Below are 144,179 nucleotides of genomic sequence, written 5' to 3' on the forward strand. Positions count from 1 at the left end.
TTCCTCAACCAAGAATCTGCAAAAACCCTAGTCCATGCCCTCATCATCTCTCGCCTTGACTACTGCAACCTCCTGCTCTGTGGCCTCCTCTCTAACACTCTCGCACCCCTCCAATCTATTCTAAACTTTGCTGCCCGACTAATCCACCTGTCCCCCCGCTATTCCCCGGCCTCTCCCCTCTGTCAATCCCTTTACTGGCTCCCCATTGCCCAGAGACTCCAGTACAAAACCCTAACCATGACATACAAAGCCATCCACAACCTGTCTCCTCCATACATCTGTGACCTCGTCTCCCGGTACTTACCTACACGCAACCTCCGATCCTCACAAGATCTCCTTCTCTAATCCCCTCTTATCTCCTCTTCCCACAATCGTATACAAGATTTCTCTTGCGTATCACCCCTACTCTGGAACCCTCTACCACAACACATCAGACTCTCGCCTACCATCGAAACCTTCAAAAAGAGCCTGAAGACCCACCTCTTCCGACAAGCCTACAACCTGCAGTAACCACCGATCAACCAAACCGCTGCATGACCAGCTCTATCCTCACCTACTGTATTCTCACCCATCCCTTGTAGATTGTGAGCCTTCGCGGGCAGGGTCCTCTCTCCTCCTGTTACAGTTATGACTTGTATTGTTTAAGATTATTGTACTTGTTTTTATTATGTATACCCCTCCTCACATGTAAAGCGCCATGGAATAAATGGCGCTATAACAATAAATAATAATAATAATAATAATATACGGCCAATAGATCTAAACAACTCCCGAGTGGCTAATGGCCATATATGTCCAACTTGGGTCACTCCAGGGATCAATTCATCGCGGGTCGGATACTATATATTCCAAATATTTTTAGATATATAACCAAAATGCCTTGTTTTTACATTTTAAGAATACTATTCTTTAGGGTTTAGGGGTGCAGGCAAGTTTGGCTTCCATTGATCAGACAGAATCCTGTTGCTCACCTTGCACATGTCCTCGACCTCTGCACTTACCATCAGCATTACGTCCACTTCCCTATCCCTTACACGTACCTTGCCCATTTTAAATTACGTATGATATATCCCTGTTGAGAAAACTTTGCAGGATTAGTATAGCAGGAAAATTTGCCCACCTTTGATGAACTTGTAATAGAGTGGTGCTATTGCAACCGACCAAGTCTGGCTGTATGCTTTTGACGCACAACTGCCACAGTATAAACAGCGTATAATATTTCAATGCTGAAAATTTTTTTTGCAACATTAGTATCACAGGAAAATTTGCCCACCTCAAATGGACCTGTCACACTGCAGTAGCAATCTAGTGATGCTATTGCAACCAACTAAGTCTGACTGTATGCTTTTGATGCACAATTGGCACAATATAAATGGCGTACAATATTTCCCTTCTGAAAAAACTTTGCAGGATAAGTATTGCAGGAAAATTTTCCTACCTCAGATTGACTTGTTACACTGAAGGAAGCAGCAATATAGCGATGCTATTGCAACCAACCAAGTCTAGCTGTATGCTTTTGATGCACAACTGTCACAGTATAAATGCCGTATATTTCCCTGCTGAAAAACTTTGCAGCATTAGTATCGCAGGAAAACTTGCCCACAAAAAAGTGTTCTAAAATTTATCTGGATTAAATTATTCATCCATATAGTAATACATGCTTTCTCGTACATTTTGGAGGTATACAAGACTACAAAAAAGCATTGTAAAATTTAATGGGATTCAATTACTTATCCAAACAGCATTACGTGCTTTGTGGTACATTTCTGTGTTATATAACAGTCCAAGAGCTTTGAAACATTTTTCTGTATTCAGTTACTTATCCATACAGTATTACATGCTCTGTGGCACATTTCGGTAGTATATATCACTATAAAATAGAGTTGTACATTTTTTCTGGATTAAATTACTCATCCATAGAGTATTGTTTTTTTTGTGGGAAATTTTGATGGTATGCAACACTCAAAAAAAGGTTGAAAATGTTTTCTTGTTTAAATTATTCATTCATAGAGTATTACATGCTTTGTGGTACATTTCTGTGGTATATAACACTCCAAAAAAGCTTGTAAAGTTTTCTGGATTCAATTACTCATCCATACAGTATTACGTGCTTTATGAATACATAGCTAAAAATATGGATTGAAGAAAAAAACCATACTATTGGCTAAGAGAAACTCTCCATAAGACTTAGAAAGCATAAGAGGACAATTGGGATCTTTAGGCTATGTGCAAACGTTGCCGATTTTGTTGTGGATCCATAACGTTTTTGGACGCGCGGAATTGCACCAAATTCGCAATGTAGTGCACAATCAATGTTAATCAATGGGAATTACAGAAATGGTGTGCACATGCTGTGGAAAAATCCGCCCGGATTTGCAGCATTTTATTTTCCGCCTCATGTCAATTCTTTTTGCGGATCTACAGCATTTCTGCACCCATTGACTATCATTTAGACAGTCAAATCTGCAGCAAAACCGCAGGTGTAAAAAGGTTTGCGGTTTTGCTGCAGAGTTGCATGCCAAAAATGTTGCAGAGGCAGGAGGAAGAGTGTGTGGGTGGAGAATGTGTGTGTGGGTGGAGACAATGTACTGTATGTGGGCGGAGAAGATGCCCGTGTCTGTGTATCTGTGGCTGTGTGTGTCTCTCTCTGTGTGTGCGGGTCTGTGTAGGCAGGCATCGTCTGATGGGACTACAGCTCCCATCCGACTAGGTTTGCTGTCACATATAACAGTGACAGCATTAGCCGATGATGGGACAGTAGTCCCATCAGACGATGCCTGTGTTCAATTGTAATAAGAAAAAAAAAACAACTTACAGTACATACTCACCAAACACCTAGTCCCCGACGCCCTCGATTGCCTGCAAAAAAAACCAAAAAAAAAACCCAACAGTATACTCCCTGTTTCGATGTTATCCATTTAATAACAAGTGTACCAAGATGATCTCCCGTGTAGAACAGTGACATCGGGAGATATGACTGCTCTACAGGGACTCCGGCGATACAGTGACAGGAGGTAATCCTCCGCAGTGTATCTCTCCACCGCCAGGAGAGAGGTCACCCGAGTTCATGCTGTCACTGGCAACACTGTGTGAGAAAATTCTCAAGCAGCGGAGCAGTAAAGTGAGAGCATGAACTCCGGTGACTTCTTCAGTGATGCACTGCAGGAGCGATCATCTCCGGTCAGTGCATCACGGGAGGCCCTGTAGAACAGTGACATCTAACGATGTTACTGTTCTACAGGGGAAATCGTCATGGGACACTCGTAATTAAATGGGCTACATCGGAACAGAGAGTATTTGTGTTGGATTACTATTTTATTTTGTTTGCAGAACGAGGGTGTCGCAGGAATTAGGCATATAATAAATATGGGAAACTGAGTGGTGTTTTATTTCATTAAAAGACTTTATTCTGGCTGTGTCTTTATTTAACTTTTAACAACTATAGAATTAGTAATGGATAGGTGTCTTATTGACACCTCTCCATTACTAAGCTGTGCTTGGTGTCACTTTATAATACAAAGGTGACATCAACCCGACAACTATTACCTCACTTGCCACCACTACAGGGCAAGTGGGAAGAGAGGGCCTAAGTGCCAGAATTGGTGTATCTTAGAGATGCACCATTTCTGGGGCGGCTGAGAGATGGTGTTTGTAGCCGGGGCAGGGGCCCAAATATCCATGGCCCCTTCATAGGCCAATAATATCAGCCCGCAGCTGTCTGCATAGCCTTTTCTGGTTATTATAGGGGACCCCCATGTCATTTATTTGGGGGGCTCCCCTATTTTAATAGTCAGTAAAGGCTAAATATACAGCTGTGAGCTGATATTAATAGCCTGGGAAGCTCCATGGGTATTTCCCCCTTCATGAAAAACACCAAAAAACTAAAAATTCAAGAAAACACACCAAAAACAGGCAGAGATGCTTACCTGTCTAAATGGGCTTCAATACAAATGCACAAGCAGGGTGCAGCGGACCCAAATAAAATAGTAAATGCACAGGTGCAATACCTAATGAAACAGCCAGCCTTCAATCAGGGATTGGCCGTGTGGCACACCAATGCACGAAGATACATACTCTGTATGTGGCATGCTCACACAGGATGCATTGTAGCACTGGGCAGCCCGCCATGGGGCGTTATTAATAGGCTGGAGCCAGATGCTCTGCATTCCTTGTTGAGCTGAGGTGGCCATATTTAAATTCGGGCAACTAAAAGGGCAAGTAAATATCAGCTTATTGTCAAAACTGCACATATACACAGGATATATTTACAAATATTTTTAAAAAGTTATCGACTCTCAAGGATCTTGTGCTCCTTGTTACTTTTCAGTGGTATAGAACACTACAAAAAAGCCTTGTAAAATTTTCCTGGATTGAATTACTCATCCATACAGTATTAAGCACTTTGAGGTACATTTTGATGGAAAATAACATTCCAAAAATGTTCACAAATTTTGTATGGATTCAATTAGTCATCCGGACAGTTTAAACACAGTTCTTGTTACATTACTGTGGTATATGAAAATACAAAAACCCTTCCAAAAATTTTTATGGATTCATTTATTCATTCATACAGTTTAACGTGTTTTTTGTTACATTACGGTGGTATATAAAACTAAAAAAAGTTCCAAAATTTGTTGTGGACTGAATTAGTCATCCATACAGTTTAACATGCTTTGTGTAAAAATATGGTGGGTTTAAATTTTTAAAAACTGCTTGACCTGGTACAGTTTCCAAAATATTTTGTTCAAAATATTGACTATTGTCATATATACTTTAGAACCTGCTTTGCGTGCAATTTTGTTGCTTTGAAATAAATTCCAAAATTGGCACTCCACAGTTGTTCAAAAATGTGGTTGAACAAAAATTGAATATTGGCATTTATGCTCTAGAACTTGGTTTGCGTACAATTTCGTTTGTTTAACCCCTTAAGCCCCAAGTGTGGTTTGCACGTTAATGACCGGGCCAATTTTTACAATTCTGACCACTGTCCCTTTATGAGGATATAACTCTGGAACGCTTCAACGGATCACGGTGATTCTGACATTGTTTTCTCGAGACATATTGTATTTCATGATATTGGTAAAATTTCTTTGATAAGACTTTTCGCAATTTTCCAACTTTGAATTTGTATGCCCTTAAATCACAGAGATATGTCACACAAAATACTTAATAAGTAACTTTTCCCACATGTCTACTTTACATCAGCACAATTGTGGAACCAAAATTTTTTTTTATTAGGGAGTTATAAGGGTTAAAAAAGTTGACCAGCAATTTCAAATTTTTACACCATTTTTTTTTTTAGGGACCACATCTCATTTGAAGTCATTTTGAGGGGTCTATATGATAGAAAATAACCAAGTGTGACACCATTCTAAAAACTGCACCCCTCAAGGTGCTCAAAACCACATTGAAGAAGTTTATTAAGCCTTCAGGTGTTTCACAGGAATTTTTGGAATGTTTAAATAAAAATGAACATTTAACTTTTTTTCACACAAAATTTACTTCAGCTCCAATTTGATTTATTTTACCAAGGGTAACAGGAGAAAATGGACCCCAAAAGTTGTTGTACAATTTGTCCTGAGTACGCCGATACCCCATATGTGGGGGTAAACTACTGGGTGCATGGCAGAGCTCGGAAGGGAAGGAGCGCTATTTGACTTTTCAATGCAAAATTTACTGGAATTGAGATGCGACGCCATGTTGCGTTTGGAGAGCCCCTGATGTGCCTAAACATTGAAACCCCCCACAAGTGACACCATTTTGGAAAGTAGACCCCCTAAGGAACTTATCTAGATGTGTGGTGAGCACTTTGACCCACCAAGTGCTTCACAGAAGTTTATAATGCAGAGCCGTAAAAATAAAAAATCATATTTTTTCACAAAAATGATCTTTTCGCCCCCAATTTTTTATTTTCCCAAGGGTAAGAGAAGAAATTGGACCCCAAAAGTTGTTGTGCAATTTGTCCTGAGTACGCTGATACCCCATATGTGGGGGGGGGCACCGTTTGGGTGCATGACAGAGCACGGAAGGGAAGGAGCGCCATTTGGAATGCAGACTTAGATGGATTGGTCTGCAGGCGTCACATTGCGTTTGCAGAGCCCCTAATGTACCTAAACAGCAGAAACCCCACACAAGTGACCCCATATTAGAAACTAGACCCCCCAAGGAACTTATCTAGATGTGTTGTGAGAACTTTGAACCCCCAACTGTTTCACTAGCGTTTATAATGCAGTTCCGTGAAAATAAAAAATCATTTGTTTCACACAAAAATGTTTTTTGGCCCCCCAAATTTTTATTTTCCCAAGGGTAACAAGAAAAATTGGACCCCAAAGGTTGTTGTCTAATTTGTCCTGAGTACGCTGATACCCCATATTTTGGGGCAAACCCCTGTTTGGGCGCACGGGAGAGCTCGGAAGGGAAGGACCACTGTTTTACTTTTTCAATGCAGAATTGGCTGGAATTGAGATCGGACGCCATGTCGCGTTTGGAGAGCCCCTGATGTGCCTAAACAGTGGAAACCCCCAATTCTAACTGAAACCCCAACCCTAGCCCTAACCCTAATGGGAAAATGGAAATAAATTTTTTTTAATTTTATTATTTTTCCCTAACTAAGGGGGTGATGAAGGGGGGTTTGATTTACTTTTTTAGCGTTTTTTTAGCGGATTTTTATGATTGACAGCTGTCACAGACTAAAATATGCTTTTTATTGCAAAAAATAGTTTTTGCGTCTCCACATTTTGAGAGCTATAATTTTTCCATATTTTGGTCCAGTCATGTGAGGTATTGTTTTTTTGCGGGACGAGTTCACGTTTTTATTGGACCCATTTTCAGGCACGTGACCTTTTTTGATAGCTTTTTATTCCGATTTTTGTGAGGCAGAATTACCAAAAACCAGCTATTCATGAATTTCTTTTGGGGGGGCGTTTATACCATTCCACGTTTGGTAAAATTGATAAAGCAGTTTATTGTTCGGGTCAGTATGATTACAGCAATATCTCATTTATATTTTTTTTATGTTTTGACCCTTTTATATGATAAAAACTATTTTATAGAAAAAATAATTATTTTTGCATCGCTTTATTCTGAGGACTATAACTTTTTTATTTTTTCACTGATGATGCTGTATGGAGGCTCGTTTTTTGCGGGACAAGATGATGTTTTCAGCAGTACCATGGTTATTTATCTCCATCTTTTTGATCGCGTGTTATTCCACTTTTTGTTCGGCGGTATGATAATAAAGTGTTGTTATTTGCCGTTTTTTTTTACCGCGTTCACTGAAGGGGTTAACTAGCAGGACAGTTTTATAGGTGGGGTCGTTACGGACACGGCGATACTAAATATGTGTACTTTTATTTTTTTATTATTATTTAAAGAAACGTATTTATGGGAACAATATATATATTTTTTTTTTTTTTTACACATGTGAATATTTTTTTTTTACTTTACAACTTTGCCCCAGGGGGGACATCATGTTATAGGGTCAGATCGCTGAACTCCCCCTTGAGGAAGGTTTATCTGAAACGTGCATCGGGGAGGGTGGGAGACGGCGTGGCTCATCGCTCATCATCCTCTAGGTATGCTACCTGTTACAATATGTGAATGCCCTGTTGATATGTATTTGTCCACACTGGTGCACTGTTTTCCATGTGTGTAATAACATTTCTGTACATCTGATACATGGCGCTCTGGATTAGGCATGATATGCCGGATTACGATTGAGTGTTTGTGCCGCTCTGCTCCCCTACTATGCAGTCTGCAGGTGTTTGCCAATTTTAGCCTCTGCTGTTTGAGACCTGCTATTTCTATATTTATCTAATAAAGTTTATACTTATTACTTTGTACACTGTTTTCTTCTGTGGTTTTGTAGTCTAACTAGTGTGTCCTGCACATCCAATAATTTGGGCTTCAACATTTATAGTATCTCTATTATGATGACCCATCTCTTTAGAAGCTTTTTATGTTTTCTGTGTTTTTGCTTGATCTGACACTTTGCACAGCACTGTGTCAGATCAGCGAGAGGACATGCAGGGCTGCAGGCTTACCAACGCTTGCTCTGAGCAGGCGCTGGTAAGCCACTTCCCTGCAGGACCCGGATGCAGCCCCGCAGCCATTTTGGATCCGTGGCCTGCAGGGAGAAGGCAGGAGACCCTCGGAGCAGCGCGATCACATCGCGTTGCTCTGAGGGCCTCAGGGTAGCACGCAGGGAGCCCCCTCCCTGCGCAATGCTTCCCTATGCCGCCGGAACACTGCGATCATGTTTGATCGCAGTGTGCCGGGGGTTAATGTGCCAGGGGCGGTTCGTGACCGCTCCTGGCACATAGTGCCGGATGTCAGCCGCGATAGTCAGCTGACACCCGGCTGCGATTTCCCCCCCCCCCCCCGTGAGCGCGGCCAATTGCATATGACGTACTAGCCCGTCACTGGGAATTAAGTCCCAGGTCACCTTGATGGGATAATACGTCATACAGGATTAAGGGGTTAAAATAAAAAACAAAATTGGTTGCTGAACTACTTCAGCAAAGTGACAACAGGCTCTGCAGAAGCTAATTTGTCTAGGAGACAAACCATGACAGTTACTGAAAGGAATAACAGACCAGACAGATCTGTAGCTGTCCTCGCTGAACCTACAACCAGGCATGGTCATGTGCAATAATGGCAGCAACCTGGTGGCAGCTGTGAAGCTTTACAAGCTCTCGCACATGTGCTCAAATTGGTAGTTCAGCGGTTTCTGAAAACCTATCCAGATTTGCCAGAGCTTCTGGTCAAGGTATACCGCGTCAGGAGCCGGTGCTGCAGCAGCGCATGCAAGTGCCAGCTCATTGACTGGTGTGCGTTGTGACCACGCGTTTTTGGCAGTTCTCGCTTCATAAATTACACTGAAATTTCAAATTTTTTAATATTAATTTAAATTTTTTTAAATCCTTTTTAAATTTTGCCTTATCTACAAGTCATTATACAGCAATGTTTAGTAACATTTGTTTTCCTGTAAACACCAATTTCTCATCGATTTTGAATGTTTTATTGTCAGTTTTTAAAGTAGAGAAAAAGTGTGACACCATTGTTCTCAGCAGCAATCTGGGAGTCAGAGATGCTTTCAGGGGTCTTCTTCATGCAGTTTTCCTTCCATTCAGCACTTTTTCTATCAATTTAAACATTTTCACTGCCCCACAGACCTGCCGGAAAAATGTTCAGATGTCTCATTGATTTACATTATACACGTTACTCAAAACGAGCATCTGAGAATTAGGAATTTCTCACTTCGGGTAACGAGTATTTTAGTGCTCTCTCATCTCTAATTATTACTCCGTAATAAATCACTTGTAACGCCACATCTAGCATATGGAATAGCAGTTTTATGGTCTATGTTTTAATACCCCTGGAGCTTTTTTCGGTTTTGCGTTTTAGCTTTTTGCTCCCCTTCTCAGAGCCATAACTTTTTTATTTTTCTGTCAATATGGCTGTGTCTTTTGCGGGATGAGTTGTACTTTTGAATGACACCATTGGGTTTACCATGTCGTGTACTAGAAAACGGGAAAAAAAAAATTCCAAGTGCGATGAAATTGCAAAAAAGTGCAATTTTTTTGTTTGGCCTTTTTTAAGTGTTTATTTCTCTTAAGGTTGATGATTATGGCTTACAGCCAATGAAAACCCAAAAGTCATTATCTCAGTAAATTAGAATACTTTATAACACCAGCTTGAAAATGATTTTAACATCCGACATGTTGGCCTACTGAAATGTATGTTCAGGAAGTGCACTCAATACTTGGTCGGGGCTCCTTTGGCATCAATTACTGCATCAATGTGGTGTGGTATGGAGGTGATCAGCCTGTGGCACTGCTGAGGTGTTATGGAAGCCCAGGTTGCTTTGATAGCAGCCTTTAACTCGTCTGCATTGTTGGGTTTAGTGTCTCTCATCTTAACAATACCCAATAGATTCTCTATGGGGTTAAGGTCAGGCGAGTTTGCTGGCCAATCAAGCACACTGATACTGTTGTTTTTAAACCAAGTATTGGTACTTTTGGCAGTGCGGACAGGTGCCACGTAGTGATGAGCGAATATACTCGTTGCTCGAGTTTTCCCGAGCACTCGGGTGGTCTCCGATTATTTATGACTGCTCGGAGTTTTACTTTTCCTTGCTGCAGCTAGATGATTTGCGGCTACTAGACAGCTTGATTACATGTGGGGATTCCCTAGCAACCAGGCAACCCCCACATGTACTCAGGCTGGCTAACAGACATAGATCATCCAGCTGAGGCAAGGAAAACTAAATCTCCGAACAGTCATAAATACTCGGAGACCACCCGAGCAACGAGTATATTCGCTCATCACTAGTGCCAAGTCGTGCTGGAGAATTACATTTCCATCTCCAAGAAGCTTGCTGGGTAGAGGGAAGCATAAGTGCTCTAAAATTTCCTGGTAGATGGCTGCGCTGACTTTGGGCTTGATAAAACACAGTGGACCTATACCAGCAGATAACATGGCTCCCCAAACCATCATTGATTGGTGAAACTTTACATTAGACCTCAAGCAGCTTGGATTGTTTGCCTCTCCACTCTTCCTTCAGACTCTGGGTCCTTGATTTCCAAATGAAATGCAAAATTTACTTTCATCTGAAAACACCTTGCCTACTGAGCAACAGTCCAGTTCTTTTTCTCCATGGCCCAGGTAAGATGCTTCTGGCATTGTCTATTGGTCATGAGTGGCTTGACACAAGGAATGCGACAATTGTGGCCCATGTCCTGGGTACATCTCTGTGTGGTGGCTCTTGAAGCAATGACTCCAGCACCAGTTCACTTATGAATCTCCCGCAAAGTTTTGAATTGCCTTTTCTTAACAATCCTTTCAAGACTGTGATTAACCCGATTGCTTGTGCTCCTTTTTTTACCATATTTTTTTCTTCCACTCAACTTACCATTAAAGGAAACCTGTCACCCCCAAAATGGAAGGTGAGCTAAGCCCACCAGCATCAGGGGCTTATCTACAGCATTCTGGAATGCTGTAGATAAGCCCCCAATGTATCCTAAGAGATGAGAAAAAGAGGTTAGATTATACTCACCCAAGGGCGGTCCCGGTCCGGTTCTGGTCCGATGGGCATCGCCGTCCGATCCAGCGCCTCCTATCTTCATGAGATGACGTCCTCTTCTGGTCTTCACGCTGTGGCTCAAGGCGCAGGCGTACTTTGTCTGCACTGTTGAGGGCAGAGCAAAGTACTGCAGTGCGCAGGTGCCGGGCTTTTCTGACCTTTTCCGGCGCCTGCGCATTGCAGTACTTTACTCTGCCCTCAACAGGGCAGATAAAGTACGCCTGCGCCGGTGCCGCAGCGAGAAGACAAGAAGAGGACATCATCGTAAGAAGATGGGAGGCTGGACCGGACAGCGACGCCCATCCAGAATTCTGTAGATAAGCCCCTGATGCCGGTGGGCTTAGCTCACCTTCCATTTTGGGGGTGACAGGTTCCCTTTAATATGCTTGTATACAGCACTCTGAACAGCCAGCTTCTTTAGCAATTACCTTTTGTAGCTTACCCTCCTTGTGGAGTGTCAAAGACTGCCTTCTGGACATCTGTCAAGTCAGCAGTCTTGCCCATGATTGTAGAGCCTACTGAAACAGACAAATGGACCTTTTTAACCCCTTAATCCCATATGACATACTGTATGACGTATTATCCCATCGATGTGACCTGGGACTTAATTCCCAGTGACGGGATAGTACGTCATATGCAATCGGCCACGCTCACGGGGGGAGCGCGGCCGATCGCGGCCGGGTGTCAGCTGACTATCGCAGCTGACATCCGGCACTATGTGCTAGGAGCGGTCACGGACCGCTCCTCGCACATTAACACCTGGAACACTGCGATCAAGGCGATGTGCTCCCCTTGTACCGAGCGTCTCCTCCCTGCAGGCCCCGGATCCAAAATGGCCGCGGGTCTACTTCCGGGTTCTGCAGGGAGGTGGCTTAGGCTAGGTTCACATTGCGTTAGCGCAATCCGCTAGCGCTAAACGGATTGCCCTAACGCAATATTTTTGTAGGGGCCGCGTTTAGGGGTCGCGCTAATGTCCCCGCTCTCGCAGATCCCCGATCTGCGAGAGCGGGGAACGGACCTCGGGCGCGCCGCGGACGCTGCAAGCAGCGTCCGAGGCGCGCTACAAAAGAACGGCACATCGCTAGCGCGAGCCGAAAAAGGCACACGCTAGCGATGCGCTGCAGGCGAAATTTACATTGCTGTCAATGGGTGCGCTAACGGACCCGTTGCATGGCGTTAATTGCGACATTTTCACCGTGCAACGCTGTCCGTTAGCGACCACCCACTAACGCAATGTGAACCTAGCCTTAGAAGCGCCTGCTCAGAGCAGGCGCTGGTAAGCCTGCAGCCCTGCTTGTCGGACAGCTGATCTAACACAGTGCTGTGCAAAGTGTCAGATCAGCGATCTGACCCTATAGTAGGATGTCCCCTCGGGACAACGTTATAAAGAAAAAAAAAATATTTAGATGTGTAAAAAAAATAAAAATAAATTCCTAAATAAAAAAACCATATTGTTCCCATAAATACATTTCTTTAAATAATAATAAAAAAAATATAACAGTACAAATATTTAGTATCGCCGAGTCCGTAACGACCCCACCTATAAGACTGTCCCACTAGTTAAGCCCTTCAGTGAACGCCGTAAAAAAAAAACGAGGCAAAAAACATTTTATTATCATACCGCCGAACAAAAAGTGGAATAACACGCGATCTAAAAGACGGATATAAATAACCATGGTACCGCTGAAAACATCATCTTGTCCCGCAAAAAACGAGCCGCCATACATCATCATCAGCGAAAAAATAAAAAAATAAAAAAGTTACAGTGCTCAAAATAAAGCGATGCAAAAATAATTATTTTTTCTATAAAACAGTTTTTATCGTATAAAAGCGCCAAAACATAAAAAAATGATATAAATGAGGTATTGCTGTAATCGTTCTGACCCAAAGAATAAAACTGCTTTATCAATTTTACCAAACGTGGAACGGTATATTCATGAATAGCTGGTTTTTGGTCATTCTGACTCACAAAAATCGAAATAAAAAGCGATCAAAAAATGTCACATGCCCAAAAATGATACCAATAAAAACGTCAACTTGTCCTGCAAAAAACAAGACCTCACATGACTCTGTGGACCAAAATATGGAAAAACTATAGCTCTCAAAATGTGGAGACGCAAAAACTATTTTTTGCAATAAAAAGCGTCTTTTAGTGTGCGACAGCTGGCAATCATAAAAATCTGCTAAAATACCCACTATAAAAGTAAATCAAACCCCCCCCCCTTCATCACCCCCTTAGTTAGGGAAAAATAATAAAATTAAAAATATATATATATTTATTTCCATTACGGTTAGGGCTAGGGTTAGGGTTGGGGCTAGGGTTACAGTTAGGGTTTGGATTACATTTACATTTGGGATTAGGGGTGTGTCATGGTTAAGGGTGTGGTTAGGGTTATGGTTGGGATTAGGGTTAGGGGTGCGCTGGAGTTAGGGGTGTGGTTAGGGTTGAGATTAGGGCTAGGGGTGTGTTGGGGTTAGGGTTTCAGTTAGAAATTTTTGAAATCTGACCAGTGCCCCTTTATGTAGTAATTAGAGATGGGCAGACACCTGGATGTTCAGGTCTGGCAGGTTCGGCCGAACAGTTACAAACAGTTTGGGTTCGGGTACCAGAACAGTAACCGGACCCCATTCACTTGAATGGGTGGCCCAAACATCCAATGTTTGCTGCGCTGTCATGTGCATGACAGCGCAGCAAACGCCGCTTCTGATTGGCGGTGAAACAATCCCGCTGGTCAGAGAGCCGCGGTTCCCCCACAGTCAAAAGTCTGCGTGAGCACTCAGCTGCGATCGGAGGTATAGTTTACCTCCGGTCACTGGTGTCAGCTGATGGGACAACTGCTCCCATCATCTGACACCTACTGCCGCTAATAACAGCGAGGTGTTCGTGCAGCCAAATCCAAACAAACACGGACTTCCTGTCCGGTATCCGTGCCTGAGCAAAAGGTGTTCGGTATGGATGCCGAACTTTACTGCTCGGTATGGATGCCGAACTTTACTGCTCGGGTTCACCCATCTCTAGTTGTAATAACACTGCAATGATTCAAAAAAAATCCCAATGATTTGGAGATTGTCTTCAGAAAATGTTCAAACTTGTACAGCAGACTAGAGCAATGATCGAGAACTCTTAGGGCAGCATTGAGCCAAACACTTTATTTAGTGATATGGGTCCCAACATTTATCTTTTAAAAAAAAGCAAAGACATATGCAAGTAATTCTCAATTTTCAACAGAAGTGTCAAGTTTCTTAATATAGGTTAGTAGACAATACATAACATTTCTTTGATGAAAATTCTACAGATTATCTTTGTTAGGCAAAGTCTGTTAAAACATACGGAGAAGATAAGGGGTGGGTGATTTAAATTTTGCTAGTATAAGCTAAAATCCACATCAAGAACTCCTATCATCTTTGTAAGACTAATTGAAATCAATACAGGACATAGATTTCAAAGGGTCGTATATAATGCGCTATTTAAGAAAGAATGGCGGAGCAGATACAGACAGAAAAGGCTCCATGTGCTAGAAATATGGGCTCTTTGAAGTCCAAAAACTCATTAGAATGCACCACCTTGTGTGTCTGTCATAGACGCTGCCTGTAGCTTTGGAGGTGGAAGATGGCCCCCCTACCGCTTTGGCTCCCCTGTGCGGCTGCACAGGTTGCACCATTGGTATGTCCGCACTGGACTCAGGTATTTAATTACAGTTTCTTATGAAAGATCAGCTGATCAAGGAAGAACCAAGAAATGGGACCCCATGCATTCACCTTAACTATAAGGGGGATGTAATTTGTAAAAGAGTTGATTAAATATTACTTTTTGAAAGATTGTTCTTTTACTGTTATAGGCAGATTTATTCAACACTACAAAAATAGATTTAGAAATTATGTGCACTCAAAGCTATAAACTGTACCCTGATACATACCTGTGCTACATTTCTATATAAACTTTATAATTTCACATCTTATCATTTTACAACGTTAATGCCAGAAAAATCCTATTTCATAGGCACTAGCAAACAAATTGCAAAGTATAATGGATTTTTAATGTATAGTATGGACAATGCATTTTGAGAATATTGGATCTGACATATACATCTTGGACATAATTCAGAATATATATTAGAGACAATACTTAGGCATGTGTTTTTCATTAACGACTCAAATGTTTTCAACAGGCACAGACTTTTCATTAGAACTTGTATATATTCTATAGCCATAGATAAATACATGTTTTATGGTGTGATTTTCATACTATTCTGTAAAAAGAACACTAAAAGTATACTAAAGAATATTGTAAAAATAAAAATATTACAAAAACATTCTTGATTTAGGATTACGGATAACAAGTCTCATAACTAACAGCAAATGAATTGGACATTTGTAAATCAACAGCTAATATAAACAGATTACGTCACACATATCTACTCATGATAAAACTTGCACCTAGACGTGTGTGGAACAATTTCCATATTTCATATTATGTAAAATATGCTTTAACAATATAAATTATTACATACAAAACAAATCCTCTATATGGACAAAAGTATTATGGCACACCTATCATTCAATTTAGTTTTTTTCCTTCGGTTTCGGGTATATAACATTAAGCAGCCAGCCATGCAACCTTTATAAAACATTTGTGAAAGAATGGATCATTCTAAAGAGATTACTAAAATGGAGTGTGATACTGTGTTAAAATGCCATCCTTATAAGTCAGTTTGTGGAATGTCTTATTTCCTAAATATTCCATGATCCACTGTGAGAGGTATTATTCAGAAGGGGAAGCATTTAGGAGCTGCAGCAACTTAGCCTACAAGTGGACATCACAAAATGGATGTTACTGAACGAGGTAGCTGAATGTTGAGGCCGAGAGGACTTGATTCATCATGACAGACATAGTTCACACCAGTCTTGATAAGGTGGCGTGCTGGAGTGAAATGATTCTGGTTCATGAAGGGTGCACGCTCCTTCATGAATTTGGATTGTCTGATGAGTGGCGGTGTGCCTCCGTGCACGATGCCAGAAATTTCAAACTAGTCAGGTACTGAAGTGCAATTTCTGGAGAAGAAAATGCCACCGATCATCATTAAATTAGAAGAGCTGTGGTGTCCCGCCCTAGCTCTCCCCTTTTCGGTACAACTTTGAGTTGCGACTAAATTTTGAGACTTTCTCAAAGCTTTTACATTAGAATTCTAACGTAAAAGCTTTGATAGATGGGGCCATATTTTAGAAAAGTCACCAATGCTCTCCAAACTCCATAACTAGTACCAAACCTCCTCTAGCATTAACAACAAAAACTGTGTTGGATCTTATAGCATGGGTTTCCTTGGTTGAGGAGGACCTTGCAAGCGTTCCATCACCAAACAATGACAAGGATTAGATGGAGTGGTTATAAAGTATACCCATGCTGCACTTTGGAGTAGGGAAAATGTGTACTTTGGAGTGAACAATCATGCTTCTCAGGCAGTCTAATGGGCGAGACTGGGTTTGGAGAATGACAGGATAACATAACCTACTTAACTGCGCTGAATAAACTCTGTAAAGTATGGTGGAGGAGGAATAACGCTATGGGATTAATTTTTTTGAAAAACTGTACATTTCCAAGATTGTGGAAAGATCCTTTCCTGTTCGACCATGACTGTGCTCCAGTGCACAAAATAAGGTCCTTAAAAATATGGTTGGGCGAGTGTGGTGTTGAACATCTTGACTGGCCCTCATTGTGCCATGTATTCAACCCCATTAAACAACTTTGGGATGAATTGGAATGAAGATTGTGAGCCAGACTCTCGTTCAACATCAGTGTCTGACTTCATAAATGTTCTTCTGCATGAATACAAAAAATATTCCCAGAAACACACTGTTTAGAAAGCTTTCCAAGAAGAGTGGAAGCTTTCAAAGCTGGAAAGGGGGAACAAACTCCATGTTAATAGCTGTGGATTTAGAACGTGATGTCATCTCGGTTTCTCAATACTTTTGTCCATATGGTGTATTATACAGAATTAGAAGAAATTTGTATCCTTACTTTTTAACAAATAAAATCAACTTTACACATTTCAACAGGATTACACATTTTCATTTGTACTAGTATTAGTCTAGTTTGTGTGCTATAATGTTACATTCTTTTGCATAGGGAAACCATGATAAGTTATTTAACAGTTATTAGTAGGAAGAAAATATCATTTTACTATCTCACTTACTACGCAAGTGTCAAAGTGTGCATATAAAATGTAGGATAACAGAAATATACATTTGAGATAAGGAATATAAATGTACAGGGTGACACAGTACTATATTTGAATACAATATATTTGGAGGGTAATTTCACATTTTGGGGAGAAAACATCAGTGTTTAATAAGCTAAATTCACACTATGCTCATTTTCAGAGAGCGGTTCAAATGATCCTGCTAAATATATGGCCAGACACATGTTTATATAATTACATAGGTTTACCATTATAAAAAACCTGTATACATTACATTGTACTTTTTTTTTTATTTTTTATGTACTTTTTTTTATGCAGTTCTACTCAAAGATAACACACACAATACAATACTCCAGGATCTTGACATATTCGGGCCAAACATACGTCAAAAGGATAGCAGTGTTTTTGGGCAACGTCTGCACATTTTGCCAGCGTACAGATATGCTGACCACGCACCACCGTTGCAGTGTGAAACAAAACCTTGACTCCCTGTATTACTGCCTATGACAAAAAGTGATTACACGATAACAGATTTAGAGTGTAAAAATGCATTTGGTGTATTTTTGTCAGAAACGGTACTTTTTAGCAAGAAAATCCACGAGACCAGTATGAAGGCAGACAATCCTGTACACTAAACCATCAATTTAGACATTTTTATTGTCTTTTCTAAGTCTGAAAAAAAAATATTGCATTGTTCTTTATATTTAGGAGCTGCAGTAGTCCCACAGAAGAAGCACAATGTTCTAAACAAACCATTCACAGATCATCACTACCTAAATGCACTTGCAATAACTTGTCATCATGTGGACGTGGCACTTGATGACAATGAAAGATAATTAGCAAGTACCAGGATTTCAAGCTGCTAATTATTTTTGTATCACTGGGTCAGAAGACAATGTGAAAATGATAGTGTCTGTTAGTTTTACATATAAACTATCACAAAATGTACTAATGACAGAATGTCAAACTGCTTGATCATTAACAATTTTACTACATCAAACAGTTCAGTATGGCTTTACTTTTGTTAACGGTGATCACACATTAGAGTGTATGATAAATCACCACTAAACAAATTAGATAACCGCAGTAAAAATAAGTAAAAAAAATCTAGACCTATCTTTAAACATTATTCATACCTGTTAAAGTGCACCAGTCGCCTAAGGAGGGAGTCCTCTTATTCTGTGTACTAAGTCACATTTCTTTTAGTGAGCCAAGACCTTAAATTGCTTTATACCTTAGATTACACAGGAACCTGTGCTACATTTATGAAAATTCATATTGATTTACTCAAAAATTCCCATTCAAGGTGTACTTACATTTTTGTACCTGAGGGTTCAGTTACATGAACATTTGTACTAGGTGACAGATTACACAAACAATCTGTATGGCCCTCATCAGTTGTATCAACTATTATTATACTGCCTATATTATTTTCTTTACAGAGTTCACCATCTTCTTCCCGAGTGGCCGATTTAATGGTAGAGTCAACAATTGGATGCAACACTGCTTGTGGAGAATGTTCGGAGCTGGAATCATCCTTTTCAGATTCAGTTTTAAACCTCTGCTCATTCCCATCATCTGCATCTTCTATCTTGCTGTTCACATCATCAACCTGTTCTAGTTCCACCCTTTTGTTTTCCACTGAAACACTTTGTGGACTTTCTAGGCTATTTCCCATCTTGGTATCCTTAGATTTTTGTGGATTTTTCTTCAAAGATCGATTTAAAGAGGTCTTTCTTATAGTTTTGTTTTGGCCAGACTTTGGCTTCTTCTGTGGCCCCCAAATAAAGTGCCCATGGGGTTGGTAATGAAGAGAAGCAAAGCGTAAGAGTTCCCTCCTTTGCCTTTTCTCTTTGACGGTATACACAAAATACTCTAATGCACTTTGTTTCATGTTCGGGATTGTGTTCTCAACAATAGACTCTTCAAGAAAAGCCTTCACCAAAGGAGACTTAAAATTCTCATATCCAAGTTCCCCAAGACTTTTTAAAATGCGGGTAATTCTCAAGTAATTGTGCTGAGATCTAGAATGATACAAACATGACAGTTGAACAATATGCTCAATAATATTTAATGTGCTTCAAATTTATTAAAATCTAATATTTTCAGAAATCAGTCAAGCATAGTAAAGCGTACATTTGGAAAAATCTACAATGCAAGCAGGGTCATGTCACTGAAACTTGCTTTCACAATGAATAAATATGGCCTATGTTATATCACTTTCTAACTTTATGACAATGTTAATATCATTGTGCAATTTCTGATGTATGCAACATAGAATTTACCTTTATAAATGGGAGATTCTCAACCACTCTTCTGAATGTTTTCATTTACATTACACACATTAAAGAGAATTTATCAGCAGGTTTTCACTACCTAATCTGAGAGAAGCATAATGTAGAGAAAGAAACCCTGATTCAAGCGATGCGCCACTTATTGGGTTGCTTAGTGTAGTTTTTTTTTTTTTTTTTTAAATCACTATTTTAACCCCTTCATCACCCAGCCTATTTTGGCCTTAATGACCTTGCCATTTTTTGCAATTCTGACCAGTGTCCCTTTATGAGGTAATAACTCAGGAACGCTTCAACGGATCCTTGCGGTTCTGAGACTGTTTTTTCGTGACATATTGGGCTTCATGTTAGTGGTAAATTTAAGTTGATAATTTCTGAGTTTATTTGTGAAAAAAACGGAAATTTGGCGAAAAATTTGAAAATTTTGCAATTTTCACATTTTGAATTTTTATTCTGTTAAACCAGAGAGTTATGTGACACAAAATAGTTAATAAATAACATTTCCCACATGTCTACTTTACATCAGCACAATTTTGGAAACAAATTTTTATTTTGCTAGGAAGTTATAAGGGTTAAAATTTGACCAGTGATTTCTCATTTTTACAACAAAATTTACAAAACCATTTTTTTTAGGGACCACCTCACATTTGAAGTCAGTTTGAGGGTTCTATATGGCTGAAAATACCCAAAAGTGACACCATTCTAAAAACTGCACCCCTCAAGGTGCTCAAAACCACATTCAAGAAGTTTATTAACCCTTCAGGTGTTTCACAGCAGCAGAAGCAACATGGAGGGGAAAAATTAACATTTAACTTTTTAGTCACAAAAATGATCTTTTCGCAACAATTTTTTTATTTTCCCAAGGGTAAAAGGAGAAACTGGACCACGAATGTTGTTGTCCAATTTGTCCTGAGTACGCTGATACCTCATATGTGGGGGTAAACCACTGTTTGGGCGCACGGCAGGGCTCGGAAGGGAAGGAGCGCCATTTGACTTTTTGAATGAAAAATTGGCTCCAATCTTTAGCGGACACCATGTCGCGTTTTGAGAGCCCCCGTGTGCCTAAACATTGGAGCTCCCCCACAAGTGACCGCATTTTGGAAACTAGACCCCCCAAGGAACTTATCTAGAAGCATAGTGAGCACTTTAAACCCCCAGGTGCTTCACAAATTAATCCGTAAAAATGAAAAAGTACTTTTTTTTTCACACAAAATTTCTTTTAGCCTCAATTTTTTCATTTTCACATGGGCAACAGGATAAAATGGATCCTAAAATTTGTTGGGCAATTTCTCCTGAGTACGCCAATACCTCATATGTGGGGGTAAACTACTGTTTGGGCACATGGTAAGGCTCGGAAGGGAAGGAGCGCCATTTGACTTTTTGAATGAAAAATTATCTCCATAGTTAGCGGACACCATGTCAGGTTTGGAGAGGCCCTGTGTGCCTAAACATTGGAGATCCCCCACAAGTGACCCCATTTTGGAAACTAGACCCCCCAAGGAACTTATCTAGATGCATAGTGAGCACTTTAAACCCTCAGGTGCTTCACAAATTGATCCGTAAAAATGAAAAAGTACTTTTTTTTCACACAAAATTTGTTTTAGCCTCAATTTTTTCATTTTCACATGGGCAACAGGATAAAATGGATCCTAAAATTTGTTGGGCAATTTCTCCTGAGTACGCTGATACCTCATATGTGGGGGTAAACCACTGTTTGGGTGCACGGCAAGGCTCGGAAGGGAAGGCGCGCCATTTGACTTTTTGAATGGAAAATTAGCTCCAATCAATAGTGGACACCATGTCGCGTTTGGAGAGCCCCTTGTGTGCCTAAACATCGGAGCTCCCCTACAAGTGACCCCATTTTGGAAACTAGACCCCCCCAAGAAACTAATCTAGATGCATAGTGAGCACTTAAAACCCCCAGGTGCTTCACAGAAGTTTATAACGCAGAGCCATGAAAATAAAAAAATTATTTTTCTTTCCTCAAAAATGATTTTTAGCCCGGAGTTTTTTATTTTCCCAAGGATAATAGGAGAAATTGGACCCCAAATGTTGTTGTCCAGTTTGTCCTGAGTACGATGATACCCCCATATGTTGGGGTAAACCACTGTTTGGGCGCACGGCAGGGCTCGGAAGGGAAGGCACGCCATTTGGCTTTTTGAATGGAAAATTAGCTTCAATCATTAGCGGACACCATGTCGCGTTTGGAGAGCCCCTGTGTGCCTAAACATTGGAGCTCCCCCACAAGTGACCCCATTTTGGAAACTAGACCTCCCAAGGAACTAATCTAGATGTGTGGTGAGCACTTTGAACCCCCAAGTGCTTCACAGAAGTTTATAACGCAGAGCCATGAAAATAAAAAATTATTTTTCTTTCCTCAAAAATGATTTTTTAACCCACAATTTTTTATTTTCCCAAGGGTAACAGGAGAAATTGGACCCCAAAAGTTGTTGTCCAGTTTCTCCTGAGTACGCCGATACCCCATATGTGGGGGTAAACCACTGTTTGGGCACATGCCGGGGCTCGGAAGGGAAGTAGTGACGATTTGGAATGCAGACTTTGATGGAATGGTCTGCGGGAATCATGTTACGTTTGCAGAGCCCCTGATGTGCCTAAACAGTAGAAACCCCCCACAAGTGACCCCATTTTGGAAACTAGACCCCCCAAGGAACTTATCTAGATGTGTGGTGAGCACGTTCAACCCCCAAGTGCTTCACAGAAGTTTACAACGCAGAGCCGTGAAAATAAAAAATCATTTTTCTTTCTTCAAAAAAGATGTTTTAGCAAGCAATTGTTTATTTTCACAAGGGTAACAGGAGAAATTGGACCCCAATATTTGTTGCCCAGTTTGTTGTGAGTACGCTGATGCCTCATATGTGGGGGTAAACCACTGTTTGGGCGCATGTCAGGGCTCGGAAGGGAAGTAGTGACATTTGAAATGCAGACTTTGATGGAATGGTCTGCGGGCGTCACGTTGCATTTGCAGAGCCCCTGATGTGCCTAAACAGTAGAAACACCCCACAAGTGACCCCATTTTGGAAACTAGACCCCAAAAGGATCTTATCTAAATGTGTGGTGAGCACTTTCAACCCCCAAGTGCTTCACATAAGTTTATAACGTAGAGCCATGAAAATAAAAAATAATTGTTCTTTCCTCAAAAATTATGTTTTAGCAAGTAATTTTTTATTTTTGCAAGGGTAACAGGAGAAATTGGACCCCAATAGTTGTTGCCCAGTTTGTCCTGAGTGCGCTGGTATCCCATATGTGGGGGTAAACCACTGTTTGGGCGCACGTCGGGGCTTGGAAGGGAGTGCGCACCATTTGACTTTTTGAACGCAAGATTGGCTGGAATCAATGGTGGCGCCATGTTGCGTTTGGAGACCCCTGATGTGCCTAAACAGTGGAAACCCCTCAATTCTAACTTCAACACTAACCCCAACACACCCCTAACCCTAATCCCAACTGTAGCCATAACCCTAATCACAACCCTAACCCCAACACACCCCTAACCACAACCCTAACCCCAACACACCCGTAACCCTAAATCCAACCCTAACCCTACTCCTAACCCTAATCCCAACCCTACCCACAACTGTAACCCCAACACAACCCTAACCCTATCCTTAACCCTAACCACAAGCCTAATCTTAACCCTATTTCCAACCCTAGCCCTAATTCCAACCCTAAGGGTACCGTCTCACATAACGATTTACCAACGTTCACGACCAGCGATACGACCTGGCCGTGATCGTTGGAAAGTCGTTGTGTGGTCGCTGGGGAGCTGTCACACAGACCGCTCTCCAGCGACCAACGATGCCAAGGTCCCGGGTAACCAGGGTAAACATCGGGTTACTAAGCGCAGGGCCGCGCTTAGTAACCCGATGTTTACCGTGGTTACCAGCGTAAAAGTAAAAAAAAAAAACCGTACATACTCACATTTCGGTGTCCTTCAGGTCCCTTGCCGTCTGCTTCCCGCTCTGACTGAGTGCCGCCGTACAGTGAGAGCAGAGCGCAGCGGTGACGTCACTGCTGTGCTGTGCTCTCACTTTCTGGCCGGCAGACAGTCAGAGCGGGAAGCAGACGGCAAGGGACCTGAAGGACACCGAAATGTGAGTATGTACGGTTTTATTTTTTTTACTTTTACGCTGGTAACCACGGTAAACATCGGGGTACTAAGCGCGGCCCTGCGCTTAGTAACCCGATGTTTACCCTGGTTACAAGCGAACGCATCGCTGGATCGCTGTCACAAGGATCCAGTGATGACAGCGGGAGATCCAGCGACGAAAGAAAGTTCCAAACGATCTGCTACGACGTACGATTCTCAGCAGGGTCCCTGATCGCTGCTGCGTGTCAGACACAGCGATATCGTATGGATATCGCTGGAACGTCACGGATCGTACCGTCGTAGCGATCAAAGTGCCACTGTGAGACGGTACCCTAACTCTAATTCCAACCCTAACCCTAAGGCTATGTGCCCACGTTGCGGATTCGTGTGAGATTTTTCCGCACGATTTTTGAAAAATCCGCAGGTAAAAGGCACTGCGTTTTACCTGCAGATTTACAGCAGATTTCCAGTGTTTTTTTGTGCGGATTTCACCTGCGGATTCCTATTGAGGAACAGGTGTAAAACGCTGCGGAATCCGCACAAAGAATTGACATGCTGCAGAAAATACAACGCAGCGTTTCTGTACGGAATTTTCCGCACCATGGGCACAGTGGATTTGGTTTTCCATAGGTGTACATGGTACTGTAAACCTGATGGAAAACTGCAACGAATTCGCAGCGGCCAATCCGCTGCGGATCCGCGGCCAATCCGCTGCGGATCCGCAGCCAAATCCGCTGCGGATCCGCGGCCAAATCCGCTGCGGATCCGCGGCCAAATCCGTTGCGGATCCGCGGCCAAATCCGCTGCGGATCCGCGGCCAAATCCGCTGCGGATCCGCGGCCAAATCCGCTGCGGATCCGCGGCCAATCCGCTGCGGATCCGCAGCCAAATCCGCACATGCCATAACCCTAACCCTACCCCTAACCCTAACCCTACCCGTAACCCTAACCCTACCCCTAACCCTACCCCTAGTTCTAACCCTAACCCTAGTTCTAACCCTAACCCTAGTGGAAAACGAAAAAAAAAAATATATATATTTTCTTTATTTTATTATTCTCCCTACCTATGGGGGTGATAAAGGGGGGGGGGTATTTATTATTTTTTTTATTTTGATCGCTGTGATAGAACCTACCACAGCGATCAAAATGTACTTGTAAGGAATCTGCCGGCTGGCAGATTTCGGCGGGCGCACTGAGCATATTGGAAGATGGCGGCGCCCAGCGAGGAGACGTACGGACACCGGGAGGATCGGTAAGTATGAAGGGGTGGTGGGGGGGTGGATTGGAGCACAGGGGGGGTGATCGGACCACAGGGGGGGTGAATTCAAACAAGGAGGGAGCGGACAGGAGGACGGGGGAGCCGGCAGGCGGACGGAGGGGACCGGACCCCATAACGGAGGACTGGGGGGGGGCGATCGGTGGGTGTGGGGGGGGGTCACTTAAGTATTTCCAGCCATGGCCGATGATATTGCAGCATCGGCCATGGCTGGATTGTAATATTTCACCATTTTTTTAGGTGAAATATTACAAATCGCTCTGATTGGCAGTTTCACTTTCAACAGCCAATCAGAGCGATCGTAGCCACGGGGGGGTGAAGCCACCCCCCCTGGGCTGAAGCACCACTCCCCCTGTCCCTGCAGATCGGGTACAATGGGAGTTAACCCCTTCACCCGATCTGCAGGGACGCGATCATTCCATGACGCATACGCTGCGTCATAGGTCGGATTGGCACAGACTTTCATGACGCAGCGCATGCGTCAAAGGTCGGGAAGGGGTTAATCAGCAGGATATTATCAATTGAGGACTAGTAAACCTGGTGCTGTGTAGTCCAACCATGCCCTCAACAATGATAGGCAGTTTTCTACTTTGGCACAGTGTTCACAGAAAGCTGTCAATCAGTGGTGTGGGTGGGCCCAGAGCCCAGCATTCAGAGAACTTGTAGATCTGAAGCAGATAAATCAGTTTTTAATCAAAACTGCAGCACTCAGCAAAGTAAGTGATACAATGCTGGAATCAGGGTCTACCAGATGGGGTAGAAAACTCCTGGGTGACAGATTCCCTTTAAGAACCTATGGATAAAGAACAAAAACATGGAGCACACACATGGAGCACACATGGAGCATGGTACAGAAAACTAAATAGAGAATAAATGAATGCACGATGAAAATAACTACATCAAAAGTAGAGATGAGAGAAGTTTTCAAGGTTCGATTTGCTCAACAGCTCAATGAACGTTCCCGAACCCCATTAAATTCAATGGGAGGCCAAACCAAACATATACACAATACCTTAAGAGGTGACAAATAGCTTCCCATAGAGTTAAAATTAGGGGCAGACACCATAAAAAATGGCCAACAGAAGAAATTCGCTAATGGCACAGCAGCAGTCAGCCATGGGCCATGCATGATGTATCAGGGTCTGGCCCAGCATTTACAGCTTTGAACTGAAGTTTCAATTAAGACCTTGTGGTTAAGGGAGTGGTGTAAGACTTCTTTGCGGAGAGCTCTGACACTTCATGAACAGTTCCAATTTTTTTTTTAATTTCCCAACCAGATTCAGATGGTACAAACATCAGTTTCATAGAGTACAATTGGTAGAAAAATGTAAGAAAAGTAACAGGTAGTTGAGTGAAAGTAAGTGCAGACCTGCCTGTCTCGGAGCCCTACTTCTATGGGAAACACACATGAAGGAGACCCAACTTGGAGTCTCCACATTTCAAAAAATTATTGTCATACAGCACTAAAGTGGCATCAATTTTCACAGAGTATAAACAGTGTAATAGGCCTCTGACACCCCTTCCACTACAGGCAACTAACTAGATGGAGACCCAACTTCGAGTCTTCACATTTCAAAAAGTCGTTTGTAACATCAGCAGCAGGCACAGAATCCATGGCAAAGGTGGCACAGACTGAAATAACGTGAGGTCACTGCATGACACTAAAAATGACACCATCGCCTAGTCTGTCCAGTCTGCGATTGGGGTGCAAAAGTTATTGGAGATCCATGACTTGTTCAATTTAATGAAAGTTAGGTGACATACACTTTCTGGGGAGAGTCGGACGCGCTTATGCGTCAGGACACCATCAGCAGCACTGTAGACACGTTCTGAGAGAAACGCTGGCTGCCGGGCATGGCAAAACCTCCAAGGCGTGACAGGTGAGCATTTTGAAGACCAAAATGCAAAATAGTCCAAAATCCCCCTAATGGCATTGATGCTGAACTCAAGATACTCCTGGACTATCCTCTCCAGTCGTTCACAAGGTGTCAGACATGTACTCTGTTATGCTGGTGCATGGACTTGTCTAAAAAAACATGTGAAATTGCTTATGCCACTTACACTGCTAATGTTTTTGCGAAGACGCCCTGATGCACCTGGGGTTGGCAGACTAGAACTGCGATGCACACTGTGTGCCTCACTGCTGTCTTGGGGAAAACCTCTCGATTGTCTACAAGCGCGTTTTGATACTCCAGCATGAGTGCGTCCCTTTCCAATGGGAGGAAGCATCTGGCAAAAATTACTCTTTTACCGTGGATCTTTAAGAGTGGTGACCCAGTAGTCAGCACGATTTCTAACCCCAAGGGTTGCTTCCTCAGTCATCTCCTGCCAACCATGGACAACAGAGAGGGGATCATTATCCTTTTCATCTCCTGACTGTTGCACAACCATCATCTCTTCCTCCTCAATTTGTTCCTCGGCTCCTGCACCTTCACTAACAGTTTGTCTGGTACCATGAGCCCCCTTGATCGCTGTAATCCACGGTCACATGACACCCACCTGTGCAAAGACAGTCCTGAACTTAGAGATATTGTAATCCCTTCCGCATCCTTCCCTGCTTCCACCTCTTCCTCTGGGACCACAACCTCCTCATGCAGACTATTCAAAGTGCTCCAGCATGTAGAAAAGACAGCATCATCAGAGCTACCCATCTTAGTAGCCATTTCGAAACTGTGCAGAAGGGTGCAGAGGTACTTCATCTGTGCCCACTCCTTCACCAGTGATATTTACATTTTCCCTTGTTAGGCTTGGAGCTTTAGCAGTCGACTATCTTCTTCTTTGGTGCTTCTGAAGAACATCTGTGTTCCCTCTTGGAGTCTACTCCAGATAAGTGTTCCCTTTGTTTGTCTATCTCAGCTGTCTTAAGTTGTAGTGGAATTGATTAGTGTCCACCCAGTCCTTCCCGAAGCAGGGTTTATTGCCAGGGTCAGACATGGATTAGGTTCCTGCTTGGCAATAGGTGCAGAACCTATATGGGGACATTTAGGGCAGACAGGGTGACTTTAGACCTGCCTAAGGGTCTTCACTCCCCCCTTCCCTAGTGTTGGGCCCCCTTCATGTTCCACTTAGTCTGTCCTTCACTGTGCGTGACATTATCACCGACTGTTCATATTTAAGGGAAAAAACCTGACATGTGATTGTGGGGTTTTTTGAGGTATGTTTTTTTCCCCCATTTTCTCCCTTGGTATGGATACGGTTGCAGGGCTGACAGAGCAGCTACGATGTCTGTGGAGGTGACTGACCTCAGATATGAGGTTCAACAGCAGCGACAACAGGTTGCGGATGTTGGAGTCTCTGCAGGTAGGCCGGTCCAACCTGAACCCAAGATTGCCCTCCCAGGCATGTTTTCTGGAGGAAGAGACAAGCTTTTGGTGTTTAAGGAAGCTTGGAAACTTTATTTTAAACTTCAGCATCACTCCACTGGAATTAAGAGCAACTTGTCGGTATTGTGATCTCTTTACTACAGGGAGATATGCAGTCCTGGTCTTTCTCTTTGCCACAGGATTCAGTTTATCTCCTGTCTGTGGAGGAATTTTTTCGGGCTTTAGCCCTTATTTATGATGACCCTGACTGAGTCTCCTTGGGCGAGTCCAGGTTGCGTCAACTTCAGCAGGGGAATCGGTCAGTAGAGACGTGTAGCTCCGAATTCCACTGGTGGGCAACTGCTACTAAGTGGAATGACCCAGCTCTCAGTAGCCAATTTCTTCAGGGTCTCACTGAAAGGTTGAAAGATGCTTTGGTGGTATATGAAAACTGTTATGAACTGGTGGTTTAGGAGCAACATGGGACGAGCTCTGGAGGAGGTGGTACCTGTACAAACCGCAGTTCCTGAGCTTATCACAACACTAGAAGTAGCCGTGGGATGTTCCTGTCACTCCCTAGACACCTTGTCACAGCCGGAGGACTAACTACCCCTAAAGATGGAAACAGGAAAGCTATCTTGCCTCAGAGAAAATCCCCAAAGGAAAGGCAGCCCCCCACAAATATTGACTGTGAGTGGAGAGGGAAATGACATACGCAGAATGAAATCAGAATGTAGCAAAGGAGGCCAGTCTAGCTGGATAGATAGAACAGGACAGAATACTGTGCGGTCAGTATAAAAAAAAATTGAAAAATCCACCACAGAGTTTACAAAAATCTCCACACCTAACTAAAGCTGTGGAGGGTAAATCTGCTTCCCAGAGCTTCCAGCTTAACGGAATAAATCCATATTGACAAGCTGGACAAGAAAAAACATAGAAAGAGCTGAACGATTAAGTCCACAATATGTGGACAGCAAAAGAACAAGCAAGGACTTATCTTTGCTGAACTGGTCAGAATATCAGGGAAATCCAAGCAGAGAGGTGAATCCAACCAGGAACCATTGACAACTGGCCCAGGCTGAAGGATAGAGCCAGGATAAATAGCCGAGCCAGAAAGACGATCAGTGGAAGCAGCTGCTGACTGCTAAATCCAAGGAGCAGCAGTTCCACTCAAAACCACCGGAGGGAGCCCAAGAGCAGAACTCACAAAAGTGCCACTTACAACCACCGGAGGGAGCCCAAGAGCGGAATTCGCAACAGTACCCCCCCTTGAGGAGGGGTCATCGAACCCTCACCAGAGCCCCCAGGCCGATCAGGGCGAGCCAAGTGAAAGGCACGAACCAAATCGGTGGCATGGACATCGGAGGCAACAACCCAAGAATTATCCTCCTGGCCATAACCCTTCCACTTGACAAGATACTGAAGCCTCCGCCTCGAAAAACGAGAATCCCAAATTTTCTCCACCACATATTCCAACTCCCCCTCAACCAACACCGGGGCAGGAGGATCAACCGAGGGAACAACGGGCACCACATATCTCCGCAACAAAGATCTATGGAAAACATTGTGGATGGCAAAAGAGGCTGGAAGGGCCAAACGAAAAGACACCGGATTGATAATCTCAGAAATCTTATAAGGACCAATAAACCGAGGCTTGAACTTAGGGGAAGAAACCTTCATAGGAACATGACAAGAAGATAACCAGACTAAATCCCCCACCCGAAGCCGGGGACCAACACACCGACGGCGGTTAGCAAAACGTTGAGCCTTTTCCTGAGACAACGCCAAATTGTCCACCACATGAGTCCAAATCTGCTGCAACCTGTCCACCACAGAATCCACACCAGGACAATCAGAAGGCTCAACCTGCCCCAAAGAAAAACGAGGATGAAAACCAAAATTACAAAAGAAAGGCGAAACCAAAGTAGCCGAACTAGCCCGATAATTAAGGGCAAACTCGGCCAACGGCAAGAAAGCCACCCAATCATTCTGATCAGCAGACACAAAGCATCTCAAATAGGTTTCCAACGTCTGATTAGTTCGCTCAGTTTGGCCATTTGTCTGAGGATGGAACGCCAAAGAAAAAGACAAATCAATGCCCATCCTAGCACAAAAGGCCCGCCAAAACCTAGAAACAAACTGGGAACCTCTGTCAGACACAATATTCTCCTGAATGCCATGCAAACGAACCACATGCTGAAAAAACAATGGAACCAAATCAGAGGAGGAAGGCAATTTAGGCAAAGGTACCAAATGGACCATTTTAGAGAACCGGTCACAAACCACCCAGATAACAGACATCTTCTGGGAAACAGGAAGATCCAAAATAAAATCCATGGAAATATGCGTCCAGGGCCTCTCAGGGACCGGCAAAGGCAAAAGCAACCCACTAGCGCGGGAACAGCAAGGCTTGGCCCGGGCACAAGTCCCACAGGACTGCACAAAAGAACGCACATCCCGCGACAAGGAAGGCCACCAAAAGGACCTAGCAACCAAATCTCTGGTACCAAAAATCCCAGGATGACCAGCCAACACTGAAGAATGAACCTCAGAAATTACCTTACTAGTCCATCTATCAGGAACAAACAGCTTCCCCACTGGACAGCGGTCAGGTTTATCAGCCTGAAATTCCTGAAGCCCCCGCCGCAAATCAGGGGAAATGGCAGAAAGAATCACCCCTTCCTTAAGAATGCCAACCGGCTCAAGGACTCCAGGAGAATCAGGCAAAAAACTCCTAGAGAGGGCATCAGCCTTAACATTCTTAGATCCCGGAAGATACGAGACCACAAAATCAAAATGGGAGAAAAACAGGGACCATCGAGCCTGTCTAGGGTTCAGCCGCTTGGCCGACTCAAGGTAAATCAGATTCTTATGATCGGTCAAGACCACAACGCGGTGCTTGGCTCCCTCAAGCCAATGTCGCCACTCCTCAAATGCCCACTTCATAGCCAACAACTCCCGATTGCCAACGTCATAATTGTGCTCCGCAGGCGAAAACTTTCTGGAAAAAAAAGCACACGGTTTCATCAAAGAACCATCAGAATTCCTCTGAGACAAAACGGCCCCTGCCCCAATCTCAGAAGCGTCAACCTCAACCTGAAAAGGAAGAGAAACATCCGGCTGACGCAACACAGGGGCAGAAGTAAATCGGCGTTTAAGCTCCTGAAAGGCCTCAACCGCTGCAGAGGACCAATTCGTCACATCAGTGCCTTTCTTCGTCAAATTGGTCAGGGGCTTAACCACACTGGAAAAATTGGCAATGAAACGGCGATAAAAATTAGCAAAACCCAAAAATTTCTGAAGGCTCTTCACCGATGTGGGTTGAATCCAGTCATGAATGGCTTGGACTTTAACAGGATCCATTTCTATAGACGAGGGAGAAAAAATAAAACCCAAAAAAGAGACCTTCTGAACTCCAAATAGGCACTTAGACCCCTTCACAAATAAAGCATTATCACGAAGGATCTGGAATACCATCCTGACCTGCTTCACATGAGACTCCCAATCATCAAAAAAAATCAAAATATCATCCAAATACACAATCATGAATTTATCAAGATAATTGCGGAAAATATCATGCATGAAGGACTGAAATACAGAAGGAGCATTAGAAAGCCCGAAAGGCATCACAAGGTATTCAAAATGGCCTTCGGGCGTATTAAATGCAGTTTTCCACTCGTCACCCTGTTTAATACGAACAAGATTATATGCCCCTTGAAGGTCAATCTTAGTAAACCAACTAACCCCCTTAAACAGAGCAAACAAATCAGAAAGCAAAGGTAAAGGGTATTGGAATTTGACCGTAATCTTATTAAGAAGGCGATAATCAATACAGGGTCTCAAGGAGCCATCCTTCTTGGCAACAAAAAAGAATCCCGCTCCCAATGGTGACGAAGACTGCCGAATATGCCCCTTTTCCAAAGACTCCTTGACATAACTCCGCATGGCGGTATGCTCTGGCACAGACAGATTGAAAAGTCGGCCCTTAGGGAACTTACAGCCAGGAATCAAGTTAATAGCACAATCACAGTCCCTATGTGGAGGAAGGGAACTGGACTTGGGCTCATCAAATACATCCTGGAAATCCGACAAAAACTCAGGGACTTCAGAAGAGGGGGAAGAGGAAGTCACAGACATAGATTTCCAATCCAGCACCGGATTATGTTCCTGTAACCATGGAAAACCCAGTACAATAACATCATGCAAGTTATGCAACACCAGAAAACGGCAATCTTCCTGATGTGCTGGAGCCATGCACATGGTCAGCTGAGTCCAATACTGAGGTTTATTCTTGGCCAACGGTGTAGCATCAATGCCCCTCAAAGGAATAGGGCTCTGCAAAGGCTGCAAGGAAAAACCACAGGGCCTGGCGAATTCCAAGTCCATTAAGTTCAGGGCAGCGCCTGAATCCACAAATGCCATGACAGAAAAGGACGATAATGAGCAAATCAGGGTCACAGATAAGAGAAATTTAGGCTGTACAGTACTGATGATAACAGACCTAGCGACCCTCTTAGTACGCTTAGGGCAATCAGAAATAACATGAGCAGAATCACCACAGTAAAAACACAGCTTATTCTGACATCTGAATCCCTGCCGTTCTGCTCTAGTCAAAATCCTATCACATTGCATAGGCTCAGGACTCCGCTCAGAGAACACTGCCATATGGTGCACAACTTTGCGCTCGCGCAGGCGCCGATCAATCTGAATGGCTAGAGACATAGATTCGCTCAAACCAGCGGGTGTGGGGAACCCCACCATAACATCTTTAAGGGCTTCAGAAAGACCCTTTCTGAAAATTGCAGCCAGAGCATCCTCATTCCATTTAGTGAGCAGAGACCATTTTCTAAATTTCTGGCAGTATAATTCTGCCGCTTCCTGACCCTGACATAGGGCCAACAAGGTTTTTTCTGCATGATCCACAGAATTAGGTTCGTCATACAATAATCTCAGCGCTTGAAAAAATGCGTCTACATTAAGCAATGCCGGATTCCCTGATTCAAGGGTGAATGCCCAGTCCTGAGGGTCACCACGCAGCAGAGAGATGATAATCTTAACCTGCTGAATGGGATCACCAGAGGAACGGGGTTTCAAAGCAAAAAACAATTTGCAGTTATTTTTAAAATTCAAAAACTTAGATCTGTCCCTAAAAAACAAATCAGGAGTAGGAATTCTAGGCTCTAAAGCCGGAGTCTGGACAACATAATCTTGGATACTCTGTACTCTTGCAGCAAGTTGATCCACACGAGAAAACAAACCCTGAACATCCATGCCAGCGCCAAAATCCTGAACCACCCAGAGATTAAGAGGAAAAAAAAGACAAAACAGACTGCAAAAAAAAAAATGGCTCAGAACTTTTTTTTCCTTCTTTTGAGATGCATTTAATTCATTTTTGGCCAGTTGTACTGTTATGAACTGGTGGTTTAGGAGCAACATGGGACGAGCTCTGGAGGAGGTGGTACCTGTACAAACCGCAGTTCCTGAGGCTTATCACAACACTAGAAGTAGCCGTGGGATGTTCCTGTCACTCCCTAGACACCTTGTCACAGCCGGAGGACTTACTACCCCTAAAGATGGAAACAGGAAAGCTATCTTGCCTCAGAGAAAATCCCCAAAGGAAAGGCTGCCTCCCACAAATATTGACTGTGAGTGGAGAGGGAAATGACATACGCAGAATGAAATCAGAATGTAGCAAAGGAGGCCATTCTAGCTAGATAGATAGAACAGGACAGAATACTGTGCGGTCAGTATAAAAAAACTAGAAAAATCCACCACAGAGTTTACAAAATCTCCACACCTGACTAAAGGTGTGGAGGGTAAATCTGCTTCCCAGAGCTTCCAGCTTAACGGAATAAATCCATATTGACAAGCTGGACAAGAAAAAACATAGAAAGAGCTGAACGATTAAGTCCACAATATGTGGACAGCAAAAGAACAAGCAAGGACTTATCTTTGCTGAACTGGTCAGAATATCAGGAAAATCCAAGCAGAGAGGTGAATCCAACCAGGAACCATTGACAACTGGCCCAGGCTGAAGGATAGAGCCAGGATAAATAGCCGAGCCAGAAAGACGATCAGTGGAAGCAGCTGCTGACTGCTAAATCCAAGGAGCAGCAGTTCCACTCAAAACCACCGGAGGGAGCCCAAGAGCAGAACTCACAAAAGTGCCACTTACAACCACCCGGAGGGAGCCCAAGAGCGGAATTCACAACAGAAAACCCTGATTCCATGAGGGCTCCTATATCGTTGGCTATACGTGTTGACAGATGCCCTTGTGATAGGCGAGTAAAACGCCCTTCTCCGAAGCCTCTTTCAGGGTATTTCCACTTTGTCAGGGAATCAGTCTAGCTGTGAACCCATATGGGAGAGGGTGGAGGAACCCATGCTTGCAATTAGGAGATGCCTCCTGATTCCTCACTGCAACCCAGTTTTATCCCAAACAATTTGGATTAGCAAATACGGTCTCCTGGCTGAACCCCAATATTAGCTTAGGCCTAACGATTTTTAAGAGAAAATGGGGTCTCCTAATTCCTCACTGCAACACAGTTTTTTCCCAAACAATTTTGATTAGCAAATGAGGCCTTCTGAGACAGCAACACAGTTTTACCACAATCTAGTTAGATGCTGGAAGATCGATTTCACACAGGACAAGATCCTATCTAGCTAAAAGACAAGTTAACTTTCAGCAGCAGGAGTGGCCTCTGCACTGTGACACTGAGAAAATGGCAACAGCAAAACAATATGTCCACTTTTTATTTGGACAGGGGCATGTGGCTTCAGCAGCCAATCACAGAAGACCTTGTGTTAAGATGTTGCGAATGGTTCCAGCGCCCTGATTGGCAGCTGGAATGTACACACATTAAGTTATAAAAAAAAATAAAAAAAAATTACACTCCGCAGCTCCTCTGACCTAGACACACCCGCTCCCCTCAAAACATGTCCTCCCATTCATCATACAGCACCACTATCCTAGACAAAGTCAAAACAAAAGCATTACTGGAAACAAGATCATTTACCGATTTGTGTTTGACTTTTGCAGACTTTGAGGAAAAACACTCAGGAAACTGAACACGAATCAAAATGTGCTATTTTTGTGCCGAATTTTAGATTGGCGAAAGTGTTCCGAACAAGTTCACTGATCTCTAATCATAAGCACTTCTAAAGAGGGGTTACATTTTTAATAGGTGAAGCCAGCAATGTTTAAAAAAAAATGCTTGTACTGAACATGTCCCAATAAGTTAACCTATACATTGTCTGCCATTTCTAACGTACATATGTTAGTGAAAGCTGTGGATGGTAGAGGGCTAACAGTTTCAAAGTGGTTGGAATGGGCTTTGGAAAGAGAAAACGTACAGAACCCTACTGATTTACACACACATATGATAGTCTAGACTTCAGAGAACATCGTTCTATTTTTTTTTGTTTGTTTGTTTTTTTTTTAGAAAGTTTCATTATCGCACTTAACCTTTTTATGCTGTATCAAAAACAACCTCTTATGTTCTTTTCAACTAAAATCATAAATGTCATATTTATATATTCTATTTTTCAAACATCTTTTAACATTTTCTTATCTGTTGCTTTTGATTTTGGCAACATTTCATATGGGAGATTAGGGGAGATAAAACAAACCCAGTATGGCTGGAGAGACATAACACTCTGATCATATGATCTGATCATAATGTCTGTGATCTGTTGTTAAATTATAACTACTATTCTCTCACAGTTTCATTTATTGATTTAAAATAGTTTACTAATAACTTGTCGTGAAAAGAAATATAACAGCGGGTCTCATGCTATATACCGTATATACTCGAGTATAAGCCGAGATTTTCAGCCCATTTTTGGGGGCTGAAAGTCCCCCTCTCGGCTTATACTCGAGTCATACCCGGGGCTCGGCAGGGGAGGGGGAGCGGGGGCTGTGTAATTATACTTACCTGCTCCCGGCGCGGTCCCTGCATCCAGCGCTGCATCTCCTTCCTGTACTGAGCGGTCACATGGTACCGCACAATACAGAAATGAATATGCGGCTCCACCTCCCATAGGGGTGGAGCGGCATATTCATTTCTGTAATGTGCGGTACCATGTGACCGCTCAGTACAGGAAGGAGATGCAGCGCTGGAAGCAGGGACGTACAGGGACCGCGCCGGGAGCAGGTAAGTATACGGGGAGGGGGAGCGCAGCGCGATAGTCACCTCTCCTCCGTTCCGGTGTGGTTCAGTCTTCGACGTCCTCTGGCTGTGACGCTCAGGTCAGAGGGTGCGGTGACGTGGTCAGTGCACGCCGCCTGCCTGAATGTCAGTGCAGAGAACGCTGAAGACGGAGCCACACAGGAAAGAGGAGCAGGTGAAAAGTGCCGGGGGCCTGAGCGACGGAGAGGTGAGTATGTGATTTTTTTTTTTTACCGCAGCCACAGCATATGGGGCAAGTGCCTGTATGGATCATCTATGGGGCCACGATGTTTGTGCAGCACTATAAGGGGCAGTCAGTGTCTGTATGGATCATCTATGGGGCCACAATGTTTGTGCAGCACTATAAGGGGCAGTCAGTGTCTGTATGGATCATCTATGGGGCCACAATGTTTGTGCAGCACTATAAGGGGCAGTCAGTGTCTGTATGGATCATCTATGGGGCCATAATGTTTGTGCAGCACCATAAGGGGCAAGTGCCTGTATGGATCATCTATGGGGCCATAATGTTTGTGCAGCACTATAAGGGGCAGTGACTGTATGGAGCATCTATGGGGTCATAACGCTTGTGCAGCATTATAAGGGGCAAGTGTCTGTATGGAGCATCTATGGGGCCATAACGTTTGTGCAGCACTATATGGGGCAAGTGCCTGTATGGAGCATCTATGAGGTCATAACGTTTGTGCAGCATTATAAGGGGCAAGTGTCTGTATAGAGCATCTTATGGGGCCCATCATGAACTTTATGGAGCATTGTATGGGGCTCCTGATTCAATATGGATATTCAAAAACACTTAACCTACTGATGTCTCAATTAATTTAACTTTTATTGGTACCTATTTTTACTCTTGAAATTTACTGGTAGCTGCTGCATTTTCCACCCTAGGCTTATACTCGAGTCATTAAGTTTTCCCAGTTTTTTTGGCAAAATTAGGGGGGTCGGCTTATACTCGGGTCGGCTTATACTCGAGTATATACGGTATATATCACTCGAGTATAAGCCGACCCGAGTATAAGCAGAGATCCCCAATTTTTGCACAAAAAACTGGGAAAGCTTAATGACTCGAGTATAAGCCTAGGGTGGGAAATGCAGCACCTACTGGTAAATTTAAAAAATAAAAAGATACCAATAAAAGTAAAATTAATTGAGACATCAGTAGGTCAAGCGTTTTTGAATATCCATACTGAATCAGGAGACCCATATAATGATTCATAGAGTTCATGATGGGCCCCATAAGATGCTCCATAATGAAATATGCCCCATATAATGCTCCATAAAGTTTATGATGGGCCCCATAAGATGCTTCATACAAAAACATGCCACATATAATGCTGCACAAAGGTTGATTATGGCCCCACAAGATGCTCCATAGAAACATTTGCCCCATATGCTGCTGCTGCAATTTAAAAAAAAAAAAAAAAAAAATTATGACACTTGTCCTGAGCAGGTGGGGACACCGGCACTTGCGATATTCACCTGTCACCGTTCCACCGCTGCGCGCCGCTCTGTCTTCCGGCTCTCTGCAGTGACTGTTCAGGCAGAGGTCGGCACGCACACTAAAAAAGTCATCGCGCCCTCTGACCTGAACGTCACAGCCAGTGGACCTGAGAGATTTTTGGAGAATGAAACACCTTAGGGAGGAACCATCACTTGCAGCACCCTTCTACCAAAGGTAAGATCAGTCGAGGAGGACAGATTCAGTAGGTAGTGTTTAAAGAAGGTAGATGGTGAGGACCAGGTAGCAGCCTTACATATCTGATCAATCGATACCTCTGCTTTTTCTGCCCAGGAAGTAGCCACAGGTCTGGTGGAGTGAGCTTTTATGCCTTTCCAGAACCGGAGCACCACATGCAGCATAGGACAAGCTAATGGCCTCCCTAATCCATCTGGCAATGGTGCTTTTGGATACCCCATATCCCTTTCTACTACCCTGGAAAGCTAAAAATAGGGACTGATCCTCCATCAACTGGTCATAGACATGTATTGTAGCATGGACCATCTCACATCTAACATATGAAATTTTTCTTCCCCTGGATTCCTAGGATTATCACAAAATGAGGGCAATATGATCTCTTGACTCCTATGAAATTTAAGAACTACTTTAGGTAGATAGGCCGGATCTGGTCTTAGAACTACCCTGTCCTCGAATATCTGTGTGTATGGGGGACATATAGACAGGGCTTGCAAGTCACTCACCCTACGGGCTGATGTTATGGCTACTTATAGCACTGTTTTAAGAGTGAGAAGTTTTGCTGACAACTCCTGTAAGGGCTCAAATGGACTCCCAGTTAGAGCTTGCAAAACCAGATTTAAATCTCAAGGGGGAACTTTCTGAATTACCACCAGTCTAGATCTACTACATGATTTAATAAAGCGGGACATGCACCTGTTGGATACTAAATTGCAATTATATAGGGCCCCTTATGCCGACACTTGTACTTTGAGTGTATTGGTTGCCAACCCTAGTTGTAAACCTGCTTGTAGGAACTCTAAAATAGCTCCTACTGGAGCCTTGTCCTCCAAAAGGTTGCCCCAGAAACTCCAGGAACCTCTTTTCCATGTCCTACCATAGATTTTTGATGTGATCGGTTTTCTACTCTTCAACAGGGTGGAGACTAGCCCTGGTGAGAATCCCTGCCTACTCAGTAACACCCTCTCAAATTCCAGGCTGCCAGATGGAAGCCCTATACCTGAGAGTGGCATACTGGTCCCTGGGTAAGCAGGTCCGGAACCTCTGGTAGAATCCATGGATCGGTCACCGACATCCGTCTTAGGAAGAACCATGGTCTTTTTGGCCAAAATGGAGCAATGAGAATTACCCTCGATTGCTCCTCTGATCTTTCTTACTACTACCGGAATCATTGCTATCGGGGGAAACACGTATGCGAGGCTGAACTTCCACGGTATTTGAAGGGCATCTACCGCAAATAGCTTCTCTCTTGGATCTAATGAGCAGAAGCCCTCTACCTTTCTGTTGTGAAGAGAGGCAAATAGGTCCATCACTGGCGTGCCCCAAGCCTGCACTATATGTTGGAATACCCGGGGATTCAATGACCATTCTCCCTGATTTAGCCTTTTGCGACTTAGGTAGTCAGCTTTTGTGTTTTCGACACCCTTTATGTGAAGAGCTGTGAGGGATAGTAGGTGATGTCCTGCTAACAGGAGAAGGACAGATGTTGCCCCATAATGGAAAGGGACCTTGTTCCCCCTTGGTGGTTGATAGAAGTCACCACTGCATAATTGTCCGACATGATTCTGGTATGATGACCCTGAAGGATAGGGAGGAAATGTTTAAAGGCTCTTTCTACCGCCCACAATTCTCTTACATTCGACGTCTGATCTCTTTCTAGCGGGGACCAGAACCCCTGTATCGAGAGGGCCCCTAGATGTGTAACCCATCCCGTACCGCTTGCGTCAGACGTGATCACTTCCTCTACCGGTGTTAACAACTGAACTTCTGACACCAAATGATCCCTTACAGTCCATCAGATTAGAGAATCTCTCAAGCCCACTGAAAGGTGTACTTTTCCCTCTAAATGTCCTTCCAACAATTTTTGTGCTGACAGGACCTCCCACTGTAGTTGTCTCAGGTGAAATTGTGCTCAACTCACAACGGGTATACAGGAGGTTAGTGATCGCAGCACGGACATCGCCTTTCTAGTGGCATTACAGGCTGCTGTATTGCCATTGACACAAGACTCTGTATTTTGATTATCTTGTTTTCTGGTAGGAGACAGAGCTGGTGCCTGGAGTCTAGAATCAACCCAAGGAAGGACTGCACTCTCTCTGGTGCTAACCTCGACTTGAGGATATTTATCTTCCAACCCAGTACTGTTAGGGTCGCAGTCACTTCTATTTCTTTTAAACAGTGATCCACCGACTTCCCTATTATACGGAAGTCGTCCAGATATGGGACGATAACTATATCTCGAGAACGGAGAAAGGACATGACTTCTAACATTAGCTTGGTAAATATCCTTGGTGCTATAGACAACCCGAATGGGAGGGCTGCATACTGGTAGTCCATTAAAAGAAAGAAAAAATGCAGCAACACTTCAAAATCCAGTGACAAAAAAACCTTAGTCCTTTATTTCAACCGAATTGCATGGATAAGGTAAAGCAAGCAGGTACAGGGCAGATGGTACAGGTAGAGAAACAGGACGACGGCCGTTTCGCGTTATACACTCTTCCACGGGGCCAGATTCCCTCAGGAATTTTTGATAGTTCCGATGGATTGGGACATGATAAGCGTCTTTCAAGTCTATAACTGCCATGAAGCAGTCCTGGAACAACATTTTTATCGTCGTATTTACCGACTCCATTTTGAAGGAGCAATTCACTACTGGCCGATTGAGTTTCCTCAAGTTGACAATAGTCCTTAGCGAACCTTCTGGTTTTTGTATCAAAAAGAGAGGGGAATAAAACCCTCTGTTTTCCTCCTCCCTCGGATCTTCTACAGAACCTGTTTTAGCACCAGTCCCGATACTTCCGCTTCCAAGGCTAATTGTTCTCCTGGGGATTTTCTGTGGGGTGTCAAAATAAAAGTCTGTCGGGGTGGACGAATAAAGTCTATTTTTAGGCCATCTTTGATGACACTCAATACTCAACGACTGGGGGAGATATTTACCCAGGCAAGGAAAAAGAAAGAGTCTTCCACCTACCTCTGGCCTGACGGCATTGTGGGGGCTTTTTTGATGATGTAGACGAGGGTCCTTTAAACATGTACCCAGATCCTTTCTCATATCTGAAGTCAAAGTTCCTTCTATCTCCCGGGGGGCGGCCTCTATTAAATTTTCCTCTCTGAAAGGAAGGTTTTCTAATATCCACCGGAAAGCGAGGGAATCCATTCTTTCTATCCCCTGCTTTCTCTAAAATGTCCTTCAGTTTTTGACCAAAGAGGAATTGACGGGATGGAACAAAGTCTATTTGAAGGTAGGTCACCGGGGCACCCCTTTAATCATAAGGCGTGCCTAGCTGCATTAGACAAGCCTGCTGCTCTAGCTGCCAGTCTTGCTGAATTTGCTGAGGAATCCGCTAGGAAGGCTGCTGCTCCTTGTACCAACGCCAAATTGGCTAGGAACTCTTCTCTTGGTACCTTAGTTTTTAGTTATTCCTCTATCTGTTGCAGCCAGACCATAAGGGAGCAGGCAGTACATGTCCTGGCTATTGCTGGTTTTAGACCCCCTGCGGCCGCTTCCCAGGTGTGTCTCAAGAACCCATCTTCCTTTTTGTCCAATGGGTCTCTTAACATGCCCGAGTCCTCTAAGGGCAGGGACAACTTTTTAGATAACCTGGTTACAGCTCCATCAATTTTAGGGATTTTATCCCACCCTACTAAAGTCTTTTTCCCTCGAAGGGATACCTTCTTTTAGAAGATGAGGGGAGGCTACCAGATTTTTCAGACTTCTTCCACTCCTTCTCTATAAGCGCCTTTACCCTAATGTTAACGGGTAATGTGCGCTTTCTTCTTTCCTCCGGACCCCCGAACATAACATCCTCCAAGGACTTGGTCGCTTTTTCGTCTTTTAGGCCCATTGTAGTCCTGACTGCTTTTACCAGTCTATCCGTGTTTTCCGTTAGAAAGCATGGTCGGCCCGCTAAATCGCTATCTGAAGAGGAGCCAGAGGACATGGAAGAGAAGTGGGAGGGAGACAGAGGATCCCCATGATACTCCCCGCCGGATTGTAAGGCTTCAGAATCTGTAACAAGCTCAAGGCTTTTCTTACTTCCCTTTTTAAGGATTGATTATAAAGAACCTTTCACCACTGCCCTAATAATGGCCCTAAGGCTAGAGGCAAAGTCAGGGGTTTCTTCCTGAATAGTCTTTTGAATACAGTCCGTGGAGAGATTTTTCTGCCACTGGACTGCTAGTGGGATTTTATAGAGGGCACATTTGTTCTTTAACTTGGCACTAGCCTTCCTCGGCACCGGATTTTGAGGCTGATCAGAAGTACAGACAACGTCTCTCCTAGATGCTGAGGAGTCCTGCGACCAACGGTTAGGGCGACTGCCGCTTGAGCGGCTACTCCTCTTTGTGTGCTGGTGACGAGGCATAACACCTGGTATAGGCTCCTGCTGCTGTAAGGGCTGCTGCTGCTCCATGCGATAGTGGGGAGCTTTTGGACATGAGCATTTCCTCTGTGGTCATCCCTCCATTTAAGGAGGGATCCACTGCACTCTCCGCCTCCTCCGATGCCCATTCCATGCTCTTCCCTCCTCCGCACCCTACCGGGACCCACCAAAAGGCCCTGCATCCCGGCCGGCTTTCCTGCTATGGGCACCCCAAACTTGGACCCGACGCGCAGTACTGACGTCACGCGGGCACCCCCATTCCCAGCATGCCTTGCACGCGACGCCAGCCGCACACGCGGAAGTCAGCTATGGCGCTGATGGCGGCCAGCAGAGGAGGGATAGCGGCGCGGCAGCCTCAGAAGAGTCCTGGGACCCCTGACTGCGCTGAACCAACGCCTGCACGTGCGCAAAGCCCCCACAGGACCTGCGAACAGTGCTTCCACAGCCTGAAGGCCGGCATACAGGCGCTCTGCCTGCCCTTCCAGTGACAGGACAGGAGTGGGTGAGTGGACGTCTTCAGAAAAAAAAAAAAGCCGTGATCTTAGCACTAGGGTTCCCGTCCAGACAGGAAACCCAACTGAAGCGAGGGAGAGGTACCACCCTTTTATTTTCAGTAGATAGATATACATATATGTGTGTGTGTGTGTGTATATGTGTGTGTGTGTGTGTGTGTGTGTGTGTGTGTGTGTGTGTGTGTGTGTGTGTGTGTGTGTGTGTGTGTGTGTGTGTGTATGTATGTGTGTGTATATATATATATATATACATATATATACACACACACACACACACGAGTTTTACATATTTCAATTAATCTCGGTTTTTCCTATAAATAAAAAAAAAAATGGCATTAGGGTTATTTTTTCTTATCATATAATTTAAGAAGTAACAGTGTTTTTACATAGTATGTTTGAAAAAATACTTATGTTCCACAAGTTTTAAGCAGCTGTTTAACACTGCCAATGATGACAGGAGAAGACTATAAAAAGATAGCAAAGCATTTTTATGCTGCCTTTTACTCAATTCAAAACTCAAGACCTTGAGAAATATTTAGCAGACTCTGGCGTTGTGATACATTGTTCTACTGTTCAGAGACACCTGCACAAATATGGACTACATGGAAGAGTCATCAGAAGAAAACCTCTCCTGCATCCTCACCATAAAATTTAGAATCAGAAGTATGCAAGATCTAAACAAGCCTAATGCATTTTGGATACAAGTCCTGTGAACTGATGAGGTTAAAATAGATCAAAGGTATGTGTGGAGAAAAAGGGCACCGAGTTTCAGGAAAAGAACATCTCACCAACCATTAAGCATGGGGGTGCATCAATCATGCTTTGGTGTTGTGTTACATCCAATGGCAAGGGGAACATTTCACTTGTAGAGGGAAGAATGTGTTCAATGAAATTTCAACAAATTCTGGATTGAAACAAGTTGAAAAGAGAATGGCTTCTAGAAATTGATAACGACACGTCAAAATCCACAGTAGACTACCTTAAAAGGTGCAAGCTAAAGGTTTAATAATGGCCCTCAGTCCCCTGATCTGAACATCATTGAAAATCTGTGGCTGGACCTCATTATAGCAGTGCATGCAAGACGAGTCAGGAATCTCACAGAACTGGAAGAATTTTTCAAAAGAAAAATGGATGAAAAACCCTCAAACAAGAATTGAAAGCTTCTTGGCTGGCTACAAAAAGCATTTACAAGCTGTGATATTTGCAAAAGGGGATGCTACTAGGTACTAACCATGCAAGGATGCCCAAACTTTTGACCATTTTCCTTTTTGTAATTTTTTAAATGTAAAAGATGAACATATTTTTTTTGCCTAAAATACAAAGGAAAAGTGTTATCTTTTCACTTTAGCCCTTTTAGAGATCATTTCATTTGACCAGGGGTGCCAAAACTTTTATATGCCACTGTACATAAGATCCTAGATTAGCCACTAACCAGTCTCATGACTTCCATTTAACCCCTTTAAGTCGCAGCCCTTTTTCTTTTTTGCGTTTTCTGCTCCCATCCTTCCCGGAGTCATAACTTTTTTTATTTTTTTGTAAATATGGCCATGTCAGGGCTTGTTTTTTGTGGGACGAGTTGTACTTTTGAACGAGACCATGTTGTGTACTAGAAAACGGGAAAAAAATTCCAAGTGTGGTGAAATTGCAAAAAAAAGTGCAATCACACGATTGTTTTTGTTTGGCTTTTTTGCTAGGTTCAGTAAATGCTAAAACTGACCTGCTATTATGATTCTCCAGGTCATTACAAGTTCATAGACACCAAACATGTCTAGGTTTCTTTTTATCCAAGTGGTGAAAGAAAAGTCCAAACTTTGCTTAAAAAAAAACAACAACAAAAAAAAAAAATATATATATAATAATAATAATAGCGTAATTTTCCGAGACCCGTAGTGTCTCCATTTTTCGTGATCTGGGGTCAGGTGAGGGCTTATTTTTTGCGCACCGAGCTGACTTTCTAATTATACAATTTTGGTGCAGATACGTTCTTTTGATCACTCGTTATTGCACTTTACTGCAATGTCGCGGCGACCAAAAAAAACGTAATTCTGGAGTTTAATTTTTTTTTTTTCGCTACACCGTTTAGCAATCAGGTTTTTTTTTTTTTTTCTCTTATGACAGTTCGGGCGATTCTGAACACAGCGATACCAAATATGTGTAGGTTTGATTTTTTTTTAATTGTTTTATTTTGAATGGGGCAAAAGGGGGGGTGATTTAAACTTTTTCTTTATTTCATTTTTTAAAACTTTTTTTTTTTTTCTTTACTTTTGCCATGCTTCAATAACCTCCATAGGAGACTAGAAGCTGGCACAACCTGATTAGCTCTGCATAGGAGTGATGCTCAGATCGCCCCTATGTAGCTGTATTACAGCATTGCTATGAGCGCTGACCACAGGGTGGCGCTTACAGCAATCCGGCATCAATAACCATAGAGGTCTCAAAGAGACATGTGGCTGTCATGCCAACGCATCGCTGACCCCGATCATGTGACGGGGGTCAGCGATGCGCGCATTTCCGGCCCTAAGGCCGGAAACGCGATTGAAATGCCAGTCAGAGTTTGACAGCGGCATTTAACTAGTTAATAGCGGCGGGTAAATCGCTATTCCACCTGCCGCTATTGCGGGCACATGTCAGCTGTACTAAACAGGGGGAATGTGACATACAGTTAGGTCCATATATATTTGGACAGAGACAACATTTTTCTAATTTTGGTTATAGACATTACCACAATGAATTTTAAACAAAACAATTCAGATGCAGTTGAAGTTCAGACTTTCAGCTTTCATTTGAGGGTATCCACATTAAAATTGGATGAAGGGTTTGGGAGTTTCAGCTCATTAAAATGTGCCACCCTGTTTTTAAAAGGGACCAAAAGTAATTTGACAGATTCAATAATTTTAACCCCTTCACGACCCAGCCTATTTTGGCCTTAATGACCTTGCCGTTTTTTGCACTTCTGACCAGTGTCCCTTTATGAGGTAATAACTCAGGAACGCTTCAACGGATCCTAGCGATTCTGAGATTGTTTTTTCGTGACATATTGGGCTTCATGTTAGTGGTAAATTTAGGTCGATAATTTCTGAGTTTATTTGTGAAAAAAAACGGAAGTTTGGCGAAAATTTTCACATTTTGAATTTTTATTCTGTTAAACCAGAGAGTTATGTGACACAAAATAGTTAATAAATAACGTTTTCCAAATGTCTACTTTACATCAGCACAATTTTGGAAACAAATTTTTTTTTTTGCTAGGAAGTTATAAGGGTTAAAATTTGACCAGTGATTTCTCATTTTTACAACAAAATTTACAAAACCATTTTTTTTAGGGACCACCTCACATTTGAAGTCATTCTGAGGGTTCTATATGGCTGAAAATACCCAAAAGTGACACCATTCTAAAAACTGCACCCCTCAAGGTGCTCAAAACCACATTCAAGAAGTTTATTAACCCTTCAGGTGTTTCACAGCAGCAGAAGCAACATGGAAGTAAAAAATGAACATTTAACTTTTTAGTCACAAAAATGATCTTTTAGCAACAATTTTTTTATTTTCCCAAGGGTAAAAGGAGAAACTGGACTACGGACGTTGTTGTCCAATTTGTCCTGAGTATGCTATTACCTCATATGTGGGGGTAAACCACTGTTTGGGCGCACGGCAGGGCTCGGAAGGGAAGGAGCGCCATTTGACTTTTTGAATGAAAAATTGGCTCCAATCTTTAGCGGACACCATGTCGCGTTTGGAGAGCCCCCGTGTGCCTAAACATTGGAGCTTCCCCACAAGTGACCCCATTTTGGAAACTAGACCCCCCAAGGAACTTATCTAGAAGCATAGTGAGCACTTTAAACCCCCAGGTGCTTCACAAATTGATCCGTAAAAATGAAAAAGTACTTTTTTTTCCCCAAAAAATTATTTTAGCCTCAATTTTTTCATTTTCACATGGGCAACAGGATAAAATGGATCCTAAAATTTGTTGGGCAATTTCTCCTGAGTACACCGATACCTCACATGTGGGGGTAAACCACTGTTTGGGCACATGGTAAGGCTCGGAAGGGAAGGAGCGCCATTTGACTTTTTGAATGAAAAATTATCTCCATTGTTAGCGGACACCATGTCGCGTTTGGAAAGCCCCTGTGTGCCTAAACATTGGAGCTCCTCCACAAGTGACCCCATTTTGGAAACTAGACCCCCCAAGGAACTTATCTAGAGGCATAGTGAGCACTTTAAACCCTCAGGTGCTTCACAAATTGATCCGCAAAAATGAAAAAGTACTTTTTTTTTTCACACAAAATTTCTTTTAGCCTCAATTCTTTCATTTTCACATGGGCAACAGGATAAAAATGGATCCTAAAATTTGTTGGGCAATTTCTCCTGAGTACGCCGATGCCTCATATGTGGGGGTAAACCACTGTTTGGGTGCACGGCAAGGCTCGGAAGGGAAGGAGCGCCATTTGACTTTTTGAATGGAAAATTAGCTCCAATCGTTAGCGGACACCATGTCGCGTTTGGAGAGCCCCTGTGTGCCTAACCATTGGAGCTCCCCCACAAATGACCCCATTTTGGAAACTAGACCTCCCAAGGAACTAATCTAGATGTGTGGTGAGCACTTTGAACCCCCAAGTGCTTCACAGAAGTTTATACCGCAGAGCCGTGAAAATAAAAAATAATTTTTCTTTCCTCAAAAATTATTTTTAGCCCAGAATTTTTTATTTTCCCAAGGGTAACAGGAGAAATTGGACCCCAATAGTTGTTGCACAGTTTGTCCTGAGTACACTGATACCTCATATGTGGGGGTAAACCACTGTTTGGGTACAAGTCAGGGCTCGGAAGGGAGGTAGTGACGTTTTGAAATGCAGGCTTTGATGGAGTGTTCTGCGTGCGTCACATTCCATTTGCAGAGCCCCTGATGTGCCTAAACAGTAGAAACACCCCACAAGTGACCCCATTTTGGAAACTAGACCCCCCAAGAAACTTATCTAGATATGTGGTGAGCACTTTGAACCCCCAAGTGCTTCACAGAAGTTTACAACGCAGAGCCGTGAAAATAAAAAATCATTTTTTATTCCTCTAAAATTATGTTTTAGCAAGCAATGTTTTATTTTCGCAAGGGTAACAGGAGAAATTGGACCCCGATAATTGTTGCCCAGTTTGTCCGGAGTATGCTGGTACCCCATATGTGGGGGTAAACCACTGTTTGGGCACACGTCGGGGCTCAGAAGGGAGGGAGCACCATTTGACTTTTTGAACGCAAGATTGGCTGGAATCAATGGTGGCGCCACGTTGCGTTTGGAGACCCCTGATGTGCCTAAACAGTGGAAACCCCTCAATTCTAACTCCAACACTAACCCCAACACACCCCTAACCCTAATCCCAACCCTAACCCCAACACACCCCTAACCCTAATCCCAACTCTAGCCATAACCCTAATCACAACCCAACCCCAACACACCCCCAACTACAACCCTAACCCTAATCCCAACCCCAACCACAACTTTAACCCCAACACACCCCTAACCCTAACCACAAGCCTATTCTTAATCCTATTTCCAACCCTAGCCCTAATTCCAACCCTAACTAATTCCAACCCTAACCCTAAGGCTATGTGCCCACGTTGCGGATTCGTGTGAGATTTTTCCGCACCATTTTTGAAAAATCCACAGGTAAAAGGCACTGCGTTTTACCTGTGGATTTACCGTGGATTTCCAGTGTTTTTTATACGGATTTCACCTGCGGATTCCTATTGAGGAACAGCTGTAAAACGCTGCGAAATCCGCACAAAGAATTGACATACTGCGGAAAATACAGCACAGTATTTCCGCGCGGTATTTTCCGCACCATGGGCACAGCGGATTTGGTTTTCCATAGGTTTACATGGTACTGTAAACCTGATGGAACACTGCTACGAATCTGCAGTGGCCAATCCGCTGCGGATCCGCAGCCAAATCCGCACCATGTGCACATAGCCTAATTCTAAGGGTATGTGCACACGCTGCGGAAAACCCTGCGGATCCGCAGCAGCGTTTCCGCAGCTGCGGGTCCGCAGCAGCGTTTCCGCAGCTGTGGGTCCGCAGCAGCGTTTCCGCAGCTGTGGGTCCGCAGCAGCGTTTCCGCAGCTGCGGGTCCGCAGCAGCGTTTCCGCAGCTGCGGGTCCGCAGCAGCGATTCCGCAGATGCGGGTCCGCAGCAGTTTCCCATGAGTTTACAGTTGAATGTAAAGCTATGGGAAACAAAAAACGTTGTGCACATGCTGCGGAAAAAACTGCGTGGAAACGCAGCGGTTTACATTCCGCAGCATGTCACTTCTTTCTGCAGATTCCGCAGCGGTTTTACAACTGTTCCAATAGAAAACGCAGTTGTAAAACCGCAGTGAAATCTGCAGAAAAACCGCAGAAAAACCGTGGTAAATCCGCGGTAAATCCGCAGCCAAATCAGCACAGTGTGCACATAGCCTAATTCTAACGCTAACCCTAGTTCTAACCCTAACCCTACCCCTACCCCTAACCCTAGTTCTAACCCTAGTGGAAAAAAAAAATATTTTCTTTATTTTATTATTGTCCCTACCTATGGGGGTGATAAAGGGGGGGGGTCATTTACTATTTTTTTATTTTGATCACTGTGATAAGTTTACCACAGTGATCAAAATGTACATGGAACGCATCTGTCGGCCGGCAGATTCGGCGGGCGTACTGAGCATGCGCCCGCCATTTTGGAAGATGGCGGCGCCCAGGGAGAAGACGGACCGACTTCGGGAGGCTCGGTAAGTATGAGGGGGTGGATCGGAGCACAGGGGGGTGGATCGGAGCACAGGGGGGGGGGGAAATCGGAGGACGGGGGGAGCGGACAGGAGCACGGGGGAGCGGACAGGGGGACGGAGGGGGGTACCGGACAGAACGGAGGACTGGGGAGGAGATCGGGGGCGGTGGGGGGGGGGCAGAACATGATTTCCAGCCATGGCCGATGCTATTGCAGCATCGGCCATGGCTGGATTGCAATATTTCACCATTTTCATAGGTGAAATATTGCAAATTGCTCTGATTGGCTGTTGCACTTTCAACAGACAATCAGAGCGATCGTAGCCACGTGGGGGCAAAGCCACCCCCCCTGGGCTGAAGTACAACTCCCCCTCTCCCTGCAGATCGGGTGAAATAGGAGTTAACCCTTTTACCCGATCTGCAGGGACGCGATCATTCTGTGACACAGCATATGCGTCACAGGTCGGATTGGCACCGACTTTCATGACGCATACGCTGTGTCACAGGTCGGGTAGGGGTTAAATAAAAATGTTCATTTTTAGTACTTGGCTGAAAACCTTTTGTTGGCAATGACTGCCTGAAGTCTTCAACTCATGAACATCACCAGACGCTGTGTTTCCTCCTTTTTGATGCTCTGCCAGGCCTTCACTGCGGTGGTTTTCAGTTGCTGTTTGTTTGTGGGCCTTTCTGTCTGAAGTTTAGTCTCTAACAAGTGAAATGCATGCTCAATTGGGTTGAGATCAGGTGACTGACTTGGTCATTCAAGAATAATCCACTTCTTTGCTTTAATAAACTCCTGGGTTGCTTTGGCTTTATGTTTTGGGTCATTGTCCATCTGTAGTATGAAACGACGACCAATCAGTTTGGCTGCATTTGGCTGGATCTGAGCACACAGTATGTCTCTGAATACCTCAGAATTTATTCTGCTGCTTCTGTCCTGTGTCACATCATCAATAAACACTAGTGACCCAGTGCCACTGGCAGCCATGCATGCCCAAGCCATCACACTGCCTCCGCCGTGTTTTACAGATGATGTGGTATGCTTTGGATCATGAGCTGTACCAAACCTTCGCCATACTTTTCTCTTTCCATCATTCTGGTAGAGGTTGATCTTGGTTTCATCTGCCCAAAAAAATGTTCTTCCAGAACTGTGCTGGCTTTTTTAGATGTTTTTTTAGCAAAGTTCAGTCTAGCCTTTTTATTGTTGATGCTTATGAGTGGCTTGCACCGTGCAGTGAACCCTCTGTATTTACTTTCATGCAGTCTTCTCTTTATGGTAGATTTGGATATTGATACGCCGACCTCCTGGAGAGTGTTGTTCACTTGGTTGGCTGTTGTGAAGGGGTTTCTCTTCACCATGGAGATTATTCTGCGATCATCCCCCACTGTTGTCTTCCGTGGGCGCCCAGGTCTTTTTGCATTGATGAGTTCACCAGTGCTTTCTTTCTTTCTCAGGATGTACCAAACTGTAGATTTTGCCACTCCTAATATTGTAGCAATTTCTCGGATGGGTTTTTTCTGTTTTCGCAGCTTAAGGATGGCTTGTTTCACCTGCATGGAGAGCTCCTTTGACCGCATGTTTACTTCACAGCAAAACCTTCCAAATGCAAGCACCACACCTCAAATCAACTCCAGGCCTTTTATCTGCTTAATTGAGAATGACATAATGAAGGGATTGCCCACACCTGTCCATGAAATAGCCTTGGAGTCAATTGTCCAATTACTTTTGGTCCCTTTAAAAACAGGGTGGCACATGTTAAGGAGCTGAAACTCCTAAACCCTTCAGACTTTCAGCTTTCATTTGAGGGTATCCACAGTAAAATTGGATGAACGTCAACTGCATCTGAATGGTTTTGTTTAAAATTCATTGTGGTAATGTCTATAACCAAAATTAGAAAAATGTTGTCTGTCCAAATATATATGGACCTAACTGTACTAGTACGGCGCATGTCACAAAGGGTTAACTAAAGATTTTCTGCACCCCCTTTAAAATTTTCTCAAGACTGTATTAACATTGAGTTTTGGCAATATATCTGGTATTTGGTTTGCGTACGCTCCTGGAAAATACACTGACTGCAACACATCCTTAATTTTAAAAGTTGTATTGACATTGTTATCTTGCAGCTCAAAGTAAGAGCCAAATATTTATTACCAAAAGCAGGATTGGAGCTAAATCACTGCCACAGGATCAGATCTTTTTTATCTTAGCTCAATACAGCCTTAACCCCTTTCTGACCTCGGACGGGATAGTACGTCCGAGGTCAGAAGCCCCTCTTTGATGCAGGCTCCGGCGGTGAGCCCGCATCAAAGCCGGGACGTCAGCTGTTTTGAACAGCTGACATGTACCCGTAGTAGGCGCGGGCAGAATCGCAATCTGCCCGCGCCTATTAACTAGTTAAATGCCGCTGTCAAACGCAGACAGCGGCATTTAACCTGCTCTTCCGGCCGGGCGGCCGGAAATGAGCGCATCGCCGACCCCCGTCACATGATCGGAGGTCGGCGATGCCTGTACATTGTAACCATAGAGGTCCTTGAGACCTCTATGGTTACAGATCCCCGGCAGCTGTGAGCGCCACCCTGTGGTCGGCGCTCACAGCACACCTGATTTTCTACTACATAGCAGCGAACAGCAGATCGCTGCTATGTAGCAGAGGTGATCGTGCTGTGCCTGCTTCTAGCCTCCCATGGAGGCTATAGAAGCATGGCAAAAGTAAAAAAAAAAAAATTAAAAAAAATGTGAAAAAAATAAAAAAAATATAAAAGTTTAAATCACCCCCCTTTCCCCCAATCAAAATAAATCAATAAAAAAAAAAAAATCAAACCTACACATATTTGGTATCGTTGCGTTCAGAATCGCCCGATCTATTAAAAAAAAAAAGCATTAACCTGATCGCTAAATGGCGTAGCGAGAAAAAAATTCGAAACGCCAGAATTACGTTTTTTTGGTCGCCGCGACATTGCATTAAAATGCAATAACGGGTGATCAAAAGAACGTATCTGCACCAGAATGGTATCATTAAAAATGCCAGCTCGGCACGCAAAAAATAAGCCTTCAACCGACCCCAGATCATGAAAATTGGAGACGTTACGAGTATCGGAAAATGGCACAATTTTTTTTTTTTTAGCAAAGTTTGGAATTTTTTTTCACCACTTGGATAAAAAATAACCTAGTCATGTAAGGTGTCTATGAACTCGTACTGACCTGGAAAATCATAATGGCAGGTCAGTTTTAGCATTTAGTGAACCTAGCAAAAAAGCCAAACAAAAAACAAGTGTGAGATTGCACTTTTTTTGCAATTTCGCCTCACTTGGAATTTTTTTCCCGTTTTCTAGTACATGACATGGTAAAACCAATGATGTCTTTCAAAAGTACATCTTGTCCCGCAAAAAATAAGCCCTCACATGGCCAAACTGACGGAAAAATAAAAAAGTTATGGCTCTGGGAAGGAGGGGAGCGAAAAACGAACACGGGAAAACGGAAAATCCCAAGGTCATGAAGGGGTTAAAGAGGTCTTGTAAAATGTGTCTCTACATTAAAGGGGTATTCCCACCTCCAAGGTCTAATACCAAAATGTAGTAGGTGTAATAATAATATTAGCAAATATCTCCAGCTAGAAATGTAGTATAGTTCTCCTGATGAGCTATGTCACTTACCCCATGTGCAGGGCATTACAGTAGCTTAGGTATCCATGATTACAACTACTAGCAACTAACTTACTATATGACTGGCTGGAACCATGGAAATCTAAACTACTGCAACGCCCTGCACTTGGGGTAAGAGACGAAGCGAATCAGAAGAACTATAGTAAATTTGTAATTGGATGTATTTGCTAATATTATTATTACACCTACTACAACTTGTGTAGAATCTTGGACATGGGAATACTCCTATAAACACTGTAGAGCATACTTTCTTTTTACCAGAATAAACTTACACTATTGCTTTCTAACTTATAAATATTTTTATGAATGATCCTTGGTCAATTATAAGTGCATTATGCTGATGACAATGATTCTAAAATATACATACTCATTCAAATGCTGGAATCTATCTTGCCAGTTTGTAGCCCGTGAAACAGTACCATTCTTGTCCACAAGTTTTAGGCCAAAGAAATCCAGCATCATTTTGTACGCCGAGATAAATCTCTTAATAGCTTCTTTTGTTTTTTTAAATTCCTAAAGGAAAAAAAAAAAAAAAGGTTTACTTTTACAAGTTACGCTCATCAATGATTACACACAATCACAATCATGCCCAATACTCTACACGTATGTCTCATAACGCAACACATTTCACAACAGAGGTGTCCTTGTGTGAATAAAGCTCCTGCAGTTGTAATGTGTGTTAGCCTGGAACTATACAAAAGCACAATAGGGTCTTATCCAGTAAATAGGTTACAATAAAGGTCGAGAGAATGGCAGCAATTCTGCACTCTCTGGAGTCAGGACAATCCAATAATAAAGTAATATGTAGCTTTATTGTCAACGCGTTTCAGAGTCACAGAGGCTCCTTCAAGACAACCATACAAGAAGGCGTTGGTGTGACAACATGTTGACAATAAAGCTACATATTACTTTATTATTGGATTGTCGTGACTTGATAGAGAGCGCAGAATTATTTCCATACTCCTGATATTTAGCATTAAACTGCTGAATTTTTCCCCAAAATATATTGCAAGATAAAAGGGGAAATTTTTACAAAAAAAGTCTCAACATTTTACTTTTCCTAAAACAAAGATCTAAGAAACACCAAGGTTACTTACCAGTGGCAGGTTTTTCCAGAACCCATGACAGCACACCTGAGAGAAGGATCTGCCCAGCCAGGACAGGAACCTACTGAAATAAAATGGCGGTACCTCTCTCCCCGCTTCACTTGGTTACAAAGCATGAGAGGACCTCCCTGTTAATTACACATATAACCAACACCACATCATAAAAACACCCAAACTATAATGCACACTCAAAGGTGAGAAGGAAGGGGGAAATATATGGGTGCTGTCATGGGTTCTGGAAAAAACGGCTACCGGTAAGTAACCTTGGTGTTTTCCCTTCACCCATGACAGCACACCTGAGAGACTTTTGTACAATCTGAAACACCTTAGGGAGGGACCACTGCTGGCAGCACCCTCCTGCCAGAGATCAAGTCCTAATCCTGAATCCTAGACAGGCGCGCTGGTCGTTGTTTTTCTCTCGGTTTAATTTTGTGGTGTCGTACCTACCGGGTTCTAAGAATGTTAAGGCGGATGCCCTTTCTAGGAGTTTTGAGCCTGACTCCCCTGGTAATTCTGAGCCCACAGGTATCCTTAAAGATGGAGTGATATTGTCTGCCGTTTCTCCAGACCTGCGGCGGGCCTTGCAGGAGTTTCAGGCGGATAGACCTGATCGTTGCCCACCTGGTAGACTGTTTGTTCCTGATGATTGGACCAGTAGAGTCATCTCTGAGGTTCATTCTTCTGCGTTGGCAGGTCATCCTGGAATCTTTGGTACCAGGGATTTGGTGGCAAGGTCCTTCTGGTGGCCTTCCCTGTCACGAGATGTGCGAGGCTTTGTGCAGTCTTGTGACGTTTGTGCTCGGGCCAAGCCTTGTTGTTCTCGGGCTAGTGGATTGTTGTTGCCCTTGCCTATCCCGAAGAGGCCTTGGACGCACATCTCGATGGATTTTATTTCGGATCTGCCTGTTTCTCAGAAGATGTCTGTCATCTGGGAGGTGTGTGACCGTTTCTCTAAGATGGTCCATCTGGTTCCCTTGCCTAAGTTGCCTTCTTCTTCCGAGTTGGTTCCTCTGTTTTTTCAAAATGTTGTTCGTTTGCATGGTATTCCTGAGAATATCGTTTCTGACAGAGGGACCCAATTCGTGTCTAGATTTTGGCGGGCATTCTGTGCTAGGATGGGCATAGATTTGTCTTTTTCGTCTGCTTTCCATCCTCAGACTAATGGCCAGACCGAGCGGACTAATCAGACCTTGGAGACATATTTGAGGTGTTTTGTGTCTGCGGATCAGGATGATTGGGTTGCTTTTTTGCCTTTGGCGGAGTTCGCCCTCAATAATCGGGCCAGCTCTGCCACCTTGGTGTCCCCGTTTTTCTGTAATTTGGGGTTTCATCCTCGATTTTCCTCCGGTCAAGTGGAATCTTCGGATTGTCCTGGAGTGGATGCTGTGGTGGAGAGGTTGCATCAGATTTGGGGGCAGGTGGTGGACAATTTGAAGTTGTCCCAGGAGAAGACTCAGCTTTTTGCCAACCGCCGTCGTCGTGTTGGTCCTCGGCTTTGTGTTGGGGACTTGGTGTGGTTGTCTTCTCGTTTTGTCCCTATGAGGGTTTCTTCTCCTAAGTTTAAGCCTCGGTTCATCGGCCCGTACAAGATATTGGAGATTCTTAACCCTGTGTCCTTCCGTTTGGACCTCCCTGCATCCTTTTCGATTCATAATGTTTTTCATCGGTCATTGTTGCGCAGGTATGAGGTACCTGTTGTGCCTTCCGTTGAGCCTCCTGCTCCGGTGTTGGTTGAGGGCGAGTTGGAGTACGTTGTGGAAAAGATCTTAGACTCTCGTGTTTCCAGACGGAGACTCCAGTATCTGGTCAAATGGAAGGGATACGGTCAGGAGGATAATTCTTGGGTCACTGCCTCTGATGTTCATGCCTCCGATCTTGTCCGTGCCTTTCATAGGGCTCATCCTGATCGCCCTGGTGGTTCTGGTGAGGGTTCGGTGCCCCCTCCTTGAGGGGGGGGTACTGTTGTGAAATTGGATTCTGGGCTCCCCCGGTGGCCACTTGTGGAATTGAACTTGTGTGCATCATCCCCTCTGTTCACCTGCTCCTATCAGGATGTGGGAGTCGCTATATAACCTTGCTCCTCTGTCAGTTTCTTGCCGGTCAACAATGTAATCAGAAGCCTTCTGTGCTTGTTCCTGCTACTAGACAACTCCCAGCTAAGTTGGACTTTTGTCCTTGTGTGTTTTTGCATTTTGTTCCTGTTCACAGCTGCTGTTTCGTTACTGTGTCTGGAAAGCTCTTGTGATCGGAAATTGCCACTCTGGTGTTATGAGTTAATGCTAGAGTCTTAAAGGAATTTCTGGATGGTGTTTTGATAGGGTTTTCTGCTGACCATGAAAGTGTCCTTTCTGTCTTCCAGCTATCTAGAAAGCGGACCTCGATTTTGCTAAACCTATTTTCATACTACGTTTGTCATTTCATCTAAAATCACCGCCAATATATGTGGGGGCCTCTGTCTGCCTTTTGGGAAAATTTCTCTAGAGGTGAGCCAGGACTGTCTTTTCCTCTGCTAGGATTAGGTAGTTCTCCGGCTGGCGCTGGGCATCTAGGGTTAAAAAACGTAGGCATGCTACCCGGCCACTTCTAGTTGTGCGGCAGGTTTAGTTCATGGTCAGTATAGTTTCCATCTTCCAAGAGCTAGTTCTCATATATGCTGGGCTATGTTCTCTCGCCATTGAGAATCATGACAATAGTGGAGACAGGATTTCATGAAATCCCCTCCACTATGCTGTAACATCTGGACGCTGCGTTTTTTATGCATGCTGCTCAACGCTGCGTCAAAAACTCAGCGTTTCCTGAACGTGGACACATACCCTTATAGTCTCCCTAATCCACCTGCCAATGGTAACCTTCGACACCCCGTAACCCTTCCTACTACCCTGGAAGGCTACGAATAGGGACTGGCCTTTCCTCCACTGGCTATTCATTGACATATATTCTAACAGTGCCCTTTTAACATCAAGATTATGAAACTTCCTCTCCCCCGGAGTTTTAGGGTTATCACAGAAGGAGAGTAAAAATCTCCTGACTTTGATGAAACTTTGATACCACCTTGGGAAGATAAGCTGGATCAGGTTTTAACAACTCTATCCTCATTTGAGTAGAAAGAGGATTTATGTAAAGGGCCTGTAAGTCACTCACCCTACGGGCTGAAGTTAGATATTTTACTGACAAGTCATGTATGAGTTCAAACGGCTCCTTGCTCAGAGCATCTAATACCATGTTCAGATCCCATTGCGAATCCTTCGGGATTGGAATGGACCCATCACAGGATTTTATGAACCTTGCCACCCATGTGTTAGCAGCAAGGTTACAACTGTACAATGCACCCAAGGCAGACACCTGGACCTTAAGGATACTCTTAGCCAACCCCAGCTCAAAGCCCGACTGCAGAAACTCTAGGATGGGACCGATTGGAGGGTTTTGGCCTAATGGTTTTCCTAAAAATTCCAGGAATTTTCTCCATGTCCTGCCGTAGATCTTTGTTGTTATGGGTTTCCTACTTTTCAGCAAGGTGAAAGCTAGACCTGGTGAAAACTCCCTGCTACTCAGTAGTGCCCTTTCAAATTCCACGCAGATAGATGGAAGCTATTTAATTGGGTGTGGAATATTGGCCCCTGACTGAGAAGGTCCGGAATCTCAGGCAGGATCCATGGGTCTGATAAGGACAATGTCCTTCACAGGGAAAACCAAGGTCTTTTTGGCCAGAAGGGGGCAATCATAATCACTCTCACTTGATCCCCTCTGATTTTCCTCACTACCGCTGGAATCATGGCTACTGGAGGAAAAGCGTAAGCAATCTTGAAGTTCCAGGGAATCTAGAGGGAGTCTACTGCAAATGGGTTTTCCCTGGGGTTTAGAGAATAGAACCTTTTTACCTGCCTGTTTTGTTGGCAAACAGATCTATTTCCAGCACTCCCCACAGATGGACTGTCTGTTGGAACACTCTGGGGTTTAGGGCCCATTCCCCCTGCTTCAGTCTGTTGCGGCTCAGGAAGTCTGCCTCAACGTTCTCTGCCCTCCTTATGTGTAGTGCCGTAAGGGACAAGAGATGTTGTTCTGCCACCTGGTGAATGCTGTTGGCTGTTACCATTAGGGAGGAGAACCTTGTTCCTCCCTGGTGATTGATGTATGCCACTGTGGCTTGGTTGTCTGACATAATGCGGACATGGTGACCCAGGAGGAGAGGGAGAAGGCTTTCTAGAGCCCTTTCTACCGCCCACAGTTCTTTAAGATTTGATGAGGTCTCCAGCTCTGGAGGCGCCCACAACGCCTGAATTGCCTGTCCTCTTAGGTGTGCCCCGAGATGCTCGCATCTGTCGTGATTATGTTGCTTATCGGCCTTTCCCATGTAACTCCTGATGTCAAATTCTCTCTGTGCGTCCACCATCTGAGGAAGTCTCTGACCTCTGAAGAAAGACCTACTCTCCCTTCTAAACACCCTTTTAGTGATCTCTGTACGGACAGTATCTCCCTCTGCCGCTATCTGGTATGGAATTGGGCCCATTTGACTGCTGGGATACAGGACGTTAAGGTTCTCAACAGGGACATTACCCTTAGAAAAACAATCTGTGGGAGTTCTATGGCTGCCGAGACTAGGTTCACCACCTTCTCTACCTTGCCTTTGGGCAAGAAGCAAGACTGCAGCTCTGAGTTCAGGACAAGGCCCAAGAAGGTCTTTACCCTTAGGGGTTATAGCCTTGACTTTTGCGTATTCACCATCCAGACCAGTTCTTGTAAGGTCGCTCACACTTCAACTGCGCTGCACATTGCGCCTCTGATCTTCCCACTATCAGAAAGTCATGCAAATAAGGAACAATAACGGTGTTCTGGATACAGAGGAAGGCAGTCACCTCTCCTACCACTTTGGTGAATACTCTCAAAGCTACTGACAATTCAAAAGGAAGCGCTCGTAACTGAAAATGTTTGACTTCTCGTTGAATATGTAGGGCTACCCTCAGGCACTTCTGATGGTCCAGATGGATCGGGATGTGATAGTATGCATCCTTCAAGTCGACTACCACCATAAAACAGTTGTGATGGAGAAGTTTTATGGCTGTACTCACTGACTCCATCTTGACGGTATGATTTTTCACCCAGCAATTGAGACCTCTGAGTTATGATGGTTCTGAATGAGCCAACCGTTTATTTTTTTGTTTCTTAATCAAAAAGAGAGGGGAATAAAACACTCTCCCTTTCGGTTTGCCCGGAACCTCGCACAAGACCCGTTTGGTGGATGATAAACCTCTATCCTCAGGCCTTCCTTCACTATATTCAGGACCCAGGCGTTGGAGATGTTCTCCGAGGCCCGAAAAAAAAGAGTGAAAGCCTTCCCCCTACTGCTGTTCTGGCACCATTGTGAGAACTTCTTGGAAGTGGAAGGAGGACCACCGAACATGAATCCAGACTCCCTTTTCCCTGTATCTTCCCACTTCCTTCTCTCCCCCCCCCGCCCCCCCCCGGAGAATGTCCTGTATTGAATTTCTTCCTACATAAAGGACGATCTTCTCTGCTCCCCTGAGAACCTGGGAAATCCCTTCTTCTTGTCACCTGCTTTCTCCAGGATTTCATCCAGCTTTTTCCCCGAATAAAAACTGCCCATCACACAGTAAGGAACATATACCGTCTCCTGGACAGCCCTTGAGCCTTGCCATGTTCGATAGACCAGCAGACCTGGCTGCCAGCCTCAGAGTCAGCGAATGTATCCACCAGGAATGCTGCGGCTGCTGTAGCCAAACCTTAAGCGATCGTGCGGTACAAGAACCCACGATCGCCCGTTTCAGCCCTCCTGCTGCTGCTTCCCATGTGTGTCTCAAATAAGTATCTGCCTTTTTATCTAAAGGGTTCAAGAGTACCCCTGAATCTTCTAAGGGAAGCGCTGACCTTTTAGAAATCCTGGATACAGCTACATCCTAGGGAACTTATCTCTTTGAAGAGAAGGATGCAGATGTGTGGGACATCTTCTTTGTGAAGATGAGGGCAAGGCCCCAGATCTCTCAGGCCTCCTCTACTCTCTATTAATGAGGGCCTGGACTTTAGCGTTGACTGGGAAGGTTCATTTTCTCTTCTCCTCCAATTGTCCAAACATGACGTCCTCAAGGGACTTGGCCACTTTCTCCTCCTTTAGGCCCATAGTAGTCATAATGGCCTTAAGTAGTCTATCCGTGTCCTCCAGAGGAAAACATGGTCTACCTCCCGTGTCACTGTCAGACGAGGAGGAAGATGAGGATTCAGCATAGTTCTCACCCTGTGACGAGTCTGAAGAAGAGTCAGAACTAGAGGGAACCTCTCTACGCTTTCTCTTCCCTTTTTTCAACAGGGTTTTAAGGGAGCCCTCCACTTCGGACCTAATCATGGATCTAAGGCTTGCTGTGAATCAGGAGTCTCTACACTAATGGTCCTGTGGATGTAGTCAGGGCAGAGGTCTTTCTGCCAATCCACTGCTACGGGGCCTTTGCATAGAACACATTCCCTGTTCCTCTTCTTTCCCATTTAAACAAACAATAGGGGCTCATTAACAACATCACATTCATGGAGATCACTCACCACCAGTTGTAAATCAAGGGTACCGGATTCGGAGACTGCGGTGGGACAAATGATGTATCCTCTCTGGACACAGAGGAGCCCTGGAATGCCCTGCTCCTCTGGCTGGGTCGGTCGCTGCTTCAGCCACTTGAACGGTTACCTCCCTTGTGTCCACGCTGATGGTGAGCAGTCGGCTGTGCTGGCTACTGCAAATCGCTTTTGTCCATCCTCATTTGATGCAATGATCTGGCCTCAGCAGCTACCTGCTCTGCTGCTTGCCCTTAAGAGGTAGCCAGTGGGGCCTTCCTTCCAGTTCCAGCCGGCATCGCATAGGGCGCCGCCATCTTGCTTCTGGCGTACCTTACTGACGTCACTTGGGCACGTCTACCAGCATGCTTTGCGGCGCAGTTATCTTGCCAGTGACGTCGGCAATACCCGGAAGTAGCCCCAGCGGCTCTACCACGCTGAGACCAGCTTGGAGCCGGCCCGTGGAGCGCAACAGGGGGAGGGTGACAGTGCACAGAGTCAGGAAAGAGCCGACTGTGCAGCTCACGCCCGCTCGTACACAGAGCCCCAGGGGGACCCGTGGACGTCACTTCCAGCATCTGTAGGCCAGTGCCACAGGTACGAGACCTGTTCTTCCGACGCCGAGTCGGGCCTGAGACGTTTCCTTTCACCCAATACAGGTGACCATCCATTTCAGTACGGGAATCCCATCAGGGGCAGGAACCCAACTGAAGCGCGGGAGAGGTACCGTCCTTTTATTTCAGTAGGTTCCTGTTCTGGCTGAGCAGATCCCTCCCGCAGGTGTGCAGTCATGGGTAAAGGGAAAACAGTAAATGTACAAACAAAAAAAAAAAAATCATTTATAGGCTACTTTTTTTTTTTTAGATTTGTGAGCAGGATTAACCCCTTCATGACCTTGGGATTTTCAGTTTTCGTTTTTCACTCCCCTCCTTCCCAGAGCCATAACTTTTGTATTTCTCTGTCAATACGGCCATGTGAGGGCTTATTTTTTGCGGGACAAGTTGTACTTTTGAACGACATCATTGGTTTTTCTATGACGTGTACTAGAAAATGGGAAAAAAATTCCAAGTGCGGTGAAATTGCAAAAAAAGTGCAATCCCATGCATGTTTTTTTGGCTTTTTTGCTAGGTTCACTAAATGGTAAAACTGACCTGCCATCATGATTCTTGTCTCCAGGTCAGTATGTAGTTCATAGACACCAAACACGTCTAGGTTACTTTTTATCTAAGTGGTGAAAAAAATTCAAAAATTTGCAAAAAAAAAAAAATTGCGCCATTTCCCCATACCCGTAGCGTCTCCATTTTTCGTGATCTGAGGTTGGGTGAGGGCTTATTTTTTGCGTGCCGAGCTGACGTTTTTAGTGACACCATTTTGGTGCAGATACATTCTTTTGATCGCCCGTTATTGCATTTTAATGCAATATCGCAGCGACCAAAAAAACGTAATCTTGGCGTTTCAAATTTTTTTCTCGCTACGCCGTTTAGCGATCAGGTTAATACTTTTTTTTTATTGATAGATCGGGCGATTCTGAACGCGGCGATACCAAATATGTGTATATTTTATTTTTATTGTTTTATTTTGAATGGGGCGAAAAGGGGGTGATTTAAACTTACATTTTTTTTTTATTTATTTCATTTTTTTTTTTTTAAACTTTTTTTTTTTTTTTCCCCACTTTTGCCATGCTTCAATAGCATTCATGGGAGGCTAGAAGCTGGCATAGCCTGATCGGCTCTGCTACATAGCAGCAATCATCCGATTGCTCCAATGTAGCTTAATTACAGGGTGGCGCTCACAGCAAACCGGCATTAGTAACCATAGAGGTCTCAAGGAACTATGGTTATTATCCTGATGCATCGCTGACCCCCGATCATGTGACGGGGAGTCGGCAATGCGCGCGTTTCCAGCCGCGCGGCCGGAAGCAGTAGTTACATGCCGCTGTCAGCGTTTGACAGCGGCATTTAACTAGTTAATAGCGACGGGTGGATCGCAATTCCACTCGCCGCTATTGCGCGCACATGTCAGCTGTTCAAAACAGCTGACATGTTGCAGCTTTGATGTGGGCTCACCATCGGAGCCCACATCAAAGCAGGGGATCTGACCTCGGATGTACTATCCTGTCCGAGGTCAGAAAGGGGTTAAATATACAGCTCTGGCAAAAATTAAGAGACCATCACATCAAAACCCTGTCATGGGCAGCCCAATCTCCAGACCTGAACCCCATTGAAAACCTCTGGAATGTAATCAAGGGGATAATCGATAGTCACAAGCCATCAAACAAAGAAGAAGAACTGCTTACATTTTTGTGCCAGAATCAGTGTGAAAGACTGATGGAAAGCATGCCAAGACACATGAAAGCTGTGATTAAAAATCATGGTTATTCCAAAAAAATATTGATTTCTGAACTCTTCTCGAGTTAAAACATTTAGTATTGTTGTTTCTAAATGATTATGAACTTGTTTTCTTTGCATTATTTGAGGTCTGAAAGCACTGGTTATTTTTATTTTTTATTTTGACCATTTCTCCTTTTCGGAAAAAAAAAAAAAAATACAAACTGCATTGCTTGGAAATTCGGAGACATGTTGTCATAAGTTTATAGAATAAAAGAACAATTTACATTTTACTCAAAAATATACCTATGAAGAGAAAAATCAGACAAACTGAACATTTTGCAATGGTCTCTTAATATTTGCCAGAGCTGTAGGTATTCTACGTTGGAAATGGCTTCCAAGAGCATCCAATTTAGTTTCACTATTTCTTAACGCCAAGTCATTTAAAATAAAATATTTACCGTATTTTTCCAACTATAAGACGCACTTTTTCCCCAAAAAAATTGTGAGGAAAATGGGGGGTGCGTCTTATATTTGGAATGCAGACTTACCGGCATTGTGGCGGCGACAGAGTTGCGGGGATGATGTGGCGCGGTGAGCTGTATGGCGTGAGCAGGGTCCCGTCCACATTTGAGGTGAATCCGCGGCCCGGTATTGATGGAGAGCAGAAGAGCAGGGTGAGTTACGGTATTTTCCGGTGGCGGCGGCCATCTTGCTGAGGCCGCGCGTGCGCAGATTCACTACTCTGCGTCCCAGGGCTTCAGGAAAATGGCCGCGGGAGGCCGCGCGTGCGCAGATGGAGATCGCGGCGGCCATTTTCCTGAAGCAGAGTTCGCAGATTGAGATCTTGGCTTCAGGAAAATGGCCGCCGCGATCTCCATCTGCGCACGCGCGGCCTCCCGCGGCCATTTTCCTGAAGCCCTGGGACGCAGAGTAGTGAATCTGCTCACCCGCGGCCTCAGCAAGATGGCCGCCGCCACCGGAAAAATCCTTAACTCACCCTGCTCTGCATCAATACCGGGCTGCGGATTCACCTCAAATATGGACGGGACCCTGCTCACGCCATACAGCTCACCGCGCCACATCATCCCCGCACCTCTGTCGCCGCCACAATGCCGGTAAGCCTGCCGCCACCAGGAAAACCGTGACTCACCCAGCTCTGCTGCTCTCCTTCACTACTGCTGTGGCGTCACCTCAAATGTGGAAGGGACCCTGGCCGCCACCACCTGAGGAAGTGACCGCACATCTGCCGCCGCCACAGCAACCTCCCCATGGACACCAGGCCATGGCGTCGCCCACCTAAGCAGGATGGGACCCTGCTCAGGTGCACGCCGTTCCGCCCACCGCACCTCAGCATCACCTCACCTCTGCCACCACCATGCCTCCTGTGACCCTGCTCTGCCACTGCCTGCCCTCAGGTAAGAGATCTTAAATTCGGACAATAAGACGGACCCCCATCTTATAAAAAATCTTTTTTTCTGCAATTTTCACCCCAAATTTGGGGTGCGTCTTATAGTACGGTGCGTCTTATAGTCCGAAAAATACGGCGTAGAAGGAAGAATACTGTGTCTTTAGCTGGGAGGCAGGTTTCTGAAGCAGCAAACTTTCCATGCTGCATACCCTTAGACTTCTTCCAACCAAAACTGAATACTGAATGGAACAGAGGTGATGGATTTACTTCACTCCATTAAGTATGGCTATGTGTAGAGGTCTACATCATCTACTCTTCGTATAGCCCCTCATATCGAACATGGTTTTATTTCAGATACTTGTCAGCTGTTTAATACTACTAAAGTTTTTATATTCGGTAAATTCAGCAAGGTCATAAAAGGTTTTGTCCACCTTTGGGAACAATTTTTTTTTCTTCGCTAAATGCATGCAATTGGAGCTTAAAATCATGTCTTCAATGGGACTTAATAAAAAATTTTGCAGTTTTCCTCCTTTAGCCTCTGTTTTACATTGTCTATTGCTGGCTGCAAAATGACATAATGAGTCGGCCACATTATCATTATTTTATCACATGTATTGGGGACATTATTCTGTGGCACTTGATGATGTTCGTCCTTCGTGGTCGAAGATGACCATGACTTTAGGATTAAAAGAATTAGTTATGGGTCCGGAGGTGGCTGATGAGGCCAATCCAGGCCCTGAAGGTTCGCCCACATACTTGACATAAGCAAGTAGATGTTGTCGGTACACTGGATTCTGCTGGTGCCTTGCAGACAGCACGCTTTCTTTTTATGTCGAGGATTTTCCTATCTTCAGCTGCACATGATCCTGAGGCGATCCTGTACCTGGACAATCCAGGGCAAACTCTTCCCATTCATTGATGTTAACTTCCAGGTTTTTGAGAGACACCTTAAGGCAGTCTTTATAGCGCTTTTTCTGCCCCCCCTTTCCTCGCAGGCTCCACCGCTCTCCATTCCATATAAATGCTGCTGTTGGAGGAACAAGTGACCAGACCTTGTCCATCAGTCTCCTCCAATAGAAAAGCAGTATTATCATGGGTGGTTTCAATTTGACAAGAAGCGTGGTCCGGTCTGGTCATATGTTCCTCCGCCAGCAGCCATTGCATGGACTGGAGAGCTGTGCAGTCTGAGGAACGCTCCACTAACAAGAGCAGGAGGAGAACCTGTCCGACCAGTACAATAGTAAGTGCCACAAAATCATGTCCCCAGACCCCAATACATGTGATAAAATAAAGATAATGTGGCCAACCCAGTTAGCTCATTCTGCAGCCAGCAACACACAGTGTAATACAGTGGCTATAGGAGACAAACTGTCCAAGATTTTTAAAGAAACCCAGGTGCAAAAAAACATTTTTAGCCCAAAATGGAAGAATTTAGGTAAGAAAAAAAACCCCCAGAAAACAATTGCCCACAAAGATGAGCAACCCCGATAATACAATTCATTTACCACAGTGTGATGGTAGACTAAATTTGATAACGATCCCAATAATACATTTGCTTTAAACATTTTAAATCTCCTCCATGTCAAACCAATTCAACACATAATTCAGCTTACATATTTTTTTTGTTTTTGCATTAAACGCAATGCTTTAGTGTTAGATGGAGACTTTGACTTGCAAACCTCAGTATCTTGTGCTAAGGGGAGACACTAAGCGCTCATAAAAAAAATACAGCTTATTAGTTAGCACAGGGGTGACAATAAATTTGAGGCTTTTCTTGTCATCTGTTCCTCTAATATTTGTGCGCTGCATGACGTATTATTAGATATCAAATGGGAACGTGTAAGAACATCAAAGCTGTCGCCTTCTCCGTTTCAGAGGAATCCATTACAACAGCAGACAGGTCTCAGAGAAGTCGAGTAACGATGAATTAATGCGCTCAACAATTCATCCTCTACTTGTAAAAGGAAAAGTAATTTTCATTAGAAAAGCTGTATTCATGAAAGAATACTGGTGAAAGACAGCATGTATATTGCTTTATTCTGTAAAAAAAAAAAATAATTAGCAGCCAATATTTACAATTATTTTTCATATTAACAGTGTGGGTGCTGGCTTTACCTCAATTTCATATGAGGTCAGTTCCTTAGCATAAAAATTTAAGCCTTGCTCTCGAAGAGGGAAAAGCCTGCAAAAATGAGAAATTTAGTTATAAATCTGGATTCTCAAGAGCAAACAAGACGAACTGGTATTAGGTAACAAAGGGAATTGATTTTTCACAGATAATTTACTGTAGTATTATGAAATTTAGCATTCTGCTGGTAAAACATAGCTCTAAACTCAGTCTACCCCAGGAATTTTTAAAGGTACAAGAAAATTGCTACAGACTTCCATAATGTAAAAGAAAGCACAAATGTCAGTAAGTAATTTAAAAAAAAAGTCTGAACTCTAACTACACCCCTAAAAATGTAATATTATGCAAGTTTAACCACATCAGAAAACGTTCAAGAGAAAGGAACATGCATAAAGAAAAGGCTCTCCACAAAGATTCTTTTAAACAAAATACAAATTATTTTATTTTCACACCAAAAAGCACTATACACAATTAAAAACATCTAAAACATTCCAAAAGATGGAACATACATGGTACATCCAGTGTTACAATACATATTCAATAAAGATATACCATATATACTCGAGTATAAGCCGACCCGAGTATAAGCCGACCCCCTAATATTGCCACAAAAAACTAGTAAAACTTAAATGACTCGAGTATAAGCCTAGGGTGGGAAATGCAGCAGCTACCGGTAAATGTCAAAAATAAAAATAGATACCAATAAAAGTAAAGTGAAATGAGACATCAGTAGGTTAAGTGTTTTTGAATATCCATATTGAATCAGGAGCCCCATATAATGCTCCATAAAGTTTATGATGGCCCCATAAGATGCTCCATATTAAAATATGCCCCATATAATGTTTCACAAAGGTTAATTATGGCCCCATAAGATGCTCCATAAAGATATTTGCCCCATATAGTGCTGCACAAACGTTGATTATGACCCCATAAGATGCTCCATACAGACACTTGCTCCATATAGTGCTGCACAAACGTTGATTATGGCCCCATACAGACACTTGCCCCATATAGTGCTGCACAAACGTTGATTATGGCCCCATACAGACACTTGCCCCATATAGTGCTGCACAAACGTTGATTATGGCCCCATAAGATGCTCCATACAGACACTTGCCCCATTTGCTGTTGCTGTGATAAAAAAAAAAAAATAAATTAAAAAAAAATCACATACTCACCTCTCCGTCGCTCAGGCCCCCGGCACTTTCAATATTCACCTGACTTCATTCCGGCGCCGCTCCATCTTCAGCGTCTTCTGCACTGACGTTCAGGCAGAGGGCACGCACTAACCACGTCACCACGCCCTCTGACCTGAGCGTCACTGCAGAAGACGCTGAAGACGGAGCGGCGCCCGGAACGAGAAGCAGGTGAATATCACGCAGTGACGCGCTCCCCATTATACTCACCTGCTCCTGGCGTGGTGCAGTCCCTGCTTCCCCGTCGCCGCAGCTTCTTCCTGTACTGAGCGGTCACCGTTACCGCTCATTACAGTAATGAGTATGCGGCTCCACCCCTATTGGAGGTGGCGCAGCATATTCATTACTGTAATGAGCGGTGCCATGTGACCGCTCAGTACAGGAATAAGCTGGGGCGCCGGGCAGCCAGGGACCTGCAGCGACCGCGCCAAGAGAAGGTGAGTATAATTAGACAGACCCCGCTCCCCCTCCCCTGCCGACCCCTGGGTATGACTCGAGTATAAGCCAAGAGGGGGACTTTCAGCCCAAAAAAATGGGCTGAAAATCTCGGCTTACACTCAAGTATATACACACAACTCCTGGCTAAGCATAAATTTGCATCAAACCTATAAGCTGATAATGTCTTGTGATCTTAAATACATTTAATCTGTTGGGCCAGTGGGACAACAAAGTAATAAGAAGGGGAGAAAGGTGGATAGTATACCATAAGGTGAAATTCTTTCCTTATAAGGTGGATTTCTCAAAGCTTTGACACAGGCATTATGGGGTCCAAGACTAAACAAGGTAAGCAGGTAGAGATCCAACAAAAGATATGCACAATACTTCACCCTGTCAGTCCACTAACGTCGCCCCCTTGGTCCCATAAGCAGCAGCATAGCCAGGTAGAAGGAAAAAGGACCCACGCGTTCCGACACTCGAGGTATCTTTCACTCACCTTGTTGTCCCACTAGCCCAACAGATTAAATGTATTTAAGATCACAAGACATTATCAGCTTATAGGTTTGATGCAAATTTATGCTTAGCCTGGAGTTGTGTATATATATCTTTATTGAATATTGTATTGTAACACGATGTACCATGTATGTTCCATCTTTTGGAATGTTTTAGATGTTTGTAATTGTGTGTAGTGCTTTTTGGTGTGGAAATAAAACTATTTGTATTTTGTCTAAAAAAATCTTTGTGGAGATCCTGTTCTTTATGCATGTTCCTTTCTCTTGAACGTTTTCTGGTTTACTATATTCCACATGCATTTTAGTGATCCTATTGTTTGATTTAAATATTTGATGGTGCCCACTTATAATAAATAAAATTACAAGTTTAATCACATGCAATACATTTTGGCTTTTTCTTGGGCAAGCCAAAAATGACCCTCAAACATAGATGGGGGTTCACCTAAATAGACACTCTTCTCAAATTCAAGATGTCAAAGTCATCAGCTAATTGACACAAACATGGAAAGTGTAGCTTAAAAATCAAGTACGGTAACCTTTTCTTATTTACTTATCTACCAGGAATTCCATTATGAATTTGTATAATATACTTCATCACTTTATTTTGCCTCCTTCTCTACCAATCATTTTGATGCATTGCTGTTTCAATGCCCAGTTCATGCTCCTTTACAAGATACTGGGAAAGACCCATATACTATATTCAAACAGTACTGTAATTCAGAATCATAGAACATAGGTTCAGTGGGATTTAGATCTGCACTAATTGCTGGCTACTTCAGCTTCAGAATTCTCCAGCGCTATGTTTCCATCCACTTCTGGGTGCTTCTTGAGGTTTATTTTGGGTGATTGTCCATGACCTAGGCTACAAACCCCCAGCTTGCTAACATTGGGCACTACATTGACCCAAAATCCTATGAAAATTTCAGATTTCACGATGTCTTGCACACAGTCAAGGTACCTAGTGGCAGAAATCAGCCCCAAAACATCCTTGAACCTCCACCATGTTTGACTGTAATGCAAAAAAAAAAAAAAAAAAAAAGAGGGGGCCTGGCACATTCAATAACAAATAATCTTTAAGCTTTATTCCAAACACATAGCTTTAAAATAAGGATTTTTGTGTACTCACCGTAAAATCCTTTTCTCCGAGCCACTCATTGGGGGACACAGGACCATGGATGTATGCTGCTGACACTAGGAGGCTGACACTAAGTAAATACAAAAAGGGTTAGCTCCTCCTCTGCAGTATACACCGCCCACTGGCTCCGTATAATACCAGTTCGTAGCCAAGCAGTAGGAGATTAACAAGATTTAACCGTAGGAACAACATGTCAGAGACTAAAACACTTATCGGCAACAAACCAAAACAAGGGTGGGTGCTGTGTCCCCCAATGAGGGGCTCGGAGAAAAGGATTTTACGATGAGTACACAAAAATCCCTATTTTAAAGCTATGTGTTTGGAATAAAGCTTAAATATGGTGGATGCGCGATGACACCGGCTTTCGGGAATTGATCAAGGTGGAAACTACCTCACAGGAAAAACCCGCTTGAGTCAGAACCCAGGATTCAACGGCCATGCCGTCAAACACAGGGCCCCGAGAGAGTAGATCTAGACGATCTGGTGCCAAGGAACGTCTGTGATGAGCTGGACCAGCTCTGCATACCACGCCCGGCGAGGCCAATCCGGGGCGATGAGAATTACCGGGTCACCCTCTGCCCTGATCTTCCTGATGATTCTGGGAAGCAGGCGCAGGGGGGGAAACAGGCAATGGAGGCGAAACTGACTCCAAGGAAGGACTAGGGCGTCCGCCCCGATTGCTCTGGGATCCCGGGACTGGGCCACAAACTGAAGTACCTTGGCATTGAACCAGGAAGTCATCAAGTCTACGTCCGGAGTACCCCAGCGAAGGCAGATTTGTTGGTATATGTCCTGATGGAGAGACCACTCTCCTGAGGCAAGACCTTGCCGGCTGAGGAAATCCGCGGCCCAGTTTTCCACTCCTGGAATGTGAACGGCCAATATGACCAAGTGGTTGTGTTCGGCCCAGTGAAGGATGTGCTCTACTTCGCGCATTGCAGCTCTGCTGCGGGTGCCCCCCTAATGATTTATATAAGCCACAGCCGTGGCATTGTCCGACTGGATATGGATGGGGCAGCCCGCTAGGAGATGGTGGAACAGCTTTAGGGACAGCCGAATCGCACATATCTCCAGGATATGGATTGGAAGACGAGACTCGTGATGAGTCCAGGTTCCCTGCGCAGTGTGATGGCGAAAGACCGCTCCCCAGCCTAGGAGACTGGCGTCGGTAGTGACTACCAGCCAATGGAATGGGAGGAAGGACCTCCCTGGGAGAATAGAGGATCGGATCATCCAACAATGGAGCGTATGCTTGACCCGAGGAGAGGACACAGTCGGTCGAGGGAAAACGGACTCCTGTCCCATGCATCCAGCAAAGCGTGCTGGAGGGGACGGAGGTGTAGTTGCGCAAATGGAATCGCCTCCATTGTGGCCACCATGTTCCCGAGAATCCTCATGCGGATGGAACAGGGGGACAGCTGAAGAAGCTTCCAGACCTCCTGTTGAAGAGCCAGGACCTTGTCCCGTGGAAGAAGCACCAACCCTAGGGAGGTGTTCAGGGTCATGCCCAGGAAGGAGATCCGTTGAGCTGGAACAAGAGATTACTTGTTTAAATTAATCAACCAGCCCAGTCAAGAAAGAGTATCCAAGGAAATGCAGGCTCAGAAAGATGGGCCTTTGACCAGTAAGTCGTCTAGGTAGGGAAACATGACTAGACCCCGAGAATGCAGAATGGCCATGACAGCCGCCATGACCTTTATGAAAACTCTGGGGGGGGTGGCGAGGCCGAAAGGCAAGGCCGTGAACTGAAAATGTTCCTGTCCGACGGCGAAGCGAAGAAACCTTTGATGAGGTGGGAAGATTGGGATGTGGAGGTACGCATCCCGGATGTCGATGGATGCTAAGAATTCACCGTGTTCTATTGAGGCAATGACGGAACGGAGAAATTCCAATCCTGAAATGATGGACTTTGACAAATCTGTTCAAGAGCTTTTGGTCCAGGATGGGCCTTACTGTTCCATCCTTTTTTAGGACCATAAACAGATTTGAATAAAAACTGTAGAACCTTTCGTCCTCCGGGACAGGGACAATCACTCCATCTTGTCGGAGCGACTGGATGGCCTGGGAAAAAGCTCGACCGTGCATTCCCGCTTCGGGATGGTGGGAAGCGAAAAACCGGGTTGGAGGGGGGAAAGGAAAAATTGATTTTGTAACCGGAGGACACCAGATCCCTGACCCACTCGTCGTGAACGACTGCAAGCCAGGCATGAAGAAACAAGAGAAGGCGTCCGCCTACATTGCTGGTGTCGTCCGGAAGAGATTGCGAGTCATTTAAAAGAAGATGGTTGGGGTCTGGATCCCCTGGACCTAGACTGTGTGGAGCGGCCCCTCCAGGAATGGTTGGGCCTGTATGAAGCCTGAGGGCTTTTGTCTCTGCCGGCGCAGCGCCCCGAACCAGGGAAACTGGCTGAGGAATGCCATGCGTAAGTTCCACAAAAGGGCCAAAAACGAGCCTGCGGCTGTCGTTGGAACATTTGCCTGAAACTCTGCTGGGGAAGTACTTTTTCCCCCGTAGCGTCTGAAATCAATCAGTTTGTCCAGCTTTTCACCAAATAGACGGCCACTGAGATACGGCAGAGACATGAGGGACTTTTTAGATACGGAGTCCGCTCGCCAGTTCCTCAGGCATAGCGCTCTCCTAATCGCCACAGCGTTTGAAGCCGTAAGTGCAGAGCAGTTCGCCGCGTCCAGGGAAGCGTTTACTAAGTAATCACCAGACAAGGAAATTTGATTTGCTAGCTCGGCTATGTCAGAAGGAAGGTCACTGTTCTGTAAGGCCTTATGCAGAGAGTCACAGCTTTGGCTACCCAGGTAGCAGCGAAGGAGGGAAAGAGTGCCGAGCCTGAAGCCTCAAAGGCTGAACGGGCGAGACTGTCAACTAGGCGGTCTGTGGGATCTTTGATAGAAGATCCGTCCGGCACAGATAGGATAGTTTTAGAGGACAAACGTGAGACAGGAGGATCCACAGGAGGGGATTCTGTCCATTGTTTGTGGAGATCAGGAGAAAAAGGATATTTGGACTCCAGAGATCTCTGGCCCTGAAAGCGTTTGTCTGGATGCTCCCTATGTCGCTGGACTATGTCCTGGAACTCTAGGTGATTGGCAAACACCTTGTGAGTACGTTTGGTCCTTTTGAAAGACACCGAATTATCCGTACTGGAGGTCGTCGGTTGCTCATCAACCTGAAGCCGTCAACCAGTCCCTTCAATGAGACTATCTACAGAGCTCTGAAAACCTGGCGACTCCAGATCTAGAGGCCCATCAGACTCAGGTTCAGAGTCCTGGTCGGAAGAGGTGCCTGGGGAGCGAGAGCGGGAAGCGGAGCTAACGGATGCCGAGGCACCAGAGGGCCTGGGGAACAAGCTATGGACGCGCTTCCTAGATGGCCGCTTGTGCTTAGAGTGAGAGCGGCCCCTGCAGGCTGAAAATTCCGCAGCCGTAGGGGGGAGCATCCTAAATAGGTGGATTAGTGTTCCTGCTCCTGGTTGGTTACTGGAGGGACTCAATAGCTTTAGTCAAAGAAGCCATAGATTGCAAAAGTGACAAAGCCCACTCAGGGGGACTGGTCACCGCGGGCTCATTTGCGGCGGGGGTTCCTGAGCACATTTAGGGTAACAAGCATTACAGAGCGGGCAGTATGCACGCTTGGTAGCGCAGCCTGACAGGAGGTGCAAGAAGAGAAGAACACTGTTTTTGCAGACGTTTTGGGTTTAGGCAGAGACATGTTGTCAGTTAGCCTCCGTGCAGGGCTGTGGGGCACTTGTACAGCTGGCAGGCAGAGCACTGTGTGCAGGAGTATGAGGGCCTGTGTCAGCATGCAGCGCACCTACCCAGGTCCTGTGTCCTATCGCAGTGCTGTGACAGAGAAGGTGCAGCTGGGGTCCAGAAGGTTTCCTCGCATCAAAGATGGCCGCTGAGTTTGTGGGGCGCTTCTCGCAGTGTGCAAGAAGCGCTGAACCAGTGGGTGGGCCCTCGCACGTGACGCGCGCTGTGGGCGGAACGCGGCCTAGCTGAGGCCGAAGGCGGGGACTAAATTAGCAGTGCCCGGCCGCAAAATGAGGCTGAGCCCGCGGTGCGCTCGGGAGCCCCCCCACCCCTGCCAGACTCACCGCTTATGGTCCTCTTCAGGTGAGGTATGAGGGGGGGGTGCAGTCAACCTCGATCCGCCGCCCTCTTGATGAGGGTGCTCCTTGTAGCACCACTGTTCTTCAGTGGTGGTGCAGAGGGAGGGCAGCCGGACTGTACCCATGGAAAGTGCCTCTGTGTATCCTAAGGGTTCGCTCCCCTAGGATTTCACAGGGCTAGTTCTCGGCTGAGCATCCCACGTCGCAGGAGAGGGTACGGGGCGTAAACTCGTCGTGCTCGCCTGTTGATGTTTCAGGGGAGATCGGCCCTCTTAAAAGGGTCCGTCGCCCCCTTCACCCTCTTGTGCAAAGTTAAAAATAAAAATAAGAACGTCTGGAAAAAAAACAGACGCAGTGTGCCTCTTACGGACACTAAGCAAGAACTGGTATTATCCGGAGCCAGTGGGCGGTGTATACTGCAGAGAAGGAGCTAACACTTTTTGTGTTTACTTTGTGTCAGCCTCCTTGTGGCAGCAGCATACACCCACGGTCCTGTGTCCCCCAATGTGGCGATGGAGAAAATCCATACAAGGATGATGTGCAGGAACCGCTCTGACACGTTTCTTGAGCCTACTGCACCCTTAGTCATAGTGCTTGAAGATTTTTTATTATTGGATGTGCCTATCCACCTCTTTTTTTTGCATTGAATATTTCTGGTCGGTCAGCAGCATTGAAATGGTACTCCGGAAAGTAAAGACAGGAGTTTCCTAAAATGTGAGTACGATAGAAATTTTTCTCTTACGTTTTTATGGAATACATATTTGACTGTAGCTACTGTGCTCTTTGTAGGCCTAATTCTATTTTTGGTAAACAGTAGAATGATGTGCTTTACCAAAAAGCTCTTTCTTGGTGTCATCTATCCACAAAACACTTTCCAAGAAAGATTTTGGCTTACTCATATACATTTTGGCAAATTACAGGGTAGCTTTTTATTTATATATGTGTCAGCAGTGGGGTCCTCCTTGGTCTCCTGCCATAGTGTTTCATTTCATTCAAATGTCAATGGATAGTTTGCGCTGACACTGATGCACCCTGAGCCTGCAGGTCAGCTTGAATTTCTTTAGAATTTGATTGGCGCTGCTTAACCACCATCCGGATGTCCTGCACTGCATGCTTACATCAATTTTTCTCTACTGTCCACATCCAGGGAGATTAGCTACAGTGCCATGTGTTGTAAACTTCTTGATTATGTTGCGCACTGTGGACAAAGGAACATCAAGATATTTGGAGACTTTTAGGTTATGTGCCCACATTCAGGATTTTTGCGTTTTTTTTTGGCGGTTTTCCAATGCAAAAAAAGCTTACATTAAGCGTCCCATTATTTTAATGCATTCCGCAATTTTTGTGCCCATGTTGCGCTTTTTTCCGCAAAAAAACGCATGGTGGAAAAAAGGGCAGCATGTTCATTAATTTTGTGGTGAATCTGCGGATTTGCCGCTATATTATTGTATTGGGAAGCTCCGGAAAAAAAATAAAATAAAAAAAAGCAAAAAAAATCCAAGAAAGAAGCGCGAAAAAAAAAAAAAACGCGAGCGGATTTCCTGCAAAAGGAGTCCGGTTTTGATCAGGAAAATTCTGCGAACAATCCTGAACATGGGCACATAGCCTGAACCTTGAGATTGTTGATATTTTTCAATTTTGGTTCTCGAGTCCTCAGACAGTTCTCTTCTTCTCTTTCGGTTCTCTGTGCATAATGTGGCACACACAGAAATACAAAGCAAAAATTGAGTCAACTTCTCCCCCTTTTTATCTGGTTTCAGATGTGATTTTTAATATTACCCACACCTGTTACTTGTCACTTGGTGAGTTTGAACGAACATCACATGCTTGAAACAAAAGTGGTTTACCCTCAATTTTGGAAAGGTGCCAACAATTTTGTCGGTTTTGTGTGAAATGATGTCCAATTTGCCTTTATTGCTCAGTTTTTTTTGTGTTGTTCAAACATAAACAAAGCAAATAGACATGTGTATAACAAAACATGTGTAATTGCGATAATTTTCTGGGAGAAATACTTCATTTTCTGGAACAATTTCAAGGGTGCCAACACTTTCGGGCATGACTGTATATTGAGTACTGAAGTCTTACTACTGGCCCAGGACCATTTGTCTGGCCCTCAGGACTGTCAGCAGTTAGAAATGAGCAAATTTGTTCAAGATAAAAATGAATTTTTATAACATTTATAACAAATGTATTGTCTTGAATCCAAATTTTTTTGCAATTTACTTTTTTTGCAAATAGAGGAAAAATGATAATTACTTACGGGTAATTTGATTTTCCAGATCCATGACAGCACCGGTACATGAGAGATGGTCCCGCCCCCAAGAACAGGAAACCTGCATAGGAGATAAAAGATGGGGGCGGCACCTCTCTCCTCAGTTTGTTTACAGAGAATGTAAGGTAACCGCTATGTTAGTTTTAGGCATATATACATTATTTTAAACTCTAAGACTATTTATCTATTGTTATGTTAAGTGGTTATTACCCCATCTTTTGTTTGTGGGTTTTTGTTTTTTTTTTTTAAGAGATTTTTTTTTTTTTTTTTTTGTGAATCACACACCATCACCAAGATAGGGCGGGAACTAGAGCAGTGCTGTCATGGATCTGGAAAATCAAATTACCCGTAAGTAATTATCATTTTTTCCCTTCCCCATGACAGCACCGGTACATGAGAGGAAGAAATAGAAAGAACCTCTAGGGTGGGACAACGGCAGATAGTACTTTTCTACCAAAGGCAAGATCTGATAGCCCTAGATTTAATCTATAATGGCGGAAGAAAGTAGAGGGTGAAGACCATACTGCTGCATTACAGATTTGCTCTATCGATGCATTTGCCCTCTCTGCCCAAGATGTGGAAATAGCCCTAGTAGAGTTGGCCGTAACACCAGGTGGAGGGACCTGCCCCGAAGAGGAATAGGAAAGTGATATAGCCATACGGAGCCATCGTGCAATGGTTGATTTTGTGGCCTTTTTTCCCCTGTTTGCCCCCTGAAAGGAGACAAAAAGGGCTGGAGACTGTTGCCATGGTTTTGTCACTTCTATATATTGAAGTAGGCAACGTCTGACGTCCAAGCAATGGAAGGTTTCTTCTCCCTGGGATTTTGGATTGGCACAAAATGAAGGCAAGACTATCTCCTGGTCCCTGTGAAATTTCGAGTTGACCTTTGGTAAGAAGGCCGGATCAGATTTTATAATTACCCTGTCCTCTAGAAATGTAGTGTAAGGAGGGTCTATAGATATAGCCTGAAGCTCACTAATGCGTCTGGCTGAGGTAAGGGCAATGAAAAGGACCGTTTTTAAAGTTAGCGCTTTTTCCGATATGGAGGAAAGAGGCTCAAAAGGAGAGGAGGTCAAGGCATTTAAAACTAAATTTAAATCCCAGGGAGCGACCTTTGGACGAGGTTTAAATGGTCTGGCTGTAAAGGAGGCCCGAATGAACCTATACACCCAGGGGTGATCAGCCAATTTTTGGTCAAACAGGGCGCTAAGCGCCGAGACTTGCACTTTTAGGGTGCTGGTAAATAATCCTCTCTCCAGCCCCTTTTGGAGAAATTCTAGGATTTCTGATATAGGGACTTTCTGAACGGTATCTGTTATCCGTTGGCCTGAGAATTCTAAAAATTTTCCCCATACCCTTTGGTATTTATCAGCCGTGATCTTCTTTCTACTGGACAGTAGAGTAGTAACCAACGGATCCGAGAACCCCTTTGCTAGCAGAAGTCCCCTCTCAAGTTCCAAGCAGTAAGGTGTAGGCTGTGAACCTGAGGATGTGTTACTGGACACTGGTGCAGAAGGTTTGGAACCTCTGGAAGTATCCATGAGTCCGAGATGGACATACGTCTGAGCCAAGTGAACCAAGCTCTCTTTGGCCAGAAGGGTGCGATTAAGATTATGCGTGATTTCTCTTCTCGGATCTTCTTCAGGACTGTGGGGATTAATGGGATTGGGGGAAACGCATAGGCTAGTTGGAATCTCCATTGGTGCAGTAACGCATCTACTCCTTCCGGGTTTTCTTTCGGGTTTAGAGAGTAGAATCTTTCTACTTTTCGATTCTGCCTTGTGGAAAAAAGATCCACTTGAGGAAGCCCCCAGATGGCACAGATTTCTCCAAATATTTTTTGATTTAGCGACCACTCGCCTTGGTGCAGGACGTGACGACTCAGAAAATCTGCGACAAAGTTGTCCGACCCCTTTAAGTGTGTACTTGTAAGAGATAAAAGGTGGTTTTCGGCCCAAAGAAATAGTCTTCCTGCTTCTTCCATTAGGGGACTTGATCTGGTTCCCCCCTGTTGATTTATATACGACACCGTTGTGCTGTTGTCGGACAACACTACCAGATGTTTTCCTTTGACATCCTCTTCCGTTTGAAGAATCGCTTGCCTTACCGCTGTTAATTCCTTCAAGTTTGAGGAGGCTAATTTCATTTGTGGATCCCATAGACCCTGTAGGATCCGATCTGATAGGTGTGCCCCCCAACCTAACGGGCTCGCATCCGTGGTTAGTACCACCGGATTCTGGATTGACCATGGGACCCCTTTTTTTAGATTTTCGGAATCTAGCCACCAGCTTAGAGAGTCCCGTACATGTTGTGACAATACGATTCTTCGATTTAAGTTGTAAGGTATTTTTGTTTGTTCTGACAGGATCTGCCACTGTAGGTCCCTTGAATGAAGTTGTGCCCATTGGACTGCTGGAATTGTTGCAGTTAGCATACCTAGGAGGGACATGGCTTCCCTCACCGAGACATATTGGGCCACCTGTATTTGTCTTACTCGTTGTTTTATGGCCTCGACTTTTCTGTCTGGAAGGATACAGACTTGTCTGATTGAATTTAATTGTATCCCCAGGAACTCTTGTATCTGGACCGGAATCAATCTTGATTTTTTTAAGTTTATTATCCACCCTAGTTTGGTAAGCAGCTCTTGTACTGTCGTAACTGCTTTTATGCAATCTTCTTGATTGTCGGCTATAAGGAGGAAATCGTCCAAATAGGGCACTAGTAGAAGGTTTTCTCTCCTTACGAAGGATGCTACTTCTGAAATTATTTTTGTAAAGATACGAGGAGCCACTGATACCCCAAAGGGGAGACATTGGTATTGTAGGTGGGTGTAGACCTGCCCCAGCTGCACCACCAACCTCAGGAATTGTTGATGCTCTCTGCTGATTGGCACATGATAATAGGCATCGGTAAGGTCTATGACTGCCATGTAACATCCTGGATACAGCAGTTTTACCGCCGTTCTCAGAGTCTCCATTTTGAATTTTTCCACTCGGATGAATTTGTTTAATTCTTTTAAGTTGAAAATTGTTCTTAATGACCCATCCGGTTTTGGAGTGAGGAAAAGGGTGCTGTAAAACCCCCTCCCTATTTCCTGTGGAGGTACTCTTACCAGGACTTTTTTGTCTAAAAGAAGACGAACTTCTTTCTCGAGAACTAACTGGTTCTTTTTGGCCACCCGAGTAACTTTTATTCGGTGAGGAGGCAGGGAGATGAAGTTTAATCGTAGGCCGTCTGATAACAAGTTGATTATCCATGGAGACGGCTGTAAGGTTACCCACTGATGGACAAAAAACCGTAACCTTCCTCCCACCTGGAATATGGCGTCATTGTTTGGGATCTGGTTTTGGAGGTTTATTGAAAAGAAACCCTCTTTCTCTTTTTTCACCCCAGGGTTTCCCCCGTGTGGTTCTATCCGTTGGGCGGCCCCGGCCTCTACCCGATCCTCGAAAGGACCGACGATTGTCATACCAACGTCGTTTAAAGAAGGGAGGTGGAGGAAAGTGTTTCTTCTTGTCCGCTGCTTTTTCTAAAATTTCATCTAAAGCCCTGCCGAATAAATATTGCCCCTCACAGGGTACAGCACAGAGCTTCACTTTTGATTGAAAATCAGCATTCCAGTTTTTTAACCATAACGCTCTTCTTCCTGAATTAGAGAGGGCACTAGCCCGGGCAGCAAACCGTACCGAATCAATGGCAGCGTCCGCCAGGAATCCCGCTGCATTTTGAAGTGGAGGGATGACTTCTAGAAGTCTGTCTCTTGGACACTTGTTTTTTATTTGGTCGCTTAGTTCCTCCAGCCATTTAATCATGGCACGGGCAGTGCAGGTAGCCGCTACTCCAGGCTTGAACACCCAAGTTGAGGCTTCCCAGGCTGATTTTAGAAAGGCATCCGCCTTTTTATCTAGGGGGTCTTTTAGGGCCCCCATATCCTCGAAGGGAAGTGCTATGCCCCTGGAGGTACTTGCGATAGCCGCGTCCAACCTAGGCGCTTTTTCCCCATTTCTCGCAAATTTCCTCATCAAAGGGATATTTACGTTTTAAGGCCTGGGGAACTGAAATCCTCTTATTCGGTTTTTTCCATTCTTTTTTGATAAGATTTAATATGTTATCGTGAAAAGGGAAAACTTTCCGTTTTTTATCTTCTAAATTACTGAACATGGAGTCCTGAATCGTTTGCTTTTCTTTTGGCGTCTCAACCCCCAGGGTGGACCTGACCAGTTTTAGCAACTTCCCCATGTCTTCTGATAACATATATGGCCGGCCACACTCTTCATCTGAAGAGACCAGGTCCGAACCCTCCTCGGGCGGAAGTTCCCCCAGTTCACCCTCGGATTCTACATCAGATATTTGGGCAGGCGTAGAGGGTGGGTTTACGGAGCTCTGCAATCCATGATGTTTTAACTGCTCCTTTACTGTGCTCTGCACCTCGTTTCTCACAATATCCTTTATACTCTGAAGTAAAGATGATGACTCTTCAGATACAGTTTTTTCTATGCATGAGCGGCACATACGCTTCTCATATGCTTTGGGAAGGCTTCTATCACAGAGTGCACACACTTTATGCTTTTGTTTAGAGGTAACCATCTTTCCCTGTATATATATATATATATATATATATATATATATATATATATATATATATATATATATACACAGAAAACACAGAGTTACTAACATGTTTTTTGCCTTACAAAGGCACTCACCCACCGGACCCTTAGTACCACGACAGGCTGTGGGTTCTCTGCTGGGATCGCTGATTCCTTTGGATCTGCCATCTTGCAGGAGACCGTTACCGGTGCCTGCTTGCCGCCTTGTAGTTTAAATATGGCCGGCCAGGAAGCGGTGTGTGCGCCCCTGAACTTCCTCCCCCCCGGGGAGTGTCAGCACACCGCTCCATCAGCTTACAGCGTTACTTCCGGTTCTCACCCGGAAGTTCCTCCATTCACTCGGCGCCAGCGTCGTGATGGACATGCTTTCAGTTTCTCCCCCAGCCCAGCCTCCGGCCAGGAGCGGACGCCAGGGAGTCCGCTGTGGGGAGGACCCACATGCAGCCAGGTATGGAGGCGACGCGCGCACGCCGCCGCCGCTACTCCCACCGCGGACCTCGGTCAGAGACCGGCCTTAGCAAGGGAGACCTCTCCCCATGCAGCACCGCAGGTTCCCCGCAAGAACAGGAAACCAAACTGAGGAGAGAGGTGCCGCCCCCATCTTTTATCTCCTATGCAGGTTTCCTGTTCTTGGGGGCGGGACCATCTCTCATGTACCGGTGCTGTCATGGGGAAGGGAAAAAATGCAGCCAGTGCTGCTCTTTCCTGCCTGTTTCCAGTCAACTGGTATTAGAAAGTTCCACGGTACTCCAATTGCTATAAAAGCAAATAGTTACTTTCAGCAGATTGTCTACCTTACCACTAGAAAGAAGCGGCTGCATAAGAGTCAGAGACTGAATGCTGGTTAAAAACAGAGATGGAGCTGTAGCTAACATCTTAAAGGGTTGCTTCGTTTATCACATTATTGGAATCATGGCTTCTACCTTTGTTTGTAGACAATATGTAGTTTGCTAGGCTCAAAGGTCATTTTTGGCAGAAGCTATGAGAGAACACCAAACAATGAGTCCTATATGTACAGTATATGTCCTCATTCTGGTTAAGCAGGTGGGGCACCCTTCTATAGTCATACAAATGCTTAAAGAGAACTTCCATGTTGATTAGTCTGAGTATCCTCATCTTAAATAAAAGTTAAACTTGAGAATAAATTTATTGGTTTTAAAGGGGTTGTCTGGTCTAAAACTATGTAAATGCAGACTTGTAAATTCTCACATCACGTACATTGCACACTGTAAAGATTCTCCGGTGTCAGCATCAAGAATCGTGATCATGTGACCCCAAGTATGTGATATGCATAGTCCACATTCTGAGTAGATGGGCATGGCCACGCTCAGTGCAAATGTACTGAATGAGGCAGAAAACAGTCTAGTTGGATTGTTACCGGGAGTATGGATATGGCATACTTGCAGTCACATAGCTTCGCGCTGTCAAAACTCACAAGTCTGCAGTCACCTGTAACTTTAGACAGGACAACCCTTTTAATGGAAAATTGACAGCACACCTTTACTTCATTTCAGGGTCTTCTCTAGTACATTTAACACTTACCACTGTATATAAGTGTGATTATGTTCCAACTTGTCATAGTCGCCTTTCCATTTATTTAAAATGTCTTCGATATAAACACCTAAAAATATTTAGAGACAGAGTAAAATAATGACAGTATACAAATACAATACCAATGAATATAGGGACTTGAATTACAAAAAAAAAAAAAAAGATTGTAAAATGCACGGACTACTGTAAATCAAACTTGTGAAAAGTCAGCATAGGACAGCAAGATCATACAAAGCTCCTTCCTCAAGCAAATAATGCTACCACTGGGCTAATAAAGGTTTATGCTAACAAATAGGAACACCTAGATCTAGTACAATAAGATTTTAGTCTAGTATAAATCTTATTGTGGTCAAAATGAATAAATAACAAACCTCTTGGAATACCTACTTTTAGAATCCTCTTCCATTCCACTACTGCCATTGTTTGGGTCCCCAACCACATTTTTTTATTTTTATTTGCCTTTTTGATCATCATGGGCATCATGCTGCAGTAATGTCATTCATGTGCTGCTACTGCGGGTTGTGACTGGCTCGTGCAATAGTGATGTCCATATGGATGATGCCCCAAACATGCAGCAGGGCACCTAAACAGCCGCAGCAAAGGAATGGGGAGGAATGTTACCTTGCATTATAGAGTGTATTGTCTAAAGAAGTCTGAAATCCACCTCCATTCTTAGCTCAAGCTTCTGATCTGTCTCAGCACAGAACCAGCAGACGCAAAGGTAATAAAGGTATACGGATTAGAAACTACATTTGCAGGCAACTATAAACATCAATAGTAAAACGTTGGTCACACAGGGTTAATACCAGCGTTAACCGAGTGCGTTACACCGCAGCATAGCGAGGTCGGTTAACGCTGCCATTAACCCTGTGTGAGCGCTGACTGGAGGGGAGTATGGAGCGGGCACTGACTGCGGGGAGGAAGGAGCAGCCATGTTGCCGCAGGACTCTGCCCGTCGCTGATTGGTCGCGGCAAAACAGCCACGACCAATCAGCAACTTGGATTTCCATGACAGACAGAGGTCGCGACCAATGAATATCCGTGACAGACAGAAAGACAGAAAGAAGGACAGACAGACGGAAGTGACCCTTAGACAATTATATAGTAGAATTATATACACACACACACTGTGTTCCAAATTATTATGCACAAAGAGTTTAGGAGTGATATGGTTAGAATTTGTCATTTAAACTCATTGATGGTGATGTGTGTCAGGGCTCTTTATATCACTGAAAGCAATTGCAGATACCTGTGCAAATTAGTTTGGCAGGTGTGTCCAAATAAAGGCAAGACTACTTAAGAAGGCTGTTCCACATTATTAAGCAGCCTACATTTTGTGCCAAAATGGGAAAGAAAAAGGATGTGTCGGCTGCTGAGAAGCAACAAATTGTGGAGTATTTAGGTCAAGGCATGACTACAATCAACATTGCCAAGACACTTCATCGTGATCATCGCACAATCAAGAAGTATGTAGCCGATTCCCAGCACACACGTGTGCGTGCTGATAAGGAAAAATTGAGGACTCTTTCCAACAGGCAATTGCGTAAGGTTAAAAGAGCAGCTGCAAAAATGCCTTGTCATAGCAGCAGACAAGTTTTTGAAGCTGCTGGTGCCTCCAACGTCCCCAGAACAACAAGATGCAGGGTCCTTCAGAGGTTTGCAGCTGTGCGTAAGCCATCCTGTCGACCACCTCTATCCACTGCACACAAGCAGAAACGGCTCCAGTGGGCCAAACGATACATGAAGACTGATTCCAAACTGTTTTGTTCACCGATGAGTGCCGTGCAACGCACGATGGTCCAGATGGATGGAGTGGAGGATGGCTGGTTGATGGACACCCCATGAAAACACGGCTAAGGCGCCAACAAGGAGGAGGTGGAGTAATGTTTTGGGCTGGAATCAAGGGGAGAGAGATTGTCGGCCCCTTTATGATCCCTGAAGGGGTAATGATGAACTCCATAATCTATGTGGAGTTTCTAAAACAACACTTCCTGCCATGGTTCAAGAGGAAGAACCGTGCTTTCCGCAGCAAGATCATTTTCATGCATGATAATGCACCGTCTCATGCTGCAAAAAACATATCTGCATCTCTGGCTGCTATGGGCATAAAAGAGGACAAACTTATGGTGTGGCCACCATCTTCCCCTGACCTTAACCCCATTGAGAACCTCTGGAGCATCATCAAAAGGAGTGTCTATGATGGCGGGAGGCAGTTCACATCTAAGCAACAGCTCTGGGAGGGTATTCTGTCCACATGCAAAACAATTGAAGCAGAAACCATCCAAAAACTGACAAATTCAATGGACGAGAGAGTTCAGAAGCTTCTTCTTTCGAACAAGGGGTCCTATGTGCAAATGTAACATCACCTAGAATAAAGTTTTCACTTGAAAACTGTTTGATTTCATTTTGTAATAAGCTGATAATGCTTATAACTTCACAATTGACCATTTTTTTGTTCAAAATAAAAAAAAAAAGTTGAAAACTCTGCTGTGCATAATAATTTGGAACATGCATTTTGAGTGTTTATTTTTTTTTTTTTTAAAGATACTGTTTTCATAGGCAGTTTGTTCCAAAACATTGCAATTATACTAGAATAGTAGATGACTGGAAAATAACAATGACTGCAATTCAGATAGGTAATTTAGAGAAAATATGAGGAAATATTATTTGCATAATAATTTGGAACACAGTGTATGTATATATATATATATATATATATATATATATATATATATATATATATATATATATATATATATATATATATATATATACATACATATATATACACACACATACATATACATACATACATACATACACACACACCCCACTGGAGTGGCTGGGGGTATATACATCACAGGGGACACATACAGTTGTGTGAAAAGTGTTTGCCACCTTCCTGATTTCCTATTCTTTTGCAAGTTTCTCACTCTTAAATGTTTCAGTTCACCAAACAAAATTTAAATATTAGACAATAGATGACAAGTGAACACAAAATGCAGTTTTTCAATGCAGGTCTTTATTATTAAGGGAAAAACAAATCCAAACCTACAGTGTCCTGTGTGAAAAAGTGATTGCCTGCTACCCTATATAAATCATTAAAATAGGATTTGTATGACAAAGAAAAGTAGACCAACAGATCCTCAAAAGCTTGGCAACATGCCGCCATCCAAAAGAAATTCTGGAACAAATGAGAAAAAGTAATTGAGATCCATCAGTCTGCAAAAGGTTATAAGCCATTTCTAAAGCTTTGGGACTCCAGCAAACCACAGCGAGAGCCATTATTCACAAATGGAAAAACATGCAACAGTGGTGAACCTTCCCAGGAGTGGCCGGCTGCCCAAAATTACCCCATTAGCGCATCAACAACTCATCCAAGAGTTCACAAAAGACCACACAACAACATCCAAAGAACTGCAGACCTCAATTGCCTCGGTTAAGGTCAATATTTATGACTCCACCATAAGAAAGAGACTGGGCAAAAATGGGGTGCATGCCAGAGTTCCAAGACGAAAACCACAGCTGAGCAATAAGATCATAAAGGCTCATCTCCATTTTGCCAGAAAACAACAACTTGATGATCCCCAAAAGATTTGGGAGAATACTCTAGACTGATGAGACAAAAGTTAAACTTTGTGGAAGGTGTACCGTATGTCCCATTACATCTGGTGTAGAAGTGACACAGCATTTTAGAAAAAGATTATACCTACAGTAAAATATGGTGGTGATATGATGGTTTGGGGCTGTTTTGCCCCTTTAGGACTCAAAAGACTTGCTGTGGTAAATGGAACCATGAATTTTGCTATCTACCAAAAAATTCTGAATGAGAATATCCAGGCATCTGTTAGTTACTTCAAGCTGAAGCGCACTTGATTTATGCAGCAGGACATTGATCCAAAACACCAGCAAGTCCACCTCTGAATGGCTTAAGAAAAGCAAAATATAGATTTTTGGAGCGGTCTAGTCAAATTCCTGACATCAATCCAATTGAGATGCTGTGGAATGACCTTAAAAAGGCAGTTCATGCTCATAAACCCTCCAATTTGTCTGAATTACAACATTTCTGCAAAGATGAGTGGGCCAAAATTCCTCCAGAGCTTTGTAAAAGACTCATTGCTAGTGATGAGAGAGTATACTCGTTGCTCGGGTTTTCTCCGAGTATTTGGATGTGCACGGAGATTTAGTTTCTGACTCTGTAGCTGCATGATTTGCAGCTGACACAGCCGGAATACATGTAGAGATTCCGTAACAAACAGGCAACCCCCACATGTACTCAGGCTGGCTAGCAGCCAGCAGCTACGGCAACAGAAACTAAATCTCAGAGCACATCCAAACAGGGTGGATTGATTTAAATCACGCCGATTTAAATCATGATTTAAATCACGATTTAAATCAAAAGATTTTTTTCTATTTAAATCGGATCGATTTAAATCATGATTTTAATCATGATTTAAATCACTGATTTAAATCAAAAGGTTTTTTTTAATATAAATCATGATTAAAATGAGAAGTGAGAGCAGTGCGCATGTGCGCCCATAGATACACGGACGAAACTAGGGGCAACGATCTAACGCCAGGGTGAGGGGGGGACCCCAAAGTAAGTAAAAATCTTTTTTGTTTTACTATATGGCAATAGGTAGGTGTTTAAAAGCAGCATGTCTTAATTGTATAAACTATTAATAGCCTCCACATTTTGTTCATACTGCCCCTTTAATTCCACACTTCTAGCTTGGTTTCACTTTTGGTTTAGTTTCTTTTTCCATTCAGTTGACATGCCCAAACTTGTTGGATAGTCAGCATCCTACAGAAACCTCTGGAAGAGCATGGCATTGTGAATGTTACACATATACAGCCTTTATTCTACTGAGTTAAACAACTCAGCTTTATCTCATGATGGAAGAACCTTTGGATGGTAAAATATTTTCCTCAAAAAGCAGTTTATTGAAAAAAATCCGATTTAAATCAAAAAAATCCGATTTTTTTGATTTTTTTAAAAAAACATTGATTTTTATCCACCCTGCATCCAAATACTCAGAGATCACCCGAGCATGCTCGGAAAAACAAGTATACTCGCTCATCACTACTCACTGCCAGTTATCGCAACCGCTTGATTGCAATCGTTGCTGCTAAGTGTGGCCACCCAGTTATTAGGTGTAGGGGGCAATAACGTTTTTGCACAGGGCCTTGTAGGTTTGATTTCTTTTTCTCTTAATAAAAGACCTTCATTTAAAAACTGAATTGTGCGTATACTTGTGTTATATTTGTCTAATACTTAAATTTGTTTGGTGATCTGATACAGGAAAGATATATATCTTGGTACCGTGTTAGCCAGTGGATAGTGGATACCAAGATATATATCTTTCCTGTATCAAAATGGATACCAGAATGTACCGCATCTTTGAGGACTCAATTCTAAATATTTTGATGATCTGAAACATTTAAGTGTGACAAACATACAAAAGAATAGAAAATCAGGAAGGCGGCAAACACTTTCACGCAACAGTATATATTTATTTCTGTTTTATTCTTATTTTCAAAATGGGTTTGTGGCACCAAACTGTACATAAAGCTGAAACTGTGAATATCATGTATAAAATGACTGTAAATGAATCATACCATCAGGCTTAAATGGGATTTTGTTCATGTAAAATCTGAGGTTGCACAAGTCATTTTGACAGCGAAGATCCTTAAAATTCTGCTGGGAAAAAAACAAAAACAATTTAATGATAAGCTTATGACATTTTATATAATTTCCACGTGCCGGATTACATCAGGATTTGCTGTGGATTGGACGCTGTATATTTTATGAAATCCCATCTCCACTATGCGTGTAGGGCCGCATCCGGCAGCCCTGCGTATCCGGACATGAGGCGCTTCTTTACCAACCGCAGCATGTCCATTTATCTTGCGGAGACGCTCCGTCTCCGCAAGATAAATAGCCCGGTCTATGAATACGATGCAGTGATTCCGCATGTGTTCAATGAACACATGTGGAATCACCGCGCGTACAACAGGAGGCAGGGCTTTGGGCGGAGCGGGGTATCTGCTGTGTCCAAAGCAGAGATTCCGGAACGTGGAAACATACACCTACATCAATAATAAATTTATATAGCGCCAACATATTCCATAGCGCTTTACAATTATAGTGGGGATCTGTACAGACAATAGACATTACAGCATAACAAAAATCACAGTTCAATACAGATACCAAGATGAGTGAGGGCCCTGCTCGCAAGCTTACAATCTATGAGGAATACAATATTATAGACTTTCTGATAATATGGATACACGTTTTAAGACAAGGCTTTGTACACATTATTGATTGTTGCACTTTGCACTTGATTATATCAGGGCTGTGGAGTCGGAGTCGTGGAGTTTGAACTCATTTTGGTGGAGTCGGAATAAAATGGACCGACTCCGAAAAGAGATAATAAATTGGGTACAGAAGTTCAATGCAGTTTGCGGGGAATATTTTTATCATAAGAATTTGGGAAAGTTATGAAATGTCCAATAAATGTCTGTCCTATTCCTGATCTAAGGTCTAGACTTTCAGCGGATATGAATCTGAAATATATATATATATATATATATCTGAATGTGTGGTCCGGGATTGGCATCTGAACCGTCGCAGCTACAGGCACAAAATTTTGCACAGTCACACGTCTGGACCCAGAGAGCGTCAAAGCTATGTTGTGAGGTGAAATTTTAACCCCGCGCTTTCCAATTCACCAAACAATTTAGCCCCTATCTACATAATGGGGAAAAAAAATGAAAGGAAAAGTGTTGGAGGCAACAGCTGCCAGATGTGAACAAGGGGGACTTAAAGAATGAGAGCGATGGCGCCAAAGAGTATATACTGTACAGTTGCTAAGGTGGGGCCCCGACATGGGATAATCACCACACCACCACGGGGATATGAACACACACAAAATGCGCCACACACTACCACGTGCTCAAACACATATATGTTATGATCCTTAGTGGTTGAGGATCACAAATTACTCCAGCTAAGTAACAAACATAGGACAAGCTCTAGGGAGGTGGCAAACTGGACTGACCGCAAATCTGAACCTATCCAAACACACTAGAAGTAGCCGGTGAACGTGTCTAAAAATCCTAGACGTCTCGAGCCAGCCTGAGGAACTAACTACCCCTAGAGAGAAAGAAAGACCTCTCTTGCCTCCAGAGAAATAATCCCCAAAGATATAGAAGCCCCCAACAAATAATAACGGTGAGATAAGAGGAAGGCACATACACAGGGGTGAAAGCAGATTCAGCAAATGATGCCCACTAATACTAGATAGCAGAAAATAGAAAAGGGAATCTATGCGGTCAGTAAAAAACCCTTACAAAATATCCACTCTGAGATTTCAAGAACCCCCACACCAACTAACGGTGTGGGGGGAGAAACTCAGTCCCCTACAGCAACCAGCAAGCGAGGAAATGACATTTTAGCGAGCTGGACTAAAAACATAATGAACGCTGATAATCAAAAAATGATCAAACAAAAACTTAGCTTGTCTTGGAGAGACTGGGAGCAAGGTAGCCACAAGGAATCTGAAGAGCACGGAATACATTGATAGCAGGCAAGGAACTGAGTATCCAGGTGAGCTAAATAGGAAACCAACCAAGGATAACGAACCAGCTGATGCTGCAACCTGCAGAAAGACAACACTACACAGTACCGCTTGTGACCACTAGAGGGAGCCCAAAAATAGAGTTCACAACACATATACCACCCTCAGCGCACATTTCACCACACATACACCAACCTCGCCACATAAAAGTCGAAACACAAAAGTCGCCGCTCAAAACTTGCCACGCGCAAAACTCTCCACATGCAAAACTCGCCACACGCAATACTTCCACACGCGGAAAAATTGCCACATGCAGAAAAGTTGCAACACATGCAAAAGTTGCCTCACACAAAACTTGCACATACTCAAAAGGCACCACACATAAAACTCGCCACGCGCAAAACTCGCCATGCGCAAAACTTGCTGCACACAACTTGCTACACTAACCTGTCACATGCAACTCGACACACAAAAAGTTGCTACACGCATGTCGCCACACGCAACTCAACACACACAACTTGACACACGAAACTCGCGCTAAAACACACACAAGTCTGGTATTATCCTTCAAAAATAAAAATCTGATTAATAAGCTGACAAACTACAAGAGCAACAAATGTACCATATCGGAATCCGGCAGCTGTCAGTCACATGACCAGTCTATTATGTGTATGTGTGAGCTAATATATACTGCCAGGGGGTGGGCTTACTGTTGGCTGGGGATTTATCAGGCTGCCAATTTAGCTTACAAATACTGAGGTAAAAATACTGACCAAATAACGTGTGAACGAGGTCTAATACAGGAGGAGAGGACATACAGATATATACTATATACAGGAGGAGATGACACACAGGTATATACTATTTACAGGGGAGATGACACACAGGTATATACTATATACAGGAGGAGATGACACAGATATATACACTATATACAGGAGAGATGACACAGATATATACTATATACAGGAGAGATGACACAGGTATATACTATATAGAGGAGGAGATGACATACAGGTACATACTACATACAGGAGGAGATTACATACAGGTATATACTATATACAGGAGCAGATTACCTACAGGTATATAGTATATACAGGAGGAGATGACATACAGGTGTATACTATATATAAGGGAGATGACAAACATGTATATTCTGAGGTGAAAATGAGGTGTGAGGTGAAAATGAAAAGGTGTGAGTGCAAAATGAGAGGAGTGAGGGAAAATAGTGGAGTGATCGGAAAATGACAGATGTGAGGTCGAAATGACAAGTGTTAGGGGGGAATGAGAGGAGTGAGGGGGAAAATAAGAGGAGTGAGGGGGAAAATGAGAGGTGTGAGGGAGAAAATGAGAGATGTGAGGGGGAAAATGAAAGATGTGATGGGGAAAATGAGAGGCGTGATGGGAAAATAAGAGAAGTGAGGTGCTATAACTAACCACAGATATTTACTATGCCCAGGCATATATATACACACACACACACACACACACACACACACACGTTCTACAATATGATTCAGCACAAACATGCTCCCTCCCTCCTCCCCTTTTCATAGACTGAAGAAATATGAGCTAAGTGGTTTGATAAAAATGACAACAAGCAGCCCAGCAAGGGACACATCACATGAATGGAATTAAACTACAAAAATCAGTGTGCAGAACTCCGTAGATTATGAAAACAGGAAAACAAGGTTATTCCTAGCTAACAAAAGCTTCTGACAACCTTGGAGCGCTATGGATTCAAACTATTAATGCAGAGTGACAGTGACTCAATAACAAAAAAAAAAAAAATTACGACATATTTAGACGTCAACCTCTTTTACGCTAGGTCTAAGAACGCAGAAAGCAAAACAGTAATAACTTAGGTAGCCATGTCTTGGAGTCATCTACATGCACTTGTCACACAGTAATTGGAAAAGATATCCAGCATTCTGTAATGCTGTAGATAAGCCCCCGATGTATCCTGAAAGATGAGAAAAAGAAATTAGATTATACTCACCCAGGGGCGGTCCGGTCCTATGGGCGTCGCGGTCCGGTCCGGGGCCTCCCATCTTCTTACGATGACGTCCTCATTTTGTATTCACGCTGCGGCTCCGGCGCAGGCGTACTTTGCCCTGTTGAGGGCAGAGCAAAGTACTGCAGTGCACAGGCGCTGGGAAAGGTCAGAGAGGCCTGGCGCCTGCGCACTGCAGCTCTTTGCTCTGCTCTCAACAGGACAAAGTACGCCTGCGCCGCATCGTGAATACAGGAAGAGGACATCATCGTAAGAAGATGGGAGGCCCCGGACCGGACCGGGACCGCCCCTGGGTGAGTATAATCTAACCTCTTTTTCTCATCTTTCAGGATACATCGGAGCTTATGTACAGCATTACAGAATGCTGTAGAAAAGCCCCTGATGCTGGTGGGCTTAGCTCACCTTCGATTTTGGGGGTGACAGGTTCCCTTTAAAAGTAAATCTACGGATTCCATTTGTCTTGCTACATTCAGTTTTATTACAGCTACGATAACTGCAGATTATAGGTCATGTAAGGAGGAAACTGCTCCATCCAGGTATGTTTGACACATAAAAAGGTACATTACTTTTAGACGTATGCAAGTATGTCAAGAAATGTCTTACTGGATATTGGTGGCGATACTTGTACAAATCTCTTGCTGCATAAAAGCTTCTCTTTGGCTTGATGTTCAGTTCGGCTGTGCTGCAGTCATACTGTAAAACACAGGCACATCGTATGTTTTCTTGTGAAATTTACATGAAATTATTATCACTTTATATGTGGTAACAGCCATCATACACAGAGGTGTAGCAAAAACAAGAAATCAAATCTTCATGTTCTGTAAGGTTGATAATATATTATGTGCAAAAAAAAAAAAAAAATGTCCTCAGTTTTGTCTGGTGACAGCAGTATAAAGGTGAAGGACAGGAACTAAACAATTTGGGGACAACCAAGAATCTCTAGTCTCCCATAGGGAAATATTAAAAGGCTTGTCTAGGTTTAGGATATTGATGACCCAGTCCCTTATGTGACTGCGGACTTTGTGCACAGCAAGGATTCTCTTTTCCAAGAGCGGTGAGCACAACTGTGCGATTTGCATACATGTGGTCACATGCAGACTAGACAAGCACAGCTTCGCTCAACTTGTCTAGTTGGAATGTGGCTCGAAGTATACAAACCACAAACTTACACAACTGCAGATTTAAACACAAAGGCCGGGCAACCCCTTCCACCTGATTTAAATCAGTTTACTGGGATATGTATTTCTGTATAAAAAAAATAAAAAAAATTGTGTTTTTGTGTTGTTTTTTTCCCCCCCCCTTTTCTTTATTAACCAGTTCATGACCAGGCCACTACCCCACGAAAATGGTCGACTTTTTTTTTTTGAACATGCACCTTAAAAATGTTTTCTCATTTGGATATGCAAATTCATTTTACCTCTTTTTTGCAACACACCGGGCTTAATTTTATTTTTGTGCTGACATGAGGGGAAAATATAAAGAAAAATAGGGAATGTGTATAATTTTCACTTTATATGTTAGGTTTTTTTTTTTTTGACCCTCACTTATATTATACACTGCTAAGAGTATCTTAAAATATCTTTGGGGGGGGGGGGGGTCACTTAAACATTTCAATGTATTCTTAATTTGCTGATTTCCCTTGTACTAGGGGTGGGGACATATTAGCTACAGAAAAATATCAGCCTCCTGGCTGCATAGCAGAGCTGTTTCCTAGGACCCAGCAGCTCCTGTTCTCTCACTACCACACCTAGTAATTAGTGATGAGGGCATATGTTCATCTCCCTTTTTATTCAGCAAGCTATAGCGCTTACCGACGAAGCTGCAGCAGGAACCCGGATAACTGGAGCGCTCCTGCTGATCAGCTGTCCGGCGCCGCAGCTGCATGTGTTGCGGATGTGTGACTATGACAACACATGCATGGAGAGCCTGCATGTTGTGACCGTCACACAGCCACAACCCATGAAGCTGCGGCGCTGAACACTTGATTATCAGAGCGCTCCAGGCATCTGGGTTCCCGCTGCAGCTTCTTCGGTAAGCGCTATAGGTTGCTGAATAAGGAGGGAGACGAACATATTCGCTCATGTCTACTAGTAATCACATGTTCACTGGGTTCGGAGGAGAAAGCAGGGTAAGTGCTACCTAATTTATATACACAGAAGCTAGTTCAGCACTATGTATACTCATGCTTATCTTCTCTATGGGAAATCTGGCTGTATTTGACAGCGAAATTCCACCTCCCACAGCTTCATGATCTTGAGAAAGCTGCTTAGACTGCATTGGCGTTTTTACAACGTCAGTGCAAAGATAAGAGTGGACTGCCAGATGGTTAAATTCTACAGGGAGTCTTGAAGTAGTAAAAAAACAAATCAGAAATCTTGCGATTTTAGACTTCATACTTCATGTTATTTCAGGAAGAGTTTCAGCTGAGTTTTATCATCAGAGTCAGGATTACAGTGAGACATAACAGCTCTGAAACAATTCTGTACACAGCTAATAACACAGGTTACACCAATCCCAATAGGCGATGTCACACCAGCTACACCAACCTTGTTATCTTTCCACACGCTCATTAGATGGTTCTATAACAAAAGAAAGATAGGGCCAGAGCCTTTTCATTGCTGGTAATGTACAAGTAGATTTCCCAAAACAGGAAGTTCAAGTCTAAAAAGCCCCAGTCGCCACCATGGAAATTCAAAGTTTTTAATTTTATCTTTAATAAACATTGTGATACTATAAAAAAAATAAAAATTACATTTAAATAATCACGTTAAACAATAGCTCATTTTCTGATGACAAGGTTGCTGTAATGCTGCAACTTTACTGTGTATTGGTGTCCAAATGATGCCATGATGCCCATGTCTAAACATTTAGGCTATGTGCACACGATGCGGATTTGCTGCGGATTTTTCAGCGCAGAAACGCTGCAGATCCGCACTGTGATTTACAGTACAATGTAAATCAATGGGTAAAAAAAAAAAAAACAGTTGTGCAGATGGTGCAGAAAAATCAGTGCGGAATTGCTGCGGGTTTCAAAGAAGTGCATGTCACTTCTTTTGTGCGGATCTGCAGCGTTTCTGCACCTCTCCATGATAAAAATCCGCAGTGGCAAAAACTGCAGAAAATCCACATCAATTCTGCGCCAAATCCGCACAAAAACCGCCGCAAATCCGCAGCTGCAGATTCTGCCAGGAGATGCGGATTTTGTGCAGAAAATTCTGCACCACATTTCCTACGTGAACATAGCCTTATTGTTGGCATAAAAAAGAATGAAAACTATATGAAACATTAATTTGGAAGCATTATGTCATATTTTATGCTTAAAACCCAGGACTAAAGGATTTGGATTCCTTTGCACTGTACAAGTAATTTTGTGTTTAATAGGGTAAGTGATTCACATATTCCCTTACCTAATCTATAGGATCAAGCAGATTGTTACATGAATTCTCAGGACGCAAGACTATGTTGATGAAGTCTTTTTATTCTGTCTGCATTAGCAGTTTCTAGTAATTAGTCTATTTTGCAAATCTAAAGTTGTTAAAAAAAATAAATAAACACTTAATTTTCAAAGTTAATACAGCAGCCCTATCAGGTCTAAAAGATCAATTTATAATATATGCAGTTGGTACTGTGAAACTGGTGACAGATCTGCTTTAATCCAGGTGTTAAAGGGAACCTGTCACCCCCTCCAGCCGTTATAAACTAAAAGAGCCACCTTGTGCAGCAGTAATGCTGCATTCTGACAGGGTGGCTCTTTTAGTTATTGGTGCAGTCAAAGCAGAAATAAAGCGTTTTATAATTTCGCAAAAATACCTGTCTTTAGCCCTGGAGGCAGGTCATAACCCCCCTGCTGCACACGCCACACTGCCGTCACTCAAGGCCCCCTCCGCGCTGTTTTCAAATCAAATCCGGCGCCTGCGCTGTTTTGGTCTGCCTGGGGCAGGCGCAGTGAACGCTGCCCGTCTGACCTCAGATGCAGTCTCGCAGACTGCGCCTGTGCGGCCGCCCAGCTTGTGAATCCCAGACCCGCAGTGTGTTATGCATTATGCACAGTGCAGGGCTGGGATTCACAAGCTGGGCGGCCGCACAGGCGCAGTCTGCGAGACTGCATCTGAGGTCAGACGGGCAGCGTTCACTGCGCCTGCCCCAGGCAGAACAAAACAGCACAGGCGCCGGATTTGATTTGAAAACAGCGCGGAGGGGGCCTTGAGTGACGGCAGTGTGGCGTGTGCAGCAGGGGGGTTATGACCTGCCTCCAGGGCTAAAGACAGGTATTTTTGCGAAATTATAAAACACTTTATTTCTGCTTTCACTGCACCAATAACTAAAACAGCCACCTTGTCAGAATGCAGCATTACTGGTGGCTCTTTTAGTTTATAACGGCTGGAGGGAGTGACAGAGTCCCTTTAAGTACGGTAATCTTTAAAGATTTTTAACCCCTTAATGACAGCCAATACGCCTTTTAACTGACCTGAGATATAAGAGAATAGCCTCCCCATACAGATGACAATCCAGCAGCTGTCGGATGTACACTATAGCTGACAACTTGCTGTCTCAGCCACGATCAGTGACTACAGCATATAAATGGTTAACAGAGTGTGGGGGCTTCCTCTTTATCCCAGTTAGCACACTGAGATCATGATTTTGTGTTTCTGATGTTTGCCATGGCAATTCACAACCAACTAGCGGACTTAGAGTCTGACGGCTGTAGTAATCGGTTCAGAAGTTAGCGGCATTTAGGTGGTAAAAATACACATTTTCATTTCGGTCATGCCACTTTGCATTAATTCCTGAAAAGGACCTGAAGGGTTAATAAACTACCTGACAGCAGTTTTCGATATGTCAGGGGGTGCTGTTTTTAAAATGGTATCACGTTTGAAGGTTTCCCAATATATGGGAACACTAAAGTCACTTCAAACATGGATAAGTCCCTAAAAAAATACATTTTGTAAATTTCCTTGAAAAAATGAAAAATTGCTGCTATATTTTTAAACCTCCTAAAATGCTAACAAAATAAAATAACATTTTACAAATTGTTCTGCTGTAAAGCCGACATGAGGGAAATGTTATTTATTAATGGTTTGCTGTGGTATGATCTTCAGGATTAAAGGGATAATCATTCAAATTTAGAAAATTGCTAATTTTTTAACTATTTCTCAAATTTTTGATATTTTTTTTTTTTATAAATAAGCACAAAACATATTGACCTAAATTTACCTATATCACAAAGTATAATGTGTCATGAAAAAATCTCAAAAATCACTGGGATTTATTGAAGCATTGCAGAGTTATTACCACATAAAGGGACACTAGTGAGATTTCAAAAATTTGGCTCCGTCACTAAGGGGCTAAAAGTGAGCGCAAAAGACTATCAATCTGGGGCTGCCATTATTATTTAATAAAAGGAGTGGGCAGCCCCAGATTGGTGATTTTTCTACATATCATTTACAATAAAACCCTCTTATAAGCATCCTTAATCCCTAGCAGAAGTCAGACCCAAACTTCTGAGTGTAATGCTGATAGGTGTGGATCCATTGTGCCAATGCCGGAATTATCCTGGAGGGCCATAACTTACAGTGGCTTGCAAAAGTATTCACTCACTTGGCTTTTTACTTACTTTGTTACGTGACAACCTACTTTTGTAGTCCGATTTGGGTGTGATACAACAGCACTAAATAATTGTCTAAGTTGGTGATCTGAAGTGAGATAAATATAGACACAAATTAAATTCATGTGATCAAATAACTAGAAATTGGCATGTGCATATGTATTCATCCCTTCTGCGATGAAGACCACAAAAATTTCTGCTGCAAGCAATTACCTTTACAAGTCACATGCTTAGTGAAAGGAAGTCCACCTGTGTCAAATTTAGGTGTCACATGGTCTCAGTACATACTACATTTTCCGAGAGGCCACAGAGGCTGCAACACCATTGAGCAAGAGGCACCACTAACCAACCACCACCATGAAGACCTGGGAGATCTCCAAATAAGTCAGGGACAAAGTTTGTGAGAAGTACAAGTCAGGGTTGTGTAATAAAACAATATCCCAATCTCTGATGATCTCCTGGAGCACCATCAAATCCATCATCATCAAAGAGAAAGAACATGATACCACAACAAACCTGCCAAGAGAGGGCCAGCCACCCAAACTCTCAGCCCGGGTAAGGAGGGCATTAATGAGAGAGGCAGCACAGAGACCAAAAGGTAACCCTGAAGGAGCTGCAGAGTTCCAAAGCAGAGACTGGAGTATTTGTCCATAAGACCATAATAAGCCATACACTCCATGGAGGTGGCCTTTATGGAAAAGTCTTTACTTACACACAAAAAGTGTAAGGCTCGTTTTGAGTTTGCCAATAGACATGAGAGACCACCGAAATGTATAGAGGAAGGTGCTGTGGTCAGATGAGATCAAAATTGAACTTTTTCACCATCAGGGCAAACACTGTGTCAGGTGCCAAACCAACACAGCACGTTACTTCAATAAACACATCCCCACAACATGATGCTGCCACTATCATGTCTCACTGTGGGGATGGTTTTTCGGCAGCAGCAACATGGACAATGGTCAGAGTCAGGGGGAAGATGGATGATGTGAAATACAGGGATATTCTTGAGCAAAACCTATTTCAGTCTGTCAGTGATTTGAGACTGGGATATAGGTTCACCTTCAAAAAAGACAATGACCCAAAGCAACTATGAACTGGTTTAAGGGGATATGTGTAAATGTGTTGACCTAGTCAAAGCACAGAAATTAATACAATTGAGAATCTGTCAGACTTGGAGATTGCTGTTCACCAGAGGAAACCATCTAACTTGAAGTAGCTAGGGCAGTTTTGCCTTGAGAAATGGGCAAAAATCCCAGTGGCAAGATGTGGAAAGCTCATAGAGACTTTGCCAAATCGACTTGCAGCTGTAGTTGCTGCAAAAGGAGGTTCTACAAAGTACTGATTTGTCTACAGTACAGGTTGGGAGGTAGCAAAACACGAAAAATGCCACCGTGGTAAGTACTTTCGCAAGCCACTTATGCCTGGTCTACACTGGAGCCTATGATGGATAGGTTTGGGATGCAGAATAGCCACCAGGTGCAATTCCAGGGCAGTATACAGAACTGAAACAGCAAACCCATGGGTCAGAGCCAGTGTAAAAGGTCCAGAAGAGGCGAAACAGAAGTGTAGTAAGACGGTTTGGGGTCAGGTCAGGCAGCACATGTTCAGGAGCGGAGAGAACAGACAGGATAAGAAGACAAGCCGGGTCAGTAACAGGAGGGATAAACAATAAAACACACTGACCGGAATTCACTGCTAACAGCAATTGGAACCTAACCTCAGGCAAGTTGTGGAGGGCGGCGATGCCTGATACAACTCCTGCTGGCTGGTGTTTGGCTGGGGGAATCCTAACCCTGCAAGACACATCAGGGTTAAATTCCTGTAGGATTCCTGTGCTCCAGTGAGTAGTACAGCAGCGGGCACACGTGCGAGTAACAGCTGTGACACAGTTGTGGGATCCCTACAAGCAAAGTGTGATCCCAAGACCCTTCACGGCTGCTCCAGCAATGTATACGTGAGATCTCACTCTTTGTACTAAATAAGCGCTGCCACGTACGCTACTAAGCAGTTACCGAACAGGCTAATGCAAAGAGCACAAATCACAATTTTTCTCTAAAAGTGGATGCGGTGGCTTGTGGGGGTCCTGATCTACACGTGAGGGTCTTACAGCGTTGGGGGACATTAAAAAACGATTTTAATACTGGATAATATTTAGAAAATTAACAATTAAATAAAAAAGGCAGACCCATATTGGTGATAGGTACTTTTTAAGTAAGGAGATAGAATCATAGCTGTGTTGTTACCAGCTGCCTAGATTTGATTTTAACGTTACAATGTATTAAAAAAGGGTAGTTTATACCAAAATAATCAATCGTATCGCACTTATTTCTGAACTTCGCTTAGCTATGATGTGCCATAACTTAACAATTAGTTGTGTCCAATCACTAGTGTCCAATCACTAGAACACATATTGGGAGCTCCTAAAAGGGGTATTCCTTACTTTCTACTTGCTGTGTGGGGAGTGCTCCTCTTTGAGTGACAGTTCTGCTGAGCAGCTTCAATCATCTAACACATATTAACAATCTGTGAGCGCTTATTCGGAGTCTACACTATTATCTTTATATTTACATATCGAGATAACAGAGACTTTGAACAAGCACACAACTCAGGAAAGTGGGAGCTATGATTCAGAGAACTGCAGTACAAACTATCAATGTTGGGTGCTGTGGGATTGTGATTATACAGGATTGATAAAAACTGCCAGGAGCGGAGAGGGACGGTGAGTAGCTAACTGCTGTATAGAAATCAATGGGCTGGAAAGAGCTGACTAGTATGTTAAGAGTTAACTCCTGTTCCGGAATATAATTACTTAGCCACCATGTTGCCAGGGTCTGGGAAACCATATTTACACTATGCAACATAAAAACTCTCATAGCAGAATGACAGCAGATATAAAAAAGCGAGTAAACTGCAAAGTTGCTAATTTTCATGCTGTCTAAGTAACTAAAGCACAGGACTGGAGCTGGGACAACCCACAATTAGAAATGGTGTTCGCTTCATAATTCACCACGTGCTACTATGCAGTGTGACCAGTTTACAAGGTAATTAAGTAGTGATGAGTGAATATACTCGTTACTCGAGATTTCTCGAGCATGCTCGGGGGTCCTCCGAGTATTTTTTAGAGCTCGGAGTTTTAGTTTTTCTTGCCGCAGCTGAATGATTTACAGCTATTAGCCAGCATAAGTACATGTGGGGGTTGCCTGGTTGCTAGGGAATCCCCACATGTAATCAAGCTGGCTAACAGATGTAAATCATTCAGCTGCGGTGATGAAAACTAAATCTCCGAGCACTAAAAAATACTCGGAGGACCCCCGAGTGTGCTCGGGAAATCTCGAGTAACGAGTATATTCGCTCATCACTATAATTAAGTCATCCCATAGCCAGAGGTGGACTACTAAAGTAAATGATTAAGATTGGGGAGTTATAGCCAATAAAACATAAAAACTTTCTAATATAGTTACCAATAAATTGTTCCTGCTGTTCCCTATGAATCTCAGGTATTCTGTGCATTGTGATTTATCATTCTATGGCTACAATGTATAATCACTGCATAGTTTATAAAAGGGGTCTCCGTTATGGCTCACTTATGTTTCGGTGGTGAACGTATGGTATGATGATGCATCAGCAGATACTGGCCAGGAAGTGGTATCAGGCACCTGTCATTAGTAATGATTCCTGGCAGCAGAAAGCAATATGCCCTAGAGTTTGGGCACACATGAGAGCAGAGGGCATGGAGAGCTCATATGCAGACACTTTTATTGTATTTGATCCACTTTTGTGCTATTTTCGGAGATTGGATGGAGAAATCTCCCTCATTGTAGCTAAGGTAAGAAGACCACAGATAGACACTTGCAGGAAGGGGGAAGAAGTGAGGACCACTTATCTATAGCTATTAGATACAATCCTCCAGAATGTGAAGACGAGCTCAAATAAACCACATTCTCTATATACAAAGCAAATACAAGACTCCGAATATAAGGTGGTCCTGACCTGATTGCTACATCAGTATCTTACCCAGATATGTCCACAATACCCATGTGTCTACACAGCGATTGTTAGGGCATCACAGTACAGTAAGGATTCCCAGCCATGCTGTACCTATAGCAGCATGCCCACACACACCCAGTGAGAGCCCATACTGCTGCACAGTGATTGTTGGGGGTACAGTAGGCATCATAGTATAGTAAGGATTCCCAGCCATGCCAACCCCGCTGTACCTACATCAGCATGCCCACACACACCCAGTGAGAGCCCATACTGCTGCACAGTGATTGTTGGGGGGTACAGCAGGCATCATAGTATAGTAAGGATTCCCAGCCATGCCAACCCCGCTGTACCTACATCAGCATGCCCACATAGCTCCCAGTGAGAGCCCATACTGCTGCACAGTGATTGGTGGGGGGGTACAGTTGGCATCATAGTACAGTAAGGATTCCCAGCCATGCCAACCCCGCTGTACCTACATCAGCATGCCCACATAGCTCCCAGTGAGAGCCCATACTGCTGCACAGTGATTGGTGGGGGGGTACAGTTGGCATCATAGTACAGTAAGGATTCCCAGCCATGCCAACCCCGCTGTACCTACATCAGCATGCCCACATAGCTCCCAGTGAGAGCCCATACTGCTGCACAGTGATTGGTGGGGGGGTACAGTTGGCATCATAGTACAGTAAGGATTCCCAGCCATGCCAACCCCGCTGTACCTACATCAGCATGCCCACATAGCTCCCAGTGAGAGCCCATACTGCTGCACAGTGATTGGTGGGGGGGTACAGTTGGCATCATAGTACAGTAAGGATTCCCAGCCATGCCAACCCCGCTGTACCTATAGCAGCATGCCCACATAGCTCCCAGTGAGAGGCCATACTGCTGCACAGTGATTGGTGGGGGGGTACAGTTGGCATCATAATACAGTAAGGATTCCCAGCCATGCCAACCCCGCTGTACCTACATCAGCATGCCCACATAGCTCCCAGTGAGAGCCCATGCTGCTGCACAGTGATTGTTAGGGCACAGCAGGCATCATAGTACAGTAAGGATTCCCAGCCATGCCAACCCCGCTGTACCTACATCAGCATGCCCACACACACCCAGTGAGAGCCCATACTGCTGCACAGTGATTGTTGGGGGGTACAGCAGGCATCATAGTATAGTAAGGATTCCCAGCCATGCCAACCCCGCTGTACCTACATCAGCATGCCCACATAGCTCCCAGTGAGAGCCCATACTGCTGCACAGTGATTGTTAGGGCACAGCAGGCATCATAGTACAGTAAGGATTCCCAGCCATGCCAACCCCACTGTACCTACATCAGCATGCCCACATAGCTCCCAGTGAGAGCCCATACTGCTGCACAGTGATTGTTAGGGCACAGCAGGCATCATAGTACAGTAAGGATTCCCAGCCATGCCAACCCCGCTGTACCTACATCAGCATGCCCACATAGCTCCCAGTGAGAGCCCATACTGCTGCACAGTGATTGTTGGGGGGGGGGGGGGGGGTACAGTAGGCATCATAGTACAGTAAGGAATCCCAGCCATGCCGACCCCGCTGTACCTGTAAGCAGCATGCCCACATAGCACCCAGTGAGAGCCCATACTGCTGCACAGTGATTGGTGGGGTACAGTAGGCATCATAGTACAGTAAGGATTCCAAGCCATGCCAACCCCGCTGTACCTACATCAGCATGCCCACATAGCTCCCAGTGAGAGCCCATGCTGTTGCACAGTGATTGTTGGGTGGGGGGGGTACAGTAGGCATCATAGTACAGTAAGGATTCCCAGCCATGCCAACCCCGCTGTACCTATAAGCAGCATGCCCACATATCACCCAGTGAGAGCCCATACTGCTGCACAGTGATTGTTGGGGGGGGGGGGGGGGACAGCAGGCATCATAGTACAGTAAGGATTCCCAGCCATGCCAACCCCGCTGTACCTACATCAGCATGCCCACATAGCTCCCAGTGAGAGCCCATGCTGTTGCACAGTGATTGTTGGGTGGGGGGGTACAGTAGGCATCATAGTACAGTAAGGATTCCCAGCCATGCCAACCCCGCTGTACCTATAAGCAGCATGCCCACATATCACCCAGTGAGAGCCCATACTGCTGCACAGTGATTGTTGGGGGGGGGGGGACAGCAGGCATCATAGTACAGTAAGGATTCCCAGCCATGCCAACCCCGCTGTACCTACATCAGCATGCCCACATAGCACCCAGTGAGAGCCCATGCTGCTGATTAATAGCAGCTAGAGAGTTGTGGAACAGCAGCCATGCCCACTCTGCACATCTGTGCCATGTTCCCGGTTTTGGTATGGTAGTCCCATAAAGTTGGCAGTGTTTGCCATAGCCAGGACCCGGCGAGCTGCCCGTGCTGACAATGGCAGAAGTGGCACACATGTACCTGGCTGCTGGTGTCCTCTCTGCCGCCTGCCATCACATCAGTGCCAGGCTCGTCCTCCATGCCACCCTGCTTCTTCTCCTCCGCTTCTTCTTCATCGTCGCCCTCGTCTTCTCCTCCGGAGTCGGTGTCCCAGGTGGAATCGCACTCCTCTACAGTGGTGGGCTCTCTAAAGCTGACCCCAGTCAGGAGATTGCCCATTGGCACGGCGGGTGCTAGCAGCGCCCAGCAGCGGAGGCTGGCATGTCCCGGAGCGCCGCTCTCTGCTGCGGAGCTCGGACAGCGGAGGAGACAGGTGACCCCCTCCTTTATTGCCGGGGTAGCGGCTAGTTCCCCTTCCCCATAAGGCACACGGACGTCATCACATCATGTGACCCAGCACTTCTTACAGTCACGTGGTGCTGCTTCTTCCCGGGGGGTAACACGGAGCCCAGTTGTGAGCGGTCTCGGTGGAGGGGGAGTGAGAGGACGGCGGGCACGGGGGCTCAGCAACGGGCACAGAGGGGGCATGTGGTCATGGCATGAGTTAACCCCTTCCTGCTGGGTACATTGTTTTCAGTTTTACATTTTAGTTTTTTCCTCCGCTTCTTTCAATGGTCAGAAATTTTTTTTGTTGGCGGAGCACTTGGTTTTCTCATTTTTTTGGGGGGGGTAGGTGAGTTGTAAGTTCGGATGGCGCCATTCATTTTACCATATAATGTCCTGAAAACCAGGGAAACGATTCTAAGTGCGGTAATAAACCAAATTCCACCATTACTTGTTGGGTTTGTGTTTTTTTCTCAGTGTTCACAATTAGTGCAGCAATAATGAGCTGGCCATGCGATTCTCCAGGTCCGTACGAGCACAGCGATCCCAACAGTTACATATATAAGTGGTGGAAATAAATCCTAAACTTTATAAAAATGAGGCTTTGGGCTCTGTCACCAATCTCCAATGCCGAGTGCGTTTCCTTCTTTCAAAAAAACTGTTCCTTCAACCCTATCCAACCCCCACCCTCCCTTATCCTCCCTTCTTTCAAGGTTCACTCTGTCCATATCTACTCTCCCTCTAATCTCCAAATGGCTGTCATATACCGACCACCGGGCTCAGCCACTGCCCTCATCGACCAATTCTCCACCTGGCTTCTTCACTTTCTGCCGACGTCCCCATCATCATCATCATCACATCATGGGTGACTTTAATATCCCTCCTGACACCTGCCAGCCAGCAGCCTCCAAGCTCCTGGCCCCTACTTCATCCTTTGGACTCACTCGGTGGTCCTCCACAGCAACCCACACAGACAGGCATACATTAGACCTCTTCACCCGCCTCTGTTGCTTATCTAATCTCACAACCTCTCCCTTCCCCCTGTCTGACCACCATCTACTCACCTCATCCTTGTCCTCACCCGCCCTCCATGTCCAGCCATTACCACATCCTCGCAGAAACCTTGCACACCTAGACATTCACAGACTCTCACTCTCTTCTACCCCTGTCCTCCATATCTTCACGACAAGGACAGGGACACCGCTTTCTATAACACCACCCTCAGATCAGCCATAGACTCAGTCGCCCCTCTCATGCATGGCAAAGTGTGACAACTCAATGGGCAACCCTGGCAAAACACCAAAAAACTTTGACAAGCATCCAGGGTCGTGGATCGGTGTTGGAAGAAAACATGCCTGCCAAACGACTTCACTGCTTTCAAGCAAGCTACCCTTGCCTTCAAATTAACCCTCACCTCTGCTAAACAGACCTATTTCACAAACCTTGTATCTTCATTATCCTACAACCCAAAACAACTGTTCTGCACATTTAACTCTCTCCTCCACCCACCACTGCCACCTTCAACTCCTCTCATCTCTTCCGAGGACTTTGCCACCTACTTCAAAAACAAGAACCACCAAACAAGGCAAATCTTTACTATTCCACCACCCCAACCACTCCATATACCAGACCTCTGGCCTTCCCTAATAACCTCCCTCTCCAACATCACTGAAGGAGAGGTTACTCACCTCCTTTCCAAATCACACCTCACCACCTGTGCACTTGACCCCATCCCTTCCCACCTGTTCCCCAACCTTACTAACACGCTCATTCCAGCCCTAACCCATCTGTTCAACCTATCGCTATCTTCTGGTACTTTCCCCTCTGTCTTCAAAAAACTAAACTTGACCCAACTGCTATGCCCAGCTATCGCCCCATATCACTGCTCCCGTTTGCTTCAAAACTCCTTGAGCAACATGTCCATGCTCAACTTACCTCCCACCTCTCATCTAACTCTCTCCTTAACAACCACCTATCTGGCTTCCGCCCCCACCACTCCACCGAAACTGCCCTGACAAAAATTACTAATGACTTACAGCCAAAGCTAACAGACAGTTCTCCATCCTCCTCCTTCTCGACCTGTCCTCTGCCTTCAACACAGGCGACCATTGCCTACTGCTACAGATTCTTCCCTTGGCATCAAAGACCTTGCCCTGTCCTGGATTGCCTCATACCTTTCCAACCACATATTTAGCGTTTCCCACTCCCACACTACCTCTTCATCCCGCCCTCTCTCTGTTGGAGTCCCTCAAGGCTCTGTCCTAGGGCCCCTAATTTTTTCCATCTATACCGTTGGCCTAGGACAGCTCAAAGTCCCATGGCTTCCAGTATCACCTGTATGCGAACGACGCTCAGATCTACCTCTCTGGCCCAGATGTCACCTCTCTGCTGTCCAGAATCCTGGAGTGTCTGTCAGCCATATCCTCCTTCTTCACCTCTTGCTTCCTAAAACTCAATGTAGACATAACCGAACTCATCATCTTTCCCCCATCTTGCGTATCCCCCCTACCTGATCTATCTATTATGGTAAACAGCATCACTCTCTCTCCCGCACCTGAAATCCGCTGCCTCGGGGTAACCCTAAACTCTGCCCTGTCCTTCAAACCGCACGTCCAAACTCTTGCCATGTCCTGTCACCTCCAACTCAAAAATATTGCCAGAATGCGTTCCTTCCTCAGCCCACAATCTACCAAAATTCTTGTGAATGCCCTCATCATCTCCCTTCTCGATTACTGCAACACCCTCCTCTGTGGCCTCCCCGCTAACTCTCTTGCACCGCTCCAGTCTGTCCTCAACTCTGCTGCCTGGCTAATCCACTTCTCTCCTCGCTACTCCCTTGCTTCTCCCCTCTGCAAATCTCTCCACGGGCTCCCAATTCCCCAACGAATCCAGTTCAAACTATTAACACTGATCTACAAAGCCATCCACAACCTGTCCCCTTCCCATATCTCTGAACTAATCTCCCAATATCTTCCCTCACGTAATCTCCGATCCTCCCAAGACCTCCTACTCTCCTCCACACTTATTCGTTCCTCACACAACCGCCTCCAAGATTTCTCCCAAATATCCCCCATCCTCTGGAATTCCACGCCTCAACACGTCCGATTATCCACTACCCTCGGATCCTTCAGACGGAACCTGAAAACCCATCTCTTCAGGAAAGCCTACAGCCTGCAATAACCATTCTGCCGCCTCACCACCACCCGAGCTGCCGCCTCACCACCACCAGAGCTGCCGAACCCCCGACCTTCTGCCTCTTCCCCATTATCCCATAGAATGTAAGTCCGCAAGGACAGGGTCCTCTCCCCTCTGTACCAGTCTGTCATTGTAAATGGGTTTACTGTAAACGATATCCATAACCAGGGCCGGACTGGCCATAGGGCACTTCTGGCAAATGCCAGAAGGGCCGGTGCCAGTGGTGGGCCGCTCAATCCGCCGCCCCCGCCGTCGCATTCAACTATACCGGCGTATAGACGCCGGTACAGTTGAATGCAATGATGGAGGAGAGAGCGTCTGCAGACGCTCCTCTCCCATCATTCCCCGCTCTGCCTCTGACACTGCGGGTGCGCGATGATGTCATATCATCGCGCACCTGCTGTGTCCCGGGCAGACTGCAGCTGCTGAGACAGGAGCAGGAACCAGGAAGCAACGCTGGGCACGAGGAGAGGTGAGGAGAGTTTTTTTTTTTTCTGGACTGTGGGGCCATTCTCGGAGGAGGTGAGGGGAGGAAGAGAAGAGATGTGGGCTGTATATAGTCCTCTGTGGGCTGTGCTCTGTGCTGTATACTGCTGTGGGCTGTATATAGTTCTCTGTGGGCTGTGCTCTGTGCTGTATACTACTGTGGGCTGTATATAGTTCTCTGTGGGCTGTGCTCTGTGCTGTATACTGCTGTGGGCTGTATATAGCTCTCTGTGGGCTGTGCTCTGTGCTGTATACTACTGTGGGCTGTATATAGTTCTCTGTGGGCTGTGCTCTGTGCTGTATACTACTGTGGGCTGTATATAGTTCTCTGTGGGCTGTGCTCTGTGCTGTATACTGCTGTGGGCTGTATATAGTTCTCTGTGGGCTGTGCTCTGTGCTGTATACTACTGTGTGCTCTGTGCTATATATAGTTCTCTGTGGGCTGTGCTCTGTGCTGTATACTACTGTGGGCTGTATATAGTTCTCTGTGGGCTGTGCTCTGTGCTGTATACTACTGTGGGCTGTATATAGTTCTCTGTGGGCTGTGCTCTGTGCTGTATACTACTGTGGGCTGTATATAGTCCTCTGTGGGCTGTGCTCTGTGCTGTATACTGCTGTGGGCTGTATATAGTTCTCTGTGGGCTGTGCTCTGTGCTGTATACTACTGTGGGCTGTATATAGTTCTCTGTGGGCTGTGCTCTGTGCTGTATACTGCTGTGGGCTGTATATAGCTCTCTGTGGGCTGTGCTCTGTGCTGTATACTACTGTGGGCTGTATATAGTTCTCTGTGGGCTGTGCTCTGTGCTGTATACTACTGTGGGCTGTATATAGTTCTCTGTGGGCTGTGCTCTGTGCTGTATACTGCTGTGGGCTGTATATAGTTCTCTGTGGGCTGTGCTCTGTGCTGTATACTGCTGTGGGCTGTATATAGTTCTCTGTGGGCTGTGCTTTATATAGTTCTCTGTGGGCTGTGCTGTATGTAGTTCTCTGTGGGCTGTGCTGTATATAGTTCTCTGTGGGCTGTGCTGTATATAGTACTCTGTGGGCTGTGCTGTATATAGTACTCTCTGGGCTGTGCTGTATATAGTACTCTCTGGGCTGTGCTTTATATAGTACTCTGGGCTGTGCTGTATATAGTACTCTGGGCTGTGCTTTATATAGTTCTCTGTGGGCTGTGCTGTATATAGTTCTCTGTGGGCTGTGCTGTATATAGTTCTCTGTGGGCTGTGCTGTATATATTACTTTGTGGGCTGTGCTGTATATATTACTTTGTGGGCTGTGCTGTATATATTACTCTGTGGGCTGTGCTGTATACTACTGTGTGGACTGTGCTGTATACTTCTACGTGGGCTGTGCTGTATACTACTGTGTGGTCTGTGCTGTATACTACTGTGTGGTCTGTGCTGAATACTGCTGTGTGGGCTGTGTTATCTACTACGCGAGCTGTGCTATAGTATGCAGGCTGTGCTGTATACTATGCGGTTTGTGCTATATAATATGCGGGCTTTGCTATATACTATGGGGAGTATATTATATTCTATGGGGGAGGCCATGTTATGTACTATGTGGCTGTGTTATATACTATTGTGGGGGTATATTATATTCTATGGGGGAGGCTGCGTTATATACTATGGGGGGCTGCATTATATTCTATGGGGGGCTACATTATATATTATGGGGAGGTGGGCTGTATTATATTCTATGGGGGTTACATACTCTGGGGTGGCTGCATTATACTCTGGGGTGGCTGCATTATACTCTGGGGTGGCTGCATTATACTCTGGGGTGGCTGCATTATACTCTGGGGTGGCTGCATTATACTATATGTGGGCTGCATTATACTGTATCGAGGACTATGGGGAATACGTTATACTATATGAAGAACTATGGGGTGCATTATACTATGGGAAGTGAATTGTACTACATGGATGACTGTGGCGGTGCATTATACTATATGGAGCACTATGAGGATTGTATTATGCTATATGGAGGACTATGAGGAGTGTATTATACTATGTGGAGGACTGAGCAGTGTATTTTAATATATGGAGGACTATAGGGAGTGTATTATACTATATGGAGGACTATGGAGCACATTATAATATATGGAGGACTATGGGGTGTATTTTACTAAACAAGTAAAATGCTGCATATTCGGATTGTTTTTGCTGGAACAAAAAGCCTTGTTGTCAGCAGCACATTGCCAGTGTAAACTGTAGATGTGCTGCTGAAAACATGATACTGTATGGTGATCTATTAGTGATCGTTCTGTCTCATCATTATTCCTCAGCTGGTGGAAAGAGGCCGGGAAACAAGCGTTGAACAACTTCAGTATTGTCGATCAAACTCGTTTAGCGGCCTAAACTCAGCGCACGTAAATACAACAGAAAGGCTTCTGTGTGATGTGCAATATGTTAGCATTTGGGGACCCATTTTAAACTTTACCTAGGGCCCCACTTTGCCTAAAACCGGCCCTGCCTACAAGTGTACAAAGATATTATACAGTCACCATGTGACAAGTGGGCCTGTGTAACTTCAAATGCCAGGGCTGAATTTTAGTCCCAGTCCGGCCCTGTCCATAACCCTGTACGTAACCCCTTTCTCATGTACAGCACCATGGAATTAATGGTGCTATATAAATAAATAATAATAACAATAATAATAACTTCTGTCCGGGAGTGGAACTGTGCAGTGTAAATATACAGGAAAGGAGAAGTGGTACTGTGCAGTGTATATGTGCAGGACAGGAGGAATGGTACTGTACAGTGTATATATACAGGACAGGAGAAGGGGTACTGTACAGTGTATATATACAGGACAGGAGGCGTGGTACTGTGCAGTGTATCTATACAGGACAGAAGGAGTGGTACTGTGCAGTGTATATATACAGGACAGAAGGAGTGGTACTGTGCAGTGTATATATACAGGACAGGAGGAGTGGTACTGTGCAGTGTATATATACAGGACAGAAGGAGTGGTACTGTGCAGTATATATATACAGGACAGGAGGAGTGGTACTGTGCAGTGTATATATACAGGACAGGAGGAGTGGTACTGTGCAGTGTATATATACAGGACAGAAGGAGTGGTACTGTGCAGTGTATATATATATATATATATACTCCTACTGTAAGTATAACAACTCTGCTGGCATCACCGCATTGCCTCTCATCTCTCACACTATCTTACCCACTGCTCCAGGTCATGATGTGGTTTCTGTTTCATGCTAGCTCCATATTCTGTGTCTCTGCTCTCTGCATGCTTCCTGGCTGTGTGCATAGGGGGGCGGCGCCAGAACTCTCTGGTTCTTATAGGAATCAGGTGCACCTGTCTAATCTGTTCCTGACCAATTACCATGAGGCCTCCAGTATTTAGTGCAGCTCCACCCAGTGGTCTGGGCTTGACTGTGCAATGTGTTTGCTCAGTTTGTGTTTAGCTTCTGGGTTGCCAGGCCTTGCTCTGTGATCCTCCATCTCTGGAGGCTCTACTCTTAGCTTTTCCTTGATCTTGTTGGTCTGCCCTCCAGGTGGCTGTATATCCTGGTCTCTGTGTTTGTGTCCTTGCTTTTTCTTGTTTAGGTTTGTCCACCCTCCAGGATGAAGAATATCTTGGTCCCTGCGTCTTTGTTCTTGTACCTTGTCTTGTTCCACTACCTAGTCTGAACTTAGTCCTATCTCTGTCTCCTTGCCTGTGGCTTCCTTCCCTGCTGTGTCTTTCCTTGTGTTCTCAGTCTGCTTATGCTCCGCACTCTTGCGGCTCTTGCCTGCTCTGAACCCTTGTGACTTTGCCTGGGCTCCGCTCTCTTTCAGCTTTGCCTCTGCTCCGCACTCCTGCAGTTCTGCTCTGTTCTACACTGTTCTGCTGCTGCAGAGTCCTCTTGCTGCAGCTCCTCTCTGCATTCCTTGTGGTTCCGCTCTGCTTAGCTTTTGTTGCTACGCTATCTCTTGCTGCTCTTCTGCTCCTATCTGCAGCCTTGCACTTCCCTACCTGTGTGAACAGGTCCCAACCTGTTCCTTCATACTTCAATCCATTGTGCTTGTTTCCTTACCTGCACCTCCTGTGTGAACAGGTCCCTATCTGTTCTTTCATACTACATATCCGTATCTGCACCTCCAGTGTGAACAGGTCCCTACCTGTTCCTTCATACACCACACCTGCCAGCCCTGTGTCTCTGCCGTTCCTGCCAGCCCTGTGTCTCTGCCGTTCCTGCCAGCCCTGTGTCTCTGCTGTTCCTGCCAGCCCTGTGTCTCTGCTGTTCCTGCCAGCCCTGTGTCTCTGCCATTCCTGCCTGCCCTGTGTCTCTGCCGTGCCAGCCTACTCATCTGAGTTTCATCTGTACTCATCTGCCAGTCCTGCCTGATGCCCGCACCTGTCCTAGTGTTCCTGTTCTCCAAATGGGATCAGCAGCCACAGCCAGACACCACCCTGGAGTATCACCTGGCAGCTGCCTGCCACACAAGTCTGATCTCACCATCAGAGGCTCCAGCGAAGACCAAGGCAGCTGTGAGTTACGCCCCTTCCAGGGTAGTCTGGTTCATGGCACAGTGGGGCCACAAACCCCCCGAGCTCACGCCCACCAGTCAGGGCATGAGCGTGACAGTAAGTAGAGGATGAAGGTCCTTTGCTATCTGGGTTATGTCCTCTGGGAGACTTAGTCTTTCTTTCTCTCTCCTTAGGGAGACAGAGTCCCTGCCCCTAAGAAAGATAGAGTGCCCAGCCGCAAGTGTGGTATATGTGCTACCAAACTTCCCTCAGCAAAGAGGAAGAAGCTTTGCCAGCCCTGCACTGAATATTTGATACATGCTGAACAGCCATCCCTGTTGGACAGCATTAAATCCCTCATCAAACAGTCCTCTATGTCCACCTTTTCCCAGGCTCCAGTACCACAATTCCCTCCTCCTAAGTAAAGGAAGATGGCACCCGTGGAGTCTGATTTAGACTCAGGCCAAGTCCGTACCTCTGGTTCGGAGGATCTTTGGGAGAATGAGGGTTCCACTTCCATCCCCAAGGTCTGAAAATACAAAATATTATTTTTCCTCCGAGGATATGGAGGAATTGATTAATATGATGAGAAGCACCATGGGGGTTGAAGAGGATGAAGTTAAGCATTCAGTGCAGAATGAGATGTTTGGAGGTCTGAAACCTAAAAAGCAAAAAGGTTTCCCCATACATGAGAACATCCAAAGCCTTATCCATCATGAATGGGACCTCCTCGAGAAAGGGCCTAGTGTCCTGTCAGAATTAAAAAATTATTTTCCCCTAGACGGAGACTGTTCTAAATGGGAGAGTCCCAAAGTGAATGTGCAGGTGTCCAGGGTGGCAAAAAAGACGGCTCTTCCCTTTGAGGACTCGTCTCAGCTCAAAGATCCCATGAATCGTAAGATCGACAGCTTACTAAGAAAATCCTGGGACACCTCACTAATCTGCTAAAAACAAACGTGGCTGCCACCTGTGTCACCAGATCTCTGTTTCGCTGGCTCCGTGCTGTAGAAGACCACCTCACTCAGGGAACTTCTAGGGAAGAGATACTTGACTGTCTTCTCCTCCTTCAGAAAGCAACAGGGTTCCTTGCCGAAGCTTCTGCTGAATCTGTACACATAGCAGCGAAGTCTGCAGTCCTCTCCAACTCAACTAGGAGAGCTCTGTGGCTGAAGTCATGGAGTGGTGATGTCACCTCTAAGGCTAAACTTTGCGCCAACCACTTTCAAGGTCACCATGTTTTCGGTCCAGCTCTCGATGAGATCTTGGAGAAAGCTAAGGACAAGAACAAAGTGCTCCCTGAGCAGAAAACCCAAAAAAACTTCCCTCCAGAGATCAGTCCTCGCAGAGGGAATACAAGGGAAAGGCAAATCAGGCCATTGGAGATATCCAAAAGGTGGAAAGGGCAAAAATATTCTTGTCCCCCACTATCAGCAAATTCCTGGCAAACAATGACTGCTCCTCTGTCAGGGGTCGACTCTCGAGCTTCCTCACTCAGTGGCAATCCATCTTCACAAACCGATGGTTCTCCATACCATTTGGGATGGATTGAAACTAGAGTTCGAGAGTTTTCCCCCAGAACGCCTAAAAGTCACCTAGCTACAATCTTTACACCTTCAAGACTCCTTACTGTTAGGTCTTTAAGGTCTGCTTCAAGCAAAGGTGATCTCTCGGGTACCCCTACAAGAGATAGGTGGAGGTCACTATTCTCGCCTCTTCCTAGTCAAGAAGCCTTCTGGAAAGCACAGAATTATCATCAATCTGAAACCCCTGACAGATGGTTCAAGATGGAATCAATCAAATCAGCAATCCCACTCATTGAACAGAATTGGGTGATGGCTGCATTAGATCTGAAGGATACCTACTACTATGTGCCAATCCACCCAGATTATCAGAGGTCCTCAAATTCGCGGTTTCCCATGGTCACCGGGTCAGCCATTACCAATTCAATGTCCTCCCGTTCAGCATTTCATCAGCGCCGAAGGTATTCACCAAGATTAGGACAGAAGCAGTAATCTTCATCAGGGGATTTGCATCATTCCGTATTTAGACAACTTCCTCATCGTCGCACCATCTATCCCCCTTCTAAATCTAGATGTGACAAAGATCTTGGAAATCCTGAAATCCCTGAGCTGGATTGCAAATCTGGAGAAGTTGGATCTTCATCCTTCACCAAGGAAGAAATTCCTGGGAATCCTCCTGGATTCGGGAAAAAGAGCATCCTTCTTGCCCAGAGATTGTCAACTCGATCTTTTCAAAGGATCTCCAAGTTCAGAGACCAGAGGGCTCCTAGCCCAAGGGACTCGGTGTCTATCCTCGGATCACTAACATCATGTATCCAGGCAGTGTCCTGGGCACAAGCCCATACATGAGTCCTCCAGACTCATGTTCTCTCATCTTGGGACAGGCATCAAAATTCTCTGACCAGGAGAGTTTCCCTTCCCGGTCATGTGAAGTCTTCCCTTGCATGGTGGTTAAACTCCCGGAACCTCCAGTGGCTGGTCAGCTGGGATCAGTTTCCATGAAAATACTCACTTTAGACACCAGTCAGAGGGGCTGGGGTGCTGTGGTAGAGAAAACCCACTTCCAGGGTTTATGGTCCCCAGACGTCAGATCCAGTTCTTCAAACCTCAGAGAACTGAAAGCAGTAGAGGAGGCATTGAGAGCTGCATCTGCCCTTGTCTAAGGTAATCATGTATGCATTTATTCCAACAATATGACCACAGTTGTCTACCTCCGTAACAGGGGGCACAAAATTCGTCAGATTTAAATCGATCGCAGCAAGAATATTTTTTCTTGGGCAGAAAAGCATCTTCTGTCGATTAGACCAGTCCATCTGAAGGGGTCCGCCAATGTTCAGGTAGACTTCCTCAGCAGGAAGGACGTCCATCCGGGAGAGTGGTGCCTCGATCAAGTAATCTTTCTATCACTTGTGACAAGATGGGGGATTCAGGATGTGGATCTATTTGCCAATGGCCAGAACGTGAAGGTGAAGACTTTCTTCTCCTGAATCCCGCAGACGGGGCAATGGGAATAGACACCTTTTCTCACCCTTGGAGGTTCAATCTGGCCTATGCCTTCCCACCGATCCAGATTCTAGCAAGGACGTTACAGAAGATACGGTCCGATCATGTCACCACGATTCTAATCACTCCCATATGGCCGGGAAGAAGTTGGTACAGCGCTTTAATGGACATGGCTCAGGAAGGTCCCCTGCTTCTATCCCAGAAAGACGACCTCCTTCACCAGGGTCACCTGTTACACCCGGACCTTCACAGGTTGAACTTTGCAGCCTGGCTACTGAAGCCAGAATCATAAGGGCTAAAGGGCTTTCAAATGAAGTGATACAAACTCTACAAAAAAGTAGGAAGCCAGTATGTAACGCCATTTATGGTAAGGTTTGGAAGAAATTCTTGTCCTGGTGTTCTCCGAATATTCCTGATCCCTTTCATCCTAACATTGCCCAGATTTTGGATTTTCATCAAAAGGGGCTGGATCTAGGTCTTAACACCTAGTACACTAAAGGTGCAAGTGTCAGCTCTTTCTTGGACCAAAACTTAGCTAGTCATCGCTGGATAAAGCGTTTCATGATCTCAGCAGCTAGAATCTGGCCTAGACTGCACAGCCGGATTCCCCCTTGGAATTTAAATCTGGTGCTTAACAGTTTAACCCGAGATTCATTTGAACCTTTATCATCTATCAGTTTAAAAACCTTACCCTTAAAACTGTCTTTCTGGTAGCAATTACTTCCGCTAGATGTGTAGGAGAGCTACAGGCCCTATCAATACAAGAGCCCTACTTAACAGTTACTGTAGATAGCATTATCCTCCACTTAGATCCCTACTTTATGCCTAAGGTATGAACATAAGAAAAACCAGCGCACAGCTATAAAAGTTGTATCTCGACAGGGGGTGCAAGTAGCAGAATATAGACAGCAATAAAGAAGAGAAAAAAGACACTGCTACAAAAATGCACACCACCCATTATATATATGTAACAACACACAACACTTTATTGGCATAATAAAAACAATTAAAAACAACATACACCACTGTGAAACACCTGGATACATAATGACTATACATATATCAATGATAAATATGCAGCCTGTCCATAGACCAGTATAGAAAAACAAAACACTACAATGAATGGCACCATATAAACCTGCCTATCGGCTCATGGGGTTACTATACACCTGTATGCAGCATGGTAACTATCTATCCCTAAAGAAAATAGATGACCACAAGGTCACCCATGTACTAATGGAAAGAGAAATATCCACATCTCAAGTATAGAGCTAATAGGGCTAATGTGTTCATCTGATACAAACCGGCCTCTAGATGGACAGGCTGAAGTATCCAGGAGAAGATCTTCATTTCTGAGAGGGGGGGTTCTCCCAAGAAACGGTTGCTCCAAGTAGAATCACGGTGGATTTTTAATTTGGGATCTGTTACCCCCGCAGGTTTGAACGAGGAGCTATTATTCACCGGATTCCTTGGTTAACAAACATATATTTCTCGCTCAGGGAATATCGGCATATACATCCCATTTATGGAGTGGGAACATTCATGGACAGTATACGGGATTTTGGATATATATGGAGTACTCACTATGGATTAATTATGGACTACCTGTATATACGTTTGTCCTGTGGAGTTGGAACGCTGTGGAGTTGGAACGCTTGATACTTGAGATGTGGATATTTCTCTTTCCATTAGTACATGGGTGACCTTGTGGTCATCTATTTTCTTTAGGGATAGATAGTTACCATGCTGCATACAGGTGTATAGTAACCCCATGAGCCGATAGGCAGGTTTATATGGTGCCATTCATTGTAGTGTTTTGTTTTTCTATACTGGTCTATGGACAGGCTGCATATTTATCATTGATATATGTATAGTCATTATGTATCCAGGTGTTTCACAGTGGTGTATGTTGTTTTTAATTGTTTTTATTATGCCAATAAAGTGTTGTGTGTTGTTACATATATATAATGGGTGGTGTGCATTTTTGTAGCAGTGTCTTTTTTCTCTTCTTTATTTATGCCTAAGGTAGTCTCAGACTTCCATAGAGGTCAGGATATTGTGCTACCCTCATTCTGCCCAAATCCTTCCAATACATAAGAGGAGGCCTTTCACTCCCTCGATATTTGTAGGGTGGTTCTCTACTACCACCAACAAACCGTAGGTTGGAGGATTGACCAAAACCTATTCATTCAGCCCTCAGGACGGAATAAGGGCAAGAAGGCGGCTAAGAATACGATCGCCAATTGGATCAAACAAGCTATCTGTCCCGCATACTCATCACAGAACCTATCTCCTCCTGCATCACTGAAGGCTCATTCTAAAAGTTCAGTATCAGCATCGTGGGCAAAGAGAGGGGACGCATCTACTGAGCAGATATGCAGAGTTGCCACCTATTCTTCTGTCCATACGTTTACCTGACACTACAGACTAGATTTTAATAGGTAAACAGAAACACATGGGCTACTTGCACAGTGAACAAGTCTGTAGGAACATGTTCACACACCATCAAGAAACTTGAAGATACAAAAGAGCACAGTAAGACCAAAAACACTCTGTTACAAAAAAATCACAGTAATAAGCAAGTGCCAATAAAAAGATGGAAAAAACAGGGTATTTGGTTGATACGTTTTTTGCAAAAAATGTATACTAAGCTGCTCCACCAAACGTCAAGGTATACCCATATAGAGCAGTCCTAACTGATGTATGCAATCCCTATCTGTTGTATTTAAAAACCTGATCATCTGTAGATTACCTGTATAAGCAGGGTTCAGAGAGGAAATGTCCGTGTGGACATGCTGAATGGAACAGCTTTTGTGCAAATTTTAGATTTTAATAGGGATTTAACATTCGGCAAAAGAGTTCTGCAGGCAGTTGTCCCTCCCTAAGAAATTAGATATTGGTATTACTCCGATGTTGCTGTCGTGGAAGATGACTAGAGAAAATAGAATTAGTCTTACCCGTAATTCGGTTTCTGGGAATTTTCCACGACAGCACTAATTTCCCTCTCTATCTGATGTTCTTATTGGATGATTCCTGCACTTTGGTGGTAACTATTCATGCTAGTGTGGAAAAACACTAGTGGTTGCCAGAAGGGGAAGGGTATTTAATCTCTTTGTGTTTCCTGTCCCCCATTAGGGCGGGGAGACATCTTCCGATGCTGCTGTCGTGGAGGGTTCCCAGAAACCGAATTACCAGTAAGAGTAATTCTATTTTTATTCTTGTTTCGTTAAAATAGGCATAGTGTAGACACTGTAAGACAGTAGAAAAACAAAAACAACAAAACTGAGCCAGAGTATGACTTGAAAACATGTATGATGTAAAGGCATGTTCACACTAGCCATAGAAACAAGCAAAACCAAAGAAAAAGCGATGTGTGCGTATACCCTAATGAAAATAAATAAGTAAAAAAGCAAGTGCATTAACCCCTTCACGACCTTGCCCTTTTCCATTTTTGCATTCTCGTTTTTCGCTCCCCTCCTTCCCAGAGCCACAACTTTTTATTTTTCCTTCAATATGGCCATGTGAGGGCTTGTTTTTTGTGGGACAAGTTGCACTTTTGAACGACATCATTGGTTTTAGCATGTCGTGTACTAGAAAACGAGAAATAAATTCCAAATGCGGTGAAATTGCAAAAAAAGTGCAATCCAACACTTGTTTTTTGCTTGGCTTTTTTGCAAGGTTCACTAAATGTTAAAACTGACCTGCCATTTTGATTCTCCAGGTCATTATGAGTTCATAGACACCAAACATGTCTAGGTTACCTTTTATCTAAGTGGTAAAAAAAATTTCCAAACTTTGCTAAAAAAAATAAATAAATTGCGCAATTTTACAATACCCATAGTGTCTCCATTTTTCGTGATCTGGGGTCAGGTGAGGGCTTATTTTTTGCGTGCCAAGCTGACGTTTTTATTGATACCATTTTAATGAGGATACATTCTTTTGATTGCCTGTTATTGCATTTTAATGCAATGTCATGGTGTCCAAAAAAACGTAATTCTGGCGTTTCAATTTTTTTTTTCGCTACGCTGTTTAGCGATCAAGTTAATCCTTTTTTGTATTGATAGATCAGGCGATTCTGAACGCGCCGATACCAAATATGTGTAGGTTTGATTTTGTTTTTTAATTGTTTTATTTTGAATGGGGCGAAAGGGGGGTGATTTAAACTTTTATATTTTTTTTATTTTTTTTCATATTTTTTTGAACTTTTGCCATGCTTCAATAGTCTCCATGGGAGGCTAGAAGCTGGAACAACTCGATCGGCTCAGCTACATGGGAGCGATCATCAGATCGCTCCTATGTAGCTGAATTCCTGCATTGCTATGAGCGCCGACCACAGGGTGGCGCTCATAGCAATCTGGCATCAGCAACCATAGAGGTCTCAAGGACCTCTATGGTTACTATGCAGATGCATCGCTGACCCCCGATCATGTGACGGGGTCGGCGATGCGCTCATTTCCGGCCCGATGGCCTGAAGCACCGGTTAAATGCCACTGTCAGCATTTGACAGCGGCATTTAACTAGTTAATAGCGGGGGGTGAATATATATATTGCGGGCACATGTCAGCTGTTCAAAACAGCTGACATGTCCCGGCTTTGAGGTGGGCTCACTGCCGGAGCCCACATCAAAGCAGGGGATCTGACCTCTGCTGTAATAGTACGGCAGAGGTCGGTATGGGGTAAAATAATTAACAGGGTATTTAGTAAACAATGTTTTTGATTTAAAAAAAAGCAGAAAGCTGTCCCCCCGCAACAAAGTATATCCATTTCTGACAGTAAATACAATTTCTAATATTAAAACCTACCTAGTGTGAATAGTGGCAGAGAGTAACCAGGTCCCAACTGGACACCCAGCTTTGGAGGGACTATATATGAACGGCCCAGCTCAGTGAAGAGGGGTCCACGCCCTATTTGTACTGAATACAAAAAATACTGAAGAAAAACAAAAAACTGAGCCGGAGTATGACTTGACAACATGCATGATGTAAAGGCATGTTCATACTAGCCATAGAAACAAGCAAAACCAAAGAAAAAGCAATGTGTGCGTATACCCTAATGAAAATAAATAAGTAAAAAAGCAAGTGCATTAAATAATTAACATAGGGTATTTAGTAAACACTGTTTTTGATTAAAAAAAAAGCATAAAGCTGTCCCACTGCGACAAGGTATACCCAATTGGGACAGTACCTACACTCAATAATTTTAAAACCTACCTAATGTGAATAGCGTCGTTATTGTGAATGGCCGGTATGTGACACAGAGGCGGAGGTCCTCTGCGCTGTAAGCTTGGAATATTGCTCTGGGACCTGTAGTTCCATGAGCCTTGATAGTTTATGTGGGCTGGGCTTGCAGGTTAGCCGGAGAGCTGGGCGGGTCTGGCTAATCACTTATCTCCCATCAATGGGTGTGTCTCATGGGATCTCTGTGTTGGAAGGTCCTGGAAGAGGACAGGTTTTCTGGATAACATATGGAGGAGGACATGTGTCTGCAGAGTCCGTGACAGCTATATAAGTTGGGGAAACTACCGTCCTTCTGAGGGTCTAGAACTGATGGGTTGGAGCTTGTCAAGCTAGCCAGTGTACGGCTCAGCAATCCCAGTAAGGAAGTTCCCCTGGAAGCAAGGACTGACAAGAAGTCAGCGTGTGGAGCAGAGTTCCTGAAAGGTTCTGTTGATGTAATGAAATGGACTTTACTTTATGCGGTTTATGCTGTGTAAATAAACCGAATAGACTGTTTAAGTGGAAAACCGTTCCTGTGTGCCTTAATCCCGCTGCCAAGTGAGTTTTCCCCAACACATTCGGTGAGCACTATCTCACATATGGTGGAGAATGCGGGTAATGGTCCAGGAAGTGCATGTGGGGATCACAGCAGAGGTGATTGCTGTGGATCGGCGGGTCCACGAACTCCGGGCGACTTGCTGTGGATCGGCAGGTCCACGATCTCCGGGCAGCTTGCTGTGGATCAATGGGTCCACGAACCCTGGCGGCTTGCTGTGGATCGGCGGGTCCACGAAATCTGTAGATCAGAGCCTTGCAGAGCGGTGCGGAGCCTCGCTGTGCAGAGCCATGTGGAGCCGTGCAGAGCGGTGCGGAGCCTCACTGTGGAGAGCCCGGGCTGCAGCAGGAGCTGTTGCAACACCAGCAGGAGCTGGTGGGGTGTCGCAAGAGGACATTGGTGGACCAAATAGTGCTGCCTTTTAAAGGGTCGGTGCAAGCCCAAAGAGATATCAGTGTACTGTGCGAACTGGGGCCTGAGTAGGCCAAAGGGGAGTCTACGGCTAGCATCCCAAAGAGAGGTGGTGTCTCTAAAAGGGGTGGAGTCCCAAAAGGGGGTGGTGACCCAAACAGGGATGGTTGCTCAAAAGGGGGTGGAGTCCCAAAAGGGGGCAGAGTGTCCCAAGGAAAAAGGGTGACAGTTGTGCCATTATATATGCAAATTGCCTCTTCTGAGCCATTGGACGGCGAGGTTCATGCTATGCTGGTCCACTTTATAGTGTGGATTGCTCAGCCAATGAGATGTCACAATTGTGTCCCATCTGGCTGGATGGAGAACAGGTGATGGTAGTGATAGACACAGGGAGTGGAGTGTCCTTACTAAGGGCCCCTCCTGATCACACTATGTTGCCTGGGACGAAAATAAGTGGCATAGGTGAGGACAGTAAAAGTCTTCTGATAGCCTTGTTACGGATCCCCCCAGCAAAACGTCTGGTGGCAAATCCTCCATCAAGCCGACCTCAACAAGGCCATCCCTGACTCCCCAGTTCAGGTGAATCATGGCAGTGGGCAGTCGATGTATGGTTCCCCCTGCTACACGGACTGCCACTGTCCGGTCCGTCTTCTCTTGGTCCCGGACGAGATGAGGCTTCACAAGGGTCAAAGTTGACCTGGAATCTCTTAGTCCCTGCATAAGTTTCCCATTAACCCACACGACCTGTCGATGCTGTTGTTGATTATCTGCCCGGGCTGCCTGCACAGGGTCTACTTCATGCAGCACTTCCTCCATCTCTTCCACCCCCTGGTTAGTCGTAGCCCCCAATGCCGGGTCAGCTTCGTCTTGGTAGCAGCGTACAGCGGCCCGACGGAAGGTAGCTGTTCCCACCTTTGGCCACTGGGTATGCTGAGTACGGTTAGGACATTGTCTTTGCAGGTGGCCCAGCTGATGGCAGGTGTGGCATCGCGCCCCAGGCGGACTGTGGTAGGCCGGGTTTTTAGCTGGCCCCCTACAATCTTCTGTGGTTTGGGGGCCTCCAGGTCCATGGGCGGACCCCTAGTGACCATCTTTGATCCAGACAACTGAGGCCTCCTGGCATCATGATGTTCATTGGCCAGACGAGCGGCCTCCTCAAGAGTCGTTGGCCGCCTGTCCCGCAGCCATTCCTGTGTCTCGGGGGTTAGTCCATTAAAGAATCGTTCTAACAAGAAGAGCTGGAGGACGTCCTCCTTAGTGGTTGCTTGGCTCCCTTGTACCCACTGTAGCAGTGACCGCCGTAATTTACAGGCCCATTCAGCGTGGGTATCGGTTACGCATTTTATAAGTCCACGGAACTTTTGGCGGTATGCCTCTGGTGTCAGCGCATACCGGGCCAAGATCACTTCTTTGATCCGCTCATAGTCCATACAGTCCTCATCAGGTACCGTGCGATAGGCGTCCGCTGCCCGGTCTGTCAGCTTGCTGGCCAGAATCTGAACCCGTTCCTCCGGCTTCACTTGATGAAGGGCACACTGCCGCTTAAAGTCCTGCAGGAAGCCATCAATGTCTTCCTCTGCCTCCCCCAACTGTCGGAAGGCATTATACTGGATCTTTTTGTGGCTTACTGTTGAAGGTACCAGGGCGGAGGCCAGAGCTCCCCTTGCTCGCTGACTCTCCTCTCTCCGCTCTGCCATCTCCATCTTGGCCAGCTCCACTTTGGTCCGCTCTGCCATCTCCATCTTGGCTAGCTCTATCCTGGTCCACTCAGCCATCTTTTCCTTCAGATCAGTGCGCACATCAGCCATCACCTCTCGTATGATCTCTACTGCAGGGTTTGGGCCATAGAACGCCAGTCTATTCTTTACCTCCCTCTGGAATTCAGTCTCCTCCATGTTCACATTGGGGGGCGCTGCACTGTCGTGTTCCATGATGGCTGCTATCAAATCCGCTTTTGTTTTGTTGCTGGCGATTAATCCTCGGGCTTCCACCAGATCTTTTAATGTAGTCCTCTTTAACTTCTGGTAGTTATTTTCCATTCTTTCCTTTCCTCCTGTAGACGGGGTATCACATCCCGCTGTCTGCCACCAGTGTAACGGGGTCTACCGTGCTGAAGTACCTCTTTCAGTACCACCCCTTGTTTCAGGAGGTCTACTCTGCTTTTGCTGGAGTCTGAATGAAGGATGCTGGCTGGAATTGCTTGGTTACATGGGCGCATATAAAAGATCACTGCTTTTCCACATATTTCCAGTGTGACAACGCTTTACTCACAGGACACAATATATATCACACAGATACAGAGGGCAGGCCAATAGAAAAGCGGCAGGCCAGACATACATTACAATAGCCGCAGGTGGCCAGAGCCTGCCGATATTTACTGTGGGAATTACAAAGGTGGGGGAGGTCAGAAGGGGGATATCTTGTCCCCTCTGCCCAGGGGTGCAGCCTGTGGGCTGATGCATTAGGGACATGCATCTCACATGGAACCTATTATACATACATATAACTGCACAACATATTCTGGGTGCTGGGGGGTTCCGTAACAAGCCTGTCTCCACATTGTTGCTGCTGAGGTTTCCACGTACCACGAGGTGGGTCTTGCCCCGGACTTGCGGTATCCTATGGTAATAGGTTGGGACTTGGAAGTACTGTGGGACTGGTGGATAAAGGGAGAGGTGTTTTGTAGAAGTAATGTGTATGAGATCTAATAATGAGGAGAATGCACCAACCTAGAGTTGACAGTCCTAAGTTAGGTGTGACCAAGGAAGATGGGGAATGGGCCGAACTTAGCAACATGATGGTGAAAATAATACTAGAAAGTATGACCATTAGAAGTGTGGTAGCTCGAGAGAAAGGGGCTGACACTAGGTTGAGTGACAGTGACTCCAAGATGGGCTGTCTCTCTCTGAGAGTGGAGAGACAGTGCAGTGATGGAAATCTGAGTAAGGAGGGCCAGTCCTCCCGTCGACGGACACGTAAGGGGCGCAATGAGGATGAACAAGGTGCACCCTTTGAAAATATGAATAAAGAAGAGGTAGTGTCTTGGGGTTTTGTTCAAGATATGGATTCCCTTCCAGATGTGGAATGTGCAAGGAAGGTGGATGAATTCATGTTGCCCATAGCAACTGCTAGGTTAGAGTCTGATGATCGGTCGGTAGAAGGCGCTACAGGAGAAGGAATCCTGTAGAGCACTGGTGGAGCAAGAATAGACGAGGGTCGCGGAGAACAGACCGGTGATAGACCCACATCTGCGGTGACAGAAAAGGTTGAGATGGCTGAATATGATGGAGGCTCCAGAGAACCTGATGCTGAGGAGCTAGAGTGTGTGGAATACTCTGAAGTTCCGGAGAATCAAGAGGTGGCTAAGGGTGACATGGCAGGGCCTCAAGAGTGCGTCAAAGTCGTCACTATAGAGCCCCAAAAAGAGGCCAAAGGCACAGGGGTGGTGTAAGCCACTGACAAGGTGACTTTGGTACCAGATGACCCTTCAAAGGATGCAAGCTCAACTGAATCTGAGGATGGTGGAGCAGAGAGAACTCGGAAGTGTCAGGAAGAAGATGGTCAAGACAACCCCAGTGAAGAACTCCAGAGACAAGTGGCTGAAAGCCGAATAGGTGAGCTGGAGAAAGAGGTGTCTGAGCTCAGAGGTCGGCTGGTAGAGTGCTAGTTAATGAATAAGGCAGCATTGAAGAAGACGGAGCAGAAGGTGCATATCCTGGCCAAACATGTGGAAGCAGGTGACACTCGGAGGAAGATGTCTCTGAGAGCTGAACAAGATGATTGTATAATGACAGCAGGAGAAAAAGAGACTTCTCGGTTCAAATTCTTGATAGATGTACCTGAAGACCTGAGGGAGGCATGTGCCAGGGAGTCTGGGCATTAAGAATTTAAGAAGGCTGTGGGGGCCTGTAAGGTATACTGGACCCCGTAAACTAAACAGTTAATGATACTGTCCACAACTGATGTTACAGCAAAGAGAGTAGCTGTCCTGAGGGACATGCACTGGAGATGTGTGCGGATGAAGTGGATAATCCGATTGAGGAAAGAAGACGCTGCTAGGCGGCTGGAGCATATGAGGAAAGCTCAGAGTCTTTTGGAAGATGTAGTACAGGTGCCTATTCCTATGGTGAGGAAAGTCTTGGAAGAAATGGTCGGAACATGCAAGAGATAGGGGAGTTCGGCGGTTAAGAATTCCTGGTGTCCATGAAGACCAGATACCCAGGGAAAAGGGTATGGTTCCATTCTTCGTTGTGGGTACAGTGGAGAGTCTTAGAGATATATGGACTCTGCTGGATTATTGTGTGGGGCATCTGAGAGGGATAGAGCAGTTAAGGCTTGAAAGACTGCGGCTTACAGGACTGCTTTGCCAAATTGGTGGAAGATGGCGGCCGCCTTCAACCCAAGTTACAGGGAAAAAAAGGGGCCCGACAAGTAATGGAATTACCACAGCGGAGACAAGGGAAAAGGAGAGAATTGCAGGACTGTTCTCTGATTAGGAAAGGCGATAGAGAAGTTCGCCAGCAGAGTGACAGCCAAAGACATCCAGCTAGGGTTGAGCGAAACGGGTCGTTCATTTTCAAAAGTCGCCGACTTTTGGCTAAGTCGGCGTCTCATGAAACCCGATCCGACCCCTGTGCTTGTCGGCCATGCGGTACGCGACTTTCGCGCCAAAGTCGCGTTTCAATGACGCGAAAAGCGCCATTTCTCAGCCAATGAAGGGGAACGCAGAGTGTGGGCAGCGTGATGACATAGGTCCTGGTCCCCACCATCTTAGAGAAGGGCATTGCAGTGATTGGCTTGCTGTCTGCGGCGTCACAGGGGCTATAAAGGGGCATTCCCGCCGACCGCCATCTTACTGCTGCTGATCTGAGCTTAGGGAGAGGTTGCTGCCGCTTCGTCAGAAGCAGGGATAGCGTTAGGCAGGGTCCACTAACCACCAAACCGCTTGTGCTGTAGCGATTTCCACTGTCCAACACCACCTTCGGTGTGCAGGGACACTGGAAGCTACATTTTTTTTTTTTCTCTCAGCGCTGTAGCTCATTGGGCTGCCCTAGAAGGCTCCGTGATAGCTGTATTGCTGTGTGTACGCCACTGTGCAAACCAACTGCTTTTTTCAAAGCACATATCCTCTTGTTCCTTCCTTTCTGCACAGCTATCTTTTTTGTTTGTCCACACTTTTTATTTAATTTGTGCATCAGTCCACTCCTATTGCTGCCTGCCATACCTGGCTTACATTACTGCAGGGAGATAGTAATTGTAGGACAGTCCCTGTTTTTTTTTTTTGTGGAAGATTAAGATTGGCATTTCTGCTACAGTGCCATCCCTGTGTGTGCCATCTCTCACTGAGTGGGCCATAGAAAGCCTATTTATTTTTTTTCTTGATTTGTGTTCTAAAATCTACCTCAACACAAAAACACTACATCAATCAGTGGGAGAAAAATATTGGCCTCAGTCAGGGCTTGTGTGCCACTCCTGTGTGTGCCATCTCTCATTCAGTGGGCCATACAAAGCCTATTTATTTTTTTGTTTTTTTTAATATTATTGGGTTTCTAAAGTCTCCGTAAAAAAAAAAAAAATACATAAAAAAACAGTGGGAGAGTAATATTGCCCTTTCAGCTTGTGTGCCAGTCTTGACTCCTGGGTGTGCCACCTCTCTCTCTCTAATTGTGGGCCATAGAAAGCCTATTTATTTTTTTGCTTTTTTTAATATTATTTGGTTTCTAAAGTCTCCCTGAAAAAAAAAAATACATAAAAAAACAGTGGGAGAGTAATATTGCCCTTTCAGCTTGTGTGCCAGTCTTGACTCCTGGGTGTGCCACCTCTCTCTCTCTAATTGTGGGCCATAGAAAGCCTATTTATTTTTTTGCTTTGTTTAATATTATTTGGTTTCTAAAGTCTCCCTGAAAAAAAACCCAAAAACATAAAAAAACAGTGGGAGATTAATATTGCCCTTTCAGCTTGTGTGCCAGTCTTGACTCCTGGGTGTGCCACCTCTCTCTCTCTAATTGTGGGCCATAGAAAGCCTATTTATTTTTTTGCTTTTTTTAATATTATTTGGTTTCTAAAGTCTCCCTGAAAAAAAAAATACATAAAAAAACAGTGGGAGAGTAATATTGCCCTTTCAGCTTGTGTGCCAGTCTTGACTCCTGAGTGTGCCACCTCTCTCTCTCTAATTGTGGGCCATAGAAAGCCTATTTATTTTTTTGCTTTTTTTAATATTATTTGGTTTCTAAAGTCTCCCTGAAAAAAAAAAATACATAAAAAAACAGTGGGAGAGTAATATTGCCCTTTCAGCTTGTGTGCCAGTCTTGACTCCTGGGTGTGCCACCTCTCTCTCTCTAATTGTGGGCCATAGAAAGCCTATTTATTTTTTTGCTTTGTTTAATATTATTTGGTTTCTAAAGTCTCCCTGAAAAAAAAAAAATACATAAAAAAACAGTGGGAGAGTAATATTGCCCTTTCAGCTTGTGTGCCAGTCTTGACTCCTGGGTGTGCCACCTCTCTCTCTCTAATTGTGGGCCATAGAAAGCCTATTTATTTTTTTGCTTTTTTTAATATTATTTGGTTTCTAAAGTCTCCCTGAAAAAAAAAAATACATAAAAAAACTGTGGGAGAGTAATATTGCCCTTTCAGCTTGTGTGCCAGTCTTGACTCCTGGGTGTGCCACCTCTCTCTCTCTAATTGTGGGCCATAGAAAGCCTATTTATTTTTTTGCTTTGTTTAATATTATTTGGTTTCTAAAGTCTCCCTGAAAAAAAAAAAATACATAAAAAAACAGTGGGAGAGTAATATTGCCCTTTCAGCTTGTGTGCCAGTCTTGACTCCTGGGTGTGCCACCTCTCTCTCTCTAATTGTGGGCCATAGAAAGCCTATTTATTTTTTTGCTTTGTTTAATATTATTTGGTTTCTAAAGTCTCCCTGAAAAAAAAAATACATAAAAAAACAGTGGGAGAGTAATATTGCCCTTTCAGCTTGTGTGCCAGTCTTGACTCCTGGGTGTGCCACCTCTCTCTAATTGTGGGCCATAGAAAGCCTATTTATTTTTTTGCTTTTTTTAATATTATTTGGTTTCTAAAGTCTCCCTGAAAAAAAAAAATACATAAAAAAACAGTGGGAGAGTAATATTGCCCTTTCAGCTTGTGTGCCAGTCTTGACTCCTGGGTGTGCCACCTCTCTCTCTCTAATTGTGGGCCATAGAAAGCCTATTTATTTTTTTGCTTTGTTTAATATTATTTGGTTTCTAAAGTCTCCCTGAAAAAAAAAAAATACATAAAAAAACAGTGGGAGAGTAATATTGCCCTTTCAGCTTGTGTGCCAGTCTTGACTCCTGGGTGTGCCACCTCTCTCTAATTGTGGGCCATAGAAAGCCTATTTATTTTTTTGCTTTTTTTAATATTATTTGGTTTCTAAAGTCTCCCTGAAAAAAAAAAATACATAAAAAAACAGTGGGAGAGTAATATTGCCCTTTCAGCTTGTGTGCCAGTCTTGACTCCTGGGTGTGCCACCTCTCTCTCTCTAATTGTGGGCCATAGAAAGCCTATTTATTTTTTTGCTTTTTTTAATATTATTTGCTTTCTAAAGTCTCCCTGAAAAAAAAAATACATAAAAAAACAGTGGGAGAGTAATATTGCCCTTTCAGCTTGTGTGCCAGTCTTGACTCCTGGGTGTGCCACCTCTCTCTCTCTAATTGTGGGCCATAGAAAGCCTATTTATTTTTTTGCTTTGTTTAATATTATTTGGTTTCTAAAGTCTCCCTGAAAAAAAAAAAATACATAAAAAAACAGTGGGAGAGTAATATTGCCCTTTCAGCTTGTGTGCCAGTCTTGACTCCTGGGTGTGCCACCTCTCTCTCTCTCATTGTGGGCCATAGAAAGCCTATTTATTTTTTTGCTTTTTTTAATATTATTTGGTTTCTAAAGTCTCCCTGAAAAAAAAAAATACATAAAAAAACAGTGGGAGAGTAATATTGCCCTTTCAGCTTGTGTGCCAGTCTTGACTCCTGGGTGTGCCACCTCTCTCTCTCTAATTGTGGGCCATAGAAAGCCTATTTATTTTTTTGCTTTGTTTAATATTATTTGGTTTCTAAAGTCTCCCTGAAAAAAAAAATACATAAAAAAACAGTGGGAGAGTAATATTGCCCTTTCAGCTTGTGTGCCAGTCTTGACTCCTGGGTGTGCCACCTCTCTCTCTCTAATTGTGGGCCATAGAAAGCCTATTTATTTTTTTGCTTTGTTTAATATTATTTGGTTTCTAAAGTCTCCCTGAAAAAAAAATATATATAAAAAAACAGTGGGAGAGTAATATTGCCCTTTCAGCTTGTGTGCCAGTCTTGACTCCTGGGTGTGCCACCTCTCTCTCTCTAATTGTGGGCCATAGAAAGGCTATTTTATTTTTTTATTTTTTTTATTAGTATTTGGTTTCTAAGTTGTCCCTGAAAAAAACATTTTATCTTATTTGGTTTCTAAAGTCTCCCTGAGAAAAAAAAAAAAAATTAGGTGGGAGAATAATATTGACATTAGTGCTTGAGTGACAGTCCTGCGAGTGTGTCATCTCTGTGATTTTGTGCCACAGAAAATAGAGTGTGTAACATTGTGCCTGATTTTCCTTGTGGTCTCACCAACCTGTTAAGGGATATAGAAATCATACTGAAGTTATAGCTCACCGTGTAAGTTGTTTGACAGCAACAAATAAAGTTACTTTGGTTAATTTTTTAAAACAATGAGGAAGTCTGGTGCAAGAGGTCGTGGCCGTGGGCGTTCATTGTCAGCTGGTAATGATGGTAGTGGTAGTGGAGCATCAGGTGGTCGTGGGGATAAAAATATTCCACCTAAGTCTGGAGCTGTGGAGCCAGTTTCGTCGTCTGGCTACACAAGGCCTCGAACGCTCTCTTTTCTGGGAGTAGGAAAAACACTATTAAAGCCGGAGCAGCAACAGCAAGTTTTGGCTTACATTGCAGACTCAGCCTCTAGCTCTTTTGCCTCCTCTTCTGAAACTGGTAAATGTAAAAGCAGCGCGTCACTTGTGGATGTTCACGGTCAGGGACAAGTCGCTTCCTTGTCCTCCTCAGCAAAAACTACAACAAGAGAGAAGGATGCAGCAGGCGACACAACGGGTCACTCCATGGAGCTCTTTACACATACCGTCCCTGGCTTAGAAAGTGAAACACTTAACAGGCCATGCCCATTACAAGTAGATTCTGACATGGAGTGCACTGATGCACAGCCACAGCCAGAGTACTATGCTGCTCCTTTGACTCAGACCACCACATTGCCCTCTCAGGGTACAGATCCACAATCAGACCCTGATGAGACTATGTTGCCCCGCCACGAACGCTATACCACAGACCGACACAGTGACACAGACGAAGTTGCACACGAGCTCGAAGAGGAGGTAATAGATGACCCGGTTGTTGACCCCGATTGGCAGCCATTGAGGGAACAGGGTGCAGGCAGCAGTAGTTCAGAAGCAGAGGTGGAGGAGGGGCCGCAGCAGGCATCAACATCGCAACAGGTTCCATCTGCCGGGCCCCTATCTGGCCCAAAACGCGTGTCAAAGCCAAAACCTGTTGGAGCACAGCGTTGCCATCCGGTTAAAGCTCAGTCTGCAATCCCTGAAAAGGGATCCGATGCTAGGAAGAGTGCAGTCTGGCATTTTTTTAAACAACATCCAATTGATCAGCGCAAAGTCATCTGTCAAAAATGTTCTACTAGCTTAAGCAGAGGTCAGAATCTGAAAAGTCTCAATACTAGTTGCATGCATAGACACTTAACCACCATGCATTTTCAAGCCTGGACTAACTACCAAACGTCCCTTAAGGTTGTAGCACCCTCGGCCAATGAAGCTAGTCATCAACGCAACATCCCTTCCGTCACTGTAAGGCCACCATTTTCCGCACCACCGGCAGTATCTGTGCAGGTTTCTTTGCCAGCCAAAAGCAGTCAGGGTCAGGGAATCACCAGTTTTGTAGGCGGAAATATTGCATCTAGGGCACCGGCGGAAACAATACCGTCTCCAACCGTCTCTCAGTCTGCCATGTCCACCGGCACACCCGCAAGTTCCACGATCTCCATCTCTCCAGTTCAGCTCACACTACATGAGACTCTGGTTAGAAAAAGGAAGTACTTATCCTCGCATCCGCGTACACAGGGTTTTAACGCCCACATAGCTAGACTAATCTCGTTAGAGATGATGCCCTACCGGTTAGTTGAAAGCGAAGCTTTCAAAGCCCTGATGGAGTACGCTGAACCCCGATACGAGCTACCCAGTCGACACTTTTTTTCCAGAAAAGCCATCCCAGCCCTGCACCAGCATGTTAAACAGCGCATCGTCCATGCACTCAGGCAATCTGTGAGTACAAAGGTGCACCTGACTACAGATGCATGGACCAGTAGGCATGGCCAGGGATGTTATGTTTCCATCACGGCACACTGGGTGAATGTGGTGGATGCAGGGTCCACAGGGGACATCAATTTCGGGACAGTTGTGCCTAGCCCACGGTCTAGGAAACAGTTGGCTGTAGGCGTTCGCACCCCCTCCTCCTCCTCCTCCTCGTCCTCCTGCAGAAGCTACAGCTCTTCCACAGACCGCAGTCGGCCAACCACTTCATCGGCAGATGACACTGTTGCACACCAGTTGTCCCATTATGGGCCAGCTACTGGCAAGCGTCAGCAGGCTGTATTGGCTATGAAGTGTTTGGGCGACAACAGACACACCGCGGAAGTTCTGTCCGAGTTCTTGCAACAAGAAACGCAGTCGTGGCTGGGCACAGTAGATCTTGAGGCAGGCAAGGTAGTTAGTGATAACGGAAGGAATTTCATGGCTGCCATCTCCCTTTCCCAACTGAAACACATTCCTTGCCTGGCTCACACCTTAAACCTGGTGGTGCAGTGCTTATTGAAAACTTATCCTGGGTTCTCCGACCTGCTCCTCAAAGTGCGTGGACTTTGCTCACATATCCGACGTTCGCCTGTACACGCCAGCCGTATGCAGACCTATCAGCGGTCTTTGAACCTTCCCCAGCATCGCCTAATCATAGACGTTGCAACAAGGTGGAACTCAACACTGCACATGCTTCAGAGACTGTGCCAACAGAGGCGGGCTGTTATGTTTTTGTGGGAGGATACACATACACGGGCAGGCAGTAGGATGGCAGACATGGAGTTGTCAGGTGTGCAGTGGTCGAAGATACAAGACATGTGTCAAGTCCTTCAGTGTTTTGAGGAATGCACACGGCTGGTTAGTGCAGACAACGCCATAATAAGCATGAGCATCCCCCTAATGCGTCTGCTGATGCAAAGTTTGACGCACATAAAGGAGCAGGCGTCTGCACCAGAGGAAGAGGAAAGCCTTGATGACAGTCAGCCATTGTCTGGTCAGGGCAGTGTACAGGACGAGGTAGCGGGCGAAGAGGAGGTGGAGGACGAGGAGGATGATGGGGATGAGTATATTTTTAATGCGGAACCTTTCCCGGGGGCACTGGAAATTGGTTGCGTGTCAAGGCCGGGTTCTGGTTTTTTGAGGGACACAAGTGACGTAGATTTGCCTGCAACTGCCCCTCACCCAATCACAACCGGAGATTTGACAACTGGAACTTTGGCCCACATGGCGGATTATGCCTTACGTATCCTAAAAAGGGACACACACATAACAAAAATGATGAACGATGACGATTACTGGTTGGCCTGCCTCCTTGATCCACGCTATAAAGGCAAATTGCAAAATATTATGCCACATGAGAACTTGGAACTAATATTAGCAACCAAACAATCAACTCTTGTTGACCGTTTGCTTCAGGCATTCCCAGCACACAGCGCACGTGATCGTTCTCACACGAGCTCAAGGGGGCAACAGACTAGGAGTGTTAGGGGTGCACACATCAGAAGTGGCGTTGGACAGAGGGGTTTTCTGACCAGGTTGTGGAGTGATTTTGCTATGACCGCAGACAGGACAGGTACTGCTGCATCAATTGAAAGTGACAGGAGACAACATTTGTCCAGTATGGTTACTAACTATTTTTCATCCCTTATCGATGTTCTCCCTCAACCGTCATTCCCATTTGATTACTGGGCATCAAAATTAGACACCTGGCCAGAATTGGCAGAATATGCATTGCAGGAGCTTGCTTGCCCGGCAGCAAGTGTCCTATCAGAAAGAGTATTCAGTGCTGCAGGTTCAATATTAACCGAAAAAAGGACTCGTCTGGCTACCCAAAATGTTGACGATCTAACATTCATTAAAATGAACCACAACTGGATTTCGAAATCTTTTGCCCCACCTTGCCCGGCCGACACCTAGCTTTCCTATGAAAAGCTCTTGCCTGTGAATTACTTTTCTAATGTCTAATTTGCTGCAGCTGATTGTACAGCATACGACATGTTTACACCTCCCTAAATGGCCAAACTCCCCACACGGGGCCGTGGTATCACGACTTGGCGCAAGCACCCGTGAGACTGCTGTTTGTCTGAAGAGGTGGGTGTGCTCGCTTTTGGTTGACGGCATTGCTACTGGGTCCCTCATAGTACAATGTAGTGTCTCTGGCGGTGGTGGTGCGCACCCAACGTCAGACACACCGTTGTAACATGAGGGGCCCTGGGGCGGTCCCGCCGGCCTCAAGAGAGTTCCCCCCTCCCCCAGCTCAAACTGTTCTCTACCACGTGCAAAATTATGTCGCACAGCTCCACCAATCTTTAGTCTATTCGCTGACATCATTCAATGTCTGGCACTGACAATACAAATTTGTAGACATCTATGATGCAACTTAAAGTAGTCTGTGTCTGTGTCCTATATTGGCACCATTAAATAGTTACTGCCAAATTACTATGTCAGAAACTCAGCAGATGAGCCCACCCCTGTACCTAAGTATGCCACCTTTTTTTTTTTTTGGTTGTTTTGCGAGACATTAACATCTATTTATATTTTGGGAGTACTGGGACAGACACTCCTTGCAATACTCCTCCACTGACCACCAAGCTGCCTGCCCGTGTATCCATGTAACCGATGTAAAACAGCCATGAGCCTATTGTTTGTTATTTTAGGCCTTTGATAGCCTGTCTGCGGTCCCTACTTTAAATACTCCTCCACTGACCACCAAGCTGCCTGCCCGTGTATCCATGTAACCGATGTAAAACAGCCATGAGCCTATTGTTTGTTATTTTAGGCCTTTGATAGCCTGTCTGCGGTCCCTACTTTAAATACTCCTCCACTGACCACCAAGCTGCCTGCCCGTGTATCCATGTAACCGATGTAAAACTGCCATGAGCCTATTGTTTGTTATTTTAGGCCTTTGATAGCCTGTCTGCGGTCCCTACTTTAAATACTCCTCCACTCACCACCAAGCTGCCTGCCCGTGTATCCATGTAACCGATGTAAAACAGCCATGAGCCTATTGTTTGTTATTTTAGGCCTTTGATAGCCTGTCTGCGGTCCCTACTTTAAATACTCCTCCACTGACCACCAAGCTGCCTGCCCGTGTATCCATGTAACCGATGTAAAACAGCCATGAGCCTATTGTTTGTTATTTTAGGCCTTTGATAGCCTGTCTGCGGTCCCTACTTTAAATACTCCTCCACTGACCACCAAGCTGCCTGCCCGTGTATCCATGTAACCGATGTAAAACAGCCATGAGCCTATTGTTTGTTATTTTAGGCCTTTGATAGCCTGTCTGCGGTCCCTACTTTAAATACTCCTCCACTGACCACCAAGCTGCCTGCCCGTGTATCCATGTAACCGATGTAAAACTGCCATAAGCCTATTGTTTGTTATTTTTAGGCCTTTGATAGCCTGTCTGCGGTCCCTACTTTAAATACTCCTCCACTGACCACCAAGCTGCCTGCCCGTGTATCCATGTAACCGATGTAAAACTGCCATGAGCCTATTGTTTGTTATTTTAGGCCTTTGATAGCCTGTCTGCGGTCCCTACTTTAAATACTCCTCCACTGACCACCAAGCTGCCTGCCCGTGTATCCATGTAACCGATGTAAAACAGCCATGAGCCTATTGTTTGTTATTTTAGGCCTTTGATAGCCTGTCTGCGGTCCCTACTTTAAATACTCCTTCACTGACCACCAAGCTGCCTGCCCGTGTATCCATGTAACCGATGTAAAACAGCCATGAGCCTATTGTTTGTTATTTTAGGCCTTTGATAGCCTGTCTGCGGTCCCTACTTTAAATACTCCTCCACTGACCACCAAGCTGCCTGCCCGTGTATCCATGTAACCGATGTAAAACTGCCATGAGCCTATTGTTTGTTATTTTAGGCCTTTGATAGCCTGTCTGCGGTCCCTACTTTAAATACTCCTCCACTGACCACCAAGCTGCCTGCCCGTGTATCCATGTAACCGATGTAAAACAGCCATGAGCCTATTGTTTGTTATTTTAGGCCTTTGATAGCCTGTCTGCGGTCCCTACTTTAAATACTCCTCCACTGACCACCAAGCTGCCTGCCCGTGTATCCATGTAACCGATGTAAAACAGCCATGAGCCTATTGTTTGTTATTTTAGGCCTTTGATAGCCTGTCTGCGGTCCCTACTTTAAATACTCCTCCACTGACCACCAAGCTGCCTGCCCGTGTATCCATGTAACCGATGTAAAACTGCCATGAGCCTATTGTTTGTTATTTTAGGCCTTTGATAGCCTGTCTGCGGTCCCTACTTTAAATACTCCTCCACTGACCACAAAGCTGCCTGCCCGTGTATCCATGTAACCGATGTAAAACAGCCATGAGCCTATTGTTTGTTATTTTAGGCCTTTGATAGCCTGTCTGCGGTCCCTACTTTAAATACTCCTCCACTGACCACCAAGCTGCCTGCCCGTGTATCCATGTAACCGATGTAAAACTGCCATAAGCCTATTGTTTGTTATTTTAGGCCTTTGATAGCCTGTCTGCGGTCCCTACTTTAAATACTCCTCCACTGACCACCAAGCTGCCTGCCCGTGTATCCATGTAACCGATGTAAAACAGCCATGAGCCTATTGTTTGTTATTTTAGGCCTTTGATAGCCTGTCTGCGGTCCCTACTTTAAATACTCCTCCACTGACCACCAAGCTGCCTGCCCGTGTATCCATGTAACCGATGTAAAACTGCCATAAGCCTATTGTTTGTTATTTTTAGGCCTTTGATAGCCTGTCTGCGGTCCCTACTTTAAATACTCCTCCACTGACCACCAAGCTGCCTGTGTATCCATGTAACCGATGTAAAACTGCCATGAGCCTATTGTTTGTTATTTTAGGCCTTTGATAGCCTGTCTGCGGTCCCTACTTTAAATACTCCTCCACTGACCACCAAGCTGCCTGTGTATCCATGTAACCGATGTAAAACTGCAGTATTTTGCTTATAAAAAAGAAAATACTGGAGAGATATCAAATGCAGACATTTTAACATTAAAAACAAAAACACATACAACAAAAAACTGGTACAGTACAAAAATTGGCCACCAGCTACAAAAACTTTCTCCTGCAAGTAGTTAACTGAAAGGTTTTTTTCCATTGAAAACACAGATATGGCATCCACCGAGTGTTGTCCTGTCGCGTCTTCTTTATATTATTGCCAAGAAGCTGCAACTGAATAAAGCTGAGCTTCTACCTTCTGCCTCTTATTAACTGCTTTTTTTAAAAAAAATTGTCCACCAGCTACAAAAACTTTCTCCTGCAAGTAGTTAACTGAAAGGTTTTTTTCCATTGAAAACACAGATATGGCATACACCGAGTGTTGTCCTGTCGCGTCTTCTTTATATTATTGCCAAGAAGCTGCAACTGAATAAAGCTGTGCTTCAACCTTCTGTTCCAAATTACCATTTTTAAAAATGCCATTGGCTGTTCCGGCCTACTAAAGGTGTCTGTCTGCCCCTGCCTGGTGTTGTCCTCAACTGAATAAAGCTGACCTTCAACCTTCAGTTCCAAATTACCATTTTTAAAAATGCAATTGGCTGTTCCGGCCTACTAAAGGTGAATGTCTGCCCCTGCCTGGTGTTGTCCTCAACTGAACAAAGCTGAGCTTCCACATTCTGGCTTTCGCCCTATACTATCAGATATTAAACTGCATTTGGCCTACTAGTGTGGTTAGGCCCTTGAAACAGTGTCTGCTGCTCTTGGGTTTGCTACTCCACTGAACAAAGCAATGCCGCCTGTTTAGTCCTGTTACCAATTTTGAACTGCATTTAGCCTACTTTATTCTTTGGCCCTATGGGCTCGATTCTATAAAGTTCGTTTCTTTTTTTTCCGCATGCGAGTTTCATCTCGCATGCGAGCTGTTCTCGCTTGCTCGCGTGATTCTTAGAAGCTTGCGAGTTTAATTCCCTTGTTCGAATGGTTGCGGAAGTCGTTGCGAGATTTTGAAACTCGCTTGCGGAAATCGGTGCTTTTCATGCGAGTTTGCGAGTTCCGATGCGGATTTACGTCACAAACTTGCGTATTTTTCTGTGCAGGAAGCTGCTGGAGTCTCGTGTGTGGACAGGAAGTGCGCCCCTGCGGGAACAGCTTTACACTTGTGCATGCGCATCACACATCTGGTTTGATAGGAGAGAGAGAGAGATAGGTAGGAGATAGAGATAGAGATAGGTAGGAGTGATAGGAGAGAGATAGGGGAGTGAGGTTAGGTTTATAGTGCTCCTGCCCGCAGCTGTTGCCTGTGTATTAGCTGCAGCAATCAGTCACCTTTTGGCATGTCTTCCCACAGACATAATACACACAGAGAGCGCTCACATGCTGCAGGGAGACAGACTCAGCATGGGCACGGCAGTTCACGCCGCCGTAGTATCTCCAGGCATATAAGACACAGTGGAAGTAGCAGGAGACAGGAGTCACATGTCAGTTTGCCTAGCAACTCAAGCTCACGGAGCCACAGTCCTAGGCCCTCCACAAGCAGGGCAAGCACCAGCAGGGTACAGCATTCCTCTAGTCAGGCCAGTGGTGAAGTGCAGGCTGCTGGAGATCAAACACTGCATACTGACAGACCTGTCATGAGGCCAGAATCCTGCGCTTCCACTCCTTTGAGCCACTCATCACCTGCAAGCCATCAGTCTGAGGAGCTAGGTTCCAATTCCCCAGAGGAAAGCATGGAGGTTCGTTCAGCTGAAGAGCGAAGTGGTTCTATTCAAAAATACACCCGTTTTTCTCAGATCGAGAATCTTGTTTTGGCACAAAAAATTACGGAGCATTTCGATAAATTAATGGGAAGGCTGTCAAACCGGACTGAAATGTCCGTGAAAGCAAACCTCTGGGGTGATGTTGTCGATGCCGTAAATTCCGTTGGGAGGCAAAGAAGGAGTGTTGCGAAATGTAAAAAGAGATACCAAGATCTAAAAACACAGGTCCGTAAAAAGGTCTCAGATCTACGGAAGTACAGGTGAGCAAAGTTCACTTCAGTTGCTTAATGCGGATGTTCCGGCCAACAAACCAAATACTCGGTTCCCCTCCCCCAGCTGCGGGGCATCCCCTTAAGGGGTCATTGTGCAGGAGTATATGGACGCAGAACGTCCATAGACTCCTGTGAGGTGACGTCACCAGGGGATGCTGCACTTGGAGCATAGGCCCCGGGGGCTTAGGGCCGTGGGGCATCCCAAAAGGGGATACCCTGCGGCAGGGGTGGGTTTTTTATTTTGGATTTTTGGGTGGATCTTCCGCTGCAATGATCATGGTTATTCCTTCCTGCTGTTTGGTTATTCATTTTTCTAAATTTTTACGCTACCACAGTTGTTGCACTAAAAATGCTGGCTGCAGGGGTGCACCGTGCCTTGCAGATGCCAGTGGCAAGGAAAAGGAAGGTGTCCAATTTTTTTTCCGGGGGGGGAAGCCCAGGCTTAGAGGCTGTCATGGGCCCCATAATTCCTAATGGCAGCCCTGCCTGCGACCATGGCACACACACACACGTGCAGATATATCTGTCACCAACTGTCATAACTGGTGCTGGCTGCTCCACGTTCTAAATGCGAGCGTACATGCTGTTCTATATTCTTACCTTTGCATTACAGCACCGGCACTGGTGGAGGTTGCCCTCGGCGGTTGCTTTTGACCGACGCAGAGAAGCTCATTGAGGGCCTAATAAATCCGGCGACCTTGATTGGTCTTCCGCACACCATAGACACCGATGGTCCTGATGTTGCAGTTGCAGGTATGCTGTGCCCCACTGATCATCCTTTTAATCAATTATGCCATTGCAGTTATCCATATGCAGGAACATGATACATTTCTGATGATGTAAGACAGGCTGCTACTCGGCCAGAGTATGGCTTTTTTACCATGGCGCTTGGCCACTTTAGCTCTCCTTTCACACAGTGGACTGTTCGTTCCACATGGGCGCAACCTTGACACCCATAACCTGCCCCTGCAGTAGAGGCACTTGCAAATATTCTCAAGTCCGCAGCAGATGCAAGCACAGCAGACAATGCACCACTTACCTGGTGAGCGAGTCTACGCCGCTTGGCAACATCACAAGTGTTTTCCCGTGGCGTACCATGCGCACGACAGACTAGAGGGAGGGCCTGGGTGGGGGAATACCTCCTAGGCTGTCCCTCTACTCAGATGTCATTGTATTACGTTAGAGGAACCCACTGGCAGAGGCGCCGCCCAGCGCATACTCTGGCGGCGGGAAAGTGGTCTCTGTGCTTGCAGCCATGGCGGCAGGGCGAGAAAGTTGGGGCACTGCCACAGACGCTGCCTCTACTGCCCTGTATGCTGCTGGTGCTGGATGACAGCATTCTTTTTAACCGTTGTCGTTTTTTTTGCATAGGTCCGGTGCAGGAACATGTACAGGACAGTAACACGCCTTCAGAGTTGGACATTCCACCAGAACTGTCGTCCCAGCAGGACGAACGGGAAATTATTCTGCCCGTGGAGTTCATAGATGGGGACCAATGTGAGGTGCAGCGTCTGAATGAAGAACCTATTGCTGCACCCACCACATCCACCCCTGTAAGTAACACACGTAGGGGTGCGGTTGGCAGAAACCGAGCTGACCGTAGTGCTGGCCCCCCACCTAGTTTGCAAATGCAGTCGAGCTGTCGTTTCTACAGGATGCAACAGCAGCACCGCAAAATGTTGCAGCGGCAGCTTAACGGTATCCGGCAACAACAGATCGCTACGAACCTGCAGCTAACCCAATTGAACGAGCATTTTGGAACCTTGAACAGTTTGATTGGCCTTTTTTTGGCCGATCAAGCAAGCCGTTCTGGCCAGCAGTAAGTGCAGCTTGGAACTGGTTACCCCTACTTTTTTCTAAAGATAATTATGTTAACTGCTGCTGCATACTGTGCTTTTGGTGTCTTGGACGTCTTGTTTAATTGTTTGTGTTATGATTCATGCATGTCTCTGTTTTGTGTTTAAAACATGCATTTTTTTCAAGTAATTGTTTGCGCACAAAATGCCATTTCACAATGTTGTGAACCTCAACTTGGGGTAGTTATGCCTTAAAACATTAAAGTATCTCTGTGAGGTCCATATTAAATCCTGTAATGGTCTGGTCTTTCTAATCCCCAACTCAGGCAGCAGCATGGCCCGGTGCACCCCTGGTCATACTTCAAATTACAAATGGTAACGTGCAAATAGTGTGGGCAGTAACTCTGTCCACACATCTGACATCCACATTGTTCCTAAATTGCTGACCAAGATTAAACACTAGGAAGTTGTTAAACAGACATTACACTTTTTTTTTTCAACTGCAGTTGCTTATTTTTGAAAAAACAAAAAAAAAAAACACTGCTGCAGCACATAAACGTTTGGAAGGTGGGCTGTAATTCTGATGTGCAGAGCATTAACACTGTTATTTATCTTTAACTGACACATGTACATGTTTAGAAGTGGATCACCATTGGCCAATGTGATCGGATACTTTGCTCAGGGATAAACAAGGCATAAGAATTAATTTTTGGGGCCGTTTTTATACAAAAAAAAGATACTTAATAAGCAAAGAACCGATTGATCAGTTGTGCTCTTACAGAATTTCCCTGGTCATTGGCTGGTCCATCATACTGCAAGGCATGGATGTTCTCCACCATGCCCTCTTCCTCAGCAATGTAGTCCTGAACCCTGTGCTTAATTGCCAGATTGTGCAGCACCACACAGGCTCCTACAATGTCAACTACCTTGGGAGGTCTGTATTGTAAATAGCCACCGGACTTATCAAGGCACCGGAACCGTATTTTTAGTAGTCCAAAAGCCCGTTCCACCACTGCTCTGGTCTTCTTGTGGGCCCTGTTATATGTGGTTTGCGCTGCCGTGTCCTCACGCAGCATTGGCGTCATCAGCCACGGTAAGCAGGGATAACCAGAATCACCTAGAAACATATCAGGTTGTTAGCAACATTGTTTAGCACAATCGGAGAACACCACATGAATAACTTACCAAGCAGCCATCCTTCAGGGAGATTGCCATCCTCAAACTTGGTATATAGGCCAGAGTTCCGCAGAATGTGGCTGTCGTGACAGGATCCTGGGAACCCTGCCACTAGGCTCATGATCTGCAGATCAGGCCCAGCGACCATTTGAATGTTCATCGAATGGCCCATCTTCCTGTTACGGTAGATGTGTTCCTCCTCCACTGGTGGAATAAAATTGACGTGCGTACAGTCTATTGCCCCGAGGACATTGGGCATTTGTGCGATTTTATACCACTTAGTTTTCATGTGGCTAACCTCTTGCTCAGATGTGGGGAAGTACACAACTGTGGGCAGAATGCGTCGCATCCCCTTCAGAAAGTCGTCCAATGCCCGACACATTGCCGGCTGTGACATGCCCATGCACAATGCTCCCAGCCGCTGGAACGACCCATTGGCCAAAAACTGAATGCTTGCCACCATCTTAAGCATCCCAGGTAAGGCATGATTACGAGCGGTGATTGGCTCCAGGTCCTGTTGGAGAAGGCCATATAGGTAGGTGAGGGCACTGCGGTTGAGTCGGGTCAGCTCATATATGCTCCTCTCCGATAAATTAGCGATGTCCAACCTATCCCGATATATTCTGGGTCGGGGTACCGGCCGTGTTCTGGCATTTTCAGCCAGAATGCGCTCAAAATCCACACAAACAGCTAGAAAAGGCTCCATGATGCTCCTGAGGTAACTAGTTCTCTCCACAAACAACCAACTGTAATTTTCTCCCACATAACTGTCGAGATTTGCTCGCCAGAGAGAGGGGAGTTTGGTTATAGGATCGCACTAGAATTTCTCGAATTCGCATAGCCATTGTGAGTTTTTCTCGCATGCGAGTTTTTTTGCGAGTTTGCACTCGCACTTGCGAGTTTTTTTCGCAAAAACTCGGCAAAATCGAGAATGACTGTATAGGATCGCACCTACATTGTTTTCAGAGCGAGAATTACATTTTAACGCTAAAAACAGGCGAGTTTCCCATTTTCGAACTTTATAGAATCGAGCTCTATATCTGTTTCCTCCTCATCCTGCCCATTGCCCAGCCACTGCTAGATGAGTCTGCTGGTACATTGACCTAGACCACTACATTCCCCTTATACTCTACACAGCCAGAATCTGACCCTGCTGAAAGTAAGGTTCCCCTTCCCGCATGTTATACCACCTTACACAGGGACAGAGAGGAAGGTGCAGATGAAAGTGCAGGTTCCTTCATCAGGTGGGGGGGCATACTCGTTGGCGACGTCACTGGCACAGGGCCCCTCAGAGTACGCAAAAGTGTCGCTGCTGGTGGGAGGCGCCCCCGCCATGCAAACACACCGCTGTACTTTGAGGGGCCCTGTGCCAGTGCCAATGCGAACGAGTGGGCCCCCCCTGCTTGCTCAGGATCACAGCACTTGCAACGTTGAAATACTTACCTTTCCCTGCAACACCGCCGTGACGTAGTCCGCATTTCCTGGGCCCACGAAAAACTTGAGCCGGCCCTACTCCCCCCACAACTTTTGCCAAATGACCCCCAATTCCCTATGCCCAACTATTATTATAAAGTTAATTAAGATTGACAAGCTTCAGAAACAAGAATGGATGTTTTTGGCATTAAAATGGGCACTGTAGGTGTTTTCCTGGCCTCCACTCACTGCCGACTATGCTTCCCCATTGACTTGCATTGGGTTTCGTGTTTCGGTCGATCCCCGACTTTTAGCGATAATCGGCCGACTGCACTCGACTCGACTCTGGACAAAATCGGGTTTCACAAAACCC

At 44.8% G+C, this 144,179-nt stretch overlaps 2 protein-coding genes across 3 annotated transcripts; one reads left to right on the forward strand and one right to left on the reverse strand.

The window, feature by feature from the left end:
- Positions 1–16,664: 16,664 nt before the first annotated feature.
- OGFRL1 (opioid growth factor receptor like 1) lies at positions 16,665–104,754 on the reverse strand. 2 transcript variants are annotated; one of them, XM_077289941.1, is made up of 7 exons: positions 104,396–104,740; positions 92,994–93,083; positions 88,413–88,494; positions 82,785–82,863; positions 66,940–67,006; positions 53,796–53,941; positions 16,665–19,304 (listed from the first exon to the last, which is right to left on the reverse strand). In XM_077289941.1, the coding sequence occupies exons 1-7, from the start codon at positions 104,591–104,593 to the stop codon at positions 18,593–18,595; spliced, it is 1,374 nt and encodes a 457-aa protein (XP_077146056.1). In that variant the 5' UTR covers positions 104,594–104,740; the 3' UTR covers positions 16,665–18,592. The 2 variants fall into 2 exon arrangements, with proteins under 2 accessions (XP_077146056.1, XP_077146057.1); XM_077289942.1 differs by having other exon boundaries at positions 17,373–19,304; positions 88,413–88,491; positions 104,396–104,754.
- Positions 104,755–138,573: 33,819 nt separating this feature from the next.
- LOC143807888 (uncharacterized) lies at positions 138,574–141,571 on the forward strand. Its single transcript, XM_077289945.1, has 3 exons — positions 138,574–139,409; positions 140,035–140,174; positions 140,793–141,571. The coding sequence occupies exons 1-3, from the start codon at positions 138,727–138,729 to the stop codon at positions 141,242–141,244; spliced, it is 1,275 nt and encodes a 424-aa protein (XP_077146060.1). The 5' UTR covers positions 138,574–138,726; the 3' UTR covers positions 141,245–141,571.
- Positions 141,572–144,179: the final 2,608 nt, after the last annotated feature.

This window comes from Ranitomeya variabilis, chromosome 2 (assembly GCF_051348905.1).
Source record: "Ranitomeya variabilis isolate aRanVar5 chromosome 2, aRanVar5.hap1, whole genome shotgun sequence".
Lineage (NCBI taxonomy): Eukaryota > Metazoa > Chordata > Amphibia > Anura > Dendrobatidae > Ranitomeya > Ranitomeya variabilis.

Bases quoted from the DNA above. Each gene is read 5' to 3' on its own strand.
- OGFRL1 (XM_077289941.1), bottom strand. From the start codon at position 104,593: ATGGGCAATCTCCTGACTGGGGTCAGCTTTAGAGAGCCCACCACTGTA. The intron at 93,084-104,395 runs GTACATGTGTGC...TGTGTTTTACAG, and splicing joins GAGAGGACACCAGCAGCCAG to TATGACTGCAGCACAGCCGA. The intron at 88,495-92,993 runs GTAAGACATTTC...TTTTTTTCCCAG, and splicing joins AGTATCGCCACCAATATCCA to CAGAATTTTAAGGATCTTCG.
- LOC143807888 (XM_077289945.1), top strand. From the start codon at position 138,727: ATGTCTTCCCACAGACATAATACACACAGAGAGCGCTCACATGCTGCA. The intron at 139,410-140,034 runs GTGAGCAAAGTT...TTTGCATTACAG, and splicing joins TCAGATCTACGGAAGTACAG to CACCGGCACTGGTGGAGGTT. The intron at 140,175-140,792 runs GTATGCTGTGCC...TTTTTTGCATAG, and splicing joins TCCTGATGTTGCAGTTGCAG to GTCCGGTGCAGGAACATGTA.